Genomic DNA, 143,455 nt, shown 5'->3' on the forward strand with positions numbered 1-143,455 from the left:
TGTAAAATTCTTAGAGTAGCTTAATGTTATTTTCTACTAAATTGCCTTTTTCTTTAGAATTATTTATATATTTAGGGTATGAGATTTTTGTTATATTTGCAAAATTTTTTTCTCCATTATGGCTCTCTTGCTTATGGTATTCTTTATGATACAGAAGTTTTGTTCTTTATTTCATTTTTAGGTGATCACGTCTATCAATAATTTCCCTTATGTCTCTGAGATTCTGTTTCTTGATTAAGCAGGCTCTTTCCAAAGATTTACTTTAATCTTATATTCTTCAACAACAACAACAGTATAAGCAATTGGTGCAACATGGTGGTAACTGTAGAAGAGAGAGCGAGGAGTTTGAACTAGTTGTCTCTATGGATTGGCTGGAGTAAGGGCCAGGCAGGAAAGGAGGGCTCTTTCCCTCACAGTCCAGCCTGAAAGTCACACTGATAAAGTGTGTCCTGAACCGGACCGCTTCCTTACGACCCTCGCTCCTACCAGTCGGGTCAAGGCCTCCTTCATCTCCGGCCGAAGCAACCCCAACAGCCAGCTCCTTGGTGTGTGCTTCCCTCCTTACCCCCGTTTCAATTATCCATGGCTGTGAAATAAACCACTTCGAAACCCGTGTCTTAAATCTCACAGTTCTGTGGTTTCCCTGAGCTGAGTGAGGTGGTTGTTTGTTTATGTGCTGTTGCTGGGGCCTTGGTTGTTCGTTTATGTGCTGTTGCTGGGGCCTTGGTTGTTCGTTTATGTGCTGTTGCTGGGGCCTTGGCTGGGTGGAACGTCTAGGTGTGGTTCCCTCAACCTGGCTGGCAGTTGGTGCTGGAAGTTGGCTGGGTCGCCAGCTGGGACTGTGGGCTGCAGGCCTCAATTCTCCTCCATTTGGCCTTTCCGTGTAGCTTCCAAGAGGAAGGAAGTCGAAGCTGGCAGTCCTATTAAGGTCTGGGGTTGGAAGTCCCAGAACATCCCTTCCACTGCCTGCTAATGGTGAAAGCAGTCATGAGGCCAGCCCAGAATCAAGGGGAGTATAGGAATCACTGGGGGCCGTCTGTGGAGACCAGCTACCATGATCTCCTTCAATTTTCCAGTTTCCAGAGACATCTTCTAAAAACAGACATCACTCCCCTGCTGAAATCCACCAGTACCACCACCATGCTCACTATATAAACCTGTATGTAATGTAACACCCTGCCTTACCTGGCCCTTGCTCAACTCTGCCCCTCACACCTCTGCTCTCCTCAAAAGGTCTTACTGTTTTCCTGGCACCCCTAATTCACCACCTCTCAGAGCCTTTGTACTTGCTGTTCCATTATCCTAGAACAGTTTTCCTCCCAGCCTTCAGCTGGCTACTTCACCGCTCTCCTCACTGCTGTCACACTCTGGATACCTGACATTATTTATTTGTTCATGTTTTGGAACTCCACTAGAATGGAAGGTCCTTGCAGGTGGCACCTTTCTCTTTCCTATCCTGTATTCACTTCTAACACCTAGAACAGCACTGATCACAGGGATGGCATACCATAAATATACTCTGTGGTTAACTGAATTTATTTCCCTAAATCTTGGGCATCTATTGCTTTGAGAAATATACAAATTAATTCTAAACTAGGAAAAACTACAGTGGCATTTGGCAGACAGATCCAACAATATATCAGACCTACATACTCACTAGCAAATATTTCCACCTTCCTAATAAAAGCTGACAGCTGTTTTCCCGTGTACTCTATAGGGCAGCTGCTGCAAAGCCTGGCTCCTGATGGTCCGTAATCAATCTGCCCGATGCATGTAGGGAACTCGGGGAACTCATAAGACCCACTCTGGGCAGAAGCCAGGGGAGTGCTGCCCTTGGCATTTTAATTTTAATGCATTTTTGGTGTCAGCTGTCTCTTATTAATTCACTGAATTTAATTAGAGAGCTGAACAAGAATCTCTAAACTCTGCTTTCTCGGTGGTTCCTAAGAACACGGTTCAGTCCAAGGCTGTCAACCAAAGTGAACCCACATTTATCCAGGAAGCAGGTGCATGCTGAGGGCAGAATTCTTACAGACACACATCCCACATGTGTCAAAGACAAATCTAAGTCCAAGATAAAGTTAATAAAGCCTGTTTATTCAGAAACTTGCAGCATGGGAACTCTTTTGCTGTCACCTTTGCTTCAGCAGCGGTTCAAAGGTGTCAGGGAGTATATTTTATTGAATAAAAAGGAAATACTGACGCAGTATCTCATTGGAAAACGTTCCCGTAAGGCAGGATTTGTGGAGCGAGGGACAGACTAACTGGTCAAGTACATTTGGCCATCCTCGGTTAGCTGCAAGGGGCCAGGCAGTTTGGGGACATTTCAAAAGAGGAAGGGGCAGAGGGTGTGTGGCCAGCCCTTTCCTGGAACAAATAGGGGTCAGTAGAATGCTTTTTTGTAGTCAAAACTGTCATCCTGGTTATTGGGGGGGCGGGGGAGGTGTGTGGCCACATGATAATTACAGTTTTAGAGTTGGAAGTTATCTTAAAGTTCACCTGGTCACTCTGACCTACCATGCATGCCCCAGCCCCCACCCCGAATCCATTCAACAAATGGAAACACTCAGAAACAGGGTAGTTCAGTGTCTAAGCTGTAGCAAAGGTCAGAAGCAGAATCAGAGTTCTCCTGAATCTTAGGACTGTGAATATAACCGTCATGCTTCTCAAAAATAAAACAGAAACGAAGAAAAGGAAAATGAAGTCAGTAGATCCTGGATACTGTTCTGGGGCTCAGGGGCTCTGGGCTTCAGGGGAGCCAGCGCTGGGGACGGGGTGATGTGTCTCTGGTCCAGATCAGTCAATTCTCCACAGATTTAATTCTGACCAAGGAACATGAGGGAAAAGTGGCTGGGTGGGTGGGTGTCTCAAAAAAGAAAGTGCTTGTTTTTTAAGGAGACCATGGAAGGGACAACCCATTTTCTGCCATGCAACGTAGGTGGGATTTGTTTTCGGTGTGTGGGAAAAGGCTTATACAACTTGGCAACATGAACTGAAAGTCATAAAAATCTCTTTTGACCCTACAGTCCTCCTTCTAGTGTTTTATCCTATAGAGTCAAGATATTTAGGAAAGAAAAAAACTACATGTTTAAAGATGTATATTGACTGTTTTAATAAAAGCAAAAGATTGGAAATAACCTAAGTAACCAACAATAGGGTGTCAGGAAACATTGTGAAAGACTTTGAAAGAGCTTCCCTCCCTCCCCAGTTACTGGGTGTTCCATTTACCCATCCACCCTCCACCCCCTTCTGGGTTGTCTCCACCTTTCACTCTCTTTAAGCTACTTTACAATGATGTACATTGAGGGAAACTGATAATGCAGATGATTCTTGTGCAGAGAAATGCAGATTTCATCCAGTGGAATTTAACTGATTGTCTGTGGATACTGGCCAACTTTGCCAGTTTTGTATCTATTAAGCAAATTCATTTCAGCATTCCTACTGGACTTATTATTAAAACGTCTTACTGGTTCTCTCATTAATTAATGAGTTAACTAAAATCTTTAACATGTTCATTTTGTATTTGAGTCATGATTTTACTTCCTAAAAAAATTTGTCCTTTAACAAGGTGGTTAAGGGAAATTCCCTGGCAGTCCAGTGGTTAGGACTTGGCGCTTTCACTGCCGGGGCCCAGGTTCAAACCCTGGTCGGGGAACTAAGATCCTGCAAGCCGTGGACAAAAAAAAAAAAAAAAAAAAGCAGTTAAATTTAGTATATTCATTTGATTTTATTTACAGCCCTCTTAAGATAGTTATAAAGACCTTACAGCAACATGAACAAATATTCTTAATCAAAAACAGTCAGTGGAGAAAAAACCAGAATGCAAAATTTATACTAGGCTGTGATTAAAACTAAAAATGGCAGATGCCTAGGGCAAGAACTAGAGGGGAAGGAGAAAAAAACTGAAGTCTGATTTGTTAGAGCTGTAGAATCCTGGAGATTTTTTAAAAATCCTGATTTGTTATTATTCTGTTCTCTGTTATACATTAAAAGAAACAAAGACCCTGTATGAGTTTCCTCTTGCTCAAATTGCCACTGTAACAAATCGCCACAAACTTAGTGGCTTAAAATAACACAGATTTATCATCTTACAGTTCTGGAGGTCAGAAGTCCAAAATAGGTCTCACAGGGCTAAAATCCAAGTGTTGGCAGGGTTGGTTCTTTCAGGCCCTAGGGGAGGATTCTCCTCCTCACCTTTTCCAGCTCCTAGAGACTGCCAGCATTCCTTGGCTTGTGGCCCCTTCCTCCATCTTCAAAGGCAGCAGCATGGCATCTTCAGATGTCTTTCCATCCTCACATCTCTGACTCATTTAAGGACCCTTGTGATTACACTAGACCCGCCAACATAATCCATGACAGTCTCCCCACATCAAGGTCCTTAATGTAATCACATCTGCAAAATCCCTTTTGCCATGTAAGGTACTCACAGGCTCTGGGAATCAGGATGTGTGCATCCTTTGGGGCCCATGGTTCTGCCTGTCACAGATACCTGACCCTGATCCAGTTGATTTCTTTGAACTTTTAAGTTCAATGAGAACTAAAAGCTTCCCTATGTGTCTGAGTGCAGGAAGACATAGTGTTTAAGATCATACTGAAATTAAATTCTGTAACAGGCAACACTATGGTAGAAAAAATCAAAACCATTGTTACCTCTGGCGGTGGGGTGGGGACTGACTGGGAAAGGGCATAAGGGAACTTTCTGAGATGATACTCTGTGTTTTGATAGGGTTTTAGGGTACAAAAGTATAAACAAATATTAAATTCTAATGATATTTAGGGGAAACTGTAGCGATGCCTGCTGTTTATTCTGAAATGTAGCATAAAGGGACAGACTGACAAGAGGGATGAATAAATATGTGATAAATAGGTGTAGAGTTAACATTTATGGCAGAATCTAGGTGGTGGGTATATGGATATTCACGGGAAAAATCTTTTATTTGTTGTTTGGCAATTTTTATAAAAGAATTTTGGGGAAAATAAGACATAACCCTGAAATGATACTCTGGTGACTTAAATTAATAAAAGGATGGATTTGGAGAATCATTAAGCAAGTCTTTGAACCATCTCTCTATTTAAAATCAAAGGCCCTCAACCAGGGAAATTGTGGAAGGTGTCTAGAAAGGTGTGGGATACCACAATTTTTGGTGTCCATGACCAGAGGAGGGGAATATTACTAGCATATACAGGGTAGGGCCAGGGAAGCTACTGCAACCAAACTGTCCATGTGACAAAAAGCCTCCACACCAAGTGTCACCAAGGAACACCTATTTAAAACCCAAATCTTCCCTTCGTAACATTTCATCAATTTGCTGGTAGCACATCTCCAAATGGGTGGTGGCTCAGTTCTTCTGCTGGCTGCATCCCCGACTTCTTGGCAACCCCAGAGAACCCAGCGTAGAACTCTACCCAGACCACACATTTAATGAACATCTGATGATGGGCAAGGGGGTGGGGCTCCCTGACGACCCCAGCCTGACCGCCACAAAGTTCCCTCCATGGGTGAAGATGCAGATCTACTGCCCCCCCCATCCCATCTCCCAAGAGGGCAACGGGGAAGGATGTTCCTGCTGCAGTTCTTCTGCTAAGACACAGCCTCCAGCACTGCACCCCCACTGCCACGCCCTAACCCCATCCCCTTGCACCAAAGGGCAGGGGGAGGCACCTGAAAGTAACCACCATCACACAGAGCTGAGAAAAGCCAGCATAAAGCACTTTTATTGCAATAATAAAACTTGAAACTCATATGTAGTGCAGGGGGTGGGGTAGGCGTGGGCGAGTAGGCAGCAATTTCTCTCACCAAATCACTACACAGGACAGCAGAGGGTGAGAGGGAGGAAGGAGAAGCCAGGAAACTCTGAGATCAGCAGAGGGAGCTGAGCATCAAAAAACAGGAGATGCTGAAGCTGTGATGACCAGCATCATTTTCTTAAGACAACACTCAAGGATTTGTCATGATGGCTGGGCTTTCATGGGTGTTAAGTGTCTACAAACAGCACCTTCAATTTAACTTTCGATTGAAGTTCTTAAAATTTAGGAAGTGGAGCCTGGATAGCTATGAGATTACAAAAGTCCTAAATATCCATTAGAAAACCACAGGATGGAAAAAAAGAAAAAAAAAAAAAAAAAAAAAGCCAGGCCATGAAGAAGGCTTCAGAGGTCCCTGCTGGCCCGGTGACAGACACCTGTAGTGTCCAACATCTCAGTGAAAATGATCTGCTTTCAAAAGGCAGAGGGTTAAGGGGAGGGTGGGGGTGGGACAGTGGAGGCAAAGGCTCTCCCCTTCCCACTTTAGTTTTGGGTAGGGCTTTTAATTCAACCCGAGGACATCTCTCAACTTGGAGAATAATTCGGCCCTCAAAAGCGCCTCAAATCTGCTATGGCTTTGCAGCGCAGCAGCAAGAATGTTTAATATATAATAGATAAAACTTTCATCCAAAAAAAAAATAAAATAAAATAAAGATTCTTGCACTCCCCCCAACACCAATTCCTATTCTAAAGTTAACCCATTATTTGTGCTGTTAATACTTGACTAGTACTTAACTGGAAACCTAGATCCAAAGGACTGAAACTCAATCTTCACCCCAAAACAAAAACAAACTAAAATGGGTAACTTGAGGTTTATGGCATATAGTTCAGGTCAACACACATACGAGGAGAAAGGGGAAGAGCAAAGCCGGTGACAGAACACATTCAGTCAGGGAAGATGTTTATACAAAGAGTGTAGTGGAACATCAGGAAAAGCTCCATACGGACTCGCTGTGCGCATCTGGAGGCGCCAGATCCGTCCATGGCACATCTGTTGGAGACAGAAAGTTGGTGAGTTCCAGCAACTCAATGCTTTTTGGGTGCAGTAGGGACAGCCACAGGCTGCTGCCACACCAAGTCCCTTCCCTAACAGCTGTGAGGTCTGACTTGGCCCTCGCCCCTTCTGCTCCAGCTGGGGAGGGCCCACTGGGCTCGGGCTGGATTCCCAGGTGAGCAGCCTCCTTCCTGCTCATCTTGGTTGTGTTTTTTTTTAAACCTAAGGTCCCATTTCTGTTGCTGAGGATAGCAGGAGAGGCAAAGCCCACCAATGCAGCTGACAATACAGTTTCCCATTATCGATGAGTCTCCAACCTGGCTGCATATAGGAATCACCTGGGGGCTTTAAAAAACCTCAACACTTGGACCCCACTCCCAGTGGGGGCGGTTAACTGGTCTGGGGGGTGGCCTGGGCATCAAGAGAGTCTTTAAAGCTTCCCAGGGGCTTAAATGTGCACAGCCCGAAGCTGGTTTTCCTCATGTTGAACAGACTGAGAAAATGTCTGCAGTCTTCATTCACTCTCTCGAACCTGTAACTTTCTGGGTTTGCCCTTGGGCTTTCCCTCAAGACCCTTTCATGAAGCTCTGAGCTGTGCTTTGGCAGTGTGTGGGGAGGCTTAGGCCAGGGTGACTCATAGCCATTCAGCCCTCTCTCCCCTCTTTCTCCCCTTCCTCTGTCCTTCAGATTTCCAGAAAGCCTGTTCCCAAATCAGGGTAACTCCAAGACTTCCTCAAGTACATTATGTTCAAAGGACTCAGCTTTCCAGGGTGGGGACTAGATGTAGACCTCTGGGCAGAGAGAGGCTCTGTAAAGTGTCAGAATTCCCTCCCGGCAGGAATGACAAGTGGGGTAGCCAGAGTCCTCAAACCTGACCAGGCCTGGATGACCCAGGTGTTTAGGGATCAAACCACTGGGAGGAAATAGCTAATAATAAAAAAGGCTCCTCTATTTAAAAAAGTCCATAGTAGGACAAAGGTACTCCATAACAGGCTGGCTGCCACTTGCTACCATTTTCAAACAAAAGCATTCTCACCCAGCCCCTGGCTGTGGCCCTCTGGTTCCAGGGGCGGGAGGGGAGCAAATGCAGAGGTCTGGGGCCACGTGGAAAGAAGATGACAAACATTCATGTGTTTTATGATTCTAATACCCACATGAAAAGTTAGGTGCCATTAGGATATTGAGTTTGGTTGCCTAGAAATGAGGGTAGAAGAAGGAAAAAAAGGTCCAGGAAGGGGATGCAGAAAAGGGTTCTGTCCGAATTTGCCACTGTCTGGATGTGACCTTGAGTAAGGCCTCTCTCTCTCTGGGCCTCAGTCTCCTCACTTGTTGCACAGAAAGGCTGACTTAGGTCCCTAAGAGCCTCTCCTAGACTGAGAGCATCCTTTACACTTCATAAGCATCCTTAGGCCTCACCTTTCAACCCACTGATAACAAGCTGGCCTGCTGTCTGTCCTCGTGTGTCCTGGGCTTGCTCCCCGAGGCAGGTGGCCCAGGTGTTAATGCCTCTCTCATATCCTCTAACAGGCAGTAACCACAGACTGTATGGATGAGGGAGCTGCAGAAACTAGGCAGGGCAAGCAAAGTCAGTCATCCCAATCTTACCTCTAAAGAACTAAAATGCTAGCACTAAAAATTTGGCCTGTATTTCCAGTTCCCAACTCAGTTTTAGTTTATAGGTTACATATAAAAATACTTAATTTAAACAGCTACCATCCGCTGCCCCATCCCCACGAGTTCTTTCAAGAGCACATGCCGTCCCTTTCCAACGTGTACACTTAAAACTGAAAGGATAGCCAATAGAGGGAGACTGTAAAGGGAAAAAAACCCATGGCATTTTTGGTTCTCTCTGATGCTCATTAAACACCATGCATGACTTGGAAGGAGCAAAGGAAGGTCCTTCAGCACTAAGTTCCTTACCCAAGAATGGGGAGCTCAGGGAGGAGGCCATTCCTGTCATTCCAGTTTTAGAAGCTCCACATCAAAGACGAGAGTGGCATTTGGCGGGATGATGCCTGGGTGCCCAGTGGCGCCATAGGCATAGTCTGGGGAGATAGTCAGCTTGGCTCTCTGACCCACGCTCATCTGTGAAAAGAGCAAGGAAGAATGAATGAGCTGATGCAACCCCCAAATGTCTCCTTAAGAAGCAGAGCTGTGGTTACCTGCCAGGACGGTGTGACTAGGACATTCCAGTGACTGCACGCTGCCTGGGCAGTGGGCACGCCCTCCATGGGATGTGGAGGTAGGCAATCAGGCTGGATGAGCCCTATATCTGTCTCCAAGGGAGCCGACAGCAGATCAAAATCCCTCTCGACTCCCAGAACCATCAGGCTCTCAAGCTTTCTGTCCAGGTCTCACTGATCTGACTCTGGGCAGCCATCACTCTAGAAGTGTCACCACCTGATCCTTCAGTGGCCTGTCACTAGAGGCATCTATACTCTTCAAAAAGGAGTGCTTTGATCAAAACTTTGCTTTAAAAGAAAACACACAGAAAGTAATATTTGAGGCAGTCTACTTTTCTATACTTTCTAGATTTATACTTGTACTCAGAAATACAGAAAAACTAAAAAAGACAGTACGATTTTCTGGGGTACAAACTACACTGTACAAAGCAGCATGCTAACTAACAACTGTGTGAAAAAGAGGAAAGTTTATATTTATACCTGCCTGTATAAACAGAAAACATCTTTGGAAGGACACAAATAATACCACCATTTCTCTAAGGGGAAAACAGAGGGTGGAGGGAAATGTTTCACTTATTAAAATGTATTTGTAGTTTTTCATTTTCTAATCAAATACACAAGTTTAAATATTTATTTTCTGAATAGTGAGGTTCTCTGCTCTATTCCCACCCTTTACCTATCTTTTTTAAGTCTCCATGTGTGCGTTCCTGGCTCTCTGACCCAGAAGAAGAGATGGTGACTGAAGAGAAAGCTGCAGGCTTACTTCCTACAGCTCCCTTCAGAAACTGGGACATGTTGGACCAAGGTAGTAAGGACAGTTGAAAGCATATGGTTTAATCTAATAAAATTCAAAACAATCATATCCTTTTACCCGGCAATTCCACTTCCAGAATCTGCTAGCAACCCAAATGCCCACTGCAAGGGGAGTGGTTTCACAGCACACATGCACCACGGGTTAGCCAACAGAAAGAATATAGCGGCCTTAATTATACTAACATGGAAAGATGTCCAATACACATCGTTAGATGAAAAAAGCAAGCTGCCAAAACAGTACATGTGGCAGGATTGCAGACCTGTAAACACAGAAAACCAGAACACGATATCAAAAGAATAGGAAAAGGGGCACAAGACAACCCCCCTTCTTCCTGTGCTTTTAACTTACTTGCTAAATAAATATTCTACAGAGGAGTTTAAAAGAAGATGCTCTATGTAGGTCTCAGACCACCCAGACTTCTCACAAGTAACAGAGCTGTGACTGACCCAAAGAACCCTGGGTGCAGGGGGAGACTGGGCATCTCCCCAACACCCCACCATGCCTCACCAAGCCTGGGATGTGAAATAGACTGGTAACACTATCTTGGTGGCAGCTATGGCTCCTGGAACACACAACACAATGATTGTTCCAGTGCTGGATCAGCCACAGAAGATGAGTTGTGGGGTGGACAATGGTTGGCCCGGGAGATGGGGGATGGGCCACAAACCCAAGAGCCTGCCAGACTTCTGGGATGGGAACAGGATGGGACAGAAAGGTATAGTTGAAGAGGTTTCCAAAGGGAAGTAAGCCACAAAGATCCTCTCCTTTTTGTACTGCCAACCCTCAGTCATGCTGGAACAAAAATCTAGACACCTGGGAATGGGATAGCTTAAAGTTTCTGAAAGTTAAGCAGTTTATTTGGAGATAAATCAGTGATATTTTATAGAGGAAGTAGAGCAAAGTGTATCCTGGAGAAGAGAAAGACAAATCCTTCTCTCCACACTGGTTAAATCTCCAATTCTCTTCGGTGAGAGGAACTAGACTAATTTATCCATCGTGGCAGGGCCTATTATAAAGCTCGCTGGGTCTTAGGCCACCGTAAACATCCCTTTACCTGGTTAGTGCCAAGAAGAAAATTCCTGGGCTTAGTGGAAGGATAAAATCCAACTGAAATTTGGCAACCCTGGGTCCCCTACTATCTACTGGGAATTTTGAAGACTTGGCAGAACAAAAGCTGTTTACACAAATTTGGAGGGGAGAGGTGAAGAAACACACTTAAGACAAGCAAAATGGCTTTCTCCACGAGTCTGACCTCTCAGAAGTGGTCCGACACAACATGGTCAATAATAAGACAAACACAAATTAAAATGATACCGAGATAACATTTTTCACTCATTATATTGTCCTGAAGCCAAAACGTTTCAACAACACACCGTGCTGGAAGGCCTGGGAGAAGCAGGCACCTTCACAGCCCGCTGGTGGCAACTCAGTGTAATCCCCACAGATGGCAACCTGGCAGTATGTCAAAATCCAGTGCACACAGCCACTGAACCACTCACTCCACTTTTAAGAATCTGCCTATGGCAACACCTGCACAAATGTAAAATAAAGTCCATTCAGGATTAGTCACTGCAGTATTGTTTACAATATCGAAATACTGGAAATGACCCAAATGGCCATCAATAGGGTACTGGTCAAATAAATTATAGTACACCCAAGGGAATACAGGGAATACAGGCATACCTCATTTTACTGTGCTTCACAGATACTGTGTTTTTTACAAATTGAAGGTTTCTGGCAACCCTGTGTTGAGTAAATCTACTGGTGCCATTTTTTCCATAGCATTTGCTCACTTCATGTCTGCCACATTTTGGTAATTCACTCAGTATTTCCAACCTTTTCATTATTATTATTTGGATGGCGATCTGTGATCTTTGATGTTACTACTGCAAAAAGACTATGACTTGTTGAAGGCTCAGATGATGGTTAGCATTTTTTAGCAATAAAATATTTTTAAATTAAGGTATGTACAGTTGACCCCTGAACAACACGGGTTTGAACTGCGTGGGTCCACTTACACATGAATTTTTTTCAGTACTAAATACTACGTGATCCGTGGTTGGCTGAATCCCTGGATGAGGAACTGCAGACACAGAGGGCCGACTGTAAAGTTATACGTGGATTTTCAACTGTTCAGGGGGCGGGGGAGGGATGCCCCGACCCCCACGTTGTTCAAGGGTAAACTGTCCATTGTTTTTTTAGACATGATGCTACTGCACACTTAACAGACTACATTATAGTGTAAACATAACTTTAATATGCCCTCGGAAACCCAAAAATTCACGTGACTCGTTTTATTGCAAGATTTGCTTTATTGTGGTGGTCTGGAACCGAACCTGCAGTATCTCTGAGGTCTGCCTACACTATGTAGCTCTATGAGGAGGAGAGCTTCCTCCTCTTTTATGTCCTGGTATATGAAGTATCAGAGATGGATTACGTGAAAAAGCAAAGCACAGAACAATGTGTGTGTGTGTCTAAAAGAAAAAAAAGGGAGGCACTTAAAGAAATTCTACAAGAAACATTAATAAAAGGAGTTATTTGGGTGAGAGAGCCAGGAGTGAAATTTTTCCTACCTAAAAACGTAATTTAAAAAGTAGACACTAGGAAACACAACGAAACAACGGAGAGCATACCTGGGCAACCCCTTCTTCCCAGCCTCGGATCACCTCCTGCTTACCCAGCACAAACTTAAAGGGCTTGTTTCTGTCCCGGGAGGAATCGAATTTCTTTCCATCTTCAAGCATCCCTGTGGAGAAGGGCAGTTGTAACATGAGCAACGAGGAGTAATGACACGAGGCAAGTCAGAGTCAGCAGCAGAGTGCCGGTCCCACGGGCCAGCACTGGAGGGCCTGGCAGGGTGTCCTAGGAGGATTTCCTGTGTCCTCAGTGGGCCTCTGAGGAGCTGGGGTAGTCCCTCTACTCCAGGCTTGTGAACGCTCTTCCCCAGCTCCAAGCAGTAAGCTGCTACAGAGGCAGGCAGTAGCCTACCTTGTTGTGGAGAATGGGGAAGTGGACACACTCCTAGCAGGAATTCCCAGCACCCTGTGGGTTTCCTCCCAGACAGAGTAACTGTGGGCCCTTTAGGCACACGCAACAGCTCAAAGTCACTCCATGTACAAGAAGCCATATTCCTTCCTCAATTCATTTGTCATCTTTTACAGAAATGTGGGTAGTGTCAGAACTTAACTGAACTGTAGGATACCAGTTGGTGTCGGAGAATCAGAGAATCGGAGAAGTGGCATTGGAAGACACCAAAAACCTTTCACCAGCGAACTGCTAACGACTCTGAACTGTGGACATTGTTTCCACTACGAGTCAGAGACTGGGCTAGGCACTTTCCACATATGAACTTAGTCCTTCCCACAGCACTGTCCCCATTTCACAGAACTGAGGCAGAGAGAAGTGAACTTGTAAAGCTAGGCTATAAATCCAAAGACCATGTTCATTCTACTATTCCAGTTTCCCAGAAACGTGACAACCCATAATGGCAACCTCGACTAAAAGGGGGCATTCCAGAGATGGAGATGCCAGTGGGTGAGTGCCACGACAAAAGACGAATGGACACCTGCAACTCCTTGCTCAAAAAAGACCATCACATTGGTTTCTCCGGAAGCCAGTATCAGCCAATTGTGATAGCTGTCACTGAGGTCCTGAAAACTCACACCAGGATCCTAGACTGGAAGGGGCCAGCCAGTTGCTGACATGTAACTAACACAAAGCTGATTTCATTGGAGGCGGAGATTGGGCAGCCACCATGGTTCTAAATTAAGCAACACTCAGAAGACCCAGCAAAACACAGAAGTCTGTTGTGTTTGTATGTTTTCAGAGGTGGAGGGAAATCCCAGCCTAAAAAACAATGTCAACACTGGCAGGTGGAATGGGGAAGCAGAGATCAATTGACAACTTTATCACAGCTACCAGACTTTCTGTATTTTGACAAAATAGGAAACGGGGGGGAGGAGAGGGGAAGGAACTGCTGTCCTAACAGAATAGGAGGGGAGACAGATGTCCTGGGCGCAGAGTGGGTGCTGACACTGCCTGAAGCCTGGAGCTGAGGACTGAGAGTGAGATAGGAGGATGGAGATCTACCCCTGCCAAGTCAGTGCAGAGCCAGGAACTGGCACCCCAGAACTAACAAGTTGGGGTGTACATGTAGCTCCTCCTTTACCAGAACACAATCACTACCTGATAAAAGGAATGATAAACGGCAGGACTTGAATAGTTTTTTTATAAATGAGAAACTGGGAGAAGACTAGGTCTCCGCTTTCCATAATACTACGGACGTTCCCTTTAACCCATTTCAAGTTCTTCATACACTGACCCCACCCCAAGTGAACTTAGCATTAAGGGTGAGAGGAGACTGAAGACCAGAACTAGACTCTTCCTGGTCTATGCTCTTTAGAGCAGACCCTGAGTAGAGCCCCAGGGCTTCCTGAGCAGCCACGGTAGACAGGTAACTAGGTGAGGAAGCCACATGGGAAAGAGCCAAGGATGGGAGGGTGGTCCCTGGCCTCTAAGTCCTGACTATCTGCAAAGGCTGACTGGACAAAACTCAAAGAGAAAACCTGCCCAGAGGGGCACCTGAAACACAGGCTATAGCACATTCCAGACCCTTGGAAAACCCAGACCCAGCACTCCCACCCCCCATTCTAACAACATCAACTTTCCAGGAGCAGCAACAGCCTGGCCCAGGAGACGAACTGGAATCAATCCAAGCCTTCCTCCTATGCCAGAGTTGGTGTGAGGTGGCCGTATGGGCCAGTTTGGGCACTTGGACCAACTGTGAAGTCTACTGGAATCTTGCAGGAAAGACCTGCCTCACTGGTAAAAAAAAGAAACACATCCAGGAAGAAAGCTCCTGCCCTCCCTTCCTGTTGCATGCTGTCATGTGAGGATGTGATGTCTGGAGCCATGGCAGCCATCTTGTAACCACAAAGTCAGCCAGGAACCCCAGAATGGTAGTCCCATTGCTCTGAACCAGCCCCAAACCACCTCCTTTAAGACCTGCATTCTAGGTGATTAAAAATCTGCTTTGCCTTAAGTCAGATTTCCAGTTACTTGCAACTGAAAGTAACCTAATTGGAAAGAGGTAAATATTTTATTTGACATTTACTTAGTACACCCCACTGTAGCGCTGCCATGAGAGAAGTAACAAAGAAATGGAACTCAACAACCCACATCAGTAAGAGCTATCACTGTGACAACAGACCAGTGTGTTATGTCAGGACCCAGTACACACATAAATGTGTATAAATGAAGCAAAATTTACATGTAACAGTTACTATGTGGGATGCACTTCTCATTTCTAAAAAGACTACTGATTGTGACTCTCTAGATTTATTTCATGATACATTAATGGGTTGCAATTCACAGTTTAAAAAAATACAGTATACCTACAAAAGAATTATATTATTTCCTACCAAATTTGAACATGCGCCCAATCAGAGCAAGATCGTATTTTGATTGCAATAAAAACCACTGGGTACTGAGACAGACTCCCTACACTTTCCTTTTATCCCTGATCAAATGCATTGCCAAGCAACTTCTAGATGTTACATGCATCCATCCTGCTTTGCCTGAAGGTGAGATGTTTCAACTGTCTGACTGGTACCAGGCTGGGGGCACAAGGTGAGACTCAGCCTCTACCTGCTGCTGAGCCAAACTGGAGAAGTGGATGCTCTTCAGTGCAGAGACTGTGGGTCTGGGAAAATGTCCCCCTTAAGCTTTTCTGGGACACTGAGGGGCAAAAAGAAACCATAAAAGCCAAGATACAGGATTTCTAAGTAAAGGGGCTTTAAGCAGGAGCTTTGCCAAGGATCCTTATTCTCCTACCCTATTTCAGATGAGCTGCTGTCCCTGGGAAGAGGACATGAGCCTCACTCCAGAACTTGAGAGCATGGTCATTCTCTGTCAATCTCACCTACTTCCTTGGAGAAGAAATCTTCACAGGGAAGGTTAGGTGGTGGTGTTGGTAAAGGTGGGGTTCCTTACATGTGAGGAGGGAATTTCCTATAATCTAAGTCCAAAGGGTAAACGATATCCAAAGATCTGAGCAGGATGTCACACAACTGGCACAGGCTAAAGGGGCCAGGAGGTGCTAGAAAAAAGGCTTCTCCAATGCGGAGGAAGAGACCACCTTCTATATGGCTATAATTTGCAGGGTGAGGAAGGAGGTGATGCAAGAGACGAAGCAATGTCCATTAAGAAGCAGGAATGAATGTGCATACAATGCTTTCTGGAGTGGGAATTAGGTTTGTCGGTATTGAATGCAGAACATAAGAGAAGCTGTGACATCAAAACCAGTAGTTTTGGCCAAGATGGAGGAAAAGGGATCAGATTTACCCTCCTAACTAAACAACCAAAAATTAAAACAAAAACAAAAACAAAAAGACAACAAACTAACAAAAGAAAAGAAATGAAATGAAATGAAAAGAAGAGAGAGAAACAACCCAGACAATAGTTAAACACTTAAGACACTGGACATTGCAATGAAAAACTGTGATCCCTGAGAGATGGGAAACTAACAAGGCGAGCCCTGTCTGCCCCAGCTTATATCCTTGGGAGTTTCCAGGGAGAAGAAAGTGGGACGGAGCTCAAGTCCACAGGACAAGTACCAGGGAGGAGAGAGCTGTGGAGGAAGACCCCCGGAGGTATACAGAGGGTCCCCCTTAGGTATTCAGTACAGTACTAATCAATGCATGTGTTTGAGGAAGCTTCTCAAGGTCTGGAAAAGCATCCAAAAGGTTTAGAAGAAACAGTGCTCAGAGCTTACACAGGGCTGGGATCAGTGCCTGTTCCCATCTGCCAGACTGAAGAAAGTCATGGTTCATGAGGCACTGGGTAGGAAACCCAGGAAGATCTTGCCTCAGCAGTGAGGAATAATCAGCCCCAAACTGAGCACTGCTCTGGGACCCTCCTAACAAATTGTAAAAGCAAGACCCCAGGGACTTCCCTGACAGGCCAGGGATTAAGACTCCATGCTTCCACTGAAGGGGGCGTGAGTTTGATCCCTGATGGGGAACTAAGATCCCACATGCCGCGTGGCGTGGCCAAAAAATGGAGGAAAGGAAGAATTAAAAAAAAAAAGCAAGACCTCAAAGGATCAAACTATTTCCAAGTAACTTAAGTGCTTCCCAGTACAAAGCTCAAGAAGATTTTTAGGAATAAAAATATCCAGCACCCCAAAACATAAAATTCACAACGTCTAGCATCCAAAGATTACCAAGCATGCAAAGAGGCATGAAAACACAACCCACAATGCAACTAATCAATCAATTGAAAACAACTCAGAACTGATACAGAGGTTAGAATTAGCAGAGAAGGACAATAAGATTTAAGTCAAACTTCCAGGGATGAAAACTACAACGCCTGAGATGAAAAATACAGTGGGCTTTTAGAACAACTGGATATCCGTAGGCAAAAGGTAAAAACCTGGATCTATACTGCATATAATCAAATATCAACTAAAAATCAACTCTAAATGAACACTATAAAACTTCTAGATGAAAACATAGGGAAATAATCTTTGTGACTGTGGGTTAGGCAAAGATTTCTTAGATATGAGGTTAAAAAGCACAATCCATAAAGGATAAAATGAACTTCATCAAAAATGAAAACTTCTGCACTTTAAAAAATACTTTTAAGAGAATGAAAAGTCAAGCCACAGACTGGGAGAAAATCTTTACGAAGCATATATCTCATAAAGGACTTGTGTCCAGAATATATAAAAAGCCCTCAAAACTCAACAAGAAAACAACTTAATTAAAAAAAGGCAAAAGATTTGAATAGATTTCACTGAAAAAGATTAAAAAATGGCAAGTAAGCACATGAGGATGTTCAACCTTATCATCATTACAAAAACGCAAGTTAAAACCACTAGGAGGTATGACTACTACTGATTAGAATGAGTACAACTAAAAAGACTCATCGTATTATGTACTGGTGAGGATGTGGAGGAACTGGAATTCTCACACATGGCTGGTGGGAACTTAAAACAGAACAACCACTTTGGAAGACAGTTTGGCCGTTTAAGTTAAACATACACCTCCCATTTGACCCAGCCATTCTACTCCTGGATATTTAGAGAAATGACACTTATGGCTATACAAAAAGACTTATATACACTAACATTCATAGCAGACTTACCTGTAATACCTAATAACTGGAACAACCCAAACATCTGCCAACTGGTGAACAGATAACCAAATATATCCATACAATAGAAAATTATTTGGTAATAAAAATGAATGAATTATTGACACATGGAACAACATACTCTCAACATAATTATGCTGAGTGGAAGAAGCCAGACAAAACAGTACATACTATATGATTCCACTTATATAAAACTTCAGAAAAATGCAAACTGACCTATGCTGACAGAAAAGCATATCAGGGGTTATTGGCGATGGGAAGAAGGGGGAGATTTCAAAGAGGAACAAAGAAACATACCAAAACTTATGAAGCTGTACACGCTAAGTAGCAGCAGTTTACTGCAAGTCAATTATGCCTCTGTAAAACTGATATTTTAAAAAAACGGAGAGAAAGGGAAAAAAGTGAGATTTACTAAAATCCTACATATGTTTACCTCCTACACCCAACCTGGCAGTGGATGGCAGGTGCTTCCTCTGTCTGGGAAGGAGCAGGTAAAGCAGGCAGCAAGTCAAGCCTCAGCAGTTGCTCCCATTTTAACCCTGGACATCTCCATGCCAGGACCTGGAGCCCTTGAACAGTGAAACCACCTGCCAAGTTAGCACTGTAATTTCCTAGAGAACGCACGCTCTGCTGAGAGAAGGCAACTGAGGTTACAGCTCAGACATGACAGGCACTCTTAGCAAAAACCTGGATCACCAGCATGACCTTCTATCTGCAGAACTGACTGATTCTACTTCTGATGCCACACACATCTATACCTCACGACCCAGAAATTGCCTAGGATAGCCAAGTATTCTCGATTTCAAGAATTAATTCTCGTCTCTCCTGATTGAACGCAGCTCAAGGTCACAGACCTGGACTCAGAGTTCTATGTCCCTGTGGCACTCAGCTCAACCGCTGGCACTCACAACACCGGCACTCATGAGCACTTTTCGATTTGCTTCATTTGCATGATTTTGAAGAACTAGCAGGACAAGCGTGAGGCTTCCATTTCTGGACCTCTTCCCTACATGGGAAGAAGAATCTGAGGGGTAGTCCCAGAATGGCAGTTTTTACTTTTGGCACTTTTAAATTACTCATCAGTAAGAAAAATGTGAAAATTTGGGGGGTCTCCAGTTAAAAGCACAAGGCCATGAAAGGAGTGAAAGCTATGGCTGCCTGAGGGACTGTTAAAGCAGCTTCTGGCTGGAAGGCAGTTGACATCACCTTCGCCTGGGTCTCCTCCCAAACTGTTTTAGCTGTTCTTTGGGGGAAGAACCAGGCTGAAATCCCTGGAGAGGGAGCAGGAGGGCTTTAAAAATAGAGAGAGCGCGCGCATGAGTGTGGGGAAGTCTCCAGGTCCTCTCCCCGGCAGCACTCCTCCCATAGCTTGGCTCTTTCGGCTCTTCCGGCTCTTTCTGCTGCTCGTCTGTTAGGGAGGGTTCTTTCTTGCTCCAAATGAACCAGCAGAGGCAGACTCGGCCAGCAGCTGCTGTGCAAAGGTCCCTCGGACTGTGTCTCTGATGCTCGGCCCATGTCATAGAAGCAGTGGTTAAGACCCAAGGCCAGGGAATTCCCTGCCTGTCCAGTGGTTAGGACTCCATGCTCTCATTGCTCTCCTATTAATGCCTAATGTTTGCTTATTAATCCTATTTTTTCTGTTTTCCAGAAAACACAGAGGCAGGAGCTGTCAGGTATAATGGTTAAAGGCATGAATCCTGGAGGCTGGCTCCAGATTATTACAGTAAGTCCCTGCTGGTCTCCCTGTTTCTGTCCTTGCTCTCCTACAGTATGAATTTGACATGGCAGCCAGAGTGACATTCTTTTAAAATACAGGTCAGACCCTATTACCCTTGTGTTCAAAACCTTCCCCTAGTTCTTCATTTCACTCAGAATAGAAGCTGAAGTCCTTAAAATGGCCTACAAGGCCCTGTAAGAGCTGCCACCCCACAGCACCACCTTTCTGACTTCATCTCTGATTCCTCTCACACTTCTCCACTCAAGAACACTGTTTTCTTATGTTCTGTACACACACACCAGGAATACTCCCACCATAGGGCCTCTGACCTTGCTGTTCCCTCTGCCTAAAATGCTCTTATCCAGTCACACGGATTACTCCTTTACCTCCTTCAGGTCTTTGTTCAAATGTCACTTTCATTGTTCTATCTAAAGTTTCAACCTTCTCCTGTTCCCTCAGCACTATTGGCTAATATCCAATGTTTGCTTATTAATCCTATTTATCACCTGTCTTTCCCATTACAGTTTAAGATCTATGAAGGCAGGGACTCTGTCTTCGTCACGCCTATATTCCTGGTACCCAGGACAGTGCCTTGCATATAACAGATGGTCAATGACACTTGTAGAAAAATCAAAGGCACCTTTGCCCCCACCAGGCCTTGCACACATTTGGCAAGCCCCTGACTGAGCCACACACATCCAAGACCATGTGGCACTTCTAGCCCCAAGTGTGGGCTGCTCAAGGCACTTCCCTTATAATGTTAAGCACAAGGGAAGGCACTCCCTACAAGGTAGGCACCTCCAGGGCAAGGTTGAGGCTTCCCCCCCTGCCCAGCTCCTAACACATTCGTTGAATGACTGAGGGAAAGGTTTGGTGTGCTGACCTGTGTGTGTGGGTGAGAGAGGAAGGAGTGGTTACAACTTTATCAATCCACAGGGATTGGGCAAAGTCCAAAATGTTGTAAATATTCTCTTTCTTATTCTAACCCAAAGGCAACAGAAGTATGATACCAATCATAACAGGAATGTGGGCTTTCCACACTCCAGCCGGAGTCTAGTGCCAGGTCCTAACTGACCGCTCAAAATGGTCACTGAGTACCTACTCCATGCCAGGCGCCAGTGGGGAGAGAACCTGGAGAACACCACTTGTGTGGGTCTGGCCTCCTGGAGCCTGCAGTCTCCTGGGGAAAGGGTAGCTGGAACTACACACAGCCTGACTGTGAGGAAAGCAAAGGACGGGTGCCTTGTTGGAGACAGAGGCGTGAGTGTGTGTGCATGTGCGAAGAACCACTTTAGTCAAGGGTCAGGGGAGACCCACTGAGGGGGTGTCATTTAAGCTGCAAGAAGAGCCTGCCACGTGGTGGGAAGTGGGGGCAGTGTGGCTGCACCTAAGCACAGGGGCAGAGACCTTCCTGGGGGGAAAGCCTGGTGTGTTTGGGGAACCGAATGCAGGCCAGGGTGGCCTGAGCTCCTGGGAAGGGAAAAGTAAAGGCAGTGAGAGCAGAGACAGCAGCATCCAGGAGCTGATTATTCCCCCTTTTCTCTCCCTTTCCTCCTCCTGCTCTTTATACTGCTAGAATTTATCGGGCCAAAGTTAAAGGCTCCTGAGGGAAGAAATGCAAGGACTCAGTTGAGTTCCTCAGTAGGTAAAAAAAATAGGGAAAACAGAAATATGAATCAACAAGTACTGCCATGAGCACCAAAGGGAGAACTGGATAATACATGCCTAAGTTATCCAAAACACCCCTGGCCTTTTCCATGGGAAATAGCAGGTGACAATCCTATTTTTAGAGAAAACTCCAAGGCAGACAAATGAGTTTATAGATACAATGAACTCAATCAGTATTTTACAAAAATCAGTTTTTAACCACCAAACATGTTCAAGTTAAAATTTTTATGGTATAAATTATACCCAATAAAGTTGTTAATGAAAAAAAAAAAAAAGTCTATAAGACCCACTGAAAGGAACCAGACCTCTTTGGAGAGGTGACTGATGCCAGTATCAGAGAAGTAAAACAAGGAAATGATTAAAAATAGTGGGAGTATGTCAAAAAGGTACTGGAGCCTGCCTGAAGGGGCTCCTACTGGCTAATTTTGGGACAATGTGAGTAGCAAAAAGAATAATGAATATCTATGATTTTAAGGCTCCAAGTAAAATATATGAGTTCCTAGTATACTAAAAACAAATAAATAAATAGATAGAGGCGGGGAAAAGTCCCTTGTCACCATGGGGGATGACTATAAAGCCAATTCCTGACCTTGGTGATTGGTGATTAAAGAATTAAGTTTTACCCTGTGTAATAGTAGAATGGTAGTTAATAAATGTAGAAGATATGAAAAAAAAAATTTAAATTACCACTTTGTAAATGCCAATGAAATAGTTTCTTCTGGTAAGAATCATCAATTGATGTAAAAAGCAGTAGGTGAAAGGCTGATGAGGAGCAGAGCACGTGGAGGATGTCCAAGCACTTCACAGACGGCCCGCTAATTGCAAAGGGTAAAATGCACCTTCACAAAAAAGATCAAATTTAGCATTACAAATAGTAATGTTCCCCACGGTGCGCTGAGTACAAAGTGCACGACATTCTGTAAGAAGTCTTCACGTTAAAGTGTTTTAACCAGAAACTATTTAGACATTTCAACTCCTAGTTTACTGGAAATCAAGGCAGTGGAAGGAGTTAGACAACAACCAAGAGAAAACAATGAGACAGACATGGGGTATTCTATAAGGTAATAAGCCTTCTCTCTTTGGAAAAGCAGTGTGAGGTGTGAAGACTCTTCTAGATTGTTACTACAGACATAATATCCAACTGAACCTCAACAGAATTCTGGTTTTCACTTCGAAGACAACTGGGGTAGTTTCAATATGAATTTGGCTTTAGATACTACTGAATCATTTAAAATTTTCTCAGATGTGACCAGTAGCAGGATAGGGAGAATACTATCATTCTTACAGCACGCTCAAGAACTTAGAGAAGTATCATGATGTCTGCAAATTACATAGCTCAGCAAAAAACCCGACATAGCTATCTACCTACATATACCTGTAAGTAGACAGAAATGGCAAATATGACTAAACGTCAACCATCGTGGAATCTAGGTAGTGAGCACATGGTATTTATTATTCTTTTTTGATTTTTCTCTATGTCTGACAACTTCACAAATAATAGCTGCACGTAGATGCAACAATACTATGAGGTCTTTGGTTCATTTAAAGCAAGTGAGCCTTCTTCGGCTTTCACCTGTGGAAGAAGAGAGCTCGGCATCCGTGTAATTCTGTTTTTTGGTAATCACAGTCCCAGAGGAAAGAAAATAATGCTTCCATAGCAAGGTCTATTTTCAAAATGTTAAAGTCCAGTTATGTTAAGGAAACTTGAGGAGAAAAAGGACTGACACCTTAACTTGCTCACACAGCCAAGCTGGTGTAGCCCAACCCTGCCCCTCTCATACCCACCAAGAAACAACAACAAACACTAAAAACCTCCCTTGGTCCCCAAATTGAAGAGAACAACTGCAGCTTTCTTAGACAATATATTCTGTAGGCAATGTGTAGGCCTGTTTTGAGATGAATCCTCACTCAGATTCATCTCTTTTTTATAATTACCTATTTCCCCACCTGTGAAATGGAAGGGTGATAAGGTCTCAGCCTATCCAACTCTGCCAATGCTAAACTGCAGGGACAATATACCACTTAGTGCCTAAGACGCAGGGACCTTTAATGAGATTATGTGCAATAACAGCGTCACTGTTGCTGCTGCCCATCCCAGAATGCACCTGCCCCCAGCAACTCCTCACAGCAGGCACTGTTACTCCCATTTTACAGATGGCACATGGAAGCTGAGAAAAGTGGATCAATTTGCCCAAGCTAAGATCCGAACCCAGCAAAGGACCCACATCTTCTTCGGGGATCACTGTCCACCTGGTACCACCTCTGCACACCTGCCCTTGGCACACTCTATACACCCAGTGTACAACCAGGGCCCTGTTTCTGCACTTGCCACCAATAGTCCACATAGTAGCCAGACTGCAGTGTGTCCTGTTAAAAGTCCAAATCAGCTCATGACCCTCTAATGGTTCATCTCAGAGAGAAAACCCATGTTCTGATAATAACCTACAAGGCCCCACATCACCTCATCTCCTACCACTTTCTCCCTCACACAATCCACGCCAGCCAGGCTGGTCTTCTCACTGCCCCTCTCATACACCAACCATGCTCCAGCCTCAGGGCCTCTGCAGTAGCTCCTCCCTCTGCCTGGAACACTCTTCCCTAGACAGCCACACTGCTCACTCCCCAACTTCCTTTGGGCAAATATTAAAATGTCACTTTGTCAGAGGCCTCTTCCAACCACCCTCACTAAAAGCAGCAAAGCCCCTTCCCAGGTCCTCTGCTTTAATCTCTCTCCACAGAGCTTCTCACCACCTGACGGGTCACACCTTCGTGCTATTACTCTCATCCCCACCAGATCAGGTCTTTGTTTGGCTCACTGGCCGTGTCCCTGCGCCTGGCTGCTTGCTGTTGCTCAATCTGCTGTAGGAAGGAAAAGGGTCCTGTTGTGGCCCTGCCCAAACAGTTACAGCCTGTCTGCCTGAAGCCGCCACACATCGCGGAATCCATCTGAGCAGTCTCTGCTGGGGGCGAGCCTTCCTCCAGACATCAGATCATCAGCCAAGAAACACCCAGCAGGGGAGTGGGTGGAATAAAGCAGAGAGGAGAGGGGAGACAGAGGCTAAAGAAAAGCAAGGGGCTGGGGGCGGGGAGGGGGACTGCAGGAAAGGGACCACACCTGCCCTGGGAGCTGCATCGTCCCTCCAAGTGGACCTCCTGAGGAGATGAAGCCAAGAGATCCTTGGTTTTTCTCAGTCAGAAGCCAGGCTACAGACAACTTAAACCCGATCCCAAGGACAAGATGTCAACTATAATAAAAGAATTCTTCAATCCACTTGAGGCTGCTCTGACAATGGCAGGCATGTGGCCTGCTGATGTGAGTAAAAGGGACATAAGCCTAGCTGTGTGTCAGGACAAGCTCAACTATAAAGATGATGAAGCTACCGGAGGCAAGGAGAGAGCCATGAGGATCCACTTGATTCTCAAGGCACATATTTGGCAGATTACCATTCCACCTCCTTCCTCCCACCTCAATGCCCGCCTGTCATGCTACTAGGAGGTGCTTGGCTGGTGACAGTACAGTTTTCATTTTCCCTTCTGGCACTACGATGAGGCGGCACAGGCCTCTTTTGGGCCGGTGCTCATGCTGTGCTCTGCTAGAGGCCACAGAAGGCACCAGAGGGAGCCCAGAGAGTAGCATCCAGGATACAACTGGCGGCAGCCACCAGTAGCATTTAAAACATCCATGTGGTCAAAGTCAGCCTGTGATAATCATATCTCTGGTGATTGAGAGAAGATTTTGGCTTCCTTACTTCCAATGCTGATTCTTAGAAGCTGCCCCCAAATCAGCTGTAGCAGATCCCTGGCCAGAGCGGACTGGATCTAGAGTATTCACCCGACCTGAACCTGGGTCAATGAGATTCTCCCTCCTAGGAACTGTAACCACTGGAGCCACACAGCCAAGCAATCTGAGCTAGCTCTGCGAAAGAAGACAGAAACGGGGCACGGGGGTGGGAGGAGGGCGGGTGGGCAGGCAGGAACGTCCACCATCTACGACTTGGGAGAAGCAGGAAAACAGAAAGCTGTAACAGGAGACTACTGAAGCAGGCAGGTAGAGAAAGACACAGATGAAAAGTAGGAGCATCATGAGAATTTCTCCATTCTCGAGGTCCAGTGGGCCTCTTGCCTTTGAGGACCCCCAGATTTTTATGATACTCCCCACCATGTTCCCTCGAGATGGATTCTGTTCCCAGTGGCTTAAAAGCCATAACTGCTCTAGATGAAATCTCAAAGCGCCTACCCATTCCTCTCACGCCCCCACAGGTCTCAAATGGGTTCTTTCTGGGAGGCTGGTGGCAAAGACCCACAGGAACAAAGCCGCCTGCCCAAGAACAGCCTATTCTGTGAGTATGAGAGGCAGAGCTGGCTTCTCACCAGGGCGTCTCTGTAGGGCTTATCAAAAATGAAATAAAAAAGAAAGCTTTTGTCCTAATGCATGCCAGGGTCCTGCTGCTGTTCTGGGAACGTGTGGGTGGGTGCCGCCCTCGAGGAAAACACAGACTTGGAGAAGAGGCACTGGGAGCCCTGATGGTGCTCTGGGTCCCACGACCATCTGTTCTCTTAGGAAAAGGCTCCAGACATGCTGTGTGGGGACACTTCACCAAGAGGCACAGTGAAATGTTGTTCTGCCTACATGTGGGTGTCCAGTCCTACCATCAGCACCAGAAGATGGGAGATCCAAGGACAAGAGGCACAGACTTGGGAGTGGGACAGGTGTAGCCAATTATCCTAATGTGGCTACCTCCAAACCGGGAGGAGAAGGGGTCAGAAGTCACCTCATCATCTCTCTGAGTCCCAGTCTCTGCCCCAGTTGGCTGTGGGAACTGAATGAACTGCCCACTCACCCAGCACTGTAAAAGGCAATTGTTACCCTTCTCATCCTGCAGATCAAAAACAACCAAACTGGCAGGTTCTCCTCCAGCAGACCTCCTAGGTGCTGACTGTGGTCTACAAAGAGAGCCATTTAAAACATCAAAACCACTTTCCAGTTTCGTTTGCAGGCATGAGACAGTTCCCCATGAAGACAGGTTTCAATACCTCCTCCTCTGGTAGCCTTTTTAAAAGTTCTAGTCCCTAACTCCCTCCACCCCCGGCCCCCTTTTCTACACATGGAGAAGGGCCAGAGGAATAAAAAAGCCAGAGAAATAAAAGGGCACAGGAGGGGGGAATGTTAGTTGCTTTTTTTCCTTCCCAAAGAAAGTCATTTCCCTCAACAGGGGGCTGCCCCCCATGATCTGGAAGAGAAGGGTAGAGCTAATCCCTGAACCGCGGGGTCAGAACTGCCTACAGAAGACTACCCAGGAGGAGGAGGAGGAGGAGGAAAAGGGAGGGAAGGAGAAGAAACAGAGGAAGGAGGAGGAGGAACAGAGGAAAGGGTGGGAAAGCGGAGAAAGGGGAAGGAGGAAAGGGAGGGAAGGTGGTTCATGTGAACAACTGGGGCTACACCAATCACCAGCAGCCCCCTACAGCTAAGAAGTCTCCGCCTGCTCAGCCTCCTCCCTCCCTTCCCCCCACCAAGTACAACCCAGGAGGACCTTGTAAGGGCATGGAGTAAAAGATGGTCTCAAGGCAGATGACTGTCATGTTAGAATTGTGGCTGAGAGTCTAATATTTCCTGTGGCTTACAGTCCTGTCTGTTTCCCTAACTGGGCCTCAGTTTCCTTATTTTTAGAATGGGGATAGGTCTCTACTCTTAGAAGGGCTGGGGGGCTAAATTACATGTTCTGTCAGCCTGGGCCATCACTGCCACTGAGGCTTGGATTTGTAAAGTGGCTCAAAAGTAAGAAGAGGAAAGAGTCCGTGCAGATCTGGCTCCTCCAAGGCCGGGCTGGGCCAGAGCAATGACTTAGAAAGTGGGACGTCTCCCCACCCGCAGCGCAGGGCCGAGTTCCCCGGGGAAGAGGCTGAATTCCCACGGCCTGGGAATTACCTCGCCCTTCTTATCTCCATCGAAGGGCGGGGAGGAAGCGGGGATAGGGTGTCAACCGGGACACAGAAATGATATAAATCCTCTCTGATGGTCCTTGGCCAGTGCTCTGCCCATTCCTGAGCGTGTGACTTGGAAAAGTGACTTCGCCTCCCCAAGCCTCAGTTTCCCCATCCGCGCTGTCGGCAGAACGGCAGCAATTGAGGCACGGAACCGCTTTCGAAGTGCGGGATAACGTCGGGCCCGCGGTCAGCGCTCGCACACGCCGGCTCTGACCGTCCGGGGTTCCGCAGGCCCAACGCTGTCCCCTCGGGGGCGCTGCCACAGCCCAGGCCTCGGCCTCGGGCCACGCGGGCCCGCCGCCGCCACGCCCCGGGCCTTTGCCCCCAGGCCGAGCTGGCCGCCCCCGGACCGCCCCCCAGCCCCACCCCGCGGGCCCGCCGACTCACCCGTGTAGTGCACCACGCAGGTCTGGCCGCGCTTCGGGAAGGTGCGCCCTGAGGAGACAGACGGGCGCGGTGAGCGGATGCGCGCGGCAGCCGGGGCACTCCGAGGCCGCTGGGCGCACCTACTCACCGTCTCCGGGGGAGATGGTCTCCACCTGCACTCCCATGGCGGCGGCGGCGGCGGCGGCGGACGCGGGGCGGGCGGCGCGACGGCCGGCGCGACAGGCGGCGTGGACAGAGAGCGGATCTGGCGGCGGTTCCGCGGCTGTGCCTCGTCCCTCCGCGGAACGGCTGCGCACGCGCGCGCCCCCGCAGCCCCGCCCTGCGTGCGCGCCCCACACGGCGCGCACGTCCCCGGAGCCCGGGCCGCGGGGCAGGGGGGCCGGAAGCCCGGAAGCCCCGAGGCTTCCGGATGCTGTCGTTCCGAGGGGCTGGGCTTCTTCCCTCACCTTTCCTTTCTCCGTTCTTCCAGCCGGGCAGGCATCTCTAACCCAGTTTCCGCACCCGAGAAATGGGAGTCAGAATTGGGGATCGGCCAGTTACCAGTTACTGACCGGGGGACTGATAAGTCCACACTTACCCTGTGAAAAGGATGGTTGTGAGAGGTCCGAGCAAATGTTCGTTCACGTTAGTGTTCAATCAGTGGGTCACGATTCTGAGCTCTATTTTTCTGCTTTGGAGGAGGCGTCAGCATTTACACCGCCCTGCATGAAGCCTGTCCTCTCTTGTCCGAATTCATTCATTCATTCAACCATTCACAGCTTGCATACATATATTCTTATTGAGCACCTACTCTGTGCCATGCACTGTGTTAGGTGCTGGGGAAACGTGGGTAAAGGAAACTCCGTACCTGACCTTACAGAACTTACGGTCTCGCGAGGAAGAGACAACCAACCACGCAGGTAAATGTAAAGTTTCAAATCTGTAAGTACTGTGAGAGCGGTTCATGGCATTGTGCTCTGAGGGACATATAATAGAGATGCCTAACTTAACGTGGACTGTGGTGACATGCTTCCCTGGGGTAGCCAGGTTTAGTCAAGGTCGGAACGTGTTGACCAGCTCTGTGTGTGTGTTGGGGTAGGTGAGGCAGAAGGAACAGGTAGAGGCATTGCAGCCAGAAGGAGCATTGTGACACTGTCTAGGACCCGAGGGAGGCAGATGTGGACCAATCCTCTGGATTTCCCTGCATGTGCTCCTGAGGTGTTTTAAACATGACCCCAAAGTTCTTTAACACTCTTCTCAGCATCTATGTCCCCTTTCCCTAGAATCTCAGGGAGGCTTGTGACTGCTTTGGCAATTTTCGCATTATTTAGGATATGGGCTGTAACGGAAATATGTATGTGGCTGATGTAACAGTGGCTGAAATGAGGCAGAAGTTGGTGTCTCTCTCTTATAACAATCTAGAGGCAGTTAGGACAGCTTGGCTTCACAGGCTGTCCAGGAACCCATGCTCTTTCTACTTGTGCTTCTCCATTCTTAAGATCCTACTCTCATACGCATGGTCCAAGACGGCTCTCCAACATATTTGCATTCCAACCAGTGGAAAGGGGGAAAGGTGGAATATGACAGCATATTCCCCTCTCTTTAAGTGCATGACCTAGAAGTTACATACATCTCTTCCTCTCACACCTCATTGGCTACAACCTATTGTATGGCCAAATGTAGCTGCGTGGAAGGCTGAGAAATATAATCTTCATTTTGGGTGGCCGTTTGCCCAACGGAAAATCAGGCATTCCGTGCCTATAGAGGAAGAGAAAAATGAATATTAAGAGACAAAGTTTAAAAGGGAGATCCCAGCAGCTGCCATGACACTATGCCACACATACCCTCTTCACTGTACAACTACGTAGAGAAAGTAGACTGCAGAGAGTTCTTGGGTCCAATGTAAGACTTTGTTTACCTTTTCCTGTGGGGATTCACCAAGAACCTCATGTTTGCACCACCTCTTGTTCACTGCTTTGAGGAAAGGAAAGAAAACATGTGGTGTCTGTTTTAGCCACCAGTGTTGATGTACTGGGTAGGCCTGAGGTGAATTGAACCCCAGAACTGATGCATGCTGTGCAACACAATGGACACTTATTAAACATTTGTAAGATTTTTATAATAACTGGAAGAGTTCATTTCCAAATTGGTTTTGATTATATGTTCATAATCTATAGCCTTAGTTATTAATTTTTCCACAAAAATGTGGTTTATTTTCTTACATGACTTAATTTGTTATTGTCAATTAACAACAAATTTGTTAATTTGTTAGTTGTTATGTTAAGCCTAGTTATTAGTTAATAAAAATGTTAAGTGTTCAAATCTTTTAAAATCACCTATTTAGCAACCAGAAGAACTTAGAAATAGTGAGTGACCCTAAGAGGTGGGACTGGGAGAAAGAACAGGAGATTTCACTTTTCATTTAATATCATTCTTAACTGATTGACTTTATTTTTACTCTGTGTGTGTATTATTTTTATGGTTTGTAAAGGAGACAGGGAGTAATTTGAATCTCAAAGTGTAAGCATCCCTGATGACAGGGTAAGTGATTCCTTCCTTGCAGCTCCAAAATCTGAAAAACGGGGCTTAGATTTCTTTGGGTTTATCCTGTTTGTGTTTCATTCAGCTCCTTAACTGTGTGTTTATATCTTTCAACAAATATGAAAAGTTTTCAGCCATTATTTCTTTAAAAATTTTTTCTGTACCACTCTATTTCTCCTGTTCTTCTCAGATTCTGATGACACAATCATTAGCTCTTTTGGAATTGTCCTACAGGTCCCTGAAATTCTGTTCATTTTCCAATCTTTTTTCTCTCTGATGTTCAGATTGGATAATTTTTATTTTTCTGTCTTCACTGACTTGTTTCTCTGCCATCTCTATTCTGCTACACACCCATCCAAGGAGTTTTAAAATCTTTGGTTATTTTTATTTTTCAGTTCTAAGATTTCCATTTTGTTCTTTATATGTTCTATTTATTTGTTTAAACTTTCTTTCTATTTGTTTCTAGATGGTTTGCCTGTACTTGCTGAAGCATTTTTATAGTAGCTGCTTTAAAGACTTTGTCAGATAATTCCAACAGCTGTGTTGTCTCAGCATTGGCATCTGTTGATTGTCTTCCCATATAAGTTGAGATTTCCATGTTTCTTCATATGTCAAGTGATTTGGAATATACCCTGGACATTTTGAATATCATGTGATAATACTTGAGTCTTTTAAAAATCCTATAAAGAATGTTGATATTTCTGTTTTAGCAGGCAATTGACCAGATTGGGCTTAGGCTGTGAGTTTCAACCAGCCTTCTGTGGCTTTAATGTTATTTTTATTTCCAAAGCCTTTCCAATGTCATTTGGATCTGTCCCGGGTATGCACCACTCAGTGGTCTATCTGGGACTTGGACAGTAGTTTATCCTGTAATAAATTCTCAAAGTCCGTGTGAGCTGTTTAGTACTTAACTCACACATGCAAAACAGGGGGCGGAGCCCGGAAGTTCATAAACAACGCTATTAGGTAGCTTTCCTGAACTCTTCCCTGTGATCGCCTCAATAATGTTTGGTTCACTGGGGCTTCCTTTTTGGTCCTCTAACCAGAAATCTGGGACGTTATTTACCCTGTTATGTCAGTCAATTCCCATGACTGCACCTGTATTCAGGACCAAGCAGTGAGTGAAGAGAGAGAAAGGAAAAGCAACAGGAGTTTGCCCTATGCTCTTGGGACCATCGCTCCTCTGACTGGAGAGGAAGGTTCCCATCTTTCAGAGTTTTAGGCTACTGCAGGTACAGGCCATCATTGCTGTTGCTTTAGCTGCCACCCTCATCATAGGATTTCTTGGGGGCTGCAGTGAACGTGAACAGAAAAAAGAAAGAAAAAGCTGGGAGACTGCCCTTACTCTGAGCATTGGGAGACTTTTTCTTGCGCCTCAAATCAGAATTAGAGGGCTTCTCCTAAAGCTTCTCTGTCTGCCCTGGTGTATACTTTCAGTTTTTTGTTTGTTTGTTTGTTTTTGGCTGTGCAGCGAGGCTTGTGGGATCTTAGTTCTCTGACCAGGGATCAAACCTGGGCCCTCGGCAGTGGAAGTGTAGAGTCCTAACCACTGGACCTTCAGGGAATTCCTATACTTCTAGTTTTCAAGCTGCACTGAGTCCAGGCTGGGAAATACTGGAGGAAAAAAATGGTTAACTCACAGCTGGATTGGTAGTAGTACTTCAAATTCTGGTCTGGTTCCTCAGTCTATCTGCTACTACTTATTCTTCAGAGTTCTTAAATAGCTACTCTCTGCATTTTGTCAGGGTTTTATAGTTGCATTCATTGGAAGAAATAAAGTGCAGTGTGCTTACTCTGTCTTACCTGAACCAGACCCAGTCCTGTTTGATTCTAGAAAGATCTTTTTCCAGAGACAGAGAGGGAGAGTGATAAAGCAAGTGTAAAATGTTAACAGTTGGGGAATCTGAACGACTATAATGTGAAGTCTTCATACCAATTTTGCAACTTTTTTATAAGTTTGAAATTATTTTCAAAAAAAATTTTAAACTCTGGATAAATGTGGCTGGTATGGAAAGTCCTCATTAAAAAATGGTAATAAAAAATAACAACAACAACAACAGAACCATTTCTTTTTAGTTAAAACAATCAGTCTGGGGGTAAATATTGAGACAACTCCTCAAAGCTATTTCTTGCCTCCCTATCCCCCTTCCCAAGATGGTGTCTGGGAAGGTAAAGGCTTAAGATCCTCTTGGAACTAGAGGCAGGGGATGCTGCCGTGGGTGTTCATGTGTAGTACCCATGGAGAGGTGGCCAGTCTGATGCTCCTCTGGGCATCTGTGGCTAAAGATGTTTCTGGTTGTCTCTTGACCCCGAATGCAGTGCGTTTTAAAAACCCCCAGTGACTATTGTGCTCATAAATTTCCAGTCTGAGCAGGGCTTGATGGGGAAAGCTAGTCTGTGTTCCGTACACTGTCATCTGGGGCAGCTTGAAGGCTGGGGCTGAAATCATCCAAAGGTTCACTCACTCATATGTCTGGTAGTTGACGTAGACTGTTGCTGGGATCTCAGATTGCTCTATTGGCCAGGGTCTTAGTCAGCTTGAGCTACTGTAACAAAATACCATAGACCGGGCGGCTTAAAAAACAGACATTTATTTCTCATAGTTCTGGAGGCTGGGAGATCTAAGATCAAGGTGCTAGCCAATTCTGTTCTTGGTGAGGGCCCTCTTCCTGGCTTGCAGACAGCTGCCTTCCTGCTGTATCCTCACATGGTAGAGAGAGGAAGCTCTGGTGTCTCCTCCTTTTTTAATAAGGCATTAATCCTTTCATGGGGGCTCCACCCTCATAACCTCATCTAAACCTAATTACCTCCCAGAGGACCCCCTCCAAACACCACCACATCAGGGGTTAGGGCTTCAACATATGAATTTCAAAGAGGACACAGATACTCAATCCATGACGGCCAGAATACCTATGTGTGGACTTTCTATATGGCTGTTTGGCTTCCTCACAGCATGGTGGCTGGGTTCCTATAGGGAGTGTCCCAAGAGAACCAGGTGGAAGCTATATCACATTTTATGACCTAATCTTGGAACTCACATCCCATTACTTACTCCATAGTTAACCCCCTTCCTCAGATGAAAGGAAAGGGAAATTAGACCCCACTTCTCAATGGGAGGAGTGTCAAAGACACATCATTAAGAAGAACATGTCGGATGGCGGATCTTGTTATGGCCCTTTTGAGATGTACAATCTGCCACAAAGATCTCAATGATTATTAAAATACTGAAATACCTCCAAAACAGTTACTACATAGCAGCAGGGCCCCAGCCCGACCAGATGTGTGGGAAACTTCAGGAAACATTGTATGCCTCACCTAAGATGTAGGGCTTTACTTCCTGGTGTGACTTTTCTCCAGTGCTTTTGATTTTCCCCTTATCCTAACTAACACTGCCCTCCCCACGATTTGTGAGGAAACCAGGACACACAGACATCTACCCACCTGCCTCCCACCCTTAGTGACCCCCACCCTTCTCCCATAGTGGAAACTTTCTTCCCCTCTAGCAAAGCAACAGGTAGCTGACCTGATTACAAGAAATGCAGTGATAGGTGCTTTGCATATAGTGGTTTATACAATCCCCATCCCAATATCACTGTTATTAGCCCCCTTTTACCAAAAGGAAAGCTGAGGCTTAGTGACATTGGTTAAGTTGCCTATAGGTAGCCTGAAAAGTGGCCTCCCAAAGAAATCAGGTCGTAATGCCTGGAAACTGTAAATGTTACCTTACATGAAAACAGAACGTTTGCAGGTTAGGCTAATGTTCTTGAGATGGGGAGATTATCTTGGATTATCAGGGTGGGCCCTAAATGTAATCGCATATATGTGAGAAGCAAGCAGAGGGAAACTTCACACACACACACGAAGGGGATGGGATCATGGAGCTGAGAGATTTGAAGATGTTGGCTTTGAAAACTGGGGTGATGCAGTCACAAGCCAAGGAATAACAGCCACCAGAAGCTGGAAGAGCCAAAGAACAGATTCTCCCCTAGAGCCTCCAGAAGAAGCATGGCCCTGTCGACACCTTGGTTTTACCCCAGTGATACTGATTTTGGACTTTTGGCCTCCAGAATTGAGAGAATAAATTCCTGTTGTTTCAAGCCACCAAGTCTGTGGCCATTTGCTACCACAGCCTCAGGAAACTAATACATCACATAAGGCCAGAAATGTGCCCAGGTCTGTCTGGCCCCAACAGCTCCGCTGCTTCCCGTGCACCGTGGAGCCACAGTGGAGAAAACAAATGCCCCCCCACCATGGTGGCACTAATGGAGGTGGAGTGGATGTGGAGAACCCACTTGGGGCCATTATTTGTCTTGGGGAGCATGGTGTGCTTCTAAAAAATTATTGTTATGAAGATCGACTTTGCTACATGTGGTAGTCTGAAAAATGCTCGGGCTTCTGAATCACTGGGGATCCTAATGTGGGTCCACAGGATGGTGGGCAGGGACAACCCAGGATGAGGGGTGCTCCACAGATGCTCCTCAGAGGGGACAGTCATGCTGACCTGAAAGTAATATGGTCAGACAGGCTAATAGATTCCAAGTGTTAGGTTAGCGTGGATTTAGCAGATGGGAACACATCCAGCCCTGATGGATGGCAGTTGTTTATTGTTTACATAAACAGCAGAAGCAAGATCAGCCATGCTGTCAGCTCCCTGCCTCCCTTGTCCACAGGATGACTTTGAAATGAAAGGGGCCAGACGACGTGGGCTTTACAGCCTGAGCTGTACCCTGCGGGGAGGAGGGTGTGCGGAAGCCCCACCTCATCAGAACCAGGGTTGCCGAGACAGCAGAACGCGCCTCGTGGCAGCTCCTCACAAGACTGCCTGACTTCCCACGTTCCGGCAGATCTCGCGGGTTCCACCAAGGCTTAGGTCAGCTGTGGTTAAGCCTTTCCTCTGTGGTCCAGGTGGATATGTGCAATGTTGTCGGGGCACCAGCACAGAGCATTTCCCTACCAATATGAGCCCTTCACAGGGAACAAGGAACCCTATGAAAGTTTCCAGGGTGAAGTGGGAGGAGCTGTGGGCAGGGGGCTGGGAGTTCTGGGTTCTAGATCCAGCACTGCCAGTGACTTGTTGTGTGACTTGGGTAAGTCCATCCCCCTCTGTGGGCTTCTGTAAAGAAAAGGGGTTTGTCTAGATGACCGCCAAGGGCCAGGAAGGCTGTAATGATCTGTGACTCTAGAACAGTGCCTGGCACATAGTAGCGGCTCAAATGTGAGTTACTGAGTGAAGTATAAGGGCGTGATCAGTGACGGGGTGGGGGAAATGGTATGCATTGAGGCCTCCCCTTTGTTGGTGGTGAGATGGGGGCAACAGAGGAAGAGGCTGAATGTGTTCACCCCTCTAAAAAGCCCAGTGGTGCCCAAACACTCTTGGGAAGGGCTTAGGGACATTCCTCAGCCAGTGTGGGCTGCTGTTGATTACAGGAGAGCCGAAGTCTATTCCACAGTTAATTTCCAAACTCTCTGTGAAAGACACAAGTTGCAGAGAGTCGACATCACTCTTGACAGTTCCTCGGAGACTGCCCTGTTGGAGGTGTCTGGCTCTCACTGAGTCCTCCATGACCACTTTATCCTTCAGCCGCCTTTTCCTTGGATGAGCTCCAGACGAGTCTACTGTGTTTGTGTGAAAGGCAGACCCGGTCACCCCCAGTGCATAAATTCCCTCCCTCTAAGAGGTGAGGGATGGAACCTGCCTCTCTCCTGATGCCCATTTGGGGAATTCTCCACTGTCTTTATGAATTAGTATAATAAAATGCACTGATCTTAAGTGTACAGATAGAGTTTTGAAAAATGGATACACAGTTGTAGCCAACACCCCAAACAAGATATGGACCATTGCCATCTCCTTCGAAAGTTCCCTTATGGCCACTTTCCTGTCAGCCACCCCACAAGAGGCAATCACTGCTCTGATTTTTATGCCTGCAGATTAGTTCTAGAACAGCACTGTTCCATAGAGCTTTCTGCAATGATGGAAATGTTCTATATGTGATACACACACACACATACTCACACACATTTACAGTATACACTGGCCACATACGGTTATTAGGCGCTTAAAATGCGGCAAGTGCAACTGAAGACTGAATTTTTTATTCTATTTAATTTTAATTAGTTTAAATATATAGTGGATAACACTGTATTCTTTGTTTCGGTAACATCTTTGAGATTTGTTCATGTTGTCATGTGCCTCAGGAGTAAGTTTAAAAATTTTTTGGAAATTTATTTTTAATTGTGGTAAAATCTACATAACATAAAATTTACCATTTTAACCAGTTTTAAGTGTACACTTCAGTGGCATTACGTACGTTCACATTGTTGTGCAACCATTATCCGCATCCACCTCCAGAAATTGTTTGTAAAACCGAAACTCTGCACCCATTAAACGAAACTCCCTGTTCTCCCCTCTCCCCAGTCCCTGGCAACCACCATTCTATTTTCTGTTGTTGAACAAGTTTTTTTTTTACTGCTGAGTTAGCCTTTTACTGCTGAGTAGTATCTCTCCCTCCCTCTCCTTCTGCCTCTTCCTCTCTCTCTCTCTCTCTCTGCTTTGTGTATGAGTTCAATCCCTGACAGTTAAATGTGCACGTGATACAATGCAACCACAGCCCTTGGCTTTTGCACGTTCTCCGTGATTAGAGGAGGCTTGTGGCGGCAGAGCCATGACTCCTGTTCCTCTGACTCCCACACTCTGGGTGCCCTGCTGGGTAGCTGGTACCGATACGATGTCTGCTCTTTGTGAGCTCCTGATGGGGAACTCGGGTAAGGGCACCAACACTGGCTGAATTCCCATAGGATGTCCAAGTCGCACACATGTCCTCTCTGTCATGTCAGCAAGTTCTCCGATAGCCCAGGGTCTTCTTAACCCAGCTCATCAGTACAGAACCGGGCCTAGGACTCCGACTGGGGTGTGCTCTCCTGGCCAGGCTGTGAGCTTCCCGGATCACTGGGGAGGGTGCTGAGCACGTCGGGGTGTCAGGGGAAGAACGCAGGGTTTGGGCAGGACTCCGCATTGCCTCTGTGTTCCTGTGTGACGTTGGGCAGGTGACCTTACCCTGAGTGCCAGTTTCCTTCTCTGTGACAGGAGAACAATAGGCACTCTCATGCATCGTTTGTGGGGACATATATATTAGAATGGCCCAATAGCCTTAAATATGTGCTCACCAGACTTCTGGTCGGACAAGTTGACATAGACCCATTTCTCCTTGCTCCTCCCTGTTGAGCAAGACCATAAAGCAAGGGGCAACCAAAGGAGCGCTCTGACGGGTGGTAGAGGAAGGTGAACCGGTTTGGAACCCCAGCACTGGAGGAACAACACAGAAGCAGGGCACCTTGTGTCCCCCTACCCAACAGAGGAAGGCGACCTGGACCTATCATTTCCCGACCCCCAACCTAGCAACAGAAGGCAGCCCAACAGAAGGCAGCCCAGGTAGGCAGCCCTGGATGAAAGGGGAGCCCCTCTGCCAACATCAGGTGATCCCAACACCACTGGCAAGGGGGGTTGATGGGGAGTCCCACTAACAATAAGCACGCAGGGGAAGCACCCCCCTTCCCCACGGGGAGACGTGGGGTGAGCAGGTGGAGAAGGCAGGAGGGATCCTGCCACAGCAAGCAGCCACAGCAGGTCGGACACTTCCCTCCCCAGCAAGAGACACACAGTGACCAGGCCCGAGGAAACCCCTTCCACCCTCTTGGCAGCATAAGCAGAGGCCACTGGGAAACCCAGGAGCACCAGATAAACCAAGCAGGATAAAATAATACCACCAGAGGCTCTGAAAATGAAACTGTCAGTGGAACCACAGCCTGCAAAAGTAGTCCAGGACCTGCACGTTCAGCCTAAACAGGGTGACTGGCTGCTAAAATAAAGACTTTAACTAGGACCCAGAGTTTCCAAACATACTAGACAATCAACTGACTCCAACACTGAGTTGAATCCGATGGTAGAATTATCTGACAAGGATTTTAAAGCAGCCATCATAAAAATGCTTCAATAATCAATTACAGAAACAAGGGGGGGAAATAGAAAAAATCTCAGCAAGGTAATAGACCTTATAAAAAAGAGCCTTCAGTAGAAACTCATGTTTAATTTAATATAGATGCAGATGGTTACCGATAGAAATATTTATAGGTATGTGTATATTACGGGTTAGTATGCATGCATCTATTTCTTAGCTCTGTTAGCTGAGATGGCCTAAAAGAAAGACACCCAAAGAGCAAAGGGCATACCTAACACCCGGATCTTGGTTTCTAATACCATTCTCCAATAAAAGAAATCGGGGCTCCTCGGATAAATAGCTGATTCTCGAATGGGAGTAGAAATATGCAAGATGAGGCTGGAGCATCTTGTAGTGATAGAAAGTTGAAAAGTGCTCAACCACCCCCCACCCCCCAGAGAATCTGGCAAAGGAGGCTGGGAGGGGCCAGGTGCGTGAGAGTGGGGTATCCTAGAAGCCCCAAGGGGCCAATGGGCCCTATGTGGAGGCTCCCAGGAGGACAAAAACTCAGAACAGTGGCCATTGGACTTGGCAGTAGAGGTGTTGATGAATTTGACAGAGCAGAAAGGTGGGACAAAACGATCATCACACCTCGGCTGCTCCATCTTCACCAGGGCAAAGTGGCTCTGGCCAGGCTGGGCTCCACTCTGCCACCCTACTGGGGCTCAACCAGGTTCAGGGGTGGATGAAGCCTCATTTAACACTTTGGTGACAATTCTCCTCTGTGTGGATGTCACCACAGCCTCATGCGCACAGTCCCCAGGGCAGGAGAGGCATTTGGGGGTGCCATCAGGAACGCACGGCCTCCTCTGAGCAACAAGAGGAAGGAACGAGAAGCACACTTGGACCCGGGTGCTCAGTCCCACCTCCGCACCTCTGTTTGTACATGACTCTCTCCTGGAGGGTCTTTTCTCCCCATCTCCCGCTTCTTCAAATCCCACCGCCTCTTTGAGTCGTGGCTCAAGGCCTGCTTTCTCTCGAATGCCTTCTCTGCCCCCATTGATCTCTCCGTCTGCCCTGAAAAACTTCTGTGACACAGGGTCATCTCCTATGTGTCCTTCCTGACTTCCTAACTCAGCTGCCACCTCCTTGAGGGAGGAAATAGTGACTACTTCTTCTGCCTCCCTACAGAGCCTAGTAATGGTAACAAAAACCACAATAATAATTGCTAACAATTATTGAACAGTTCCTATTATATTAACTCATTTCATCCCTGCAACACCTCTCAAAGGCGGGCTCTATGATTCGTCCCACTTTACAGGTGAGAGGACTGAGGCTCCGAAAAGTTAAGAAGCTGCCCAAGCCACACAGCTCATACATGGAGCCAAGAAATAGGCCAGCTGTTAGGAATCAATGGAAAAATGTGTACGATGCACTTAGAACTGTGCCTGGGGTATAGAAAGTGCTCAGCCATCCAGAGAGCATTTATTGAGTGCCTACCATGTGCCAGGCGCTGTGCTGGGTGCTGTGGATTCAGCTGTGAGCAAAGCAAAGTCCCTGCTCTCCTGGTGCTCATAAGCTGTTCCTGCCTAAGCCCTCCCACTGCTGTTCCCTGGACCTGGAACATTCTTCCTCCAGGTACCTGCATGACTCGCCCCCCTTGCCTCCCTCAGCTCTCTGCTCAAATGTCACCTTATCAGTGAGGCTTCCCCCTGAACTCACCACTTAAAATTGCAACTCGCTCTCCCCTTCCCTGCTTCCCCACAGCACACACTTCGGGTCCCTCCTGTGCTCTGCTTACCACTCACCTATGTGTAATGTCTGTTTCCCCCACAGACATCAGTTCTGCGTGGGTGGATCTTGTGTCTGTCTTTTCCCTGCTGCAGCCCCAGTGCACAGAACTGTGCCTGGCACACAGTAGGGCCTCAATAAATATATGCTGAACGGATGATTATTATGGCAGGTGGAGGAAATTGTTATGAAGCAAAACGAAGCTGGTTGAAGCTGGGGGTCGGGGAGGCCACTTCCAGGAGGTGACGTTTGAAGAGACCTGAATACAGTGTGTGTGTGTGTGTGTGTGTGTATGTGTGTGTGTATGTGTGTGTGTTTGTGTGTGTGTGTGTGTGTGTGTGTGTATGGGGAACAGGCCATGTAAAGATCTGGGCGGAGTGTGTTCCAGGCAGAGAGAAAAGCATGTGCAAATGTGGGAGGGTGCTGGGTGCATCTGAGGAACAGCAGGGAGGCCCAGCGTGGGGGGCAGGGCTGGGGGGGCCCTCAGTCCCCCTCCCTGTGCCCCAGTTTCATCATCTGTAAAACAGAGGAGACAATGGTACACCCTTCATAAGGTTGTTGTGAGGATTTAATTTCTAATTCTGCTGTGGAAAATTTTCATTTAAGCACTCAGAAGAGTGTTTGGCAGGAAGTAAGCACTCAGTGAATATTAACTGTCATCATAGAAAAAAGTCAGGGAGGATCTACATTAAATGACAAATTGTCCCTATCTTGGGTGGTGATAGTGGATTATGGAGGCCAGTAACTTTATCTGTGTGTTTTTTTTTTTATGTTTCAAATGATTAGGTATACCCAGAAAAAATAGCTATTAATATATTTCCTTAAAAAAATGTCCTGTGCAGTGGGGGCATTCTCAGATAGCTTGGGTTTGGAAGAAATAGGGATGATGGTTGTGGAAATGGAGGGTGGAGGAGGGGGAGATGGAGGAAGGAGGGGGAGGGAGAGATGGTGGAGGAGCCAGTGCTGGTGATGGTGGAGGAGGGGGAGGTACAGGTAATTGGGGGGATGGTGGTAAAGGTGATGGCTGCCAGGGGAGGAGTGGTGGAAGATGGTGGAGAGGGTGGAAGAGGTGGTGCAGGCAGTGGTGCATGTGGCTTGGAGCGTTTCATCTTGTGACCACTTGGAAATAGATACCTTGTAGTGGGATCCTCCGACCTCTCTAAGGAGGGAGCATATTTCACTTTCCATAGAGAGACAACATTGAGTTTCTTTGTGAAACATCAGTTTCCTGTGTCCATCCCCTTGATTGTGGTACAGATGGGCCCCAGTGGCCCACACCGGAACCACCTGGCAATGGCCCGCTGAGTTACTATAATTCAGCCCTTGACCTAACTTCTCCTAAAGCCAAGGGCTATGGCCCTGGAGGACATCTACTCCACCCCTTCTCATTCACTGACCTTCCTGAGGCCCAGCCCCAGAGCCCTGACCACTGAGAAAGGCAGGATCTGTCCCCACTCTGCCCCCAACCAGCTAGACCTGCCAGGTTCCATAAAGCCACCAGGGCTCCAGTGAAAAATCTCAGAGGCACAAGGCTGTGTTTCTCTTGACCAGATAGGTTCCCAGTGAGTAGAATTCCTCCTGGATTGAGCTCCAGGTTGGGCTTTGTGAAATGAAAGATTCCAGATCTTTCTTCTGAATCCAGACCCATCCAACCACTTCTCGGCATGACGTTTTTCCTGCACATCTCACAGGCACTGCAAAAGCTGAGCTCCTCATACTCCCACAGGCCTGTGTCTCCCACCAGCTTCTCCATGTCTCTGGATGGCACCACCATAAGCAGCGGCCAGAAGCTGGGCACCCTCCTGGCTTCTCATGCCGCCTTTGAGAAAATCCTACTCCCTCCCCACCCCTCAAATCACCTACTTCTCCCCACCCCACTGCCATCTCTGCAGGCCAGGTTCCATCACTCTCTCATCTCCCACCCTACCAATTGCAAATCCCTCCATGCTTCTCTCTTTTTCATTTTAAAGTCGTTTATTCATGTGTAACATACATATAGATAATTGCAAAATCAAAAGTGTGCATCTTGATGAATTTTCACAAACTGAATACAGTTGAGAAACCATCACCCAAACAAGAAATAGCATATGACCAGCCTCTAAGTAAGAAGTCCCCTTGGGCCCTTTCCTTGGCTCCTTTTCTTTTTCCCAAGGGTACCCTCTATCCTGACTTCCAACACCACAGATTAGTTTTATACAAATGGAATCATGGGGTATTTGCTCTTTTGTGTCTGGATTATTTTGATTAACTTTATATTTGTGAAATTCATCAGTTATTTGCAGGTAGCAGTCATCGGTTCATTCGCACTGCTCAGAGTATTCCACTGTGTAAACATACCACGTTTATTTATATATTCTACCATTAATGGGAACTTCGGCTGTTTCTGTAAAAAAATTAATAAACAGAAACCGCAATTAAACAGAGTGGGGAGACCAGTAGGTGGAGCTCTCACACCCTGCAATGATAGCAGAGCCCAACAGGAAGAAGAAGGACTCCTCTTCTCTCCTGGCAAGGACTCAGCCAATGAAAATCCATTGACTCTTTGTTTACTACAGCCCTCCAACTTCCTTTTCCCCTCTATAAAAGCGATCTCCTTTCCTTGCAGTGCAGGGACTTGCACGTGGCTCACCATGGTTGCAGACCCTGAGTTGCAATTCTCTGCTGATCCTGAATAAATCTATCTTTGCTGGAGAAATATCTGGCAGTCTATTTGTTTCATGTCAACATTTCCAGTTTGGGGCTATTGAAATGACTTTTTTAGATAAATGTGCTCATTTCTCTTGGGTACACACCTAGGAGAATTTGTTTTCCAAGGTGATCCTAACAATTTACACTCTCATCCACAGTGTATGTTACCAATCCATTCCCTTCCCCCAGCCAGCATGATCTTTAATAGGCAATAAAAGTGCACAGTTCAAAATGCTAAAGTTAAAAAAAAAAACAAACCAAAAACAGTGTAACATAAGTCCTCTTACTCTGTCCCTGAGCCACACAGGTGCCTCCTCTCCCCACAGTCACCATTTGGTGTGTCTTTCCAGCGTGTGTGTGGTGTCTATACAGATACAAGCAAATACATATTTGTATCGATTTTATTTTATATGGATGAAAGTGAAGGAAAGCAGAATATGTCATCCCAAAATGTGCCTCTTTGACATAAAAATTATTCTAAACTGAAGACAATTAAGAAGGAGCAAACCCAGAAGAAGCTTCCTCCATTTTCCCCCCTAAAGGCAGGATATTCTCCTTTTATTAGAGACAGACTTTTCAGCCCAGAGATGACACCAGAGGAATCTGCAAACAAACCTTCTTCCATTTGTTTGCTCCCATTTATTTGCTTTCCCACAATCTGCTATCTTTGGAAGACTAAAACTGCTTTCCTCTGTCTTGTCATTTCTCTACAAACTTACTGTTCTTTGTTGAAGATGCTGGAATTCTAAGCTGCCATTCTGAATTACAGTAAGTTCCCTACATACGAACCTTCAAGTTTTGAACTTTCAAAGATGCAAATGTGCGTTGACATGTCTAATCACGTAAGTTAGTTCACACGTCTGGCATACATTGTTATGTGTGTGCATCCTCTACAAGTGGTTGTACTTTTGTGTACTTTACTGTACAGTACTGTATAAAGTATAGTAGTACAGTATCTTTTTTCTTTTTTTTGGCTGTGCTGGGTCTTCGTTTCGGTACACAGGTTCTTCATTGCAGTGTGCGGGCTTCTCTAGTTGTGGTGCACAGGCTCCAGAGTGCGCAGGCTCAGTAGTTGCGGCGCACAGGCTTAGTTGCCCCGCGGCATGTGGGACCTTAGTTCCCCTACCAGGGCTCAAACCTGTCTCCCCTGCATTGGAAGGCGGATTCTTAACCACTGGACCACCAGGGAAGTCCCCGTACAGTATCTTTATTTCAAGCCCAGGATGTCCGGAAGCAAGCATAAAACCAGCGGTGATGTAGCTGGTACTGCTAAGAAGAACCAAGCTATAACGATGGAAACAAAAGTGAAAATAATTGAGAGAGTGGAGCGAGGCGAAAAGATGGTAGTCGTTGTTGTTCTTGTAACATGAATCGTTCAACCATTGGCAGGATTCTAAAGAACAAGGACAAGATCATGGAACATGTGAAGTCTGCTGTGCCAATGATGTCAACAATAATATCGAGGAAGCGTGGAAAAGTGATGGAAGAGGCGGAGAAACTTCTCAGTGTGTGGATGCAGGATCAGCATCAGTGTCGCGTCCCGCTCAGCTTAATGCTGATTTAAGAGAAAGCTAAAAGGCTTTATGAAGACTTGAAGAAGAAACACAGCGAAGAATCAGAGGGTGCATCTTTTACTGGCAGCCATGGCTGGTTTCATCAGTTCAAGGCTAGAGCCAACTTTCAAAACAGAAAAGTAAGTGGTGAGGCAGTGAGTGCAGATACGGTAGCTGCCAGGGAACTTCCTGAAATGCTTTGAGAAATTATTGATGAAGGCGTGGATTTACCCGAGTAGGTTTTTAATGTGCATGACACAGGACTGTACTGGAAGAGGATGCCAGACTGAAGTTACATCAGTAAGGAGGAAAAGTTGATGCCAGGCTAGAAAGCAGCAAAGGATAGGCTAACTCTGTTGTTTGCTGGCAATGCTTCTGGTGATATGAAGCTGAAGCCTCTCTTAGTTTATCATTCAGAGAACCCAAGAGCCCTTAAAAACATAGCCAAGGGCTCTCTTCCTGTTGTGTGGAAGAGTAACTCCAATGCACGGGTTACACAGGCCATTTTCCAGGACTGGTTTTTCCATCACTTTATCCCAGAGGTAGCGAAATATTGCTTGGAGAAGGACGTCCCATTCAACATTCCTTTGCTGCTTGACAGTGCTCCAGGCCACCCCCCATTCATGGACGACTTTCATCCCAATGTCAAAGTAGTGCATCTGCCACCGAATACTATGTCGCTCATCCAATCTATGGACCAGGGAGTTATAGCGACTTTCAAGACATTATTTACATCACACTTTTCGTCAGGCTGTAAAGGCGAGTGACAATTCAGGAACAACATTTTGACAATTTTGGAAAGACTATAACATCTACAAGGCCATAAAAACATTGACTTTGGGGGCTTCCCTGGTGGCACAGTGGTTGAGAATCTGCCTGCCAATGCAGGGCACACGGGTTCGAGCCCTGGTCTGGGAAGATCCCACGTGCTGCGGAGCAACTAGGCCCGTGAGCCACAATTACTGAGCCTGCGCGTCTGGAGCCTGTGCTCCGCAACAAGAGAGGCCGCGATAATGAGAGGCCCGCGCACCACGATGAAGAGTGGCCCCCACTTGCCGCAGCTAGAGAAAGCCCTCGCACAGAAACGAAGACCCAACGCAGCCATAAATAAATAAATAAATAAACCCAAAGTTTAAAAAACACAAAACAAAACATTGACTTTGCTTGGCATGTGTTTACGGCCGTCACCATGAATGGGGTTTGGAAGAACCTTTGCCCACAGTTTGTTCACGATTTTTGTGGATTTGAGAAGGTGGATGAGGAGTCCAAAGAGGTCTTCATCGACTTAGTGACCCTCAGCGAGAAGCTGGAGCTAGTTCTGCAAGAGGACGACTCCATTGAACTCCTTGCTGTGCAACACGAGGGGCTTACTAATAAAGATTTGATGGAATTGGAGGCCCAGAGAAAGGACAAAGAGAGACAAGAGGAAGAAGAAGTAACTGAAGAACCAAAGAGATTCATGACGTGGGAAATGGCAAGGGGATCCAGCAAGGAACCAGAACCTGTGCCATCAATGTCAGGCATGAGTGAAATTGCAGCTTGCCCTCTGTCTCCTATTGCTGACGATCCTTCAGCTCTACCATCTCCCACCTCCTCTCCCTCCTCCAGTCAGTAACTCTTCTTGCCTGTTCACTCGATGCCAGCCCCTGTGTGCCAGCTGTTGTACTATACTACTGTACTTTTCAAGGTACTGTACTGTAAGATTAAAAATGTTTTCTTTATTTTTTGTGCTTGTTTTTATGTATTATTTGTGTGACAAGTATTATAAACCTATTAAAGTACTATATAGCCAATTGTGTTAGTTGGGTACCTAAGCTAACCTGTTGGAGTTAACGAACAAATTGGACTTACGAATGTGCTCTCGGAACAGAACTCGTTCATATGTAGGACGAGTTACTGTACTATTTGTTAGGTTTCTCCTGTGTGATGTGCACTGTACGCATTAATAAACTGTTTTTCTCCTGTTTATCTACTTGTTAGAGTCCTAGCTAAAAACCTAAGACGGGTAGAGGTAAAGTTTTGCCTCCCCTACAGAAGCAAACTACACGTTCCAATGGAGGGTGGGAAATGGTCCAGCACACATTCTGGAACCAGGTCCTCATGTTCACATCCTGCCTCCTCCACCTACTGGCTGCATGACCTTGGGCAAGTAATCTACACCCTATGTTTCTCTTTCTTCTCTCCCTAATGGGGTTGGTGTGAAGATCATGGGTTAAAACTTGTGAAGTGCTTAGAACAGTGTCTGGAACATGGTAAGCCTTATTCTTGGAAATGACTTATCAGGTGTCTTGGAGAACATTTTCATGCATGAGCACTCATTCTTTATAAATGGCTGCATTGTATTCACTGTGTGAATGTGCCATGATTTACTTAACGATCTGGTTAAATTCATTTAGAATCTTATATTACAAAGACTGATTCAAAGCTATTCATTCACTCATGTGTGTGTACCTCACTTGGCTCCCAGAATGCACTACACACTCTGGGGCTTCCTGGCCTTTGCACCTTCTGCTCCCTCCTCCTGAAACATTCTTCACCAGCTCTCTGACCACTTGGCTGAATCCTGCACAATGTCCAGCTGTCAGCACCAAAGTCCTCTCCTTGGGGAAGGCTCTCTGGCTCCCTGACAGGCCATGTCTGCCTGTGACAAGCTCCTGGGGTCTGTCTTGCCCCTCACCTTCCTCAGTGTCCTTTAATTACTGTCCCTCTCCCCTGCAGACTGTACATGGGGTGCGACCTTCAAGGAACTCCACCATGGCCCCTTGGACCTGGCACCGAGGAGGTGCTTACCAACCCTTGTTGACTGATGGCTACTGTGGGCTATATTTCTCACTTGTTTTAATCTCCTAATCTGCAAGAAACCTGGATTTTAGAAAATGTATTTCCCTGTGCTCAAGATCTCAGCTGCCCTTAGCAAGCTGAGGTCTGAGGTCACGGCTTATCTACTTTCTGTCCTGATGCAGGTAACAACGTGACACTTAACGAGTGTGTGCCTATACACGTTATTTGATTTAATTCTCACAGTAACCCTCTGAGGCAGATACAATTATTATCTTCCTTTAGAAATGAGGACATTAAGGCTCAGATAGGGGATACAGCCAGTAAGGGGTGTGGCAAGATTCAGATCCAAGTCCAGCTCAGGGCACTGGGCACTTTGTCTCTTGGTCACTTGTACCTGTGCCCTTGGGGCATCAGGAATTTGGTTTAGATAATTGTCTGGGCTTTGCAATAACTCTCACCCCCCAACCTTCCCCACCGCCCCCCCCCCCAACTTTAGATCTCTGTCATCTGGCTGGTGAGCTGAGAGTGTTCAGATGGCCAAAGTCTCTCTTGAATTCTGGCCACAGCTGGAGATTTGGGGACCTGTCTGGCCTGCCTGGAAGAAAAGCCGTCCTATCTCCATGGGGTCACGTGGTCCCACCTGCTAAGAGCCTTTGGCGTCTCTGCTGATTGGGGCCTTGCCCTCCAAGTTCCTGTTTGAAAATCATCCAGAAAAGGACAAACCCCTGGCCCGGGGAGAGGGGTTGCAAGCTGACCTGCCATCTTACCAGTCTGAAATCTTTGGATACACCCCATCATTTTCAGGGAGTTGAGGTGTCCCAAATCTGCCCTGTAGGCTGAGTGTTGTTGTCAAAACTAACAGTACTGGCTGATCTGGGGACACAGGCGCTCACAGGTTTGGGAAACAGTGTTACTAGCATACAGTAATTGTTACTAACAATACAATAATTCTGCTGAGAGCCCATTTTACAGATGGGAAGACTGCAGAGCAGAGAGAAGGAGTTGAGTTGAGGAGGAAGGGCTTGACCCCAGGGCTCTGGAGTCCATTCTTGGTTTCCTTAGTCTTCTCTCATCCCACAAATCCAGAGGGGAACTTAGTGTCATCCCTCAGTAGGGACAAGATGCGGTCCCTGGCACTGGCTCCAGGGACTTGTCCAACGTCATACCTGGTAAAAGATGGAACCTAAGTTCAGAGCCAGATCTGCCTGCCCCACGCCTTCACAAATCCTTTGGGTTTGTCTCTTGAGGAAGGAAAACTCTTTTCCTCCTTGTTAATGAACATCCTTCACAGCCCAGCTCAAGGGTGCCCTCCTCCCAGAAGTCCTCCTTGATTTCCTGCTGCCCTTCTCCCCATGTGTCCCAGTCATTACTCCCACTGCTGTCCTTGGGCCTGCCTTTTTCACAGCCGTAGAGCTTGGTGGTCAAGGGCTGTGGCTTTGGAGTCAGGCAGCTGGGGATTCAAAGTCTTGGTTCTGACTTTTACTTGGTGTGTGACTTCAGGCAAATCCCTTCACTGCACTAGGCCTCAGCATTTTCCTCCACAAAATGGGCTACTACGGTACCTTTGGGTGTTGTCAAACTACATGAAGTAAGGTATATACAAGGTCTGGCACAAAGTTAGTGCTCAAATTATGGTGGCTGCTATTATCATCAGTAGAAGCTAAAGAACTGGTCCCGGCATTGAGGATCTCAGGTGCTCACTGTGGAGGTAATTAGCCCTTAATAACCTTCCTAGTCCAGCCCAGGCAGGGTGGGGAAAGTGCTGGGGGGCATTCCCTTACACCCTGGGCCCCTCCCCACACACACACCTGTTTTTTGTTCTGCCTAAGTGTCTTTTCCGGAAGAACCTGAAGCTATAGCACCCTTTAGAATGATGCCCCCCTGTGGCTGAATGGGAACCTGCTTTGGGAGGAAGGGAGTAGATGGGGAGGTCTTATCTCCATTTCACAGGTTCATCCAACCAGTTATTTGCTGAGGACCTACTATGTGTCAGGCACTGTGCCAGGTGCTCAGGGTACATGGGTGAAGCATACAAAACCCCCTGCTTCATGGAGCTTATAATCTAGTGGAGGGACAAAAGAATCAGAGTGTATAATGCATCAGCTGGAGATTAGGATAAGACGGAGAATAAAACGGGACAGAGAGATTAAGTGATGGGCAGGGGACAGGTCCTGCAGGGCTCTTCAGGCTTTAGAAGAAGTTTCTAGGGCTACTGAGGAGCTCCTGAGGGCTTTAAAAGGAAGAGAGTAATGGATGTGGTGACTGTGTGTGAACAGACTGTCAGGGGCAAGGGCAAGAGCAGGGGGACCAACAAGGAAGTCACTGCAGTTGTTGACGTGAGAGATGGACGATGGGCCAGGGAGATAGTAGGGAGGGATGATAAGTGGCTGGGTTTGGGATGCATTTGCAGCAGAACCTGGAGGACTTACTGAGGGACTGGAAGGACTGGGGTGAGGCATGAGACTGCTGAGAGAGAGAGAGAGAGAGAGAGAGATGCAGGCACATGGCACAGGAGCTTGCTCAGACCGGGAACCAGGCTGGACACTAGAAGTCAACAATGTTTGCTGCTCTGCTTCCCTGGCCTGGCCTAAGAAGACAGAGGATGTTGAAGGGGGGAGGGGAGGACACAGGAGGGCACATCCTCCTTTGTCCCCTTGACAAGGGAGCAAAGCCCATTTTAAAGAAGGAAGACCTCCTTACTTGGCCCTGGGAGGGAGAAGTCCTGACACCAGTTTCCCCCTAAAAGGCAGTTAGGATAAAGGGAGCAGCAGGGAACCCACATTTCTGCACCAACTTCTTCCCCCAATGAACTCAAAGTCAGCTTTAAGGAGTTCCTGGCAGGGATGGGCACACTTTATACTGTTGGTGGGCATGGGAAGGAGCCCTGTGGCTCAGGAGGGCACTTTCTCAATGCCATCCAAAGCCATCTCTTGAGGAAGCAACCAGACGTGTCCCAAACTGTACCTACAGGCTTGTTTAGCATGGTGTGGTTTACAAGACCAAAGAGGAACACACATGCTTGCTGCACAGTAGAGACTAGTTTAAAATGTACTCATTAGGGCATCATCATGACAACTAACTTGCATTTTTCACTCAGTGACGAATTTTAGGTATCTTTCCATTAGGACATGTCCTATATGTTGCAATATATCCTTGGGCCAGCCTATTTAATGCCAGGAGGATCCCACTCACTAGCCAGTATTTGGGATGATCCAAAATGCCTCAACTGAGAACTGCCCTGAATTCAGAAACCCCAGAACCAGTGGCTGTTGAGTATCCGCCCCCCTCCCTTTTTTTTTAAAAAACCTATGAAAGCCTATCTGGATGGATGAACCTTTCCATCTGGGCCACCAGCACAAAAAACTAGGGCTGAAAACATCCTTTCTTAGCCTTGAACCAGACTAGCGTGGTCCCTGGTTCTGTGGTTGGCAGTCCTTCTGACCTAGGGCCAGTTACCTGGCTGGTCTGCACTGTGGTGGCTGCAACAATTAGATCAGCTGCCTCACTCACTTCCCAGGGCTGGGTGGGAAGCCAAAGAGGCCTTTGTGAATTCTACACGATGCAGGTTTTAAGCGTGTTTTTATGCTTTGTTCTGGTTCTACTAATCAACATAGCAGAAACCCTCAAGAAGGGTGGGGAGTGTCGAGCGTATTTATGCATACAGGGCTGGGGTTGGGGACGGAGTGCACGTATATGTGACATGGGGGTTAAGAGCAGGAGCCTTGGGGGGCAGATAGGCCTTACCACTTACCAGCTGTGTGACCTGGGCTTCAGGGTTTGGCACTGTACAATGGGACCGTTGTGAGGCACTGAAGTACTTACAATGGTTGCTGTCATTACACAACTTCTTCAAAGCAACCCATTAGAAAGTACAAAACTCCTTTTGTCCTCATTCTGGTTTTTAATGGTCAAGGTGACAATAATCGTTTCTCCAGACCAGCACTTAGTTTCATATTTACCTTCAACTGTGGCAGATGCCGCAGCCCCAGCAACCCCCTGCCACTTTGGGATCAGAAGCACCAAGCCAAGTCCCTTTCTCAGGTTAGATCCCCAAGGCCTCCCCCACTCTGGGTAGAAGTAGTGTTGCCTCTTGGCTCATTGCAGTGGGTGAAACAGAAAAGAGAAAGTGATTGGTGATGACTGCTTGGAAAGAGTACTGAGGCACGTTATGATTCAAACCCAGAAAATTCTGAGTCAGCGTTGATTCTAAGTCTGTGGCTCATTTAATAGGGGGTGGAAAGGCTTCCATCCAAGACCCCAGTGATCCTCCTCTCTCAAACTTGCACACTTATGGGGGGAGGGTCTTGTCCTGGCTGGGACTACTGCCCAAGTTGGTGCAAGTCAGAACTCAGCGGGTTGAACAGCGGAGTGAAGCCTGCACAGCAAAGCCATCTTTGTTACTCACCCTGACTTCAGTCAGCAGAAGCCTCCTGCAAACGCTAACACAGTACAAGGAGCTCGTAGCACAGGGAACACACCCCTTCTTCAACATGTGATTTGCCATGCGTCATCAGCGCTCAGTGGTATTTTGATTGTTTCTCTTTCAGACCAAGATACCCTGACTCTGAATTCATCTGGGTTGGCACAAGCTGTTTCCCAGTAAAAAGATACCCTGTCTACCTCCTAGGTACAGATTTCTGCATGTGGAGTACATAAAGCAATGACAGAGCAGCCTGGATGATGAGGGAGGAAAGCACTGAAGCAGGAGGTGTAGTTAGAATCTCAGCTGGCCAAGGCCTGGAAAGTGTAAACTTCCCAGGGTTTGAGTGAAAGGAGCACAAGGGTTGTGTGCCTCTGGATCTGACCTCATGCTTCAGAGGACTCTTGCTGCTGCCCAGTTTTATCCAGGCAAGAGATCTGTTCTTGTGGAACTGAGTGGCTGCAAAAGCCTTTTTCTGTAAGTCCCCCCACTCCCTTCCCTACACAGGGGAAATCCTCCACTAGTCATCCTGGGGGCAGCGGGGGACACACTAGTGGGCGGGTGTTGTGTGCCACATGCAATTTTTACGCAGAGGGGATAGAAAACTCCTCCCCGCACACCTCAGACATAAATATGATTTTAAGATAATCAAAGCCTGCCTCAGTGAGAGAGGTTCTGTATAACATGCTGGTGATATTCCTTCCATTTTTTTGGTTGTTTTTATTTTTTTCTTTAAAGTCCATTGATCGTCACAAAAACCCAGGAAATGCAACTAAGGAGAAAACAAATGTCCAACTGAGATCTAAGAACGCAGAGCTATGGAGGAGACATGGCACTGGACTGCTGGGTGTGCGGGAGGGGGTGGAGGGGTGGTCTCCACGGGGCAGCTGGCCATGGGGGACACAGGAAGGAGATGAGGCTGCTGGCTGGGCCAGGCAGTTATGTTAACCGCTGCACGATGACGGCATTGAGCAGGTTGGCTTCCTTCAGGGTCTGGCTCTCGTCAGCCAGCTCTTTGTTTGGGAAGGTGGTCATGAGGACAAAGCTGGTGGCAGCCATGGCCGGCCGGGCGTCCACGATGAAGAGTCGGATGTCGCTGATCCTGGTGGAGTGGGGGGAGTGGGGAGGTGGGTGAGCAGTGTTCTTCCCTGCTGTCCCCACCCCCCGCTTCGGGAGGCTCTATCACATCCCCAGGTCCCCTCCCCTGCCCAATCCTTCTCCACAGAGTGTCCAAAGCTCTCATTTGGAACCACATGAGCTCATGTCACTCCTTTGTCTAAAACCCTTCAGAGTTGCTCCCACTTCCCTTGGTATAAACACCAATCTCCTGACTGTGGTCCCGAGGCCTGCCTAATTTTATACCACCCTCCTTCCCCCTGTTCTCCTACCTCCCCATTTCAGTTCTTCATCATGCTGTGCTCCCTGCCCACATTTGGGCCCCTCTTCCTAGAGGCTTCTCTGCCTGATCCCTTTTCTGTAATCCTAATCAAACTTGTTTCACAACTAACCTCATGTGAAGCCAGTCAACACTCAAGGATTGGCAAGCCATTCCCTGGGCCCCACATGTGGGTCCTGGTTTATATGGCCTATGATTGATGAAATTTAGACACTGCTATTCTAGAAAAAGAAGTTGCCAAATATCTTTACAGGCAACAGTCCTCCCCTGCTAATCCCTTCATCACTTTGTGCCTCAGTTTCCCCATCTTTAAATTGGGGAGGAACAGTTGCTTTGATCCCAGATGATCTGAGATGGAACAGGTATTCTATAATTCTTAAAGTCCAGATCTAGAAGAGACCTTAGTAGCCTAGTGGTTTTCAGAGGCTGCTTGCGGGCAGGGAGGTAGAGGAAGCCAGGTGGGTGGGAGGGTACACTGCATCCCCTCTCCCCTCCATCAACCACAGCAGTTCAAATTTTATCTGTTCTACACTTGGGCTTTAGCATGAAACTTCCTTTGAACAAATTGTTTGGTGGCTAAGAAAACCCCTCTGAGGAATCCGATCCCCTAATTTTAGAGATGAGGAATGAGACCCACACAGGGGAGGGAGCAAGTCACTGGCCACACTTAATGGAAGAGTGGGAACCAAACCAAAGGCTTCAGACTTGCATACTTTCCTATCCCACTGCCTCCTCTGGGGAAAGCACGGAGTGCCTGCTGGTGTTTAGGAGGAAGAACTGCTCCCTGCTTCTCACCTGTTTGTGGGAGTTTCTGGGACCCTCTTAGAATAAGCCAGGCCACATAATGCAAGGTACCTGTGGCTGTGGTTAAATTTCTGCACCAGCCTCCCGCCATCAGCAAGCCGTATTTGGATGTTTGTGGTAGGCTGTGACTCATCAATTGAGATGGAAGAGCTGGCTTTGGCTTCATTTTCTGCCTGTTGGGCTGGAGAGCTGGTATTCAACACCTGGGGGGCAGTGCTGAGGAGAGAGGATCGCGTCAGGACACAAATAGAAACAAGGCCCCACACAAGAGGGGAATCCTGTCTCAGATTTTTACTGAGCATTTGCTACGTCTGGTGCTGTTTGTTGCTACTGATATAAGGAGTGTCCAAGACAGGATCCCTGTCCTGATGGAACTTAGAGGTCCAGTGGAATTCACCTCAACCCCCAAATTACTGCTAGCTCCCTCACTCCTGGAGTTGGGCAAGTTACCAACCCCCTTCTTCCTTGGTGTCCACAACTGAACAAGGGCTTGAAGGGAGGAAAGCAGTATGCACGACAGCCTGGGCCAGGAGAAACTGGGACCTGATGCTGGAGGACCCAACAGACCAGGATGAGTTTTAGCCTCAGTGAGAGGCTGAGGGCAGAATGGGGAGGGGGCACGCCAAGTCTGCAGATGAGGCAGGCATGACACAGCTTGGCAGGTGACTGCTGGAATGTAAGGGACAAGTCCAGACTCTTTTCCTCTGATGGAGTTTTCAGGCCTGCCTGCCCCAGTGCAACCTCACTCATGTGAGTATCTCATATTCATGTGTCAACTATCAGGAGGTGGCTGAGATTTCTGGAAAGCCAACTAAGTGCCTGGCACCGCAGGGACTAATTATACAATATGAACAGGACACAGTTCCTACTGTGGTGTTGACAGCTCAGATCCTGGAATGCCATGGACCAGGGTATGAATTTACCCACTAGCTATGGTAGTGTTGGGCTAGTTATCTAAGCTCCCTCAGTTTCAACAAGGGTAGTAACAAGGTTCTTTAACAAGGACCCTTGTGAGGATTAAAGGGGTGCTACACTCCGGGTGGCTGACAAACACAAAATGCACACGAATTCCCCATTCTCCATAACCGTTGGAGGCTTCACCTCTCTCCTGTAAACCATCTATGCATCTCATTCTCAGCCTTTCTCTTAGCAGATGTCTTGGCCTAGACCTATGCAGAGAATAGAGGCCATTGGATGAGAACTCCCTTGCTTCCCCTCAAAGCCTCTAATTAGATTAATTCATACACCTCACCGTTCCCTCTGATCCTTACAACCTAAAAAGGGTATTCTCAGCAAATCCAACTGAAAGTGCTTTCCTAAGTGTGTTCCCTGGGACCCTAGTCCCTTGAGTTATCTCCAGGAAGGTTTTGGAAATGCCACATATTATACCAACAGCATCACAGGCCACTAACATATTAAAGAAGGTCTTGAGAGATCGTGAGGTTAAGGCAAACTTATTTGACCACCATGTCCTTTCTTTCATGTTACGCTTGTTAACCTCCTGCAGATTGTTTCATGGAACGCAGTGAAATGTTGCCCCAGGGCACATAATTAGCAAGGAAGAACTGAAAACTGAACTTACTCTTTTCTGTAAACATGAAAAACAGTGGCTTAGAGAATTACAAAGTGGAGCTCGGAAGAGAAACCTGGCCACACTTACTGGACATGAGAGGAGCTTCTATGGATCAGCCTCACAGCACGTGGGACTCAAATGTGGGCTGAGACACAGATAAATTACACCATCACAGGCCTGAAGAGATGCTTGGAAATAGTGGAAAGTTAAATGTTGAACCTGTAAATGCCTAAGATCTACTCTGTTCTGTTCATTAGTTTTAAGGGCATTAGGTCAACTCTCTAATTAGACTCCAGGCAGCCTGTCCCTCAACTGTTTATAACAATTCCAAGTACATGATGGGTACTCACTGATGCTACTGCCTGCCAGAAAGGCCTGAAAGAGAGAGAAGCTGAATCACCTGACTGCTCATTTCCTTTGTAGTGGGAATAAATTGGGCACTAAGGTGCTTTGTTGCCACAATGCTACCTCCTGAGACCCTGCCACCTGCTTTACAAAGATGACCACTACAGAAAGCATGGTGAGGGGGCAAAGCTCATCCTGGCAGCAGTGTCACCCTTCACCCCCACCCCAAGTGCACTCTTGGTGTTTGGTACTCAAAATCAAGTAAATGCAGGCTTCCCAAATCTTCAGATTAGTTCCCATCCAAACAAACAAATGCAAAGCCTAAAATAAAAAAAGTTTCATGCAACTGAACGAACTTTTTCAAATTTCTGAACTGAGAAAAGTCTATTCATTTTATTTTTCTAGGTAATTGGAGAAAAAACAAGCATTGACTGATTTTTGAGGCAAACCTGAGAAAAATTTCTTAAACTTTTGGCTTCTTGATCATTTTAGTTAACAAGAAGACAATGGAAAGCATAGTAAAATTTATTGGAAAAACTGAAAGAGCTGTCCACCTAGTTTAGACTGAAAAGCTAACGTTCCATCTCCCTTAGCTGTATAAAACATTTTTTTAGCTCATTTTTCATTAAAAGCTAGAACTGAAATAAAATCAAAGTGGAACTGGCAATGAACATTTATTTAGCTGACAAGCATCACATCTGATTATCAGGCTCTGTCTAGACTTGTTGATTCATGACCTGCACTAAGTATTCCCATCCTGCTAAAACAGACTCCTTAAAAACATCTTAATTTTTTGAGATGTGGAGTCTTCACATATAATAGAGTTAGACTTTCCAATAGTAGAAGCATTTTCTGTTAGTATCATGAAACCTGACAAACCCAAACTGCACAGTGCTCTGGACCCTTCCTTATAACTACTGGTGGGTGAAAGACGGATACAACCTTTTTGGAAGGCAATTTGACAACATCTTAAAAATATGAAGATCTTTTGAGCTAGCAATTTTACTTCTAGTACAACATTAAGGGGTATATAAAGATTTAATTAGAGATATTCATTGTAATGTTGTTCATAATACTGGCAGCCACCTAAATGTTTAACATCAGGGACTGGTTAAATTATGGCACATACATAAGATAGAAAATTATGTTAGCATTAAAAATAATATTGTAGAAATACACTTACTGATCTGGAATGACAGCCATACTACATTGATTAGGCAAAATAACAGGTGATAGAACATTTATTTTTACACACACACACACACACACACACACACACACACCCCCACCCCCATATACATATACAGACTGGAAGGATACTTCCCAGATACTAACTGGATATATCTGGGTGTTAGGTTTAGGGACAGTTTTTATTCTTTATCTGTATTTTCTATTTTTTTTTTATAAAGATAAACACATTTTATTTTAATAATATAAGGAAAAAAACTATCTGGTGCTCCACAAAGCTTACCATAGCTGACAGGTAAGTCACAGATGGCTCAGAGAACAGCTGTCCCGGACTAACCCACAGGCCCCAGTGTGGTAGATGAAATGATGAGCAGGGTGGACTTAACTATTTTGGTCCTGGTAAACCACAATCTATTGGTCTCTAATGTCCTGAGCTATGACCCTTGCTCCTGATGAGGCAAGAATGGCCAGCAGGGAGGCAGGGGATTCTAGGAGAGGGCCAGCCAGAAGCTCAAAGAGCACAGCTGTTGGCAGACCACACTCTGATTCCTGCAGATGGTGGTGAGGTGAGCAAGGGCAGTGCCTAGTTCAAGAGCTGCCAGAGCTAGGTCAGAAACGGTGTCTTGCTGTGTAGGAGTGTGGGGAGAAATGCCAATCAGAAGGCCTGATTCCAGTCCTGGCTCTACCATAGGGAGCACCTAAGGGTATCCCTTAAAGTCCAAGAGCCTCAGCTTTCCCTTTGTAAAATAAGGATGGTACTGGCGGGGAGGGTCACCATGCTGAGTGCCTCTCATGTGCAAAGATCCCTCTGAAGGATACTGACGAAGTGACCCCATGTATGGCCAAAGCTGAGTGGGTCCCTGAGAGAAGGCTGCCTGTCTGTGGGATGGTCAAGGATCTGGTGTGAGAACCCTGCCTATCAGAGGTAATAGGGACTATCAACCAGTCAGATCCTATTAGGGGTTTGAATGCAAGATAGAGATAATGGCAGAGGACACGTGGCAAAAATTTCACAGGAGATGACAAACTGAGTCTCAGGCAGGACCAAAGAAGTAGAGATAAGAGCTGCCATAACAGAGGAGCAGCAGGCTGCAAAGGGGCAACAATGTCTCTGAGCTTCCCTGGATCCTAAACGATGCCGCTGTAGGCTGGCTGGCAAGAGTCCAGGATTCCTTTCTCCTCTGAATCCCCATTTCAAGTGACCTGAATACGTGTGTCTGTTTCAGCCTTAAAGCCATGAAGAAGGTTATCCCTGCCCTGGACACCCTAGATTACCGAGTCAAAGCAGCAATATGTTACCTTTACTGATTACACTGACTGCTCACTGTGGGGCAGTGCTCTACGTGCTCCTCCCAACAGTAATCAAGGAGGTAAGGATTCGTATTAGTCCCACTTTATAGTTGAGCAAACTGAGCCTGTATAGTCCAAGCTCATATGGCTAGAAAGTGAAGAATAGATTTAAACTCAGGTGTGTTAATGCCAAAGCCTATGTTCTCCATACTCTTCCTCCCATAAAAATAAAATCTGAAGTACCTTGTACTAAACAGTAAAGAGCTATACAAAGTGAGCTTTACACAGGGCCTGCTGGGCCCGGCAGGAGTGGCCCACACAGTCCCACTCCCCCCCGTGCTGCTCCTTACCTGCCCAGTTTCTGACCCTCGCCAGTGAAGGCTTTGAAGGCTCCCTTGGGCTTCACGAAGTCCTCGTCCCGATGGTCCTCCATGTCCAAGTTCACCTGCCCACCGTGAGCTAACCTCCGCAGCTCTGCTGGCACCTCTCTGTGGGAGAAAAGGCAGTGCTGGGGCCCACACAGAGCAGGATGGGAATGACAGTGATGGGTACAAAGGGAGGAGAAACTTCTCAGTTCCAACTGTGAAGCTGGGCTTCACAGGGAGTCGACTGCTCTAGCGGCTACCTGTCCACCTCCCCTTCCTCTCATGCCTGCTCAGAGTCAAGAGTGGAGACCTGTACCTTATTTGGTGACTTGGCTCTGTCCTAGGCCCAAAGGGGAAATGTAGATACACAGGGTTTTGGGAGCAGATCTGTGAATCTGTATCTCAACTGTGCTAAATCTGCTTAAAAATGTAAACTTCTTAAATAATAAATATTTGAATCAGCTTCTTCTTTCCCATCTGCCATCTCACTCACTGATATGGAATCCGAAGGAGGGCTTTTCTGCTCACCCTCTGCGGATAGACTCCAGAAACTGGGCATTGGATGGGTCTTGGTAGCTTCTGAGTTCACCATTGTCCAGGCTGAATCCACTCTTCCAGAGCTTCAACACTACATGAACCTGTGACAACAGGAGGTAAGCAGTCCATACATTGTCAGGAACCTGGCAAGCACACCAGCATGAACTTGCAAATTAACGAGTTTTTACTATTTTACTGTGTCATTATTAAAACACACAGACAGACAAACATATACTCATGCACAAGGAAATCAATCAACAACCAATGAAATAAGTATTAACCTAAAATAAGAAGGTGATATGGCACAAGTTAAGAGAATGGGCTTTGATTTAAGCAGACCTGGGTCTGCATCTTGATTTTGCCACTCAGTAGCTAAGTGGCACTGAGCAGATGACTCAGTTGAAGCTGTAGCTTCCTTATCTATAGGGTTGCCAGTGTGCTTGGCACAAAGCTTGTTGTCAACTAAAGTAGCATGGCAAATCTTACGTGGACTATTTTGCAGCCATTAAAAATGATATCTACAATTTCTGTTAACGACTCCCTATATATATACACAGAAAAGGGTCTAGAGGACTAAAGACCAACCTATTAGCAGCTGCTACCTCAGGTGGATAGGATTTTTATTTCCTCCTTGCTTGACTACTTTACTTTGGGAAAAAAACCCAAAATAATTAAAAACAAATACATTATGGAGACTAATGGTCACAGGGTCATATGAAAATGTTTATGGCACTGAAAAAGTATATATATATATATATATATATATATATCTGAGTCACTTTGCTGTACAAAAGAAATTAATACAACATTGTAAATCAACTATACTTCAATAAAATTAAAAAAAAAAACGTTTACGACATAAACCTCAAAACTGATTCTACAGTATGATTACACTTATTGGAGAGGGGGGATCCCTATGCGCAGGGAAAAAAGGACTGGAATACAATACGGAAAAAGTTCAAAAAGTACGTTTCAGGCTTCTTTGTGGCGGGGGGGCGTCTAAAGACCAAGTTCTTTAGGCACGTTCACACCACCAGAGAACCCTGGAATCACTATCCCTCTGCCTGAGATCCATGGAATGCTCAGAAAACTCTTTTATTTGTCCATCCGCTCTGCCTGTCCCCACTCATGAGCCACCCCCCACCCCCGACACCCAGCCAGATGAGAGCTTTCTTTGATTCTCAGGTAAGCCTTTCCATTCATGGATGACAGCAAACCTGCTGCCTCTTCCCTTTCAGAGGCTGCTGATTCACGTGTAACATGGGACTAATTTCTCCCCCAAAATGATAAAACAGTCCATGAGCTTCCCTAAAGAAGGTAGGTGCACACTCACATCTTGGCCGGAATGCCGCCTCCTTTCTCCTGCCACGTAGGCAGACTCTTCCTCTGGTGCTGCTCCAAGGCGGTAGCCACCTCCTGCAAATGGCTATAAAAGCCAAGTTCATAAACACCGGAGGAGTGGGTCAACAGTTTACAGGTTATTCAGATACAATGATGTTATCTCAAGCTTGTTAACTACTAGGTATACTTTCTCTGAGTAGGAAACTCAGAGACTGGGGTAAAAACTGGAATGGTGGGGGGATACTGTTTGGTTAAAGGGAACGGCTGCTACTAAGCTCTAGTTAATCATGACCATTTCAGAATCTAGGTGTAGGATAACACTAAAGACTTTTTGATTTTCACAAAGAAAACAGAAATCCTGACTGTACGTAAAACAGGTGGCCACCGATTCAATTAAAACAAAAATAAAGCAAGACACTGAGTAAATCAGGTTGGTTAGGCCAAACAAAACATGTTTGCAGAACCTGATCCAGACCACAGGCCATAGGTTTGAAAACTTTGCCCCAAATCTTGATTTCATGTTAAAAGGTAAGAGAAACTGCACTGCTCTTCTGCATATGAGAGGAAGTGAGCAAATGAAAAACAAAACAAAAACAAATTCAGTCACTGCTGGGGTGAGGAAGGCCTCCTTTCCCCTGCTCTGGAACCTCAGTCCTGTGGACACAGACAACGACCCCGACCCCTTATGCTCACTCTTGGTTTACTGGTCTCTCCAGGGCTCTTGGACACTCGCTCCACAGCTACGGCTCCATGTTCCTTGGCACCTTTAAAGAGATCGTCCACCAGCTCGTTGGGACTTTTCTTCCTGGGAGGGCCAACAATCTGCTGTCCACTTCTCTCTGAGCCCCCGGCATAAAACCTGTGCAGAAAATACACATCTAACACCAAATATACTTAGAAAACATGAATAGAGCATGTGCCAGGCTCTGGGCTAGGAGCTGGGTACAATGAGGCAAAGGGTACAAATGCCCATCTTTAAGGAACTTACTGTCTAGGTGGGGACAGATTTAAGAGGCAGGCAGCCATATTGCAGTGTGAGCCACAGTAGAAGTCAGTAAGGGGTGCTCGGGGAACACAGAGCTGGGGAGTACAGTCAAGGATTCCTAGAAGGGTGTCTTCTGGGCTAAATCTTGAGGATGAGTTTATCAGGTAAAGAACAAGGGAAGGGTATTCCAGGCATGCACGACAGCACGTTCGCTCTGGGAATTCACCATCCGTCGGCCAGCACCTTTCCAGCAGATGATCGCTATGGTCAGTTAGAAGCAGCTACCACTAGCAGCCCTGGATTAATGGTGGCAGTGGCGTGGTTAGTACAAGCAGCTAGGTTCCACTGTTGGCTCTGCCACTGAGTGACCTGGGCAAGCCAATGCACTGAGCTAACCTCACTTTCCTTCTTTGAAATGGAAGGGAAGGACCACGTGCCCTACCTACCTGTTCCTTAAGTCAGGGCCATCAGGTTCAAATCAGCGGAAGTATGCAAAAGAACAAGCACAGAGTAATGCACACATGTAAGGTGTGATACAGCACCGAGAGCTCCCAAGCCTCACCTAACCTTGCAATTCTTGTGACATACACCGGGCGGATGCGGAAGAGTGGGTACTGGAGGAGGTCAAGGAAGCTCAAATACAAGCCCCAAGATACCCATACCTGCTTTGCAATGGGCCAAGCATGGCTTGAGATGAAGTTAGCACCTTTTTTTTTTACCTGCATCTGAAAACCTTCAGTCATGTAGCCTTGGCTAGCTGCCTCCTTATCACTCCTATTCACAGCTAAGTCAATAGCATGTCTCAGTGGGGAGAACTGAGAACCTATAAAACTGAGCCTCAGCCTTCCATTTCCTGACATTCCCCAGAGAATGCAAGGCAAAACCCTAGGCCTTGGCATGGACAACAGCACCAGTGTCATTAGGTCTGAAATGCTGAGGGACCAGAGATGTAACCGGGATGTGAAGTAAAAGAAGGTCACCGCCTGGAGGATGTGAAAGGACAGGAGAAGTAGGAGGAGGTCGTTTAGGAGTTGGGCATTCACTTACTTGATGACACTGCCTTTCATTCAAGGAGTATTAAAACACTGAAATTAACATTTATTCCTGAACTTTGAGTGTATCTAAATAGAAGGCTCTGAGGTAGTGTAAAGGTCACTACGTGGACGAAGACAGGGAACAGAACACACATAATTTCTCAGCCCACTTCCCAAAGAGTGACCACGATGAGATAACTGCATTTCCATAATGGTTATTATAAAATGGTCCTTAGGAATGTTTGACAGACCAAGACAGATTCCATGGAAAACCAAAACCCATGAAGTGAGGCTGCAGCCAGTTCATCCTTGTTCATTCCAGGTAGACAAAGTTCTGTTCAGTGGACTGTAAGATCCTTATTAAGGGATCTCAAAGCCCTGGCTTACAAACTAGGAATCTGTGATCAAATGCCTTAAAAATACTCATGCCCCTAACCCGGTATTTTCATTTCTATAAACTATCCAAAATAATCTGAAATGTAGTCAAAGATTAATACACAGAGATGTTCACAGCATTGATATTTAAGGTGGCAAAAAACTGGAAATGATTTAAATGTCGAGCATTCCATATGATGACCATTATAGTCACTGAAAGCACTTATGAAGAATCTTAATGACCTGGAGAAGTATTCAAGATGTAGCATTAATCCTACAAAAGCAAGAAACAAACATCTGCCTTTCACCATGTAAAATACAATATAAACAAACTACATTTACACACAGAACCAACACTTAGTGGAAATATGTCAAAATATTAACGGTAGTTACCAAAGGGTAGATGAGTGTTATATTTTTTTTCATTATGCTATTCTACATTTTCCACAATGGACACTAATTTTATTATAATGTTCCTAAAGGTTAAAAACAAACCAACAAAAAACAGTACTGTGTCTGTATATTGGAGGAATATACACTTGTAAGCCCTTTTTTTCTCTTTATTATGTAATATATTGCTTTTTCAATTAAGGAAAAGCTGGAAGGAAATACACCAAAAATATTATTGATACGTGGTTACCTCTGGGTTGTGGTACTACAAATGGCTTTTTTCCTTATAGATTTATTTCCCTTCCCCTAATATTCTTCAATAAATACATATTATCTTAATAATTAAAAATGAAACAGAACAAAAAGAAATCCAGAATACCCCAAAAGAAAAAAAAATAGTAAGAGGACAGGGATCACTTCTAAGCACAGGGAGTGGAAAACTGTTTCTAGTATGCATATGACTAGCCCACAGTAGTAATGGCTAATGATAACCGAGCATGTTTATCCTTCTAGGCTGTTCTAGGTGATTTATACATTACCATGGAGTTTCCTGTGGACTGTGCCCCCAATAAAGACTCACCTCTGACCCTCCTCATCCTCCTCGTCCTCGTCTTGGTCATGAATGAGGTCTCTGAAGGATGTCACCCTATTATCGCTGGAGACACAGAAAGGAGCAAAATGATCTCAAGAGGAGTAAAAGAAAGGTGATCCACATCATCAGCTGCTAACAGTTGAGGACACTGAGGTTAGGTTTTTTGGTGGGGCAGGAAGAGGATCTATGGGAAGAGGGTTAATCTCTCAAGTTTATATGCAAAACAATGATATTTATTCAAGGTCACACAGTACTAAGAATAAATTAGGAAGTGTATCAAGAAGTAAAATGAAATCCAATTTAAGCTCTCCTAGAGGGCGAGGAGGGAACCAGATAGGATCTGTACTACTTTAAAAACATACTACTGGATAGTGATTTTCATCATATAATTTCTAAATATTGGGGGAATGCCTGTGTGCCAGGCACTGAACTGGATGCTAGGTCTATAAAATGATCAGGCACAGTTCTTACCCTTTAGTTGCTTACAGGCTAGTGGCTCTTTGGCCAGGAAACCATCCATTAAATACTGTGCAACAGGGGCTGTGACAGAGGGAAGCACATGGGATGTGAGAGCAGTCTCCTGTTCTAGGTGGGGGTGGGGGAACATCAAGAAAAGCGTCCCAGAAAAATGCAACATTTGGACCTAGTGCTAACAAACTAGGGGACCATCAGTCAATTGGATAAAGGATGGTGGGGCTGGTGGGGAAAGGGGACCAACAGGGCATTACAGGAAAGCAGCACAGGCACATACACAGAGACTAGTGAAAGTAACACATTAGAGGAAGGATAAATCATCAAGAAGTAAAAATGAAATGAATATATGCATGAAAAGGCCTCTGCTTCTGCTGTAGGTTAGTCAAGTATTTATTAGTGTTTAGGAAAAAAGCAGGGTTGTGTGGGGTGCGGTAGAGAGGGCACACTAAACATGGTATGAGAAGGGTTAACTCCCTCCTCTGACAGTCTTACACTGCCACTTTTTTCCTAGTTTAGATTTGTCCTTAAGGAAAAATCTTAGTTTTTCAAGGATCATGAGACACACAATTTATAAAAACATTTTCTGTATTCCTTAGGGGGAAAAAAGTTGTTTCTCTTTAATATGGTGGGAGAGGGTAATGGAGATTTAGTGAGGCTAGAGAAGGAGTCGTTTACTCCAGTTCAGCCTTGAAGAAAGATTTATTTCAGGGAGACAATCAGAGGACAGAATAGGCTCTGAGGCTCCACTAACTAGAAAAAAGAGGACAAAGATCAACCGATGTAGCAAATACATTCCTGCCTGAGTGAGCTGAGAGCAACCTCCTGGGCATTCCTTCATGCTCTACACAACATGGTTTAAAAGGATGCAAGTGATAAGATCCATACTAGTGCCCTAAAAGGCTAATTCTACTCATTACTCTTCCCAGGGGAGTTTTCCACAGATGCTTAGCTTAGCATCTATGGAAAAAAAAATCCTCTATCTCTCCGTCGTTAAACACCTTCAAATACACATGTGTATACCTGCTTGAGCAAACCACTTGCTCTGGCTATAGGTCTGACTCTTTCCCCAAAAGTTCTTACACCTAGACTCTGACAGTATCTAACACAGACTCTGGTGTCCATTTACTTGGTTCCAATCCCAACTTAGCCTCCAACCCTGGGATCTTGGGCATGCTAATGAAATTCTCTAAGCCTTCATTTTCTCATGTGAAAATGGAGACAATCAGCACCAACCTCATGGGCGTGCTGTGAACAGTCGGGGTGCTGATGCATGGTGTAGCACATTTCAAGTACTACTCTTGAGCAGCAGTTCTCAAAGTGCTGGTCCTTGGACCAGGAGCATCAGTATTACCCTCAAAATTGTGAAAGATGCAAATCCTCAGCCCCTACCCTAGACCTCCTCAATCAGAAACCCTGAAAGGAGTGTCTACCAATCTGGTTTTAAGGAGTCCTCCAAGTAATTCTGATGCATGCTCAAGACTGAGAACAACTGCTCTGGAGTAATGCTCTGAGAGTTACCTTAACAGTATGGATGTCCTGGGGGCATTACCAATTTCAGAATACTCTCTCTTGTATCTTCCACAAATAGGCAAAATGTTTCAGAAATTTCAATTTTTCAGCATCAGAACTCTATCTCCCAGGCACCCTGAAGTGGCACAAAAGTGCTTTGTCAGATCACATTTTCTGCAGTGACAGAAATGCTGTACCTGCACCGTCCAATAATGAAGCCACTAGTCACACGTGGCTATCGAGCATTTAAAACTTGGTAAGTGCAAATGAATAACTGAATGTTTTATTTTAATTAATGTAAATAGCCACATGAGGCTAGTGGCTACCATACTGGACAGTATAGTTTTAGAGAATTAGACAACGGTGCTCCCTAGAATTCTAAGAAAGTACAGTTTGGTTGAATGAAAGAATAAAAAAAAGGAAGAAATAACAGCCTACCTCTTGCTCGACCCTGTGCTCGGTACAGGGGTGGGAGGTATTGCACAGAGAGGTAGCTAGCACATGGCAGAAGAAGCAGCTTTGGATTTAGACAAATTTGGGTTTGACTCCACTATAACAGCAAACGTGTTACTCAACCTTTCCTAAGACTCAGCATCCTGACCTGCGAAATGGTGAGCACCTGACCTACTTCCATGGTTATAGAGGTATAAGAAGAGAACGTATGTGAGAATATCTGGCAGAGCCAGACAGATGGTGGGTGCTCCTGGAATACTAGCCCTCCCACCTCCAGGAACTTACAACTTACTTAGGGAGAAAAATATTAAGGTAATTATCAGGAGAAGAATTCAAGACAACACAGGAAAGATGTCATACAGTAGTACGTGGATATGGGTTGTGACTGGAGTTCGTGCTGCCTATGGGTTGGGGGATAACATGCTCAGTAGAGAAGGTGGGGAAGGAGCTAAACCTGGAAGGACACAGAGGATTTGCACAGATGGAAAGGAAGCAAGAGAGTGGGCATGTCCAGTCAGATGAGAGGCTCAAACAAAAGCAGAAGAACCAAAAACAAGGCAGAATTGAGACACCAAACAAATCAGTTTGGTTGAAATAAAGATTTAAGAAAGGAGGAAAAGGGGGATAAGATGAGGATGGCAGGTTCACAGCAAATTCTGGAGGACAGTGAATGTCCACAGGGAGAGGCAGTACATCATTCTGGCTGAGAGCTGAATGCTGGAAGCAGAAACAGATCTGCATTTAAATCCTTGTTTTACTAGTCGTGTGATCTTGGGAAGATGCCCAGCTTCAGTGTCTTCATCTGTAAAATGGGAAGAATAACGGTACCCACCTCACAGGGTTGTAGTAAGGGTTAAAAAGATGTATATATATCAATAAAAGCTTAACCCAGTGCCTGGCAGCTGGTTAAGTGCTCAATAAATGACAGCTGTTATAACTGAGGAGTTTAGACTTCCTCCTATAGCTATGGTTAACCTTTTTATGTCCCACAGCCCTTTGAGAATCTGATAAAAGTTATGAATTTTCTTGCCAGAAAAGGTACTACATATACACAAGTTGTTACCTACAATTTCAGGTAGTTTATGGACCTTCTGACATCCATTCCACAGATTCCTCCTAGGGGGTTCAGGGCCTCCACGTGAAGAACCCCTGTTCTAGAGTCAGAGGAGGAACTCACTAACTGAGTGCTGTGCCACAGAGGCAGTGATGACATGAAAAGGTATGCGAGAAGATGACAGTGGGGTCGGGGAGAGCTCAGCAGCAGGCTAAGTGTCCTGCAACAGTCAGGTCAAACAGGGGAAAGGCAGGCCCCACACAGGATTCCTCTGAGGTGCCAGCACAAGCCTGCCTTTTCCTGAGAATGCAGTCAGCCTTGACCACCTGGACAAGGACAACGATGTAACAAACAGTGCCTTCCCTCTCCCTTTTCCTTGGCTTCACCTAAGCCCAGTACCGAGTCTGAGGCTTAACCAAAGCAAAAAAGTAAGACCTTTAGGCCTGCATGTGTGCTCAGTCTTTTACTCTCCGCAGTCTTAATATTAAACTCTATTCCCTTGATTCTTTTACTTTTAAGTCTACTTTTTAACATATAGACTTGCTGTGGAATGAGACAGGGAACAAATAAGAAAAGAATGGGGAAGATGAGAATGGATGCTAATAATGGTAATAATAAAATGACAGTAATAGCAGTTAACACGTTCTGTGTTCTAAGTGCTATGTAAGTATTAACTCATTTAATCTCCCATGTGGTAGGCACTATCATCATTCCCATTTGACAGGTGACGAAAACTGAGGGACTGGAGATGTTAAGTAACCTGCCCAAGGTCACAAAGCTCTAAACTGGCAGTGCTGGGATTTGAACGTGAGCAGTCAGGCTCCTAGCCCAGGTTCTAATAAACCATTGCCTTTTTTTTTTTTTTAAAGATTTTTTTTGATGTGGACCATTTTTTAAGTCTCTATTGAATTTGTTACAATATTGCTTCTGTTTTATGTTTTGGTTTTTTGGCTGTGAGGCATGCGGGATTTTAGCTCCCCAACCAGGGATTGCATCTGTACCCCCTGCATTGGACAGTGAAGTCTTAACCACTGGACTGCCAGGGAAGTCCCATAAACCACTGTCTTGCCAGGACTTTGGGTCTATCAGAGAAGACAGGTGTGAACATGTGACTGACATCAGAGGCTAAGTTTCAATTTCTCCTCCTCTGTATTTTTGTGCCAACACCCCAACAGTAATCTGGGGTGCCTGTGAAAGACACACCCCAGGAAATCAGCTGTCTCTATCAGCAGCTACAAGAAAAGCCCTTATCTTATCAACCAGGTCCCGGGCAGTAACATCTTGATGTGCCATCATTGACACCTCACACGTGGGCATCTATGAATAACTAAAAGATGTCCTGCCTATTACCTCTTTCCTCTGGAAATGTAGGTAGGGGAAGAAGTTAAGGAAGCAATGAGAACTGGGGTTAGTGTTCCTTCTAGAAAGGGAGGAAATGTAATTTAAATCTCAGATGCCCTTAGAGAGAAACACAATTTATCACTTCACCAGCAAAGACACACTATATCTGTATTCTGGGGTTGAATTCAAACTCAAATAAATTGAGAACATACACCAGAGAGTAGAAACAAATCAGGCTACAGCAGAGAGGGGAGCTGTAGTTCAGACACCTTTAAAGGAAGAGGCCCTGCCTGTCTCCCAGAAGACCTACATTATCCCACTCTGTAGATCACAGCAGTGATCAGCTGTGAGAACCTTGGAGCCAGGGTGGCCAGGACAGGGGATGCAAATGGGACAGCAAAGGTTAACACTGCTTCACAAAATAAGACAAGGTCTCCCTAATCAATTTGGGAAACGGTGGGTTAAACACGTTTATTTTCTCTAAGTCTTCTTAACAGGGTAATGGGCATCCTAAAATATTGAAAGAGCCTTTTTAAAGTCACCTGGCCTAATCTTTTACATCTACAGCATCCCTGAAAGGAAGTACTTCGGTTTCTACTTAAAAACTTCCAGAAATGGAGAGGCCACTCCTCATATTTCATAAATAAGAGACCCCCCCCCCCAAAACATCTTAAAAGTTGGTTCTGTGGTTTCCTCCAGGATTGGATCATATACCACACTCAGTTAAGAATCCCAAATCTCTACAGGAAAGGAATAAGTCTTGCAAGAAACTACTACCCACCAGTCAGTCTATCTTCCTCCCTCAAACCCACTGGTCCACATCCCCAGGCCTGAACCCTCTGTTGAGTCAGGAAATAGCTCACCATTGCTGGAAGCACACCAATGTAGCAATAACTGAAGTTGGCCCTTACCTGGGGGCTGTGCCTCTGGATACTGAACTGGGGGTTGCCTGCGAAATGGTCACAATGTCTTCGTCCCCTCCATCCTCATAAAAGCTTGCTAGGGCGATCTGAAACAGAGAGATAGTAACTTGGGATCCTTAAACAGGCCTTCATCTAACACATCTCCTTTCATCTCCTTTGAACACAAAGGAGCAAAGACACAAAAATATGGCCCACACTTACAAGGCGGTCTGCATTTGGGGGGGCCATAGAAAATAAGACCAAAAGGTAATGGCTCAACTATTTGTTTTTATATTACCTGAAAAAAATTCCACCTACTAAGGGGAAAAGAAGGCAAGAAGGAAAGTTGGGATGGAGACACTCCTCATTCTCATTTTTATTAGGAAATGTGATCGAGTAAAAGCAGTGTACATTTATTGAGCACTTATTTATGAGCCATGTTGTTCTGAGTACAACTCTACCTGTGTTAACTCATTTAATCCTTAAAGAACCCTATGTGGTTAGTGCTATTATCATCTCATTTTATAGCTGATAGAGAAGCACCGAGAAGCTAAGAAAGCTGACTGAGGTCACACAGTTGGTAAGGAGTAGAGCCAGGCTCGATCCCAGGCAGTCTGCTCAGGCCCTTACTCTCAGCATTTAGGTGATAGCCAGGAGTTGGGAACTGTGAGGTCAGTCCAGATTGCTACTTTTACTTTCTCTCTGAGGCTGTTTCCTAATCTGTGCAATGGGGACACCCATCCCACCAACCCTGCAAAACGGACGAGAGGATCCATTAACATTTATGCAGTCATGTCTTAGCTCTATACATACGGAAGGAATATGGGCCTCTTTTGGCCATCTGTAATTGGATGTTTCTCGCATGGACTCAATGCACAGGTATTTACTTATCACTTACTTTGCACAAAGAAGTAAGAGAGCAATGAAGTCTACAGAGGTGAAAAAGACGTGGCTCTTGTCCTCAAGGTCACCACCTTTTAGGAGGCAGTGAGCTGCTGTGGGACATAACCAGCCTGTTGGAAGCAGCGTGCCTTTACAGAACACACTTTAGCAGGCCTGCCAGGAGGCAGTATGCTGCCGTGGGACATGCACTGAACTGGCATTGAGGGGTGTCTACATTCAAGTCCTGGGCCAGTCATGTCACATGCATGAGCCTGTTTCCCCACTAATAGCATGAGGAGACTGGGACTGATGACCTGCCACCTGTAACACTGTGAGCTTTTAGGTCTTTCAGGCAGAAGCTGCATTTTGTATTTCTGCCCAGCACAGGGGCTTTACACTGTGTGTCTGTACAGGTGTGATGCTTTATCTAACTCTTACACTTTCGGGAAGCATATAAATGGTGAAGTCAGCAGACACAGTTCAAATCCTAATCCCTGGGTGTGTGACCTTGGGCCTATCACTTGACCTCTGAGCTTCCAATTCATCTATACAACTGAGGAAGTTTTCTTTACCTCACAGTGTGGCTAGGATTAACTGAATCACCATACGTAAAGTGCCAGGGCACATGGTGGTTAAGAGCTTGGGCTCTGGTATCAGACAGAACTGAGTTCAAATGCCATCTCTTCCACTTGGTAGCTAGTGAGGCACTGAGCAAGTTACTTAACCTCCCTAAACCTCAGCTTCAAAATGCACAGGTTAAATGACTTAAGACACCTAAAGCAGTTAGAACAGCACTTGGCTCATGGCAGGCACTCAATAAATTTTAATCATCATCATCTACCTAAGACGTAGGCTGGCCAACAACATGTATGCAATTCTTCCTACAATTAATTACTGAGTGCCTACTACGTGCCAGGCCTTTTTCCAGGCACAGGGGATTCAACAGTTTACAAAAATCCCTGCCTAGTGTAGCCTATCTTAATGTCTTCTTAACTAATAAATATTTAACGTGTACTTAATACATGCTGGTGAACTAGACGATAAGCTCCACGAAAACTCCCATTTTACAGAAGAGTTACTTATTAAAGATGAATAGGCTCCACTAGCCAGTTTCTCCCAGCAATTAGGTAGGAGGGGGCGTGGGCCAAGTCCTGGGCTGGGTTTCTCCCCTGTCCCGAGGCCGGGGCTGCGAAAATGGAAATGAACGAGCACCTAGTCCCCAGCGCCGCTCCACCGGGGAGCTGGTCAGTCGGGCCGGGCCTGCAGCCGAGACTCGGCGCGGCAGCCACGCCCCCAGGCTCCCCTTCTTCACGCGGGCTGCGGCACTGCCCAAAATCTCGCCGACCCGAGAGCCAGGCAGAAGGGGAAACTGAGGCCGGGTAGAGCAGGTCCGGGCCGGAGCTAGCCCGCGTTTCCCCACGCCCAGGCCAAGCTGGCGACGCGTGGCAAGCGGCCCCAGGACCCTGAGGCCTGGGTCGGGCCGCGGCCCGGCGGGATGACTGTGCGCTTCGACCACTGCGGGCTTGTCGCGCCAGGCGTCCGCGCTCCGCAGTCCCCAGCCCGCCCGACGCGGCCCGCCTCGCGGCGCTACCTGCAGGTCCCAGCCGGCCGACTCCAGGAAGAAGCGGGCCCGGTCCTCCTCGGCGCCCGTCACCGCCACGAACTCCCTCAGCGAGTCCTGTCGCTCCGCCGCCATCTTAGCTCCGTGCGCCGCCCAAACCGCTCCGGGCGCCGCCGCACAGCCTCAGCCCTGCCGGCGCGTTCCACACACCGGTCAGCCCTGTCCAGCTGAGCGGCGCCCGCCCGCAGGCCCCGCCCCATGCGGTGCCTCACACAAAGCCTTCCGTGCGAGAACTCCGCCGCTCCGCGCCCTCTGGCGGCCGTAGCGTGGACCCGCAACCTAACGGCGGGGGTGGGAGCGCGGGGAGGGAGAGAGGAGGGGCGGGTCTTCCGCTGTGTACCTGTGGGATGAAAGATCCCGAAAGGAGTCAGTTTCACAATTATTCATTGAGTCGTTTCCTCATTTCATTAATTTATTCAGTCGTTCATTCACTTACTTGTTCAAATATTTACTGAGTGGAATCAAGGGCCCGTTGCTCTTCCACGGCTGGGGATCAGCAGCGAGCAAAACAAAGTCCCTGCCTTCTTGTTGTTCACATTAGAGAGCCTTGAACAAGTCACTCTTGTCTCCCAACCCTTCCGTGGCTCCCCATCTCAATCTGCTTAAAAAATGTCTCAGGGCCTGCAAGACCCCTGTGAGATGTGCCAGCTCTCCATCTCATCTCCTAGGCTTCTCAGTATTTCCTCTGCTCCAGGCACACTTCCTTTCTTGCTGTTCCTTGAAGGTGCCAGACGCGTATTTGCATCGGAGCCTTTGTGCTCCCTTTGCCTGGAGCGCCTTTCACTCTCTGGTGGGCAAGGTGCTCCCTCACTTTCTTCAGGTCTCTCAGACACAATCCCGTCTTAGAGGTCCTCAGCTTCTTTGCCCTCTTGCCTCTCACCACCCTGCCTGAAATGCTCTTCTCTTCCTCTTCCCCTGGTCTGCTCTTGCTCAGCCTTCTGGTCTCAGTTTAGGTGTCCCCTCCTCAAGGCTACCTCCCCAGGCTCTGTCAGACAGTCCCCAGTGTATGCCCTCTGGTGCCATGTTAAATGTCTGCCCTCCCCAAGGACCACAATCCCTGTGAACAGCAGGGCCTCTGGCTGTTTCCAGAACAATATGGCTTAAGAGCACCTGCTCTGGACCCAGCCTGGAGTTGAAGCCCAGCTGTTACTGCTTGTGTGATCTTGGGCAGATTCTCTCTCTAAGCTTCAATTTCCTTATGTGTAAAGTGGAGCTCCTCACATTTCCTACTTCAGAGGGATGTGTGAGGATTCAATGTGCACGGCTGAGAGCAATGTTTGATACTTAGTGAGGCCCCAGCAAACGTTAGCTGTCATTTCATCTCCCATGACCTGCAGTCACTGACATTAAACAATCACTTACTGACTCTTTACTGAATTAATAAAGGAGCGAATAAATGAAACCTTGTGTGTTTGCATATCCAGGTGAGAAATGCAGGGATCAAAATCTGAGGACAAGGATGCTGGGCAGGTTCCTGGACCCCCAAGGAGTATTGAGCTGACTGTGGGATACGACCTGATTTCAATAAATAAAAATTTTCATTTTCCATAAAACAGATGCCTTTGTGGCTAGGAAAAATGAGAGACCGACAAACATACAGTCTCGAAGTGAGGTGGCTACAGAGCCGCTGCCTTTAGTGTTCACTATTGTTGTGGGCTGGGCTCTTGCTGGACAAGCTGGGTGATGAGAGCAGGCCTCTTGCCCTCCCTGGGCCTCTGGGCCTACATGATACAAGGTGGGAGGTTGGAGGTGGGCCAGCCCAGTGTTCACAGCCTTCTCAGACCCATTTTCATAACAAACATTTTGTATCAACACTTTACTGCCTTAAATGGAATCCAGAGATAATAAAACTGACCTACATGCACTGAGAAAACCAATATCATGCCCTAACTGGAGAAAAGAAAGGATAGTAATTGGAATAAAATGATCTGTATTTCAATCCTCAGGTATAAGAACTGTACAAAGCAAAATGAAGCAGTTAGATGCTGGCCTCTATGTACAGGGCTGTATTATGGTTGATGAAACTGTTGTTAGTGTGCTGCTGTGGGTGATGTAATTTTTCAAAATGGTTAAAAAAAGCGCCTCAGTAAGATTATGAACAACACAAAGTTCAGTCTTCCCTCGATGGACACAGCAGTTGCATTCCTGGGAAATTTGGTATATATCAAAACTGTGCAAAAAAATACTTTTAAGTTTATGTGTTAAATGAATTAGGGTCTAGGTTCACTTTATTAAAAGCAGGTTTTCAGCTGCACTAGGTCCTGGTGGGATGTGTGGGAGGAAGGACCGTTTTTTGTGGTGCGACTATCTCCTTTCCATTGCAGGACATCCAGCACCAGCCCTGGTTCCCAGTTCCTTCCCCCTTCATCGCTGTGTCCACCCCAGATGCCCTCCAACTTCCCAGAAAGTCCAAGAGCCTGGGGGCTCACTCTACACTATGCTCATGCTCAGCTACAAGCAAGGTCTTTCCACCCTGGAAACTGATTGATGACTTGCCCCAGCTTAAAGGTCTGGAGGTGATCGGCTCCCCATGATCCAGCTCCTCAACTGGTATTTGAGTCCCTGATTCCAGCTGTCGCCCCTCTTCACTTTTGTGCCCCTGGGAAAACCCTTTCTTACGCCAGGGCATCCCTGGCCCCTCCTCCAGAGGCCTCTGGGTATCCTTCCCCTGTAACACTACCTGATAGCTAATGTTTATTAATCACTTACTATGTCCCAGACACTCTTAAAAGAACCTTAAATATACTAACTTACTCATCCTCATGACAACTCTATGAAGTGAGTTCTATTATCATTTCCATTTTATAAATGGGGAACCCTAGATTCCTAAATGAGTTTGAATCCAGGCATCTCAGATATGAGCCTTGTGTTCCCAACCACTACACCATCCTGTCTCTCTTTGGCCTCTAGGACTGTGCTTCCATGGTTGGTTTCTGGATGCAGCTCCAGATGATCTGACTGGAGGTATTTAGGGCCACAATTTGATTAGAAGGGAATGTGAGGGTGTGAAGTTGAAACTACATTCTCATAACATTTATCTAAATGTCCTTAACAAAACTGGGTGGGGGGTGGTGCTGAAGGCTCCACCACCTTCCTACCTCCAGCCCCTCCCCCCGCCCACCTCACCCCCCCCACCCCACCTCCACCCCCAAGTCCCACAACCACTGCCAGCTCCAGGCTCCCCCCAACCTTGAAGATCCACCACCACCCGCTCCTGACCCACCCAGCCCCACCCCTTTCTCCCGTAACCCCACTCCCAGTACTACATGCTCCCCCACCCTTCAAAGCCCACTTCCTCCCCAAGTTTCATCCCAGCCCCCTCCAATTTCATCCACACCTTTGTTCCCATCTGGCCTTACCCCGGTCCCACTCTCTAGTTCCACCTTCCATCACCTGCCTGGCATGTTGTCAGCCTTCAGCTACTTTTTATGAGGGAATGTAAGGGGCTACAATAGTGAAAAGTTAGGTTCCTGCCCTCAGTGAGCTCAAATTCTAGTGGGGACAACTAATAATCATCAAGGAAATAAATACACACGCACTCACATTTACACGTAGCAGTAAGTGCTGAGAAGAAAACTTAAGCTGCAAATGGGAAATGAGAAGGAGGAAGATGTCGTGGTGGAGGGGGTGATCTCGGGAGTCTTCTTGAAGGAAACAGTTATGTAGAGACTTGGCTGAATTAGGGGATGTGTGTGGCCAAGGCCCACGTGGGTGCCAGAGTGGAGTCACTTTAAAGGGTGGTGGTGGGAGATAAGATGGGGAGTGTGTTGCGGGGACCAGACTATGCAGGACCCTGTCAGGTGAGGAGATTTTCAGGGGCAGAGAAGGCAACCACCTTCAGTTATTTCAGAGGCCCATTTCCATGCTATTAGTTTTCCATGTCTGCTGTAACACATTACCACAAATCTGATGGCATAAAACAACAGAAATTTATTCTCTCTTATTTCTGGAGGCCAGAGTATGAAATCAGTATCACTGGGCTGAAATCAAGGTGTTAGGGGGCCATGTTCCCTCCAGAGACACTGGGGAGAATCTGCTCCTTGCTTCTTCCAGCTTCTTGTGGCTGCCAGCATTGTTTAGCTTGTGGCCGCATCACTCCCATCTCTGCCTTTGTGGTCACATTGCTTTCTCATCCTCTTCTGGGTGGAATCTCCCTCTGTTTCTCTCTCATCAGGGCACTTGTGATTGCATTTAGGGCCCACCTGAATAATTCAGGACCACTGCTCCATTTATAGGTCTTTAATCACATCTGCAAAGTCCTTTTTGCCGTATGAGGTAACATTAACAGGTTCCAAGGATTAGGACTTGGATATCTTTTGTGGGAGACATTATTCAATTTATTATATCTACCCTTTCTTCTGATATCTGGTAATTCAATGATTTATTCAATTCTCAGTGCAGTGTAAACCTTGACACTTGTTTCTTTTTCCTTTTTGTAAAGCGATTATCTGATTTAAGTTTTGATTGCTGAGGCATCCACTTCAAAGAGGCATCCCCTTCAATGTGTTTATCTTGAATAAAAACATTGCCAGCCACACGGCTAGATAGAGTCAGGCCATCTTCCCCCACTGAGGTTCCTTTGTTTTAGAGATCTTGTTTGTTTTCGGTAACTGATCATTTGAGCTACCAGTTTTTTGTTTTTGTTTTTTCCCTCTTCCTGGGCTTTAAATTCCCACTCTTAAGTTTTAAATTTACCAATAAACAGTGAGCCCACAAAGTCATCAGCCCCAATAAAACAGAACCCCAGGTGCTGTCTCTCTCTCTCTCTTCTCTCCTTCTCTTTCCCTGTGACCTCGCTGTGTGGCCCCAGGAATGCTGTGTAATTTCCAGGTCTTGTAAAGTAATAAGCCTCTGTTTCTTCAAAGTTCCCTGATGGGTATCACTGAAGGGCATCTTGCACTCATAATACCAGCCACAAGGGCCAGTCCAACCACAACACTGGTTATCGATATGCTGAAACTGGCACAAAACACTCAGACTAAATTAATGGCCCCTTAGACTTAGTGTTATTCCAGCTGCTTTTCTGTTTGTTACGATGAAAAACATCCAGACTAATCCACTTCCCCACCTAATAGGTGCTAATAAATGTTTGTGTGGAAAGAGGAAAGGGAGTTTGCACGCACTGAGTGTACACAGAGCACATAGCACATAGTAAGCCCTCAGTCGACGTTGAATTGAATTGCTTCTTATACAGTGCAGAGAGCCCACGTGATTGTCCTCGATGTTCCAAGAGGTGCAATTTGTTACTAATGGTGGACAGGGAGGGAGTGGGGGCTTCAGGATTAGAAATCGGGCATGTCTGACTCCAAGGAATGCATGCTTTCCCCTACACCAGGGCTTCTCAACTTCGGTACTACTGATACTCTGGGCCAGATAACTCTCAGTTGTGGGGTCTGCCCTGTGCATTATGGGATAATTAGCAGCATCCCTGACCTCTACCCACTAGATGACAATAGTACCCCCCAAGTTGTGACAATCAAAAATGTCTCTAGACGTTGCCACATACCCCCTGGGGGGCAAAGTATTCTCTTCTTGAGAACTACTGCCCTCCATTATGCTGCCCTAGTGGAGGTGGAGGTATAAAGAGATGCCATTTCATCTGGGAATTGAATTCAGGTGTCCCACGGAACAAGTAAGAAACTGTCTCTATGCCACAGAGGTGGAGATCACTGGTTATCTACTGATGTTTACTCTCTGATTCTCTAGTGACAGATTTTAGCTGGGCACACCTTGCTAGAATAAAGACTACATTTCCTAGCCTTCCTTGCAGCTAGGTGTGACCATGTGACCACATTCCAGACAATTAGAGGTGAAGTGGACAAATTCCCAGCTGTGACCTTGAAGGGAAGTGTCATTCTCCCCTTCACTACTTCTTTCCCTGGTCTTTCTGCCTGGGATATGGACCTGATAACAACAAGATCAAGGAATCCTGGGTCTCAGTACCAGGGAGTCCCGAATTGCCTGGCCGGTTTATACTGGAATATTACTAGAGAAACCAACTTTCTTCTGATTTGAGCCACTGTTATTTAAGAGTTTTGTTAAAGTTGCCAAACCTGCATTCTAACTGTTACAGCCACCCAAGCCAGCCACAGTGGAGAAGGAAAGAAGGCAGGAAAGGAGGAAGGAAGGACGTAGATGGAGGGGCACAGGTGGTCTGGTTGGGTTCAGAGACACTCAGGGAAACCTTCTGGGAAGGACTCTGAGTTGCATCTTGAAGGAAGAGAAAATGTGGAGTGGGGAGCAAGGGGGCAAGCCCTCCAGAAGGGGCTGCAGCAGGAACAAGGGCCTCGAGGAGAGACCCGGGCAAGGCCTTGAAGGACAAGGAGGGCTTGAACAGGCTGAGGAGAGGAAGGCAAATCAGAGGGGAGCCCAGTGCCAAATGGGGAATTTCGCCAGGTGAAAGGAAATCAGGTGTAGGGAATCTGGAGTTCGTCATGAGGCCTGAGGGCAACTGGAGGCTGGAATTGGAGGCAGAGGAATGATTGGGGAGTCCCTGGCCCTCTCTTAGAGGACCCACTCTAGGGCTGACCAGTCATCCATACCCCATGCCCCATGCCAAGATGAGCACAGCTCTGCTGGGCCTGAATTTTTTTTTTTTTTTTAAGTTTTTTTTTTTTATTTTTAAATTATTATTTATTTATTTATCTTTGGCTGTGTTGGGTCTTCGTTTCTGTGCGAGGGCTTCCTCTAGCTGTGGCAAGTGGGGGCCACTCTTCATCAGGGTGCGCGGGCCTCACTATCGTTGCCTTTCGTTGCGGAGCACAGGCTCCAGACGCGCAGGCTCAGTAGTTGTGGCTCACGGGCCTAGTTGCTCCGCGGCATGTGGGATCTTCCCAGACCAGGGCTCGAACCCGTGTCCCCTGCATTAGCAGGCAGATTCTCAACCACTGCGCCACCAGGGAAGCCCTGGGCCTGAATTTTTGACATCTTCTTGTCAAGGGTTCCTCCGGTGGGCAGCCAGGGCCAGCAGGAGTGCAGCCAAGGTCACTGCTTTCAGCCCCAGGACCGCAAGAGTGAGCACAGACAGGAGGCCTGGGGGAAACAGAGGAAAGCTCAGGTAGGACCCCAGCTGAGCCCCCAACAGCCCACACCTCAGTGCCTCTATGGTGAAGTTGGGTCAAGCTTCTGTATAACCTCTGGGGCCTCATCCTTTTTACCCTGGAAGAGATCAAAGACCTCCCATCCCCCTGTCCCAGGCTCGAAGAGCCTTTGCCCAATATCCTACCTGTACCTTTAATCATCTTGACAGCATCTCTGACCTCTGATAACAATAGAAAATTGCTTTCCTTATAGACTGCTCAGCTCCTCTGTCCCAGGCCCTGAGCTAAGCACTTCCTAATTGCCTTATATAATCCTCAACTAATCTTGCAAGGTAGGATAGCAATCCAGCCTGTATAGATAAGGAGACAGATCCAGAGTGGGGAAGTGATTTGCTCAGGTCTACATGTGTCATAGTAGTGATGGGACCAAGTGATTTGGCTCCCAAGAATGGCAGGAACAGGGCTGAGCATCAGGGACGCTAACCTGGTCACCTCTATTCCAAGTTCACCTCAGTTATCAAGTGCCCTTGAGTGTACCTTGAGGTGACGTGACAGGCACAGTTCTGGACACTTGACACATGTGGCCCCATTGGATCTGTACATAACCCCTCGAGGTAGGTTCTCTGTTTCTTATCTCCCTTCTTCCCCCTAGATCACAGAGCAGGGCACCAGAGATTCAAGGAGTAAGGCAACCTGTCCATAATCCCACAGCTAGAAAGGGGCTCAATCCAGGAAGCCTGGCTACAAAGCCATGTTCTTCAGCACCGTTATGCACAGCTTCATAGTGCAGCCTTGCTCTGAATCACGGGGAGCTCACCACCTCGTAAGCAAGACTGCCCACTGAACAGTTAGCACTAACTGTTAGAAAGTCCTTCCTTTGATTGAGCTTTAATGTAGTTCTCTGGGTTCCGGTTCTGCAGCTGAGATGGAGTCCTGGGAACTGTCTTAGTGGCAGAAGGGTCCTAGAAGTCTGGGACTGCACCCTTCCCATGGCCAAGCCATCTCTGGCCCCACTTACCTGTGGGAGCCTGGTTAATGCCACTGGAGATAGGTACACTCACCTGATGGAAATACCTTGGCTGCACGTTCATTGGTGAATTCTGACTCTTGGAGAGAAGTGTGCTTTGCTGCAAGGGAGAGAAATGGTCTCACACTCCTCTTTCTTTCTATCACTCCACTTCTTGAGTCCCTGTGTTAGGAGCTGGGGTCCCTGAGATGAGTCTGCCAGTTTCTGCCTGGGATGGGGGCTAGAATTCAAGCCCTTTAACTATGAAGGACTAGTTAGACCTGCATGAGCCTCTCTGGGGTAGGGACAATGCTCTCTTCATTGCAGTGTCTGCAGCGCCTAGTACAGTGTAGAGTTGTCAACAGGCATGCAATAGATGTTTGTTGAATCATTAACAGCCTATAACAAGTTCTGTGGAGCCCAGAATGGGAATAAATTAACTCTGCCTGGGAGAAGGAGAAGATTTCACAGAGGAGGGGCTATTTGTGCTGGGCCTTGAAGGATGAGTAGAAGTTCTCCGTAGAAAAGGAGAAAGCATTCCAGGCAGAGGGAATAGCTTATGTAAAGGCCTTGAGGCTAAGAAGAGCTAGCTTGTTTGGGACATGATGAAATTTTCCTTGTGGACCACCTCCCCTTCTCCCCCAACATCTCCTAAACCACCTGTCTCACCTTTGACTCTCAGCCTGGTGCCCTGTCCAGATAGGTATTGCCTGTTGGGTTTCCTCTGAAACTTTACACAGTAGTAAGTGCCTGCATACTCAGTGGAGATGCCATGCAGAAGAATGCTGAAATCATTGTTGGAGGCCTGGACCGCTGTCACATTGGGGTAGGAGATGCCTCTAAAGTTGTAAATGGCCTCCCGGTTCAGACCAGCTCCCCGAAACCACCTGATGGGTCCAGGGGGACCATCTCCAAGCACCGTGCAGTTCAGGAAGACAGTGTCTCCAGTGGTTGCCAACACCAACTCCTGGGGTTGGATGATCCAGAGGTCTGGCTCTGGGTCCCCAGCTCCTGCAGCCAAAGAGAGGACTTTGTTGTTCCCTCTCTCCCTCCACAGTCCAGTCATTTCCTCCCTCATATCTACCCTCCCTTTCCTTCCCCTGTTTTCTTCACTCAGTCACTCCCTCCCACATTCTCTTGTTATTCACTAATTGATTCACTCAGTAAAGGAATTCTCAGTACCTACTATGTGCTGACGCTAGGATTGGGGAAAAGGAAGCTTGCTAAGACCCACAAATGCCCTGCCTTGGAGAAGTTTTCAGTCTGGGGGTGGAGATGGTCCAGAAAATCCCCCTAAGGTTGGAAACCCAGAGGACTGCAGGACTAAGAGAAGCTTGGAAGGAGTCAGAGAAGACTTCCTGAAATGCTTGCATTAAGTTAAAATGAATCCCCCCCACCTCAACACACGTACATGGATACCCTCCATGTCAACGGTTTACGGGGGTTTCACAAATATCAATTCTTCTATTTCATCACCTGAATATCCCTTGAAGTAGGAATTATGTTGCCTATTTTGCAAGTTAAGCACTTGAAGGAGATAGAGCTGAAGTGACTAATTTAAGAACACATTTCTACTGAATGACAGACCCAGGATTTGGGTGTCCAGGTCACCAATGGTGGACTTATAGATAGTATGACTGGTTACTTGGGGATTAAATGATCAGCCCCAGTTCTTGACTCTCCTCTGATAATGTGGCACATCCATACTCTTGCTGTGGATTCATGGTGGTCAGGTACACTTCCTTGTCTCTTAACTTTGACCTTAGCCATGTGACTTGCTTTAGCCAATGGGCTGTTAGCAGACATATATGAGTAGAAGCTTGAAATGTGCTTAGGGTGTTGGGACTTGCCCTCTTGTGCTTCTGCCATCTCCATGAGAAATATGTACTCTGGCCAGTCTGGGCCCTGGAATGAGACATGTAGAACAGAACCACCCCAGCTGCCTGTAAATGTGTGAGTGAGACATACTAATTGTTATATGCCACTGAGATTTTGTGTGTGCAGCATGATTGTGGATAAAGGTGACTGATGCAGGGAGATAGATCAGAGCAGAATGCTATGACCTGCAGGACCTGATACTCACTCTTCACAAGCACGGAGGTGCCCTCATCCAGCTTCTTTTCTGAGTGCTCACTCAAGCCATCAAGCCTCACACAGCGGTAGGTTCCAGCATGTTTCGTGGTGACATTGTGGATATAGATGGAATAATCGCAGTTAAGTGGTTCCAGTGTCTTCTGGATCATGGGCATCACCCCGGGGAAGAAGCCATGTTTGAAGTTATAAATTTCCTGCTGGTCCTGGTTGCTCACCTTGACCCATTTTATCATGTCATCAGTGCAGGAGCCGACTACTGTACACCTCAGCAAGAGTGTCTCACCTTCTGCCACCAGCATGGGGCCCTCAGGCTGCAGCACCTGCCACTTACCCCCCTTGCTCTGCTCAGAAGCTCCTGCAACAGAGGAAGAAAGGCCTTGTGCTGGGCTGGAGGGACTTGGAGCCCTAAGAGGCAAACTTAACATAAACCAGCCATCAGCTGGTCAAGAACAGTTGCTTAGAACACTTGAGGCGTGTTGTTGGAGAGGGAAGTAAAAGAGATGAGGCAGCTGGCTGGAGAGAGAGAGCGAGCAGGGCTATTAAATGGATTACTTATGAGTAATAGATGGCACTTGAGTGCTCACCATGTGCCAGGCAATGCATGTATTATCTCATTTATTCCTCCAACACTCCTTAGAGGTTGGCAGCATCATCCCCATCTTACAGTAGAAGACATTGAGAACCCAGAAAGAGTTAGGTAGCTTTCCCAGGATCACTGCTAACTGGGCTGAATTTTGCCTCCCCCACAAATTCCTATACTGAAGTCCTAACTCCCAGTACCTCAGAATGAGATTCCATTTGGAGATAGGGTCTTTAAATAGGTGATTAAGTCAAAATTAGGTCACATAGGTGGGTCCTAACCCACTATAACTGGTGACCTTATAAGAAGAAGATAGGTTGAACTATTGAGTTTGGCTTGAGACTGGGCACAGAGAAGGAAGGCCAAGCCCTCCCATGGAAGTTCTTCTACACCTGGGTTATGAACAGCAACTCAGGTACTCCCTCCAAGAGCTCTGTGAGGTTCTCCATTTCTGAGAGAAAACTAATGCTCAGAGAGGTGCAGAAACCTGAGGGGAACCATGCATTCAGTAGGTGTCATGGCCAGGATTTGGACTCAGATCAACTGCCTCAGATTCTGCTTACTACAAGGTCATCAGCTTTGTGCCCCGAGTTTCCCTTCATTTGTGCTTCCATCAGGCCTTGGGAATAACTTGGTTTCATTCCAAGACTTAAGTTTGTATTGCGGTGTTTCTCAGTTAGGAGTGAGGTCGGGGAGTAGAATGAAGCAAACATTCCCTTCTAACAGGATCTGGGGAAGGGTTGTGGAATTCTAAATTCATTTCCCCCCATCTTCAGCTAGGCATGTGCCATTAGCCACTAAGAACTGCCTCACAGCTGTGACCAAGTGACACCCCACATTCAATCCTAGGAATTTTGTTTGTCCTTAGTTCCAGGAAGTTCAGCAAACACCCACCCCAAATACTACTATTTGAGTCAGTCAGACCTTGTTCTCTCTAATTCTTTCTAGTGGTTCTTCCCCTGGCCTCAGGTAGTTTCCTCACATGAATGTGCTAAACTGTGCCCATCACTCAGCACAGGGCTGAGAATAATGCCTGCTCCCACCTGTAAAACTGGAAAATCTCATGATCGACAGGGCAATGGGTAGACTACACAGAAGGGAGTACTCTACCTAGAGAGAAGTGCTCTGGTCCCACCTAGCAAATCTAGAAAGCAAGGTCCCAAAATAATAAAATATAGTAACGTTCTATTGTGAGGCTTATAATGCATGTGTAAGTAAAGTTAAGGCAATAATAGAATAAAGGCTGGTGTGGGGAGAATGTTAGTATACCATCATAAGGTTCTTATACTATATGTGAAATGGTATGCTATCACTTAAGGTAGATGTTGATAAATTAAAGAGGTATATTATAAACCCTAAAACAACCACTAAACTTCAAAATAAAGTTATAGCTAATAAGCAAATAAAGGAGAGAAAATAGCATTATAAAAATATTAAATTACCAAATGAAAACAGAAAAAGAGGAAAAAGAGAACAAAGAACAAGTAGAACAAATAGGAAAGTAATAGATTTAGACCTAATCATATCAAAAATTACTTTAAATGTAAATGTTCTAAATGTTCCCAGTAAAAGTTAGAGATTGTCAGATTGGACAAAAAAGTAATATCCAACTACATGTTGCCTACAAGAACTCCAGTTTAAATATAAAGGTGCAAATATGTTAAAAGAAGAATGATGGGAAAATGATATATCATACTAACACTAATCAAAAGCTGGAGTGGCTATATTAATATCAGATAAAGTAGATTTTGGAGCAAAAAATATCTCCAGGAATAAAGAATGCCATTTGATAATGATAAAGGGGTAAAATAATCAAGAAGACATAAAACCCCCAAACATTTATGCACCTAATAACAGAACTTGAAAGTATATGAAACAAAAACCAACAGAACTGCAGGGAGAAACAGACAAATCCACAGTTACAGTCTGAGATTTCAATATCCTTATTTCGATAGTTGAAAGAACAAGCAGGCAGAAAATCAGAAAGAATACAGAAGATTTAAAAATACTATCAACAACTTAGTCTAATTGATATTTACAGAAAATTATATCTCCAAATAGCAGGATATACAGTTACTTTCAATTGTACAAGGAACATTTACAAAGATAGAGCATATCAGATATGCTCTTTTTTATGACTCAGATAGAGTTCTGAGTCATAAAAAAGTCTCAATAAATTTAAAAGAATTCAAGTCATGAAAAGCATGAACTTTGACCACAGTGGAATTAAATTAGTAGAATCAGTAACAGACAGATGCCTGGAAAACTGCAGATGTTTGAAAACTAAATAACACACGAGTCAAAGACAAAATAAAAGGGAAATTAGGAAGTATTTTGAGCTGAATGAAAACGAAAACAACATTAAAATTTGTGGCATGCTGCTTAAGCTGGTGGATATTTTAGCGTTAAATGCTTATTTAGGAAAGAAGAAAAAACTTAAATGAATGACCATAGTTTCATCTTAAAATAGAAAAAAAGAGCAAATTAAATCAAAAGTAAATAAAAGAAAGGAAACCACAAAGATCTGAGTGAAAATCAATAAAGTAGAAAACCAAAAACAGTAGAGAAAATCAACAAGAATAAAATCTTTGAGAAGATCATTAAAACTAATACATCTCTAGCCCTTCTGAACAAGGAGAGAAGGAGAGTGAGAGAAAGAGAAAGAGAGAATGTGAGAGCCATAGATAGGTATCAGGAATGAGAGAAGTGACATCAGTACAGATTTTACAGATATTACAAGGATAATTAGGCATTGTTATTAACAAGTTTCATGGCTATATATACTTGACAACACAAACAAATTTCTTGAAAATCACAAACTACCAAAGCTACCTCAAGAAGAGATAGATGTTTCTATCTATTTAAAACATTTAATTTGTTTTAAAAATCTTCCCACAAAGAAAACTCCAAGTCCAGATAGCTTCACTGGTGAATTCTACCATATATTTAGATACAACACCAAAATCTTGATCGATCAAAGAACAAATTGATAAATAAAAATTAAGAACTCTTAAAAGGAGTTCAAAAGACACTTGTGAAAGAAGAAAAGACAAGCCCCAGAGTAGGAGCAAATCTTTGCAAAGCATACATCTGATAAAAGGTTTGTAACCAGAATATACAAAGAATTCTCAAAACTCAATAATAAGAAACACAATTTTAAAATGGGAGTTGAACAGACCCTCATCAAAAAAAAAATGCACGTGAAAGATATTCAACATCATTACACATTAGGGAAACGCAAATTAAAACTACAATCAGATATCACTACACAGCTTTTAGAACGACTAAAATTGAAAAGGCTGACCATACCAAGTGTTGGCAAGGATGTGGGGGAAATGTTATCCTCCTACATTGATGATGAAAATGTAAAGTGGTACAACAACTTTGGAAAACACTTTGGCAGTGTCTTAAAAAGTTAAACAATCACCTACCATATGATCCAGTCATTTTATTCTTAGGTATTTTCCCAAGAGAAATGAAATCATATGTCCACACAAAGACTTTTATATGAATGTTCATAGATGCTTTATTTGTAGTAGCCCCAAACTGTGAACAACCCAAATGTCTGTCAATAGGTTAGTGAAAAAAAAACTGTGGTTTATCCATACAGTAGCTAGAAATGAAAAGAAATGACTATTGGTATGTGCAACAATATGAATGAATCTCAGAATAATTACAATGAGTAAAACAAGCCAGGCAAACAGGAGTATATACTGTATGATGTTTGTTGTATAAAGTTCTAGAAAATGCAAACTACTGTATAGTGATGGGAAGAAGATAAGCTGATGCCTGGGGAGGAGGAGGAGTGGAAAGGATGAGTCACAAGGAAACTTTTATGGGTGTTTGATGTATTCCTCATCTTGATTATCTTGGTGATAAGTTCACAAGTGTGAAATGTCCAATGCCCACAAAACTTGTCAAATTGTACACCTTAAATATGTACAGTTTATTTATGTCAATTATACCTCAATAAAGCTGTTAAAAAATTTATGAAGATGAAGCTTCTGTGTGTGATGAGAAAGGGAGAACTAATGGAGAAGAGGCAGTGGGAGGAGATGAGGACTCAGAAAGTCTCATGATTCTTATCCCAGTTGGGGTGAGTCTGGGAAAGTGAAATAGCAGGGAGGAAACTGGAGCCTGGAATAAGGCCCTGTGCCCCACACCCCTCTCTCTCTCCCTTTCTTGATTCTCCTTCTATATTGTCACATGGACTTTGGGAAATGTCCTCGGTGCTTTGTCTCTACCTTGGCTGTAGAGCTGGACCAGTCCCTTTCCCACAGCTCTGGGATTCCTTTCCACCCATTTCCCATCTGCATGCTCTGGTTCTTCATGATTCCTGTTGAGGGGTTCCCTTTTGGAAGCATGATAGAAATCAATATTTTTCAAAAATATTTTGAATATATTTTATCCTGGTTAGTTTAGATATATGATTTCCTAACCTAGTGCCTAACATGTAATGGACACACAAAAGTCTTTGTGAAACGAGTTAAGAAGAATTATGATTCACATTTTCCTCGAGAAAACCAGCTGGAAGAAGAGAAGTGGTGCCCCAAGTCACAGCCAGTGAACGAGGGAACATCCAGGTCTGACTCCACACCAGGGTCCCACTGGGGCCTCTCTTGGGGGTGACAATTCTGGCGGACCCTAGGTGTGATGAACAGAATCTAGATCTCAGTAGGGCTTGGGGCAGAGACCCACATGGGCAGGTGGTGGAATGAGCCCACTGATAGCCATGCATCTTGTCTGGTGGATCAGAGGGTTCTGGGGTCAGAGGGTGAGTTGTACCCAGAAGGCCCAAAACTCAGGAGCTAAATCAGCCTGATCCTGACTTAGAGGAGACGTGGGTATGATAATAATAGCCAACAGTTATTAAATCTTTACATCGTGCCAGGTATTTATAGGCATTATCTCATTGAATCCTCCAAACAAAGAGGTGGGTCCTAGGATTAGTCTCATTTTGGCTCATGGACGTTTGATTTGTATCATTGCACAGGGCCCAAAGCTTAGACGGGCCTCATGCTTGCCTTAATGCTCTACTGTTGCTGTCTTAAAATTCTTAATACTTTTTGAACAAAGGACCTGCACTTTCATTTTTCACAGGGCTGGGCAAATTATGCAGCTGGTCCTGGGCTGAGCCTCACCATTTTTATATTTAATACAGTACCCCTAGAGAAAGGCCCCAAAGAGCAGTTCTTTGTAGATAGGCATACAAGTGTCTGAGCCAGAACCCGGCGGTATGAGCCCAGAGCCTGGGAGCTTAACATCCCTGTGCTGCCCAAGAAGTTCTGCTTCTCTCAACACTTGGTCTGCACTCTGCTGGGATCAGGAAAGTTCTCAGCTCCTCCCTCCCCCTCCATCTTGGTGGGGTCAAGCCCCTCCTGGCACCTCTCTGTGGGATCAGCCAGGGCTGGATCCTGTTCTGTCCCAGATCCTACTCACCCCAGAGGACAAGGAGCAGTGCCAGCAGCCAGGAGCAGGGAGGTGAAGGAGCCAGGCGGGTAGGGTTGGGCATCACTGGGGGCAAAGTGTGCCTCCCGTGGTCTCCTAGACTGGCCACCATTCCATTCTCTGATGGGTGTTGGAGTCTGAAGTGAGATCCATGGGCAAGGCTTTTTCTGCTTCTCATGGCCAAGGCTACTTGGGGAAGTATTTTCACTACAACAAGACAAGGCTGCTGGTGTAAGAGGAAGAAGCTGGGTGGAGAGGTTTCCGGCTTTCGTGTCTGAGCAGTAGTTCCTGTAATCACTCTGTCAATGACTTAATGACCTTTTCCAGGCCCTGTCCTTGGCATCCTGGAAGGGAGATGAGCATGGCTGTCATAGTGTGCCCTCAAGTCAGCCTAACTTTGGATCAAGAATTGGGTCTGCCTCTTCTTGGCTGTGAGACCTTTCAAAGTCACTTGTCATCTTTGAGCCTTTGTTGCCTCATTTGCAAAATGCGGACAGTAACAATCCCTTCCTAAGAAAGGTGTTGCAGGAATGATATATGTGTGTGAGCGCTTAGCATAATGTAAAGGCTAAACATATTAGCCATCATTATTCATAATATGTAGGAAATAGAGGAGGTGATATTTGCTTAAGAAGGATTTATTATAAAGCAAGCTTCCCAGAGGCCTCCTTTTAGCATTGCAGGGCGGCACACACTCTCTTCCTAATTGTGTAATCGTGGGCAACTTTCTAAACCTCCATTTCCTGGGGTCCAAATGTAGCACACTCGGGTTGTGCAAAAATCTGTGTTTGTGGCCCCTTAATTTTCTGTAATTGATCTAAACTTCTTTGAGAGCCCACCCCCCCGCCCCCATCATGCTGCCTATCAGGAAGGAAAAGGTTAAGTGTGCTAATTAATCCCAGGCTCTTCCAGGTCTGACAGCCTCTTTAGCTGTACTGTCTGGATTCAAATCTTGGCTTTACCCAGATCTGGCTGTGTGACCCTAGGACAATCATTGAGCCATAAAATTAAAATAAAAATATGCTTGCAAGTATGGGGTGGAGTAAGCACTGTATATGCTGCAATCATTCTCTCTTAGGTTAACTCAGTCTTTTCTAGGAAAAAAGAGAAGCTCAAGCTTTCAGTGCTTCCCTTCTTCTTTCCTAATGCAGATGGTCCTGGGTCCAGAGGAAGCTGAAGTTTCTTTCTGGGGTGGAATAGTAGGCCTTGGGTCTGAACACTCTCTTGGGGTCTGGGTCTGTCTTGGAGATTGGTCTAGTTTCGTCCCTGAGCACTTTTCACTGGGTCTGTTGAGGTGTGGCTGGTCCTGTATGGCCTTTGGGACCTTGCATTGGCACCACTGCTAAATTGCATTGCTTCCTCTACTTGTTCTCCTGTTGAGGAGGCCTATCTATTGGAACCTCTTTGAACAGACCACAGGCCTAGAAAATTCCACCAGACCCCCAGGACCTCCATGTCATCCTCACAGGGGAACTTTTGAATCAGCCACTTATCTGTGTGAATTCCATTCTCAGCTATTTCTTTCATTCTCAAGTTTTTTTAAAATTAGTTTAATTTATTTTAATAGGTAAGGCATTGTATTGGTTAGCTACTGCTGAGTAACAAATCACATCAAAAATGTCGTGACTTAAAACAATAACCATTTATTTAACTTGTGATTCTGTGGGTTGATAATTTCATCTGGGCTCAGCTCCATGGTTCTTCAGATCTCTGCTGATTTTTGACTGGTATTGCCGTGTATTCGAGATCTGCAGCAGGTTGGCTAAGTTGCTTTGCTACTGAGGTTGGCTGACTGTTGCCTGGGCCACCTCAGTTTTCCTCCATATGGTCGCTCATTCTCCAGGAGGCTAGTCTGGGCTTGCACAGTTGAGAGGGGCAGTTTCGAGAAAGAGCAGAAGTTCTAAGGTACAATGTCACTTCTGCCACATTCTTTTGGCCAAAGGAAATCACAAGACCAGACTAGATTCAAGGGATGGAAAATAGACTTCACCTCTTATTAAGAGGAGCTGCAAAATCAGATCTCAAAGGGCATGGATACAGGGAGGAGGTAAAGAATTATGCATATTTTTGTAATTTACCATAGGCATCCATGGGGTGCAAAATTCACATGATTTAAAGTCTCCTTCATAGGGCTCCCTAATATTACATTCCCTAGGGTTAACCATGGTTGCAAGTTTCTGAAGACATTCAGTTCCCTCACTATTTCTGATCTATTGCTCAGATGTCAGGTTGAACATGGCCCCTTGTGTGGTCTGTGGCACCCTAGGAAGGTTCCTGGACACCCTAAGAAGCCAGGTCAAATCCCTTCTGCTCTAGGATTTCTAAATATACTTGGGGTTTGTATACGCCATTCTCACCACACCCCAGAGTTTTGACCCCAGGATATGGACCCTAGCATCTCAACTCCTGCTCTTCCTCCCCCTTACTTGCCACCCTCATCAAATCATAGGGAAGACATCCCCTTCTTTCTTTCTGTAGGGACTTTCCTAACCTCAATCGTCTTCTGAGCAGATGGTCTTCTTTGTTTTGGCTGGAATCCCTCTGGCCCCCTCATTGAGGCAACAAGTCTTAGGCTCCATCTTTGATAAGGGACAGAGCTGCACAGGAAGGGACTCGACTACTGTGAGGAGGAAAAATACACAAGGAAGTACATAAAAAATATTAAACTTGTCCCTTCACCATAAAAAAGATGCCATATGATTAGCATGTGCGGCACTGGCTCCCAGTAATTTCCCAGTATCTAGGAGCAGTGATTCTCCTCCTGGTTAGTGGACTTGGTACTCGGTTGTTGCAGGAATGGTGGTGTCTATTACTAGCTTGAGGAGTTAGTCTAAATTGTTTTCAACAGGGACAACTGAGGTATATATAAAACACAAGTCCACACTTAACATTAACTTTTTTCTCTCTGCAAAAATGGAACTCTGTAAAACAACAGCTTCTTCATTGTTTACCACAAAATGGAAAACCCAGTAGGCAAGTCTAGGGAAAATATTCAAACTCATCAGCAAAAAAAAAAAACCACAAAAAAACAAAAAACCCAACAATTTAAAAAACAGCACTGGTGTTTTTGTAATCAAATATATCTCCATTCGTTTCTCTGTTCTCCTCTTTATCAGAGGGGCTAAACCCTGGGGACCACATTTTTCAGAACTCCTTGCCAGGTTTACTTGGGATTCAATTCTACTGAAGAGAGATGCTTGCATTAGATTTGGAAGGTGAAAGAGAAGGAGAGGCATGATCGCCCCTCTAGAAATGGAGAGGGGAACATGTGTGGGCATCAGAAGGTGACAAATGTGAGGTTTTGCAGTGACCCCCACCATAAATCTTCCATAAATCACTTGTAAATCACAGGCAGCTGTGACCACTGGTGGTGGGTTCCTATGAATATTGCAGATTCTTGGTTCTTCAGAAGCTAGGAATGAACTAGGGAGCTAAAGCAGTGAGGATGTCCAGTGTTCTGTATGCAACAAACTTCCCAGTTTCCATGAGAATAAAGCAGGATTGCGTGGCTTTTTTTTTTTTTTGACCTGACCTTGAATTCATCTAGCATGATTTCAGCCATTTTCTTTCTTTCTTTCTTCTTTCTTTCTCCCTCTCTGCCTCTCTGTCTCTCTCTCTCTCTCTTTCATTTTTTGGCCAGGCCACGTTGCATGTGGGATCTTAGTTCCCTGATCAGGGATCGAACCCACGCCCCCTGCATTGGAACAGCAGAGTCTTAACCACTGGACCACCAGGGAAGTCCAACTCTCTTTATTTAGAAGAGCATTTGGTGTCTCATTAATACTGAAGCCTCGGAGACAGGAGAAGATGGTGGAAGAGTAAGACGCGGAGATCACCTTCTTCCCCACAGATACATCAGAAATACATCTACACGTGGAACTGCTCCTATAGAACACCCACTGAATGCTGGCAGAAGACGTCAGACCTCACAAAGGGTAAGAAACTCCCCACGTACCTGGGTAGGGCAAAAGAAAAAAGAAACAACAGAGACAAAAGAATAGGGACGGGACCTACACCAGTGGGAGGGAGCTGTGAAGGAGGAAAGGTTTCCACACACTAGGAAGCCCCTTCACAGGCGGAGACTGCAGGTGGCGGAGGGGGGAAGCTTCGGAGCCACGGAGGAGAGCGCAGCCACAGGGGTGCGGAGGGCAAAGCGGAGAGATTTCCGCACAGAGGAGCGGTGCCGACCAGCACTCACCAGCCCGAGAGGCTTGTCTGCTAACCCGCTGGGGCGGGCGGGGCTGGGAGCTGAGGCTCCGGCTTCAGTCGGATCGCAGGGAAAGGACTGGGGCTGGCAGTGTGAACACAGCCTGAAGGGGTTAGTGCACCACAGCTAGAAGGGAGTGTGTCCAGGAAAAGGTCTGGAGCTGCCAAAGAGGCAAGATACTTTCTTGCCTCTTTGTTTCACAGTGCACGAGGAGAGGGGATTAAGAGCACCGCGTAAATGAGCTCCAGAGACGGGCGCGAGCCACGACTATCAGCGCGGACCCCAGAGACGGGCATGAAACACTAAGGCTGCTGCTGCCGCCACCAAGAAGCCTGTGTGCGAGCACAGGTCACTCTCCACACCGCCCCTCCCAGGAGCCTGTGCAGCCTGCCACTGCCAGGGTCCCGTGATCCAGGGACAACTTCCCCGGGAGAACACATGGAGCGCCTCAGGCTGCTGCAACGTCACGCTGGCCTCTGCCGCCGCAGGCTCGCCCCGCATCCGTACCCCTCCCTCCCCCCGGCCTGAGTGAGCCAGAGCCCCCGAAGCAGCTGCTCCTTTAACCCCATCCTGTCTGAGCGAAGAACAGATGCCCTCAGGTGACCTACATGCAGAGGCGGGTCCAAATTCAAAGCTGAACCCCGGGTGCTGTGCGAACAAGGAAGAGAAAGGGAAATTTCTCCCAGCAGCTTCAGGAGCAGCGGATTAAAGCTCCACAAACAACTTGATGTACCTGCATCTGTGGAATACCTGAATAGACAACGAATCATCCCAAATTGAGGAGGTGGACTTTGGGAGCAAGATATATTATTTTTTCCCCTTTTCCTCTTTTTGTGAGTGTGTATGTGTATGCTTCTGTGTGAGATTTTGTCTGTATAGCTTTGCTTTCACCATTTGTCCTAGGGTTCTGTCCGTCCGTTTTTTTTTCGTTTTGTTTTTTTTACTTAAAATTTTTTTTTCCTTTTTTCTTAATAATTATTTTTTATTTTTTTATTTTAATAACTTTATTTTATTTTATTTTATCCTCTTTCTTTTTTTTCTTCCTATTTTTTCACCCTTTTATTCTGAGCCGTGTGGATGAAAGGCTCTTGGTGCTCCAGCCAGGCATCAGGGCTGTGCCTCTGAGGTGGAGAACCAACTTCAGGACACTGGTCCACAAGAGACCTCCCAGCTCCACATAATACCAAATGGCAAAAATCTCTCAGAGATCTCCATCTCAACACCAAGACCCAGCTTCACTCAACGACCAGCAAGCTATAGTGCTGGACACCCTTTGCCAAACAACTAGCAAGACAGGAACACAGCCCCATCCATTAGCAGAGAGGCTGCCTAAAATCATAATAAGGCCACAGACACCCCAAAACACACCACCAGACATGGACCAGCCCACCAGAAAGACAAGATCCAGCCTCATCCACCAGAACACAAGCACTAGTCCCCTCCACCAGGAAGCCTACACAACCCACAGAACCAACCTTAGCCACTGGGGACAGATACCAAAAACAACAGGAACTACGAACCTGCAGCCTGCAAAAAGGAGACCCCAAACACAGTAAGATAAGCAAAATGAGAAGACAGAAAAACACACAAAAGATGTAGGAGCAAGGTGAAAACACACGAGACCGAACAAATGAAGAGGAAATAAGCAGTCTACCTGAAAAAGAATTCAGAATAATGATAGTAAAGATGATCCAAAATCTTGGAAATAGAATAGATAAAATGCAAGAAACATTTAACAAGGACCTAGAAGAACTAAAGAGGAACCAAGCAATGATGAAAAACACAATAAATGAAATTAAAAATACTCTAGAAGGGATCAATAGCAGAATAACTGAAGCAAAAGAACGGATAAGTGACCTGGAAGATAAAATAGTGGAAATAACTACTGCAGAGCAGAATAAAGAAAAAAGAATGAAAAGAACTGAGGACAGTCTCAGAGACCTCTGGGACAACATTAAATGCACCAACATTCGAATTATAGGGGTCCCAGAAGAAGAAGAGAAAAAGAAAGGGACTGAGAAAATATTTGAAGAGATTATAGTTGAAAACTTCCCTAATATGGGAAAGGAAATAGTTAATCAAGTCCTGGAAGCACAGAGAGTCCCATACAGGATAAATCCAAGGAGAAACACGCCAAGACACATATTAATCAAACTATCAAAAATTAAATATAAAGAAAACATATTACAAGCAGTAAGGGAAAAACAACAAATAACACACAAGGGAATCCCCATAAGGCTAACATCTGATCTTTCAGCAGAAACTCTGCAAGCCAGAAGGGAGTGGCAGAACATATTTAAAGTGATGAAGGAGAAAAACCTACAACCAAGATTACTCTACTCAGCAAGGATCTCATTCAGATTTGATGGAGAAATTAAAACCTTTACAGACAAGCAAAAGCTGAGAGAGTTCAGCACCACCAAACCAGCTTTACAACAAATGCTAAAGGAACTTCTCTAGGCAAGAAACACAAGAGAAGGAAAACACCTACAATAACAAACCCAAAACATTTAAGAAAATGGGAATAGGAACATACATATCGATAATTACTTTAAATGTAAATGGATTAAATGCTCCCACCAAAAGACACAGACTGGCTGAATGGATACAAAAACAAAACGCGTATATATGCTGTCTACAAGAGACCCACTTCAGACCTAGAGACACATACAGACTGAAAGTGAGGGGATGGAAAAAGATATTCCATGCAAATGGAAATCAAAAGAAAGCTGGAGTAGCAATTCTCATATCAGAAAAAATAGACTTTAAAATAAAGACTATTACAAGAGACAAAGAAGGACACTATATAATGATCAAGGGATTGATCCAAGAAGAAGGTATAACAATTGTAAATATTTATGCACCCAACATAGGAGCACATCAATACATAAGGCAAATACTAACAGCCATAAAAGGGGAAATCGACAGTAACACAATCATAGTAGGGGACTTTAACACCCCACTTTCACCAATGGACAGATCATCCAAAATGAAAATAAATAAGGAAACACAAGCTTTAAATGATACATTAAACAAGATGAACTTACCTGATATTTATAGGACATTCCATCCAAAACCAACAGAATACACATTTTTCTCAAGTGCGCATGGAACATTCTCCAGGATAGATCATATCTTGGGTCACAAATCGAGCCTTGGTAAATTTAAGAAAATTGAAATCGTATCAAGTATCTTTTCCGACCACAATGCTATGAGACTAGATATCAATTCCAGGAAAAGATCTGTAAAAAATACAAACACATGGAGGCTACACAGTACACTACTTAATAACGAAGTGATCACTGAAGAAATCGAAGGGGAAATCAAAAAATACCTAGAAACAAATGACAATGGAGACACGACGACCCAAAACCTATGGGATGCAGCAAAAGCAGTTCTAAGAGGGAAGTTTATAGCAATACCAGCCTACCTCAAGAAACAGGAAACATCTCGAATAAACAACCTAACCTTGCACCTAAAGCAATTAGAGAAAGAAGAACAAAAACCCCCCAAAATTAGCAGAAGGAAAGAAATCATAAAGATCAGATCAGAAATAAATGAAAATGAAATGAAGGAAACAATAGCAAAGATCAATGAAACTAAAAGCTTGTTCTTTGAGAAGATAAACAAAATTGATAAACCATTAGCCAGACTCATCAAGAAAAAAAGAGAGAAGACTCATATCAGTAGAATTAGAAATGGAAAAGCAGAAGTAACAACTGACACTGCAGAAATACAAACGATCATGAGAGATTACCTCAAGTAACTCTATGCCAATAAAATGGACAACCTGGAAGAAATGGACAGATTCTTAGAAATGCACAACCTGCCGAGACTGAACCAGGAAGAAATAGAAAATAGGAACAGACCAATCACAAGCACTGAAATTGAAACTGTGATTAAAAATCTTCCAACAAATAAAAGCCCAGGAACAGATGGCTTCACAGGCGAATTTTATCAAACATTTAGAGAAGAGCTAACACCTATCCTTCTCAAACTCTTTCAAAATATTGCAGAGGGAGGAACACTCCCCAACTCATTCTACGAGGCCACCATCACCCTGATACCAAAACCAGACAAAGATGTCACAAAGAAAGAAAACTACAGGCCAATATCACTGATGAACATAGATGCAAAAACCCTCAACAAAATACTAGCAAACAGAATCCAACAGCACATTAAAAGGATCATACACCATGATCAAGTGGGGTTTATCCCAGGAATGCAAGGATTCTTCAATATATGCAAATCAATCAACGTGATACACCATATGAACAAATTGAAGGAGAAAAACAATATGATCATCTCAATAGATGCAGAGAAAGCTTTTGACAAAATTCAACACCCATTAATGATAAAAGCCCTGCAGAAAGTAGGCATCGAGGGAACTTTCCTCAATGTAATAAAGGCCATATATGACAAACCCACAGCCAACATCCTCCTCAATGGTGAAAAACTGAAACCATTTCCACTAAGATCAGGAACAAGACAAGGTTGCCCACTCTCACCACTATTATTCAACATAGTTTTGGAAGTTTTAGCCACAGCAATCAGAGAAGAAAAAGAAATAAAAGGAATCCAAATCGGAAAAGAAGAAGTAAAGCTGTCACTGTTTGCAGATGACATGATACTATACATAGAGAATCCTAAAGATGCTACCAGAAAACTACTAGAGCTAATCAATGAATTTGGTAAAGTAGCAGGATACAAAATTAATGCACAGAAATCTCTTGCATTCCTATACACTAATGATGAAAAATCTGAAAGTGAAATTAAGAAAACACTCCCATTTACCATTGCAACAAAAGGAATAAAATATCTAGGAATAAACCTATTTAAGGAGACAAAAGACCTGTGTGCAGAAAATTATAAGACACTGATGAAAGAAATTAAAGATGATACAAATAGATGGAGAGATATACCATGTTCTTGGATTGGAAGAATCAACATTGTGAAAATGACTCTACTACCCAAAGCAATCTACAGATTCAATGCAATCCCCATTAAACTACCACTGGCATTTTTCACAGAACTAGAACAAAAAATTTCACAATTTGTATGGAAACACAAAAGACCCTGAATAGCCAAAGCAATCTTGAGAATGAAAAATGGAGCTGGGGTAATCAGGCTCCCTGACTTCAGACTATATGACAATGCTACAGTAATCAAGACAGTATGGTATTGGCACAAAAATAGAAACATAGATCAATGGAACAGGATAGAAAGCCCAGAGATAAACCCACGCACATATGGTCACCTTATCTTTGATAAAGGAGGCAAGCATATAGAGTGGAGAAAAGACAGCCTCTTCAATAAGTGGTGCTGGGAAAACTGGACAGGTACATGTAAAAGTATGAAATTAGAACACTCCCTAACACCATACACAAAAATAAACTCAAAATGTATTAAAGACCTAAATTTAAGGCCAGACACTATCAAACTCTTAGAGGAAAACACAGGCAGAACACTCTATGACATAAATCACAGCAAGATCCTTTTTGACCCAGCTCCTAGAGAAATGGAAATAAAAACAGAAATAAACAAATGGGACCTAATGAAACTTCAAAGCTTTTGCACAGCAAAGGAAACCATAAACAAGACCAAAAGACAACCCTCAGAATGGGAGAAAATATTTTCAAATGAAGCAACTGACAAAGGATTAATCTCCACGATTTACAAGCAGCTCATGGAGCTCAATATGAAAAAACCGAACAACCCAATCCAAAAATGGGCAGAAGACCTAAATAGACATTTCTCCAAAGAAGATATACAGATTGCCAACAAACACATGAAAGAATGCTCAACATCATTAATCATTATAGAAATGCAAATCAAAACTACAATGAGATATCATCTCACACCGGTCAGAATGGCCATCATCAAAATATCTAGAAACAATAAATGCTGGAGACGGTGTGGAGAAAAGGGAACACTCTTGCACTGTTGGTGGGAATGTAAATTGATACAACCACTATGGAGAACAGTATGGAGGTTCCTTAAAAAACTAAAAATAGAACTACCATACGACCCAGCAATCCCACTACTGGGCATATAACCTGAGAAACCATAATTCAAAAATAGTCATGTACCAAAATGTTCTTTGCAGCTCTATTTACAATAGCCAGGACATGGAAGCAACCTAAATGTCCATCATTGGATGAATGGATAAAGAAGATGTGGCACATATATACAATGGAATATTAGTCAGCCATAAAAAGAAATGAAATGGAGTTATTTGTAGTGAGGTGGATGGAGTTAGAGTCTGTCATACAGAGTGAAGTAAGTCAGAAAGAGAAAAACAAATACAGTATGCTAACACATATATATTGAATCTAAGGGGGAAAAAAAAAGGTCATGAAGAACCTAGTTACAAGACGGCAATAAAGACAGACCTACTAGAGAATGGACTTGAGGATATGGGGAGGGGGAAGGGTAAGATATGACAAAGTGAGAGAGTGGCATGGACATATATACACTACCAAAATTAAAATAGATAGGTAGTGGGAAGCAACCACATAGCACAGGGAGATCAGCTCTGTGCTTTGTGACCACCTAGAGGGATGGGATAGGGAGGGTGGAAGGGAGAGAGATGCAAGAGGGAAGAGATATGGGAACATATGTATATGTATAACTGATTCACTTTTTTATAAAGTAGAAACTAACAAACCATTGTAAAGCAATTATACTCTAATAAAGATGTTAAAAAAAGTATTCATTATAAGAAGATTTTATTTTATTTTAGAATTTTCACACAGAATTTTTTTCCCCATTTTTATTGGGGTATATTTGATTTACAATGTTGTGTTAGTTTCAGGTGTACAGCAAAGTGAGTCTGTTATACATATACATATATCCACTCTTTTCTATATTGTTTTCCCATATAGGCTAACACAGAGCATTGAGTAGAGTTCCCTTTGCTATACAGTAGGTACTTATTAGTTATCTATTTTATATATAGTATTGTGTATGTGTCAATACCAATCTTCTAATTTATCACTCCATTCCCCTTACACCCTGATAACCATAAGTTTATTTCCTACACTTGTAAGTCTTTCTGTTTTGTAGATAACTTCATTTGTAGACTTTTTTTAGACTCCACATATAAGTGATATCATGTATTTGTGTTTCTCAGTCTGACTTACTTCACTCAATATGACAATCTCTAGGTCCATCCATGTTGCTGCAAATGGCATTATTTTGTTCTTTGTGTATGGCTGAGTAATATTCCATTGTATATATGTATCACATCTTCTTTATCCATTCCTCTGTTGATGGACATTTACATTGCTTCCATGTCCTGTCTATTGTAAATAGTGCTGCAATGAACATTGGGGTGCATGTATCTTTTTGAATTATGGTTTTCTCTGGATATATGCCCAGGAGTGGTATTGCTGGATCATATGGTAACTCTATTTTTAGTTTTTTAAGGAATGTCAATACTGTTCTCCATAGTGGATGTACCAGTTTACATTACCACCAACAGTGTAGGAGAGTTTCCTTTTCTCCGCACCCTCTTCAGCACATATTGTTTTTAGATTTTTTGATGATGACCACTCTGACTGGTGTAAGGTAATACCTCATTGTAGTTTTGATTTGCATTTCTCTAATGATTAGTGATGTTGATCATCGTTTCATGTGCCTCTTGGCCATATGTATGTCTTCTTTGGATAAATGTTTATTTAGGTCTTCTGCCCATTTTTGGATTGGGTTGTTTGTATTTTGATATTGAGCTGCATGGGATGTTTGTATATTTTGGAGGTTAATCCCTGGTTGGTAGCTTTGTTTGTAAATATTTTCTCCCATTCTGATGGTTGTCTTTTCGTTGTTTGTGGTTTCCTTTGCTGTGCAAAAACTTTTAAGTTTAATAGGTGTCATTTGATCATTTGTCTTTTTATTTTCACTACTCTAGGAGGTGGATTGAAAAAGATCTTGCCATGATTTATGTCAAAGAGTGTTCTGCCTATGTTTTCCTCTAAGAGTTTTATAGTGTCTGGCCTTACATTTGGGTCTTTAATTCATTTTAAGTTTATTTTTGTGTATGGTGTTAGGGAGTGTTCTAATTTCATTCTTTTACATTTACCTGTCCAGTTTTCCCAGCACACTTTCTTTTTTCCATTGTATATTCTTACCTCCTTTGTCATAGATTAGTTGACCATAGGTACGTTGGTTTACCTCTGGGCTTTCTATCTTGTTCCATTGAGCTATGTTTCTGTTTTTGTGCCAGTACCATACTGCCTTGATTACTGTAGCTTTGTAGTATAGTCTGAAGTCAGGGCATCTGATTCCATCTGTGTTTTTTTCCCTCAAGACTGCTTTGGCTATTCGGGGTCTTTTGTGTCTCCATACAAATTTTAAGATTGTTTGTTCTAGTTCTGTAAAAAATGCCCTTGGTAATTTGATAGAGATTGCATTGAATCTGTAGATTGCTTTGGGTAGTAGAGTCATTTTCACAATATTGATTCTTCCAATCCAAGTGGGTAGAGTATTCTTCATTTTAGCTATTTCCCTTTCATCACTTTAAGTATATCATGTCTCTCCCTTCTGGCCTGCAGAGTTTCTGCTGAAAGATCAGCTGATAACCTCATGGGGATTCCCTTGTGTGTTATTTGTTGTTTTTCCCTTGCTGCTTTTAATATTTTTTTCTTTGTATTCAATTTTTTTTAGTTTGATTAATATGTGTCTTGGCATTTTTCTCCTTGGCTTTATCCTGGATGGGACTCTCTGCACTTCTTGGACTTGAGTGACTATTTCCTTTTTCCATGTTAGGAGAGTTTTCAACTATAATCTCTTCAAATATTTTCTGACACTTTCTTTCCCTTCTTCTTCTGGGACCCCTACAATTCAAATGTTGCTGTGTTTTATGATGTCCCACATGTCTCTGAGACTGTCCTCTTTTTTTTCATTCTTTTTTCTTTATTCAGTTCTGTGGTAGTGATTTCCACCATTCTATATTGGTGCTCACTTATACGTTCTTCTGCCTCAGTTATTTTGTTATTAATTCCTTCTAGTGTATTTTTCATTTCAGTTATTGTATTGTTCATCACTCTTTGCTTGTTCTTTAGTTCTTCTAGGTCCTACTTAAACCTTTCATTTATCTTCTCCATCTGTGCCTCCATTCTTTTTCTGAGATCTTGCATCATCTTTACTATGAATTATTTTTCAGGTACATTGCCTATCTCCTCCTCATTTGGTCTTGTCGGTTTTTACCTTGCTACTTTGTCTTCAACATATTTCTCTGTCATCTCATTTTGTCTAACATACTGTGTTTGTTCTCTCCTTTCTGCAGGCTGCACGGTTGTAGTTCCTCTTGCTTCTGACGTCTGCCCCCTGGTTGTTGAGGTTTGTCCAGGTGCTTGTGCACGTTTCCTGTTTGGTGGGACTGGTGCCTGCCCTCTGGTGGGTAGAGCTGGGTCTTGTCCCTCTGGTGGGCAGGGCCATGTCAAAGAGTGTGTTTTTGGGTGTCTGTGAGCTTAGTATGAGTTTAGGCAGCCTGTCTGCTGATGGCTAGGGCTGTGTTCCTATCTATTTTGATGGTTGTTTGGCCTGAGGTGTTCCAGCACTGGATCTTGGGCTGTTGGGTGGAGCTGGGTCTTAGTGCCAAGATGCAGACCTCTGGGAGAGCTCATGAGGATTAATATTCCCAGGGGATGGGAATTCCTCCGTGGTCCAGTGGCCAGGATTCAGCGCTTCCACTGCAGGGGTTCAGGTTTGATCCCCAGCTGGGGAACCAAGGCCCTGCAAGCCATGTGGTGTGGACAAAGAAACAAAAACAAAAACAAAACAAAGAAAACAAAAAGCCAAGAAAACAACCAAAAAACCCCCAGACCAAAACAAACAATAAAAACAAAACTAAGAAAAAACTACAAAACCAAAAAATCAAACAAAACAAAGGCAAAAAGATAAAAGGTAACAAAAAACCAGCAACAGAAAAACAGAAAAAAAGAGAAAAGGAAACAAAACATTTTAAAAACCCCAAAACAAAAGTGAAACAAAAACAGACAAAAAAACCACACAAAAATAAAATAAAATAGAAAAATTTAAAAAAAAGTTTTTAAAATTTTTAATTAAAAAATAAAATGACAGCAGCAACAACGAAACAAAAAACAAACAAAATTCCCTGGGGCCACCTCTATCAGTGTCCTTGCCCTCACGGTGAGCCACAAACAACCCCTTCCTCCACAGGAGGCCTTCCAAGACCTCTGGGTAAGTCTCTGGACCAACTGCGGGCACTGTGGGGGCAGCTCGGACTCTGAGGTGGCCTGACTCCCACGTGTATGTACCACAAATTCCACAGCTGCTAAAGCTAGACCAGTCTCTGTTGTGGGAGCACTTGTTGTCCATTCAGATATTCCTCAGACACTACGTTTCCTAAGCTAATCATGGGGGTTTAATCCATGGGTTGTTCAGCTGCACAGAGAGATTTCAGTTCCTCTTCCTTAGTCATACAGCCCCTGTGGCTCAGCTTTGGTTTCAGCCCCATCTCTGCATGTGAGCCACACTCAGGCTCTGCTCCCTGCCCAGGTGAGGGGGGGGGAAGGCAACTACTGACTGGGGCATGTTTCCTTGCTCAGGTTAGGAGGGGCAATAGGTGGCAACAGAGGGGGGCATGTGTGCTTGCTCGGGCCAGAAAGGGATAAGTTTGCAATGACTGGGGCACATGTGCTCTTTCTGGTGAGATCCCCCTCTAGTGCCTGCAGTGGCAGAGGTTGGCAGGAGGTGATGACCAACCATGGCATACATGCTTGCACAGGCATGAAGGGGACAAGGTGGTAAAGACTGGGGCATGCGTGCTTGCTCTGGTGGGAGCCCCACCCAGTGCCTGCGGAGGCAGGGACTGGTGTGTGGGGAGAGAAGTTGTGATGGTGGCCCTGCCCCTCATGCACCACTCAACAATGGCACCTTGCTTCCATGGCAGTCTGCGATTCCTCCAGGGGCATTCCCTGCTGCAGACCTCCTAACTCTTGTCCCCTCAGTCTGTCTCTGAGCAGTGGAGTTCCTCGCTCCCATCCCCTCAGGCCATCTCTGTGCAGCCAACAGCAGTCCTCTCCCCAGGTTCACTCTCCAAACCCCACGCTTCAGCACCCAGCCCCTGTCAGCACTGGTGGACACCATTCTCAGGCTGGGGCACGCAGGGCTGTGGAACAGACCATCTGTGCAAGACTCAGTCCGTCCTGCCTGCCACAGGCCAACTGCTGTACTTTCCTCTGATAGCCCCTGAAGCCCCCCCTCTATTAGAGCTGATCTTGCCACCAGTGAAGGGGCTTCCCTGGGTGTGACAACCTCTCCTCTCCTTCAGCTTCTCCCCCAAGGGGTTTGGGTCCCATCCCATGTCTTCTTTTCTTTTCCTTCTTTTTCTCTCTTTCATCATACCCAGTTACGAGGGGATATTTTATCTTCCTTTTAGGTGTCCAAGGTCCTCTGCTAGTGTTCAGCAGGTGCTCTGCATGAACTGTTCCACTTGTAGATGTATTCTTGATGTACTTGAGGGGAGAGGTGAACCCCAGGTCCTCCTTTTCTGCCTTCTAGACCTCATCCTCCCAGGAAGATTTTTTTTTAAATTACTGATTCAGTTTCTTTAATCGTTTAGTACTCCACATATTTCTTATTTCTTCTTATTCAGTTTTGATCAGTTCCACGTAGTTTCCCTTTCCACTAAACTTTACATTTTATATTGGCAAAGTTGTTCATGATATCCTCTTTTCATTTTAATATCTGCAGGATCTATATTAATGTCCCTTTTCCATTCCTGATATAGATTGTTCACTCCCCGTGCCCCCCTGCCACCTTACTCTTTCTTCTCTCTCTCTCTCTTTCCCTTTCTTATCATCACACCAGAGGGTTATACAATTTTAAAGAATTAACTTTTGTTTATGTTGAAACTTTCTTTTACACTTGTTCTCTGTTATATTAACTTTTACTCTTATATTTATTATTTCCTTTTTCTTCCCTATCGCACACTTTTAAATTTCCTTTATGTTGTTTCTATCATACATAATTTTTTTTACTTTTTAATGAACACTGTTATTGACATATAATCCACATACCATAAAGTTCACCCATTTAAAATGTACAATTCAATGTATTTAGTATTATTCACAGAGTTGTGCAATCATCTTTATGATCTAATTTTAGAGTGTTATAATCATCCTCAAAAGAGACCCTGTACCCATTAGCAGTCAATTCTCATCCTCCAATCCTTCTCTTGGCAGACACAAATCAAATTTATGACTCCATAGATTTGCCTATTCTGAACATTACATACAAATGGAATCATATAATACATCATATGTAATTTTAATCAAAGTTTTAAAATCAACTTTATGAATCTCAATGAGTTGTATATTTAGGATCTTAAAGTTATTTCTCATTACAAAGACATAAAGATTTTTTTTACTCTAATAGTTGATCTAGGTTTAGATTTAAGTATTTAATGTGTTTGGAATTTATTTCTTGTTCAGTGAGATTTATAAAAAAAGTTGTGCCCAACACCATTGTTGCCTGGCTCACTTTTTTTACAGATTCCCAAATTCCCATATATATGTGGGCTTTCTAATTCATTAGTATTTTAGTCAACAGATTTATTTACATTTTCTGTGTAAATTCACGTATTTCTTCCTCCTTCCCAATTATTTTTTATTCATTAAATTTTCTTGCCACATTGCATTGGCCAGGATCTCCAGTACATTGTTGAATAGATGCAGTGAGATTAGATATCTTGTTGTTGTTGATTCCAAAGGACATTCTTATAAAATTGCGCATTAAAGATGATATGTTGTTTGAGGACTTTGGTAGATAAATATCAGGTTAAGAATGTTCCCTTCTATTCCTAGTTGTCTAAACATTATTAAATGAGAATGAGTAGTAGGAGGAATCAATACCAAAGGGGTAAAATATAGGAATACAGCTCCTGAACTGACAAGTAATATGGCCTGAGGAAAAAGCACAGTCTATATGTTCAGAGAAACTTGTACTCCAGTCTGGCTCTGCCAACTGCTAGTATGTCCCTTGCCTCTATAAGCCTCCAGTTCCTTATCTATAAAATGGACATTATCATACCTAATCACAGAGTTGTCAGAATTAAATTATATAAAGCACACACAATACTGCCTGGCTCACCAACATTAATAGTTTATTATTCTACTTCCTTGTAGATCCAATTGCTCTGCCTGTGATAATAGGCCCCTTGGGAGGGTGCTGATTGGGCAGGCTGTGAATTTCAGATTCACATCCTGGCCTCTCTCCCAAAAACATCACCCTGAAGTGGTTTGAAACAGAAAGGAAACCACATCCCTCCAGACCCAGATGGTGCAATTGAAGAACACAATGTCTACATAACCTTTAGTACCACTGATGTGGTTCCTGACTCTACAGGACTTCTACACTTATGTCACCTGCAATGTAAAACACTTGAACTTACATTATGCTCTTCAAGGGAAGGCTGATTTGTCTGGGACCATGCTAGGTAGGTGGCACCACATGTGGCAATGTGGGTTTGGTGAAAAATTCTCCCCAGATTGACTTCATGGGTATAGACCTAAATAATAATAGGATTTCCCCGTTCTTGAATATATACTGTGTGCTAGGGACTGCACATGCTATGCAGGTGCTAAGTAAATGGCTACCAAGTAATAAGTATGATGGAGCTGATTGTTTCAAGGAGTCTAAGCTTTTGTCCTAAGCTATTTCAGTTTCATTTGCCCTGTCTCAAAAACAAGATAAATGTCCCCTGCAAGGCAAAGACATTCTACCCCCATGGTGTATGGCTGACCGGGCATTACTATGGAAATGCCTCCCAGATAGATAAGACCCTGATTCCCACCATGAGGAGAGATGGAGTGTACACTGTGCAGAGCTCGATTCTGGAGAAGAGAATTGACCACATAGAGGACATTGTGCTACCTGCCAGGTAGAGCAAGATGGGCAGCAGAAGGTCATGGGAAAATGGCAGTTTTGGTTTCTGATTTTCTGCATTTAATCTAAGACAAACCCAATGGCAAGTCCTCTATGATTTATTTAAAGAGGCATCATTGTTTTTTCTTAAAATTTTCTTTACCCACACACACACACACACACACAAAATGCAAACAATCCAAAATTGTATAAATATATATTAGAAAATAGAAATATCTATTAGAAATCAAGTCACCGAATTCAACTCCCCAGAGAGATCTCTAGTTTATGATTTGCTGCACATCCTTTTAGGTCTCATCTGTCCACAAAGTGGATATCAGGTAGTGGGAGGTGGGAGAAGTAGCAGATAAGGTCTGACGTCCCTGCCAAGCCAAGGTGTCAATATTCTCTTGAATGACCTTAATGGTTTTTTGCCATGATTTTTTTTCCCCTCAGTTCCTGTTCAGCCCAATCTTGTGCTAAGCATGGTAGGCTTGTAATTCTCTCAACAGGAACAACTCTATACTCCACTTACTACCAGTGTAGACAAACACTCGTGTGCTCTGAGGTGTTATTGTTCTCCTTGTCCCCCTCTGGATGTCTGGAGATCCTGTCTTTTCTTGATCTAGAGGGGAAGCAATGATGAGCATAGTATTTCACAGATGTGGGTTTGACTCTCATTACCTTGTGACCCTAGAGCTTTTCCTAAAATCTCTGAGTCTCCATTTTCTCGTGAACATGGGGATAATAATGGCCATCTCATAGGACTATGCTGGGAAGGAAGAAATGTAGTGTAAAATAATTAAATGATTGGCTGCCTGTCCTTTTTTCTAGGTAAAGCCCAACCAGCACTGTGAGGTGTATGTGTGTTTGCCTGGGCTCCTGCCTCAGGTTTCTGTGCTGGGCAGGGCACACGGCAGCAGGAACAGCTGTCACTGATGATGGAAATGTGGAGTATGACTCCCATGCCTGATGGCTCTTGTTCCCACCCTTCATTTTGTAGCTCTTTTCACAGATCCCAGGGTGCCTCTTCGGAAAGCAGAGGGCCTGCCTGCGACTTGACAGGAGGCTCAGAAAGGCAGGACAAGGTGGTGGCCACATGCTGCCCTGGGAGCAGGCTAACGGCAGGAGGAGTAAGTCCAAGGAGGGTCAGCAGGTCACATGGTGCCAAGGTGTTTCTGGAGGTGGAGCGGAACCCACAACTCTTACCTCATTGGGAATTTCTTGGACTCTCTAGGAAGCTTTATCTTGACTGTGATAATGGGGGTTGGGACTTGATCAAGGGATTGCCAATAAGGGACAGGACATGGATTAGGACTCAGGGAGAGGGCAGTGTCTGATCTCACAGGGCTGAATATCAACTCCCCACACCTCCCCAGGCTGAGCACAGATGCTGCACATGTAGACACTCTGGAAACCTGCACTGACGGTCTGAATGGACTCACGTGTGCAATTCCCCCATAGTGGCTCCCTTCCCTGAACTGTGGGAGCTTCCATATCTGCTGTCTCCTTCCTTCCTGAGAAACTCAGCCTGAGAGAAGGGGCCATCCAGGTATGGGGAGATCCACACGCCTCCACTTGCTCGCCACCTGCTTCCCACATTCCATTCCACACCACAAGGCCCCAGGAATTGGGCTTAGGACAAGACCTGAGGAACTGAACAGGAGAACTTGGGGGGCTCATTGCATGACCCTAGGATGGACAAGTGGTCCTGGATCCCATTCTCATGTCTAAGTTCTCACGAGCTCTACTTATCTCTCCCTTAGCCCAAACTCCAATTTCTCCAGCTTAGAAGGTTTGGGTTTTGAAATTGAATAACGGGAAGAGGTTTTAGAGCATTCCACATTCTTCCCAATGCAGAATTTAGAGTATAAATGCTCTAGCATGCAGCATTAGTTTCCTATTTCTGCAGTTAAAATTTACCCCACAACTTACTGGCTTAAAACAACAAATATTTTCTCACAGGTTATCTGGGTCAGGAATCTGAGTGCAGCTTAACTGGGTTCTCTGGCTCACAGTCTCATAAAGACTGTAGTTAGTGTGTCAACCAAAGCTACCATCAACTCAAGGCTTCACTGGGGGCTTGATATCTGCCTCCACGCTCACCTCCATGTCTGGTGACAAGACTCAGAGCTTTGGTGGCCATGACATATCACATTAGTTCCCTGCCCCATGGATCTCTCCCTGGGGCAACTCACACGATGGCAGCTGACTTCCCTCATTGTAAGTGAGAGAGAGGAAAAGCAAGACAGCAGTCACATTCTTTTTGTGACTTAACTTTGGAAGTGATATCTCATCATTTTTGCTGTATTCTATTCATTTAGATTTGAGTCACTGGAGAAGTCCACCCTCAAGGGAAAGTGGCTGCACAAGGATGTGAATTCCAGCATTGCTGGGAGCCATCTTAAAGACTGTCCACTACATGTGCCTAAAACATGGAATGATTCTTGGTCCTCTTTTCCCTCATACCCCACATCTAAGTCATACCCCACATCTTGTCAACTCTACATTCAAATAGACACAGAATCCAACCACTTCCCACAACCTCCATGGCTATCTCCTTGTTCTAAGTGACTGTTATCACTCCCCTGGATTATTGCCATAGTTTCCTAACTCTGGTCTCCCTGCTTCCACCTTACACACATCAGGCTATTTTTATCACAGCAGCCAGAAGGATCCTATCACACTTCAGATGCCCCCAGTGCCTTCCTATCTAAAAGTAAAGTCGAGAGGAGTCTGTAATAAGCTATGGACACCTATTCGAGCTGCCCCCACCTCTCTGACTATATGTCCTGCCACTTTCCCACTTACACACTGGGCTCTGGCCACAATGGGCCCTTGACATTCACTGTCTTCCCTCAGGAATTTTGCCTTTGTTGTCCTCTCTTCCTCGAATAATCTTCTCCCATTAGGTGCATAGCTTATTCTTTCACTTCTTTTAAGTCTCTACCCAAACATTATGTTATTTCTAAAACACTCTCTGACTTCCCGACATAAAGCAGTACCCACAAACCTAGCATTCCTGTCCCTGTTATACTGCCATATGCTGCTCATAGCAATCTCACCGTCTGACATGCTATGTACTTACTTGGTTATTATCACATGACCCCTTCACATGCATGTTAGCTCCTTGGGGAACAAGGAGTTGCCTTTTTATTTTCACTGTTGTACACCCTTGTCTAGAACAGTGGCTGGACCAACCATGTACTTAATAAAGACTTGCTGAGTGAATGATTCTATGCTTCATTCAGCACTTTAGTTACCATTTTCACTGGAAAGCAGTTGGAATTTAAAAACTTTTCTCTACAAGTCACCTGACTTTTGCATTAAAAAGCCTTAGCTCTACAGTCTACTACCTTGGCTTTGAGCTTAAAAGACCCACTGCGCAACTCAACCACCTCTTGGATCTAAGCTGTGTCCACCCGCACACTTAGTAATGTTGCCTGAGTCTTAGGGTCTAACACTAAAGGAAACTTGGGGTAAGAGTCTGTATATACAATTCACAAAATGTTTGGTAGGAGTCTTCTTTGTTAATATCCCCAGACCTTATCCCACTCCACAGGCATGATGCTTCCTCCCCTTTCCTTCCTATGATACCTACCAAATCTCAGCCAAGAGTCAGACATCAGCAATAGGGACATCCAAGGAGTCTGCCTCTTTATCTCCTGATAACATTCACCCAGGAAGCTTCCAATACTAAAAGTAGAGCTCAACCTGGGCCAAATGGGTCAAGATTGAGGTGGCTGCAAGTCACCACTGTGGTTAATTATAAGTGCCAGTCTCCCTGGGCTTCCAGGGATGGAGAAGTCTCAAGAAGAAAGAAAAGGAGGAGAGGGCAGCTGTGCGATGCCAGAAAAAGTTGGGATCCTGTGACTCTACTGCTTCCAGGGAGAGTCAGACCAGAGGCTATCACCTGGGGTCACAGCACACACACTTACATGAAATTACTAGCCATTCCCTCCTTGCTTCAAAAACACTGTTAAACATTTTGAGTAGGAAACAGAGCAGACCCAACCTCTGTTCTCACTGAGGCAAAAGCTCTAGTGGGAAAGGCAAACGTTGACCATAAATGCATGATTACAAGTTCTGATAAGGTAATTAAGGATGCTTTAGGTTTATCTATAACATAAAAAGGGGTGGATATCCTCAATACCATGAAGAAAGTGAAGATGTGGGGAGTTTGAGTCACTGAAAAAAGGACGGTGTAGTTGATCTCAAACATGAGTGAAAGAACTTCCAAGTTGAAGCTGGGAAACACTTTGGGTGAATCAAAATCAGGTGGGTACATGAGAAGACTCTTGATATACCTTAAGGGCAGAGACAAGCCACTTAAAAAGAGTGACATGATCCGATTTCTGTTTTAAAATGCGCCTCTGGCTACAGTGTGAGGAAAAGACTTAAAAGGGAAAGAGTTAGTGAGGCAGCTGATAGGCTGTTCAAGCCCGAGATGAATTCAAAGAAATGACACAGGAGGATTTGCGATGTATTTAGATGAAAGGATGGGGGGTGGGAATGATACGCAGGTTTGCAGGCTTGATTAAGTAAGTGGATGGGAATGTCAGACACTGAGATGGGGACACAGAATGAAGAGCCTGATGGGGGAGGTAAATAATGAGGACGGTTTGTAATTTCTAAGTAGACTGTAGGAAACAGGCATATAGATGATTTGCATGCTGTCATGCACATACAAAATGGTTCCAGAATTCCATCCAAAGTTCTTTTGGCCCCAAAGCTTGTCCCTTAACACCAAGTTCAATGGTCCCTGCTAGCAAGGACCACCAAATACAGTGAAGGAGGTAGACCCTATGAGTGGGTTGGAGAGCAAGGTTGCCAAGGGTGCTGTTCTAGTTACTATTGTTGCATACAAAACACCCTAAAACCTAGGGGCAATAAACAACCATTTCATGAGGGTCAGTGATGCTATGGCCAGGAATTCAGACAGGGTATGAGAATGGCTTGTTTCTGTTTATGTTGCCTGGGGTCTCAGCTGGGAACACTCAGCTAGGAGTGACAAATTCCAGGAGCTGGTATCATCTCAAAGCTTCTTCATTTATACATGTAGCAGTGGAGTTGGCTGTTGGCTGGCACCTTAGATGGGCTTTCAGCTAAAACTCTTACATGTGTCTTTATCATGCAGTCTCTGTGTTTTGTGCTAGTTTAGGCCTCCTCATAGCAGGGCAGCAAGATTTGTAAAATGAGCGTCCCAAGATATAAAATAGAAGGACAAGGAAGTTTTATGGTCAAGCCCTCAGAAGTCACATCACATCACCTGTGTTGTTCTCACAAGCCTGTCCAGATTCATGGGAAAGGATACTTTTACCCACTTCTCCGTGGGAAGAGTGTCAAAGAGCATGAGGGAAGGGGGCTATTGCTGCAATCAGCTCTGGAAAATGCAGTCTCTCACCATTGAAAAGGTGGAGTGGGTTGGAATGATGAATGCTAAATGGAACGCTCTGGCCAGTTCCTTGTCAAGGGCCCAACAGGGAATCTCAATCAGAAGGAAAGAGGAAGGAAGGAAGGAAGGAAGGAAGAAAGAAAGGAAGGAAGAAAGAAAAAGGTAGAATAATAAGGTCTCAAGCTAAGAAGGAACTTCTCATGTGACAGAACAAATTATTTGGTCTCTGACTTCCTCTTTGGTCTGCCCCTTCTCATCACCAACACACAGTCAGCTGCAGGAAGGATGAAAGGATCAGGGTCAGTGGGGAGACTGAGTCACAGAAGGCAGTGTCTGGCATGGGGCCCATAGAAGCTCACATCTGAGAGGCCTGGACACAGCTTTTGTGCTGGCTGTTGCTGCTCGGACGAGGAGGCACATTCTTGATGTGGGAGTTTCCCCTGCTCATCCACTCCATTCTGCCCCAGAGCTGACCCCAGACCAGAGCAGACAGAACAGGCACCCCTGCTTCTCCCAGCTGTGATCTGGTTGTGTTGTTCTCCCTTCAGATGAACATGCTAAGGCCCCTCCTCACCTCCCACAGGCCTCCTCCATCCTCTAAAACAGCAGCCATCCTTCCCCTCCACGTATTTTAACTCCTTGCTCACCCAAAGCCACGTCCCCTGCCATGCACTCTCCAAGCCAGGGGCGCCCATCAGACGTGGCTTATTTTTAACACAGACACCTCTGGAGGGGAGAGAACAGGGTCTCACTCCTCTAAGGCCCCTTTCCCAGGAGCTCCCCCCCGAACAGCTGTGCAGTTCACTGAGCCCACTTGTTGGGCTGTTATAGAGGATGGAACACACCCTCCATATGGCAAAATTTGTCCCTGAAGCTCCTGGATGAGTAATGGCCACCAGCACTCTTGAGATGGAGTGTGGGTGTCCTGGGATCACAGCCTAGGCACTAAGACAGTCTTCCAGGGCCTCTCCAAGCATCTTGGGGCCCTTATAGCAGTAATTTCTTAGCATGTGCCTGATTCCTCTTTCACAATCTAGAAGCAGGAACTCTCAATATCCCACAGCACTTTCCTCCCATGATAGTCACTTCCTCTTATATCAGGGAGACAAGGCTTCATTTCCCACCACAGAGCACAGAGTCTCGGGCCTCTCCAGGACAACATTCAAAGCAGGTTCCATACTGTATTTGTTTTTCTCTTTCTGACTTACTTCACTCTGTATGACAGACTCTAACTCCATCCACCTCACTACAAATAACTCCATTTCGTTTCTTTTTATGGCTGAGTAATATTCCATTGTATATATGTGCCACAAATACAGTATGCTAACACATATATATGGAATCTAAGGAAAAAGAAAAAAAAAAAGGTCATGAAGAACCTAGTGGTAAGATGGGAATAAAGACACAGACCTACTAGAGAATGGACTTGAGGATATGGGGAGGGGGAAGGGTAAGCTGTGACAAAGTGAGAGAGTGGCATGGACATATATACACTACCAAACGTAAAATAGATAGCTAGTGGGAAGCAGCCGCATAGCACAGGGAGATCAGCTCGGTGCTTTGTGACCACCTAGAGGGATGGGATAGGGAGGGTGGGAGGGAGGGAGATGCAAGAGGGAAGAGATATGGGAACATTATAAGTATAACTGATTCACTGTTATAAAGCAGACACTAACACACCATTGTAAAGCAATTATACTCAAATAAAGATGTTAAAAAAAAAAAAGAAAAAAAAAGCAGGTCCCAGGAGCCACCAAGATGCATGTCCCTGCCTCCTTGTTCTAACTGCCGCTTCCATCCTTGCTGCTGCCTCTGCTACTGGGGCTTACCGGTGAGCGCCATGGCCTCAGGTAACACTGTGCAGGGATGCTCACCTGAGTTTGGTAGTGGTACCATTTCTGCACTGGCAGTGGGGCAGGTGGATCATTGTTCCAGCGCCTCATTCTTTTCTGCCTCTTTCTCTTCAGGACATTTCTCTGAATATTCTCTTTTACAACAAGGATCTCCTAAACAAATTCCCCCAGAATTCTTATTACTTAAGAAGCCCTTTCCTCTCCAGTTCAGGTTCAGACAAGATTTAGCCCACCCAAGCATTTCTCAGGACAGGGATTCCTAGCTGCTCCTCCACTCCTACATTTCTGACACCCTGTGAAGGATCCATGACCCTCTGCGGCTTTACCTGCAAGAATGGGTACCATCCTGAGGAAGGAAGTGAATGTGTGGCACATGACTCTTCCATCTTGCTGAAGACCATAGAATCTGGGAGTCAGAGTTGTCTTAGTTTAGAGGGACATAGATAGATAGATGATAGATAGATAGATAGATAGATAGATAGATAGATAGATAGTTCGACCACCACTACACATGCATTGTAGAACTATTAGAAAAAAATTGGTAAGTGGTACTTTTTAGACTCTTAAGTCTCCCAGAATCTCAGATTTTTAGAATTATATTCTTCATGTGGGAGTTATACCTGCCTGTTCACTTTATTTTCCCTAGATCTGACCCAAGACCCAGGCAGACTGGTGAGGCATCTCTCCCCTCCCAGCAGTGTTTACATCTCAGTTGCAAGGTCATCCTAAAAGTGATTAAAAGCATAGATATATTTTTGAAACCTAATGCCTGGGTTTTAATTCAAGTTCCATCACTTATATCATGTTTGACATTGGACAATTACTAAACTTCTCTTTGCCTTTGTTGTCTGAAAAATGGGGTAAATAATAATACCTTACTAATAGGATTGTGGTGAAAATTAAAGAACTTAGTTAATATATTTAAGTATTTTGAGTGATGTTTGGCACACAGTGGCTTCTGTGGAAGCTCTGGCTGTTATATTCTCCAGGGTTTAGTTAATGCAAATATGAACACATAAAAATGATCCCACTGTTTCTGGCCTTTACAACACTCATTCTGGGTCCTTGACAAGCCTGTGTCTTCATTTAAAACTCACATAAGGCATGAAAAACAGGAATCATTCATCATGCTTCATAGAAAAAGAAACCAAAACAGAGGGAGTGTTCTTCCCAGAATCTCCAGGCTTATCAGTACTGGGGCTGGGTGTTGAGCCCGTGTCCACCTGGTGCCCAGGCCAGGGCCCTCCCTTGGACTCCAGGTCAACCGTGGGAGGCCCTCAGGCACAGTCCTGGCTTTTTTTTTTTTTAATTTTCAGTTTCAGGGTCACTAAAAACCTCAAGAGGAGTCCCTTAGGCCAGACAGGGGACCTGGAACTGACTTGTGTTTCCCTCCAGGAGTGGCAGATGAGGAAACGCTGCAGGTGATTCAGCCTGAGAAGTCAGTGTCAGTTGCAGCAGGAGAAACGGCCACTCTGCACTGCAACGTGACCTTCCTGCTCCCCGTGGGGTCCGTCAAGTGGTTCAGGGGAACTAGCCAGGCCCAGAGTTAATCTACAATATCAGAGGAGGCCCCTTCTCCCGAGTAACAATTATTTCAGACACAACAAGGAGAAACAACACGGACTTTTCCATCCACATCAGTAACATCACCTCAGCAGATGCTGGTGTCTACTACTGTGTGAAGTTCCAGAGAGGAAGCCCTGACGTGGAGATTAAGTCTGGACCAGGCACCTGGCTCTTTGTGCGTGGTAAGTCCAGACCCCTGAAAATCCAGCCCTCTGTTCTAAGACAGTCACAACTTCCAGTCTTTATCCTAAGGTTCGTGGGTTGTTAGCATTGTGTCAAGTCTGAGGATAAAAGATGAGGATAGTGAGAAGTCACAGTGAAGAAGAAGAGTAAAATGTAATCCCAGGGACATATCAGTACAATCCTAACCCTTCAGAACCCTTATGGTTTTCAAAGGCCACAAAAAAGGCTTAAAAGCACAGTGGGTAAAGGTATAGACTCTGGGCCCAAATGGCCTGGTTTTGACTTCTAGCTCTCATTAACATGCTCTGTGTGACATTAGTGAGTTGCTTAAATACTCTGTGCCTCAGTTTCCACATCTAAAAGATAAGGATGAAAATAATATTTACTTTATGGATTTGTTGTGAGGATTATAAATATAAGTGCGTTTATAATACAAAGTACTTAGAAGAGGCCTGTAACATATGAAGTATTATATTAGTGTATATTGTCAGTATTCAGGATATTAAAACCAATCAGACGTAAAAATACATTCTTAGCAGCATGGAACCATATATTACACAGAAACAAAGATGTTAGAATTATTGAGGCAGAAAATTGTAAATATTACTTTTTTATGTAGAATATGTAATGCTTATGTTTCTTGAATTTTGTCCTGCATTTGTATAAATCCTGTATATTCTTGGATTTGGTCCTGACTGATAGAATCAAGGCTGAAGACAAACTCTGCAAGACTCAATATCATCCATTAAAGGAAAGCCTGGGAAGAAGAGCAAATAGTTCAAGCCTGTTTGTTAGCAAAGAAATGATTATAATGTTTTTGATATTAAAAAATGAACATGAAAGTTTACTCTAGCAGGATCATAGAAACATACAACAACAGAACTTTTGAATCTTTAAAATATTAGAGCCTTAGCACCATGGAGAAACAAGGATAATGGTAGGTGGTCTCTTGGGACAAAGAGAAGGTCATATGATTTTCAAGATTTGAAAATAAATAGCAAATTGTATGTGAACATTTGAAGGAAATCAGCATGAAATGTCCAAGGGTAACATTGAACACTAGAATATAAGGAGTACAGCTTTCAAAACTTAGGGAACCTGATTTCCACCTAAAATTCTACACCCAGCCAGTTTAAGTTTGCAAGATCATCAAGAACTACATTTCATGTACCCATTTTTTTTTTTTTTACCAAACAGGGGTTAAATAAAAACAAGGTAAGAATGGAAAGCAGTAATAGGAGACTAGAGACCCCAAGGTAACAGCCGTGCAAGAGGCTTAGGAATAGCCACCGGTCATTCCAGACCAAGAGGACTGAGAGCTTTAAAGAGGAACATCTGCAAAAGATAGAATTGTTAGAATATTAAATAGTTCACAAACTTATGTCCACCATTTCTAATATTATTTAACATTGAGTTGAAATATAATCCAATGCTTTTAGAAAGAAGAAAGCAATAGAAAGCATAAGAATTATAAAGAAAATGGGAAAGCTGTCTCTCTATGGCATCTGGAAAACGTAATAGGATCAACATTAAATTTTACAATCAATAAGATAATTTAGTAATGTAGCAAGTTATAAAATCAACAAATAAAAAGAAAAATCTTTCATATATCAAACAACAACCAGTAAGAAGATATAATGGAAAAGACAAGACATACATGATAGAAAATTTTAATTAAATTAAATACTTGGGTCAACTTCTACTAAAACCGTAATAAGAACTAGATTTACTCACCCACTAAAAATCTAGGCAGGACTTCCCTTGTGGTGCAGTGGTTAAGAACCCACCTGCCAATGCAGGGGGCACGGGTTCAAGCCCTGGTCCAGGAAGATCCCACATGCCATGGATCAACTAAGCCCGTGTGCCACAACTACTGAGCCTGTGCTCTAGAGCCTGTGTGCTAAAACTACTGAGCCCCTGTGTCACAACTACTGAAGCCCACGAACCTAGAGCCCATGCTTCACAACAAGAGAAGCCCCTGCAACGAGAAGCCCGCGCGCCGCAATGAGAAGCCCGCGCGCCGCAATGAAGAGTAGCCAAAGCTTGCCACAACTAGAGAAAGCCCGCTTGCAACAACAAAGACCCAACGTAGCCAATAAATAAATAAATTTTTTTTTTTTAAATCTAGGCAAACTATGTGAAACAATGGTTGACAAGACATTGGACATCAGGCAACAAACAACAATAATATCTAAGAGATGAGAAACAAATGAGGTGAGACCAAAGGTTACCTCCACTTTACTCTCTGGGAAAGCTTGCAGGGCACCATGCAGGGAGAGAGGACTCAGATGGAGCCTAGAAGTCTCCCTGAGTTGATTAGGAGGAGTTAGAAGTCCAAGGAGGGAAATGTGGTAGAATTTTCAGAGTGGAGCACCAAAGAGGAAAGAGATACACAGAGAGTAAACTCCAAAGATCTTGAGCTTGGCCTCAGGGGGAAAGTCCCAGGAGCTCACAAAAGGCCAAGACTAGTGCCTGTTCCCATCAAACTGAGTGAAAAACCTCGTATTTTGTAGGCATCTGGGACAGTACACAGAAGGGTTCTGCTGCAGTAGAGGTAAAAGAATTAGCTCTAGGCTAAATGATACTGTGATTCAGCATCACAAATCTTAACTACTGATACTGTGATTCAGCACCACGAATCTTAACTACAACATATGAAAATGTCAAACTGTTCCCAGGTAATTTAGCCATGTCCCAAAATAAGTCGAGCATATTTGTTACATTACAAAATTTCCAATGCCCAACAAAGTAAAAGTCACATCTGGAATGCAATAAAAATGACCAGGCATGAAAAAACAGGAAGATTCAATTTGCAATGAGAAAATCAATCATTTGAAAATGAACCAGAAATGACAGATGATAGAATTAGTACACAAGGACATTAAAGTTATTATAACTACACTATGGATGTTCAAGTAGCTAGAGGAAAGTTAAATATGTGAAGTAGAGGCATGGAAAACATTTTAAAAGATCAAGACTGAAGTTTTAGAGATGGAAACTGCAATGACTAGGATGAAAAATAGACTAGATGGGATTAATTGCAGATAACACACTGAAGAAAAAGATTAATGAACTAAAAGACACAGCAACTGAAACAATCAATAGTCCAGACCCAAATGACTGCACTGAGGAATTCTACCAGACATTTAAGGAAGAAATACTAACAATTCTACACATATTCTTCCAGAAAATTGAAGAGGAAGTAATGCCTCCCAATTTTTAGGGTGAACATTATTCTGGTTCTAAAACCAGATAAGGAAAAATATACACCAATATCTCTCATGAACATAGAATTATTATAAAGCTACAATAATCATACAGGGTAGTATTAGCATCAAGACACACAAGTAGATCAATGGAACAGAATAGAGACTATGGAAATAAACCTGTACATATCGCCAATTGATTTCTTTCAAAAAAAAAAAAGTGGTGGAGGAAAGAAAACAAAATATTGTAAAGGCAATTTGGTGGAGGAAAGAGTTTTTTCAACACTGGCGCTGGATGAATTGGAGCATTAGTAGGTAGACCAATGGAACAGAATTTAAAAATCCAGAAATGAATACAGTTCCTCCTACCATACACCAAAATAAATCCATATGGATCAGATATTTAAATGGAAAAAGTGAAACTGCAAGTATTAGATGAAACTATGTGTGAATTCTTTTATAATCTGGAAGTGGGGGAAATTTTCCCAACATAATTCAAAAAAAAAGAAGCAAAATAAGAATTTGACCAACTGTACAGAAAGAAACTTGTGTATGGATGTGTACATGTATAATATTTTGCAACTGATAATATAGACAAAGAATCACCCTAATATATATATAGAGCTTCTAAAATTTTAGAAGAAAAACACAAGAAACTTCATAGTATTATGAGCAATCCATATGAAAAGACAATTTACAGAAAATGAAATAGGAATATCTCTTAAACATATAAAAAATATGTTCATCACCTTTATATAAGAGGAAATGCAATTTAAAACTACACTGGGACACAATTTCTCACCTATTTGCTTGGCTAAAAATTCAAAAGTTTAACAACACACCGTGTGGCAGGAGCTATGGGGAAACTGATGCTTCCATATTTTGCTGGTTGAAATGCAAAATTGTATTACTCAAAAGGAGGTGAATGTGACAACATCCAGGAAAATTATATGTTACGTATACATATTCATAATTACATATTATCCTGTGAATACAATCTATCTTTTACAAATGTACCTCAAGGTATGCTAACATAAGTGCAAGATGACTTACACTTAGTCTCTTGATTACAGCACTATTAGTGAGGACAAAAGATGTGTTTCTAAATAAATTGTGGTACAGTTAGACAATGGGGTTCTCTGCACTGTAAAAAAGCATGAGAAGAACTCAGCACACTGCTTCAGAGGGACCACAGGATAACATTAAACAAGAAAACAACATGTAGAACAGTGTGTGGAGCACACTAGGTTTTATGATTAGAAAAGTGGGAAATACTAGAATATTCATATTTGCTTATATTTTTAAAAAAAGAAAATAAATCAAAATCTAATTTTAAAAATTTACTGATGGGGAAGGTAAGAGAGTAGAAGGGACAGGAATGAAAGCTATACTTCTCTGCTGTACCTTGATTGAGGTTTTGACTTTGAAAACCCATGAACATTTTAAAATTCAAAATGAAAAAAGTCCTAAATACTAAACTACTAAATCCGAAATGAAATTACTTAATCTAACTATGGCTCACCCAGACAAAGGCAAATTATCTCAAGGGACTTTAAAACATACAGTTTTAGGATGGACTCACACAGAGACAGATCCTGAGACAAGGATTTGAGTGCAGGGTCCCCCAACAAGGCAGTGGTGAATCAGACAGTTTAAAAAGGGTAGGTCCTCAAGCCAACTACCACTGTGGGTAACTGGAGCTTAATCCAGTTGGGAAACTGTGAGAAATGATACATAAGTCTCAGATTTATCCCTCTATATGGGAAAGGAGTTTGGGATATTATATACCAACTCCCTTTTGGTCATTGATTGAGAGCTGCTTCCAAAGGCGTTAGAGGGTCAGTACTCCAGTACTTTCAGTGTTCCGTGTGCACAGGTAACCTTCCAAAAAAGCAACCATAAATAAATAAATAAATAAATAAATAAATAAACCTGTCAGGTAAAAACGTGAAGTTACTGGCATTGGAGTGCTCCTAAGTGCACTAAAGTCGTCAAGCTCAGGGAATTTGGGTGAGCCTTGGAGATAGTATGCAACACATAATAATGTGTATCTATATCCCAAATGAAACATATCTTGAGGACAAAAAGAACCAAAAATACCCCAAATGCTATGCAATAATCATATTGATTGGTATTAATATTGGTGTTGGTGTTGATAAATATTATATATGTATTGTAGGATGCAATAAATAAGTAATTGTGTTGGTGTCCTTAGAAATTGGGATTTTCAGTATGAGAAGCAGATACAGAGCAGAATCAAAGAAGCTACATTTGAAAACTGCATTCTTAAAATTAAATTAAAACTATTAGCATTAATCCAGTTAATTGTCTTTCTCCTAAAAAAATTACTTACTTCACTACCCTGTGCACCATAATGACCTGGTATACATGTACTCCAAACAGAAGTCCACTACAATACTTACCGTTTTAAAAAATACTGGCGGGAATTATACCCATCTGGCAGAAAGTTTGGGGATAAAGTTGTCATAGGTTCATAGAAAACTAAACCAATGAAGAGAATGAGACACTTAAAAACTCCTGGGAAAATGAAAAGTTGTACAAGGAAGGAAATTTACTCATGCCTTATTAAATGGTCCAGTTGTGAACAATGCTTCTTTGGTCTTAATGATAAAAGTGCTGAATCCTGATAATATCAAAGAGTGGATGTGTCCCTGATAGAAAGATGTGAGGAGGGGAAGTGTGAATAGCAGGTGGAGGGAGATATAAGAGAACTAAGTCATTACCTCCTACAGTAGTAGGTCTATCCATAACATATGCCACTGAGAAATGATAACATGAGCACGTTATTTAGAAAGATAGAGAGGATGTCCAAACAATCAGCTAAAATAGCTAAGAGTGATTGATCGGTAATTTTTGCAAGGAGAGGAAGCTATGGGTCTGATATTTTTATTACACACCTTAAATGGCTTTTTTAAAAACATCTTTATTGGAATATAATTGCTTTACAATGGTGTGTTAGTTTCTGCTTTATAACAAAGTGAATCAGTTATACATATACATATGTCCCCATATCTCTTCCCTCTTGCATCTCCCTCCCTCCCACCCTCCCTATCCCATGCCTCTAGGTGGTCAGAAAGCACCGAGTTGATCTCCCTGTGCTATGCGGCTGCTTCCCACTAGCTATCTATTTTATGTTTGGTAGTGTACATATGTGCATGAACAATGTGCTTTGGGAAGGAAAGGATGGAGGTGGAGTTATATGATCAGACCTGTATTTTAGCATGATCAGCATAGTCTAGTTTCTGAGTCTGGGTGCAACGGTGGAGAAGCAAAGTCAGTGAGACAAGCCCGCAAGCTGTTATGATAAGAAGAGGCAAAATAAAAATGAAGAAGAGGAGAAAACTGAACATGAGAGATTGGGGTCATGTCTCACTGGGTGAACCATAAGGGCGGGTATTGTACTAGACAGTAACTTGCCATCTTCATTTCTCTCTCTTCTCTCTCCACCTTGCCTTGATCAAAGCTAAGCCCTCTCTTCCAGAGATTTCTGGCCCTTCCAACAGGGCCAATCCAGGCCAGATAGTGAATCTCACCTCCTCATCAACTGGCTTCTTTCCCAAAAACATACACCTCAAATGGTTTGAAAATGATGTGGAGCTTCCACCCTCATCGTCCGTCCTGGAGATGCTTCCTCCTACACCATCATCAGTACTGTCCTGGTGACCCTTGCCTTGCCCTTACTCCGCTCCTAGGTCACCTGCCAAGTGGCTCACAGTGAATTGCAGAGGTAAGGGCCACCCACCTACCCCCATGGCCCAACCTAGGTGACCTCCACCTGTTCCCTGTTTGGAGCACCTGACCTGAGTTCTCCCATTCATTCTTCACCAAACCGCACGTAAGGAGGGTACGAGTTTCCCTAACTTTTATCACCATCTTATTTCCTTAAAGGCCATGATCCAGTCCTTCTCTTTCCATGCTTCCTTCTCTTTAGTATATACTGGGAGCTGGAAGTTCATTCATTTAACAAGTGTTTATTGAGCATTTGCTATGTGGCGGCATTATTCTAGGTGCTAGGGTTATCATGGTAAACAGAACAGACCTGGTTCTGCATCACTGGGTTCATAGTCATGGAACCTCGTGAACCAATAAGGTATAACTATATGATTATGACTTTTAACATTTGCCGTGATGGAAAGAGTACTGAAATAAACCCACGCACATATGGTCATCTTATCTTTGATAAAGGAGACAAAAATATACAATGGAGAAAAGACAGCCTCTTCAATAAGTGGTGCTGGGAAAACTGGACAGCTATATGTAAAAGAATGAAATTAGAACACTCCCTAACACCATACACAAAAATAAATTCAAAATAGATTAAAGACCTAAATGTAAGGTCAGACACTATAAAACTCTTAGAGGAAAACATAGGCAGAACACTCTATGACATAAATCACAGCAAGATCCTTTTTGACCCACCTCCTAGAGAAATGGAAATAAAAACAAAAATAAACAAATGGGACCTAAGAAAATTTAACAGCTTTTGCACAGCAAAGAAAACCATAAACAAGACCAAAAGACAACCCTCAGAATGGGAGAAAATATTTGCAAATGAAACAACTGACAAAGGATTAATCTCCAAAAGATACAAGCAGCTCATGCAGCTCAATATCAAAAAAACAAACAACTCAATCCAAAAATGAGCAGAAGACCTAAATAGGCATTTCTCCAAAGAAGATATACAGGTTGCCAACAAACACATGAAAGGATGCTCAACATCACTAATGATTAGAGAAATGCAAATCAAAACTACAATGAGGTATTACCTTACACCAGTCAGAATGGCCATCATCAAAAAATCTACAAACAATAAATGCTGGAGAGCGTGTGGAGAAAAGGGAACCCTCTTGCACTGTTGGTGGGAATGTAAATTGATACAGCCACTATGGAGAACGGTATGGAGGTTCCTTAAAAAAATAAAAATAGAACTACCATACGACCTAGCATTCCCACTGCTGGGCATATACCCTGAGAAAACCATAATTCAAAAAGAGTCATGTACCACAATGTTCATTGCAGCTCTATTTACAATAGCCAGGACATGGAAGCAACCTAAGTGTCTGTCGACAGATGAATGGATAAAGAAGATGTGGCACATATATACAATAGAATATTACGCAGCCATAAAAATAAACGAAACTGAATTATTTGTAGTGAGGTAGATTGACCTAGAGTCTGTCCTACAGAGTGAAGTAAGTCAGAAAGAAAAAAACAAATACTGTATGCTAACACATATATATGGAATCTAAAAAACAAACAAAAAAATCGTTCTGATGAACCTAGGAACAGGACAGGAATAAAGACGCAGACATAGAGAATGGACTCAAGGACACAGGGAGTGGGAAGGGTAAGCTGGGACAAAGTGAGAGAGTGGCATGGACATATATACACTACCAAATGTAAAATAGATAGCTGGTGGGAAGCAGCCGCATAGCACAGGGAGATCAGCTCGGTGCTTTGTGACCATCTAGAGGGGTAGGATAGGGAGGGTGGGAGGGAGATGCAAGAGGGAGGAGATATGGGGATATATATATATATGTATAGCTGATTCACTTTTTTATACGGCAGAAACTAACACACAATTGTAAAGCAATTATACTCCGATAAAGATGTTAAAAAAAAAAACAGTACTGAAATAGATGGAAACATGAGAGGTTTAGTTTACAAGGAAATATGTTTTTGAAGTAGTGATGATGGAACCAAGGCATATAAGATGAAAGAGAGTCAGCCAAGTTAAGAGTAGAGTGTTCCAGGCAGAAGAAACAGAACGTGCAAGGCCCTGCGGTGGGGTGGGGTGGAGAGTAAGACATGTTTGCGGAGCAGAGAGGAGGCCCATGTGGCTGGATCTTAGTGAGAAGAGGGGTGCCTGAAAAAGGAAATGGCTGGAGAGAAGGGACAGGGACCAGATCACACAGCTCTTATAGGCCACAGTAAGGAAGTTTCTCTCACTTTGGACTCTCCACGTGGGCTCCTAACCCCTTGTCCAGACCACCATGTCACCACTGCTTTGCTGCCAGTTCTGCCTTTGAAACAGGCTTCTTAAATCCACCTTGGCAGCAAAGGAGGGAACAATGCAGGCAAGGCCACGCCCCACCTTTCTTGCTCTGACCTCATAAGACAAACCCATTATGGTGGTGTCAGACTTTGCATCTAAGCTTGCTCAACATATGCTTAACGTAGTCCCTCAGGACATAACTCCTGGGATATTACAAATCTTACCTCACTTTGGAAATGTTCATTGTAAAAATTACATCATAGTGATTTGATTTCCACCGTCACCCATCACCAACAAACAAAACAAGGTCTTTCTTAATGACCAGAATTTTTATCAATCCTTTTTCTTCCTAAAGCTCTATATCCATTCTAATTCCTGCAGTGAACTTTATACTACTGTAGCATATTTTTATGTGAAAATCTTTTATGGACCACAACATTATACATATCATAGAGAACTAAGAGAACACAGAGAACCGCTATCAGAAGAAGTATATAAATTAAATTTATTTGGTTTTTCCTTATGAACTAATGGTGTAAGTGTTTAAAAATTATTTTAAATTGAATTGCATAATTGATCAAAACAACCCAGATATATGACAAATTCTGACAAATAATTATTAAAAATAACAATTAAATTTATATCAGAAAGGCAGCTCTGTGAGACAGATGGAGGAGCTTGTGGTACTTTGATTAAAGCAGGCTCTCTGGACAGCAGTATTTTGAACTGTCCTTTTAAATTGTGTCCCAAATTCTTTACACCAAGGGCAATGTACCATAGTTAGTTTTGGGATGTATGGGAAAGAGCTTTTTTTTGGTAAAGTTGAAGAAGGAGAATTGTGAAACAGGAGGCAAGAGAGAGATCCGGCCTTAGTGTGCAATTTTAGGAAAGAGTCTGGGTCTCTCAGGATCTGGAGATTAATTGTATTAAATTACCTACGTATTTATTCTTTAGGATGTCATTATGTGCCCCCAGGGTAAGTGTAGCAACAATAAGTATAGACAGCCTTCAAAGTCGCTATGAATTTGGCTTCATCCCTCCCACGTTCTCCCTACTCATCATGGTCACCTTAAAGTCCTTGGAACATGCTAGGCTTCACCTCAGGGACCCTGCCCATGTCCTTCCCTCTGCCTGAGATGCACTTCCCCCACACAGCTGATCTCAGTGCCCTCTCTCCTTCCTCTTGCCCTCCCCCAGCCCCTTTGCCTAGAGTTCCAGTTACCAGGGCTGCGTAGTTATACCAAACTTATGCCAGTATTCTACACTTATTCCAAATCCTCAAAATTATTATGCTCTCATATTCTGTACATCAGGAATTTGGGCCCAGCAGGGATAGCTTGTCTCTGCCCTATTACATCTAGGACCTCAGCTGGATGATTCAGAGGCTGGAATCAATGAAGGCTCCATCACTAACATGTCTGGCCGTTGGTGCTGGGGTGAGCTCAGCACCTTGGTTCTTACATGAGCCTCTCCTTATCATCTTTCCACTTGGGTTAGTTTGGGCTTCCTCAGAGCTAGCTGGCTGTGTCCCCAAGGTGAGTGTCCCAAGATTCCCAGGCGGAAACCGCATCAACTTTTATAACCCAGCTTTGGTTGACACACAGTGTCACCTCTGTTGCACTCTGTTCCTCATCACAAAGTCCTGCCCAGGATCCAGGGAAGCAGAAGTTGACTCCCCCACTGATCAGGAGTAATAAGGTTCTGGATGACAGTGTGGACTTGCTGTAGCCATTTGTGGAAAATACAATCAGCCACGTGTAATTCACTTCTATTCATCTTTCATATTTCTACTCAAAGGTCACTTCTTCTAGACACACTTCCCTACCTGCCCACCTCCAGACCAGGTCAGGTGTCCCTACAGGCTCTCATAACCCATGTAGGGGTCAAGTGACTGCTTTTTCCCCCTCTGTCCTCTCCACCAGAGCACGAGCTTCAAGAGGTAGGGACCACGTCTGTCTTTGCTCACTGCTCTATCCCGAGAACCGAGAGCAATGCCTAGAAAAGTGTGGGTGCTCCTTGAGCATCGTTTGCATGAAGGAAGAAGTAATGAAGGAAGGGCTGTTGTTTCAGTTGTTCCCACAGTGAAGATGTCAGTGCAGTGTGTCCCAAGCCTCCAGGTGGCCATCCTCACCTGCCATGTGCAAACGTTTTACCCTGAAGCCATAGAAATCACCTGGCAGGGGAGGAAAGGATGCTTCAAAACCTGTGAGGTCTTCACTCCCACCCAGAACCCAGATGGCACATTCAGCCAAGACAGTCATATCCTGGTCAGCACCTCGGAGGACAAAAGGCTGTTCACCTACCAAGTGTGGCGTGAGGCCCAGACACTGGTCTAGACCAGCGGGCAGCTGAGAGAGCTTAAGGAACAGCAGGCAAGTCTGGGTGAGTAGGGGTGGAATAACCAAGCAGCCGAGGACTTGAACCTGGAGACAGGTCAGGTTCAAATGCTGGCTGTGCCCTGTTCATCATGTATGACCTTGGGAAGTCACTTCACCTTCTGAAACTCAGTTTCATCATCTTTAAAATGGAACAGCAAATACAGCCACCTCTACATGCTGTGATGCCTTAGGTACTAAAAAGCAGTAAGCACCACTTTATCACATAGCTGCTTCGTGACAGCATATCCCCTTTACCATATATTCCTGTGAATAACCAAGGCAAAATGTAATATCTTTCCCCAATTCCCACCAAATCTCCCAAAAGCCATTTGGATAATATAATTACTGAGCACATATTAGTACTTTGCTGGGTGTTCATTTGATACAACAATGATCTAAAGTACACGTTATGATCCCCATTTTAAAGATGAGAAAACTGAGGCTCAGAGAGGTGAGGTGATTCCCTCCAAGACCAAGGTGTAGTCTTGGTACCTGAGTCTGGGGTGGACTGAGCCTCCCTGGTGGTTGAGTGATGGGAGCAGGAAGCCAGGTTCATCCTGATATCTTCCTGTCACCAGGTGCCAGAACATCCAGCTCCCTCTTTGGGACCCTCTTCCTGCTTGGCTGGAAGTTGTTTCCCCTGACTAAAATTTCCATCATCTATTCCTTCAGGAGGACCCTCCCTTGCAGGTAAATGGGGCATCCAGGATAGGGCTTGGGCTCCCGGGGTGTGACTCCAGGCCGACAGGGGGACACTGTGAGGAGAAAGCACGAGGTGCTCCCATTTCTCCTCTACCTTGAAGGCATGTTGAATCCAGAGTGTTCCTGAGAGCTGTACCCCATTCCTTCAACCTTCCCCTCTGCCTCTCACAGCTCCAGTCTAAGGATGCACAAGGATGCAGGCTCCCCTGACCTGGGCAGGGCCCACGGTGGAGGGGGATATAGATGGAGTTAGTATAGAGAAAACATTGGTGAGGTGGTCTCTGAGGAGAATTCTGAAGAGAACAAAGGCTTCGCCCAGCTCTCTGCTTCCTCTGCAGGTCATAGACGCCACAAGTAACATAGGACCCTTGTCCCCTCCAGTCTTATACAGGAGGACTGATCCAGGAGGACCACTTCCCATGATGCCTGTAGCCTCTGCCCCAGCTTCTCCTACCTCATCAGCCTTCTGAGACCTTTCCAGCACTGGCTTCCCCTCCCTGTCTCCTGCAGCCCAAGAGCAGCTGAGAGCCTGGACCAGGACGGTCAGTAGTGAGAGGTGGCCTCTCATGCTCTACCCAGGAATGAAGCTTCTGCGGACACCTGATCCTTAGCAAGACAACCAGCAGAGATATGGCAGGCTCTTACTCAGGGAGAACCATACCTGTGATTCTGAAAGCCCCTTCCAGGCTCCTCAGGGAAAGCTCTCTGTGGGCACCCAAGTGCCATGAAACATTTACAGTCCCTTCATTTAATGGAAATAAAGGAAATACTAATGGCCAATAAACATAAAGAAACATGCAATCTCATTAGTGATCAGAAAAAAACAAAAGCAAAACCACACTGATATGACCTTTTGTGCCTAGTGGAATAGCCAAAAATATAGAAGCAACTGGCTCTTTATTACATTGATGATGTGCATTTAAATCACCATGACACCTTTACCATAACTAGATTAGAGGAATGCAAGTAATCAGAAAGTTCAGTTGTGAGGTTTCTGCAACAAACCAGGGGACAGTTAGAGTGGCTTGAGCTATGGTGGTACCAGCAGAGATGGAGAGAAATTGACTAAAGTGAGGTGTATTTAAAGATAGAAAGGATGAGACACGTTTGGGGACTGAATGTGAAAGGTCATGGGAGGGAGGAACTGGGGTGGCTTCCAGGCTAGGTTGAGCAATGGATGAGATGCAAAGACAAGTGGAAGAATAGGTTGGTGATGGGAACTATCGGTTCAGTTCTGAACACATTAAACATAATGTTTGTTCATCATTCCAATACAGATGTTGAGTAGGCAGACGTCTGTAGTTCAGGAGAGCAGTCGAAGCTGGAGAGATATTTTTACAGTCATTAGGTCTATAAAGCTGGTTGCCAGGGGAGCCAAGCAGCAGAACTAAAATAACCATATTTTCCTTTTCCATCCCTCTTGCTTCCCAAAAGGCCTTGGATACAATGCAGTCTCCCAACTGTGGTACAAAAGGGGTACTTATGTAGGCATGGATTGGAAGGAGAACAGAAAGATAAAATATTTCCATTTGTCATGATGGCATGATTGTAGATATATTTTTCTTTTGCAGTTTCATATGATCTCCGCAGGGGTTGAGAATGTCCTCATTGTCCGCTGTCACACTGGGCTATCCTGGTGATACTTAGCAGTCTCACTGGACATTGTGGGAAGGACTGCAAAGAGAGTGACATATAAGGAAGACATTCACAAGTGGGCAGTGAAACAGCTGAGAGAATCAGAGACTTTAGCATTATGGTCAGTCCGAGCTGGAAAAGCTCTTGGTTGCACCTAGTCCAGCTTCTGCCCCTGAACCCATTTTACAGATGGGGAATTTGTGTCTTGGAGATATTAGGTGACATAATCAAGATCAAACAATGCAACTCTGAAGCCATCATTCCAATGTATGCAAAAAGTATTACATTTTGAATTTTTTCCATGATTTAGCATGATTTCTGTTTTAAGCACCCTTTCCATGGACTTATTGTTGGTCAGTTCATGATCTCATTCATGAAATCAGGTTCCCCCACCCTCTGTGTCCCCAGTGATATTAAGGTGCCTTTGTGACATCTGTACATCCAGGCATTTGCTGAGATGTCCATCACCCAGTGCTGCCCTTGACTACAGATCCACACAGGTACCCCTAGCACTACTTCCTGATCTCACAGCTTCCACTTGATTCCAGCTCTGCCCACAATCCTCTTCAGCACACTGAGAAATCTGGCTACTCCAGGAATCTCTGCAAGGTGGTCTCAGGTCCTTTGACCTGGCAGAGCACACACCCAGTTCTGCTCTTCTGTTGCCAGGTCAGGCTAGAAGCAGTAATTTCACAAACTGTGTCACCAGAAAGGAAGGCACGTGTATTCCTGACTCCCCTGTCCCTCCAAGCTGGACCTTCTAAGGCTTCTCCAGTGTTAAGTCCCTCCAGTTCCCCTCCTCTCTCCAGTAAGTCGGACAGTGTTGTCTAGTCTCATAAGGTAACCAGAGGGTGAAGAGGAAGTAGAAAGGAGGGGCCACTCTACAGGAGCCTACATTTTCCCAAACTTTTGCATCCTTCATCTGAGTTCACCTTTTGAAACTCAAAGGTACATTTATCCTCTGTTTCTGCAGTCACAGCCTCTCTGAAACAGATGCATTACATTTACCTGCTGCCTAATTTGGTCAGAATAAAGCATTCAACGCTGAGGTGAAGGGATCAGTGAAAACTGGAGTACCGAGCTCAGCAGTGACACCAACAGGCACGTTTTATAACTACATGTCAGAAGCCCATACACTCTAACTCCAGTGCATCCCAAGTCTATGGATATGCTCACAACAAGGAAGGGCCTAGGTACTACTGAACCTCATTGCTGGCAAGATTGGTGGTTCTGTTAGTAAAGTGGCGGCAGGATACTGCTGTGAAGAGGCCCAAACAAGGGCACCTTCCACTGAGTGAAGTAGGATGAAGGACAGGAGTACTGGGGGCTGAACCCAGACGCCCCTCACACTGCAGACCAAGACAAAAGGAACACAGGGAAGGTCTACACAAAGCCCATGACTTTTCCTATTTCCTTCCGGGTGAAGTTCACTCAACCCTCTTAAACAGACTCCCTTTGTGTTCGTGTTCTTGTAACCAGTGTATTAGACACACTGGGCCCTCCGAAGGGTTCAAGGAGAAAACTTTCTCTTTATAAAGAATGTGTCCTCAAGCCCACTGCCAGTATGGGTAACTGGAGCTTAATCCAGTTGGGAAACTATGAGAAATGACATATAAGTCTTAGTTTTATCCCTCTCAAGAGGAAAGGAGCTTGGGATAATTACATACCAACTCCCTTTGAGTAACTGATCTGATTGAGTACTCCTTCCAGAAGGCATTAGGTGCACAGTATTTCCAGTGTTCCATGTGCATAGGCAACCTGCAAAAAAAGCAACCATTCAAATCAAATCCTTTCAGGTAAAAACATGAATACATGGCATTGGAGTGCTCTTGAGTACACTAAACTGGTCATGCTCTGGGAATTTGGGTGAGCCTTGGAGACAGTATGCTACACATGTGTATCTATATCCCTAATGAAACATATCCTGAGGACAAAAAGAACCCAAAAAACCCCAAATGCTATTCAATAATCATACTGATTGGTATTAATATTGGTACTGGTGTTCATAAATATTATATATGTATTGTAGCAGCAGTTCCCAAACTTTTTGGCACCAGGGACTGGTTTTGTGAAAGACAAGTTTTCCATGGATGGGGGTGGGGGGGATGGTTCAGGTGGTAATGCGAGCGATGGGGAGCAATGAGGAGCGGCAGATGAAGCTTTGCTTGCTTGCCTGCTGCTCACCTCCTGCTGTGTGGTCTGGTTCCTAACAGGCTGCGGACTGGTACCAGTCCATGGCCCAGTGGTTGGGGACCCCTGTATTGTAGGATGAAGTGAATAAGTAATTGTGTTGGTGTCCTTAGAAACTGGATTTTCAATATGAGAAACAGATACAGGACATAATCGAAGAAGTTAGGTTTAAAAACTGCTTTCTTAAAATTGGATTAGAACTATCAGTATTAACCCAATTGAATTGGCTTTCTCCTAAAAAAAAATATACTTCATCACTGTGTCCACCAAAATGACCTGGTAGCTATGACAACCCAGTAGTAATAAACACTGCTAGTACACAGATTATGGTCTCTAAATAGCACTACCACTAAAAAGAACCATGTCTCCTTAGGGAAATGATTGATATCAGACCATGGACAGGAAATATGCAAAATGAGCTTGGAATATTTTGTTGTACAGAAGTAAGGAAGCAATATCAAGTGAAGTTATATAAAAAGACTCAGGAACTAACTTAAAGGAGACTCCCACAGATGGGGCAGTTTGAGCATTAAAAAGATAAAATTACAATATATTGACATCCATCAATGTTAAAAATGATGTTATCACAATGGTATGAAAATTAAAGAAACGTCAATGGTCACTTTTGGAGATTACTAAGACACCAACTCATTGTTATGAATGCCAAAAGATAATAAACAAAGGCATTTACCATGCCTTTCCTGTAAGAGTTGTATGTCAACCTCACACATGTGAGAATGGCTATCATCAAAAAGAACACAAATAACAAATGTTGGCGAGGATGTGGAGAAAAGGGAACCCTCATACACTGTTGGTGGGAATGTCAATTGGTACAGCCACTGTGGACAGTACAGAAGTTCCTTAAAAAACTAAAAATAGAATTATCCTATGATCCAGCAATTCCACCCCTGGCTATATATCTGAAAAAAACAAAAACACTAATTTAATACCTAAGATACATGCACCCCAATGTTCATAGTGGCATTATTTACAATTGTCAAGGTATGGAAGCAACCTAAGTGTTCATCAACAAATGACTGGATAAAGAAGAGGTGGGTTGGCCAAAAAGTTCATTTGGGTTTTTCCATAAGATACACACACACACAATGGAATACTATTCACTCATAAAAAAGAATGAAATTTTGCCATTAGTAGCAATCTAGATGGACTTGGAGGGCATTATGCTAAGGGAAATAAGTCAGACAGACAAAGACAAATACCATATGATATCACTTACATGTGGAATCTAAAAAATACAACAAACTAGTAAATAAAACAAAAAAGAAGCAGATGCAGATATAGAGAACAAGTTACTGGTTACCAGTGGAGGAAGGGGGCAATATAAGGATGACGGAGTGGGAGGTACAAAGTATTGGGTGTAAGATAGGCTACAAGGACGTATTATACAATATGAGGAATATAGCCAATATTTTTTAATAACTGTAAATGGATTGTAACTTTTAAAAATTGTATAAAAAAAGAAAATAAAATACATTTTCAAAAAACTTTTAAAAAGAACGGTATGTCAAGAGTTAATGAAGCAAAGAATAATATCACCTAATAAAGGCAGAGGTAATGGGAGTGCTAGATGATGTTAAGGAATTACTAAATTTTAAGTGTGATAATGGCATTTATATTACATTTTAAAAAGAATTCTTAACTCTTAAATATAAATGCTAAGGTAGTAGTGAGTGAAATGATAGAGTGCCTGGTATTTGTTTTAAGACAATCCAGTGGATGGTAGGTGAAGTAAAGATGAAACAAGATTGGCTATCTGTTGATAATTGCTAGTCTCATGATGAATAGTTCCTACTTTTAGGTGTTTTTACAAATTACCGTAATAAAAGTTGTGTTTTAATACAAGCATATAGATGCCCTGCAAAGTCTTTGTGCACTTTTAGGTATACATGTACCCCAAACTGAAGTCCACTACAATACTAAGTATTTTCAAAAATACTAGGAGGAGTGATACCCATCTCGGAAAAAGCTTGGGGATAAAGTTGTTATAGGTTTATAGAAAATTAACCAATGAAAAGAATGAGACACTTAAAAACTCCTGGGAAAACAAAAAGTTGTACAAGAAAGGAAATACAATCACAATATATTACATGACCCAGCTGTGAACAATTATCCTTTGGTCATAATGACATTGATAAAGTGTTTAATCTGCATAAAATCAAAGCATTGGATGTCTCCATGATAGGAGGTGTGAATGGCAGGTGGAGGGAGATGTAAGAGAGCTAAATCATTACCTTCTATAGTAGTAGGTCTATCCATAACATATGACACAGAGAGATAAATAATAATATAAGCAGATTACTTAGAAACACAGAGAGAAATGTCCAAAGAATCAGCTAAAATAGTTAAAAAGTGGTTGGTCTATAATTTTTAAGGAGAGGAAGCTAGGGGTCTGATGTTTTCCATGAAACACCTTATATGACTTTTAAAACAATGTACTTCGGGGAGAGAGGAAAGTAGGGAGAGAGGGAGGCGGGATGACATGGTTGGATCTGCATTTTAGCAAGATCACCATGGTCTGGTTTCTGAGTGTGGGTACAAAAGTGGAGAAACAAATCAGTGAGGCCAGCTGGCAAGCTCTCACGATAAGAAGAGTCACAATAAAAATGAAGAAGAGGAGAAAACTGAACTTGACTGAGGTGATGTCTCACTGGGTGAACCATAAGGGCGAGTATTGTACTAGACAGTAACTTGCCATCTTCATCTCTCTCTCTTCTCTCTCCATCTTGCCTTGATCAAAGCTAAGCCCTGTCTTCCAGAGATTTCTGGCCCCTCCATCAGGGCCAACCCAGGCCAGATGGTGAATCTCACCTGCACATCAACTGGCTTCTTTCCCAAAAACATACACCTCAAATGGTTTGAAAATGGTGTGGAGCTTCCAGCCCATCAGACCCTCATCGTCCGTCCTGCAGATGCTTCCTCTTACACCATCATCAGCACCACCCTGGTGACCCTTGCCTTGTCCTTACTCCACTCCCAGGTTACCTGCCAAGTGGCTCACAGTGAATTGCCGAGTCCCTTCAGTGGGCATGTGAATATCTCTAAGTTCCTTCAAGGTAAGGGCCCACCCACCTACGCCCATGGCCCAACCTAGGTGACCTCCACCTGTTCCCTGTTTGGAGCACCTCACCTGAGTCTTCCCATTCGTTCTTCACCAAACCCCACCTGAGGTGGGTACGAGTTTCCCTATCTTAAATGACCATCCTATTCCCTTTCATGCTGTAATCGCATACTTCTCTTTCAGAGCTTCCTTCCCTCCAGTGCAGTGGTCCCCAACCTTTTTGGCACCAGACACCAGTTTCATGGAAGACAGTTTTTCCATAGACAGGGGTGGGGATGGTTTCGGAATGATTCACGTGCATTACATTTATCGTGCACTTTATTTCTATTATTATTACATTGTAATATATAATGAAATAATTATACAACTCACCATAATGCTGACAGGAGACAGAACTCAGGCAGTAATGTGAGCAATGGGGAGTAGCTGTAAACACAGATGAAGCTTTGCTCACTCGCCCACCACTCACCTCCTGCTGTGCGGCCCCATTCCTAACAAGCCACGGACCGATACAGGTCAGTGGCCTGGGGGTTGGGGATCCCTGCTGTAGAGTATTTGGGAGGTGGGAGTTTATTCATTCATTCATTAACAAGTGTTTACTGAGCATCTGCTGCATGGTGCATTATTCTAGGTGCTGAGGGTTCCATGGTAAACAGAACAGACCTGGTTCTGCATCATTGAGTTCACACTCACGTGAACACCGTCATCCAAGATGCAAACAAATATACGGTTATGACTTGTAACATTTGCCATAATGGAAAAGAATTGACTACTGAAATAGATGAAAACAGGAGAAATCTAGTTTACAAGGAAATACTTTTGAAGTAGTGATGATGGAACCAAGGCATATAAGATGAAAGAGAGTCAGCCAAGTTAAGAGTAGAGTGTTCCAGGCAGAAGAAACAGAACGTGCAAGGCCCTGCGGTGGGGTGGGGTGGAGAGTAAGACATGTTTGCGGAGCAGAGAGGAGGCCCATGTGGCTGGATCTTAGTGAGAAGAGGGGTGCCTGAAAAAGGAAATGGCTGGAGAGAAGGGACAGGGACCAGATCACACAGCTCTTATAGGCCACAGCAAAGAAGTTTCTCCCACTTTGGACTCTCCACGTGGGCTCCTAACCTCTTGTCCAGACCACCATGTCACCACTGCTTTGCTGCCAGTTCTGCCTTTGAAACAGGCTTCCTAGATGCACCTTGGTATCAAGGGAGGGAACAATGCAGGCAAGGCCACGCCCCACCTTTCTTGCTCTGACCTCATAAGACAAACCCATTATGGTGGTGTCAGACTTTGCATCTAAGCTTGCTCAAGCTTGCTCTAAGCTTGCTCATATGCTCAAGTAGTCCCTCAGGACATAACTCCTGGGATATTACAAATGTTACCTCACTCTGAAAATGTTCAATGTAAAAATTACATCATAGTTATTTGATTTCCAGCATCACCCATCACCAACAAACAAAACAAGGTCTTTCTTAATGACCAGAATTTTTATCAATCCTTTTTCTTCCTAAATTTGTATATCCATTATAATTCCTGCAGAGAACTTTATACTACTGTAGCATATTTTTATGTGAAAGTCTTTTATGGACCACAACACTATACATATCATAGAGAACTATGAAAACACAGAGAACTACCATCAAAAAAAGTATATAAATTAAATTTATTTGGTTTTTCCTTATGAACTAAGGGTGTAAGTGTTTAAAAAAAGGCAGCTCAGTGAGACAGATGGGGGAGCTTATGATGTTTTGATTAAAACAGGCTTTCTGGCCAGCAGTATTTTGAACTGTCCTTTTATTTTGTGTCCCAAAGGCTTTACACCAAGGGCAATGCACCATAGTTAGTTTCGGAATGTATGGGGAGAAGATTTTTCTGTTTTTTTTTTTTTTTCCTTTCTTTTTTTTTTTTTTGACAGTTGGAGAAGGAGAATTGAGAAACAGGAGGCAAGAGAAGGATCTGGGCTTAGTGTGCAATTTTAGGAAAGAGTCATATGAGGGTTCAGGATCTGGAGATTAATTGTATTAAACTACCTGTGTATTTACTCTTTAGGATATCACATGTGCCCCCAGGGTACCTGTGGCAGCAGTTAAGTGTAGACAGTCTTCAGATTAGCTATGAATTTGGCTGCATCTCGTCCATGTTCCCTTACTCACCCTGGTCACCTTACTGTCCTTGGAATATGCTAGGCTTCACCTCAGGGCCCTTGCCCATGCCCTTCCCTTTGCCTGAGATGCACTTACCACACACAGCCGATCTCAGTGCCCTCTCTCCACTTCTTGTCCTCCTCCAGCCCCTTTGCCTAATGTTCCAGCTACCAGGGCTGCATGATTATCCCAAACTTATTCCAGTATTCTAAACTTACTCCAAATCCTCAAAATTATTATGCTCACATGTTCTATACTTCAGGAAATTTGGACAGGGCCTAGTAGGGATGACTTGTCTCTGCTCTATTACACCTGGGACCTCAGCTGGATGATTCAGAGGCTAGAATCATATGAAGGCTCCATCACTAACATGGTGTGAACTCGGTGCCTCAATTCTTACATGAGCCTCTTCTTATCATCTTTCCACATGTTAGTTTGGGCTTCCTCAGAGCTAGCTGGCTGTGTTCCCAAGGTGAGTGTCCCAAGATTCCCATGTGGAAGCCACATCAACTTTTATAACCCAGCCTTGGACCTCACACAGTGTCACCTCTGCTGCACTCTGTTCCTAGTCACAAAGTACTGCCCAGGATTCAGGGGAGCAGAAGTAGACCCCCCAATGATCAGGAGTGGTACGGTTCTGGATGACATTGTGGGCTTGCAGTAGCCATCTATGGAAAATAGAATCAGCCAAATGTAGTTCACTCCTATTCATCTTTCCTATTTCTGCACTTTTTCCAGAAACCCTTCCCTACCTTCCCACCTCCAGACCAAGTCAGGTGCCCCTACAGGCTATCATAACCCATGTGGGGGTCAAGTGACTGCTTTTCCCCCTGTCCTCCCCACCAGAGCAGGAGCTCCATGAGGCAAGGACCTGCCTGCCTTTTCTCACTGCTGCATCCCAAGAACTGAGAGCAATGTCTAGGAAGGTGTGGGTGCTCCTTGAGCATCATTTACATGAAGGAAGAAGTAATGAAGGAAGCCCTGTTGTTTCAGTTGTTCCCACAGTGAAGATGTCAGTGCACCGTGTTCCATGCCTCCACGTGGCCATCCTCACCTGCCATGTGCAAACGTTTTACCCTGAAGCCATAGAAATCACCTGGCAAGGGAGGAAAGGATGCTTCAGGACCTGTGAGGTCTTCACCCCCACCCAGAACCCAGATGGCACATTCAGCCAAGACAGTCATATCCTTGTCAGCACCTCGGAGGACAGAAGGCTGTTCACCTGCCAAGTGTGGTGTGAGACCCAGACACTGGTCCAGAGCAGCATGCAGCTGAGAGAGCTTACAGAACAGCAGGAGAGTTTGGGTGAATAGGGGTGGAATAACCAAGCAGCTAAAGACTTGAACCCGGAGTCAGGCTGGGTTCAACTGCTGACTCTACCATGTTTGGGAAGGTCACTTCACCTTCTGAAACTCAGTTTCCTCATCTTTAAAATGGAACAACATATACAGCCACCTCTACATATTGTGATGCCTTAGGTACCAAAGAGCAGTAACCACCACTTTATCACACAGCTACATCCTGACGGCACATCCCTTTTACCAGATATTCCTGTGAATAACTAAGATAAGATGTATTATCTTTCCCCAATTCCCATCTAACCACCCAAAAGCCATTCAGATTCAACCATTACTGAGCACATATTAGGTACTTTGCTATGTGCTCTTACTTGATACAAATATGTTCTAAAATACGTGTTATGATCCCATTTTAATTTTTTTCCTAAACCAAAAAAACCCATTATTTCCATGAACATATGTTTTTTTCTTATTAAAAGTGGTATATTCTTCCCATGACAAAAATCTTTTACTGTAATATTTATAAATATTTTACAACAATATATAAAAATATTTTGTGTAAGTAGCATAAGCATACGATAACAAAATTTCAAACTATATAAGAGTTCAAAATGGAAAATAAAATTTTCTTCTGGAAAATATGACACAACATTGAGGATGTCTTCCGGAGGTTTCTCTTGGGAGGAAACTTTTCTCAGAAGCCCCCAGCAAACTTCCTCTTACCTCTCATTGGTCATATGTCCATTCTTAAACCAATCCCTGTCCTCGATGGCTTAGTGGATCCTGAACCATTCAAGAGATGTAGGATCACCGCGATTGAATATAACTGGGAGAGGGGAAAATGGATGTGAGGGAGACAGCCTCGATGCTCAGCATGTCCTCTTCTTCACAGTCAGGGTTCCCTCCCTCTATCTCTGATGCCCATATGATAGGATCTCACCAATTCGGCATAGCTTTCTTCATGTCCTCTCTCTGATTCAAGGCCTTCATGATGGAGAGGTGGCAATTGAGCTTGGTTTCTCATTGCTTTCCAAGCCCACTACTATTTTCTGACCTTTCCCCACAAGCCACAGCTTCTGTGTCTCCTTAGTTGGACTCTCAGCACCAAAGTAGTTGTCATGAAATTCCCATTGTCTCTACAGTCTACCAAATGTTTTGTCCCATTAGCACCATCCTTACTGATGTCCCCAGCTATCCCTGGGATGTTGCCATGACAATCCTATGCCTCCTCTACTATGCAGACTGTAGTTTGCTAGCTAACAGAGGATATAAACATTTCAAATGTTGTTTGACATTTCCAATTGCCTCTAAAAGAGTTTGCACAAATTCACACTCCTATAAATAAGAAATGAGTGTCTGTGTCTCACCACATTTTTGCCAGCATTGAGTACTATCAACCTTTTGATCACTGTAAATTTTATAGGTTAAAAACTGGAAATATTGAGAAGAGATCTTGCTGAGGATTAACCAAGATGGCAGAGTAGAAGGACGTGCTCTCACTCCCTCTTGCGAGAGCACCAGAATCACAACTGACTGCTGGACAATCATTGACAGGAAGACCCTGGACTTCACCAAGGAGGATACCCCACGTCCAAGGACAGAGGAGAAGCCACAGTGAGACGGTAGGAGGGGCACAATCAGAGTAAAATCAAATCCCATAACTGCTGGGTGGGTGACTCACAGACTGGCGAACACTTATACCACAGAAGTCCACCCACTGGAGTGAAGGTTCTGAGCCCCACGTCAGGCTTCCCAACCTGGGTGTCTGGCAACGGGAGGAGGAATTCCTAGAGAATCAGACTTTGAAGCCTAGTGGGAATTGATTGCAGGACTTCGACAGGACTGGGGGAAACAGAGACCCCACTCTTGGAGGGCACACAAAGTAGTGTGCGCATCGGGACCCAGGGGAAGGAGCAGTGACCCTGGGGGAGACTGAACCAGACCTACCTGCTGGTGTTGGGGGGGTCTCCTGCAGAGGCGGGGGATGGCTCTGTTTCACCGTGGGGACAAGGACTCTGGCAGCGGAGGTTCTGGGAAGTGCTCCTTGGCGTGAGCCCTCCCAGAGTCTGCCATTAACCCCACCAAAGAGCCCAAGTAGGCTCCAGTGTTGGGTTCCCTCAGGCAAAACAACCAACAGGGAGGGAACCCAGCCCCACCCATCAACAGTCAAGTGGATTAAAGTTTTACTGAGCTCTGACCGCCACAGCAACAGTCAGCTCTACCCACCACCAGAGCCTCCCATCAAGCCTCTTAGATAGCCTCAACCACCAGAGGGCAGACAGCAGAAGCAAGAAAAACTACAATCCTGCAGCCTGTGGACCAAAAACCACAGTTACAGAAAGATGGACAAGATGAAAAGGCAGAGGGCTATGTACCAGATGAAGGAACAAGAAAAAATCCCAGAAAAACAACTAAATGAAGTGGTGATAGGCAATCTTCCAGAAAAACAATTCAGAATAATGATAGTGAAGATGATCCAGGACCTCGGAATAAGAATGGAGGCAAAGATTGAGAAGATGCAAGAAATGATTAACAAAGACCTAGAAGAATTAAAGAACAAACAAACAGAGATGACCAGTACAATAACTGAAATGAAAACTACACTAGAAGGAATCAATAGCAGAATAACTGAGGCAGAAGAACGGATAAGTGACCTGGAAGACAGAATGGTGGCATTCACTGCTGCGGAACAGAATAAAGAAAAAAGAATGAAAAGAAATGAAGACAGCCTAAGAGACCTCTGGGACAACATTAAACGCAACAACATTCGCATTATAGGGGTCCCAGAAGGAGAAGAGAGAGAGAAAGGACCAGAGAAAATACTTGAAGAGATTATAGTCGAAAACTTCCCTAACATGGGAAAGGAAATAGCCACCCAAGTCCAGGAAGCGCAGAGAGTCCCATACAGGATAAACCCAAGGAGAAACACGCCGAGACACATAGTCATCAAAGTGGCAAAAATTAAAGACAAAGAAAAATTATTGAAAGCAGCAAGGGAAAAATGACAAATAACATACAAGGGAACTCCCATAAGGTTAACAGCTGATTTCTCAGCAGAAACTCTACAAGCCAGAAGGGAGTGGCATGATATACTTAAAGTGATGAAAGGGAAGAACCTACAACCAAGATTACTCTACCCAGCAAGGATCTCATTTAGATTTGATGGAGAAATCAAAAGCTTTACAGACAAGCAAAAGCTAAGACAATTCAGCACCACCAAACCAGCTCTACAACAAATGCTAAAGGAACTCCTCTAAGTGGGAAACACAAGAGAAGAAAAGGACCTACAAAAACAAACCCAAAACAATTAAGAAAATGGTCATAGGAACATACATATCGATAATTACCTTAAACGTGAATGGATTAAATGCCCCAACCAAAAGACATAGACTGGCTGAATGGATACAAAAACAAGACCCATATATATGCTGTCTACAAGAGACCCACTTTAGACCTAGGGACACATACAGACTGAAAGTGAGGGGATGGAAAAAGATATTCCATGCAAATGGAAATCAAAAGAAAGCTGGAGTAGCTATACTCATATCAGATAAAATAGACTTTAAAATAAAGAATGTTACAAGAGACAAGGAAGGACACTACATAATGATCAAGGGATCAATCCAAGAAGAAGATATAACAATTATAAATATATATGCACCCAACATAGGAGCACCTCAATACATAAGGCAACTGCTAACAGCTATAAAAGAGGAAATTGACAGTAACACAATCATAGTGGGGGACTTTAACACCTCACTTACACCAATGGACAGATCATCCAAAATGAAAATAAATAAGGAAACAGAAGCTTTAAATGACACAATAGACCAGATAGATTTAATTGATATATATAGGACATTCCATCCAAAAACAGCAGATTACACGTTCTTCTCAAGTGCGCATGGAACATTCTCCAGGATAGATCACATCTTGGGTCACAAATCAAACCTCAGTAAATTTAAGAAAATTGAAATCATATCAAGCATCTTTTCTGACCACAACGCTATGAGATTAGAAATGAATTACAGGGAAAAAACCATAAAAAAGACAAACACATGGAGGCTAAACAATACGTTACTAAATAACCAAGAGATCACTACAAGCCTAAGTCAAGAAACAAGAACAATCTCAAATAAACAATCTAACCTTACAACTAAAGGAACTAGAGAAAGAAGAACAAACAAAACCCAAAGTTAGCAGAAGGAAAGAAATCATAAAGATCCGAGCAGAAGTAAATGAAATAGAAACAAAGAAAACAATAGCAAAGATCAATAAAACTAAAAGTTGGTTCTTTGAGAAGATAAACAAAATTGATAAGCCATTAGCCAGACTGATCAAGAAAAAGAGGGAGAGGACTCAAATCAATAAAATCAGAAATGAAAAAGGAGAAGTTACAACAGACACCGCAGAAATACAAAGCATCCTAAGAGACTACTACAAGCAACTTTATGCCAATAAAATGGACAACCTGGAAGAAATGGACAAATTCTTAGAAAGGTATAACCTTCCAAGACTGAACCAGGAAGAAACAGAAAATATGAACAGACCAATCACAAGTAATGAAATTGAAACTGTGATTAAAAATCTTCCAACAAACAAAAGTCCAGGACCAGATGGCTTCACAGGTGAATTCTATCAAACATTTAGAGAAGAGCTAACACCCATCCTTCTCAAACTCTTCCAAAAAATTGCAGAGGAAGGAACACTCCCAAACTCATTCTATGAGGCCACCATCACCCTGATACCAAAACCAGACAAAGACACTACAAAAAAAGAAAATTACAGACCAATATCACTGATGAATATAGATGCAAAAATCCTCAACAAAATACTAGCAAACAGAATCCAACAACACATTAAAAGGATCATACACCACGATCAAGTGGGATTTATCCCAGGGATGCAAGGATTCTTCAATATATGCAAATCAATCAATGTGATACACCATATTAACAAATTGAAGAATAAAAACCATATGATCATCTCAATAGATGCAGAAAAAGCTTTTGACAAAATTCAACACCCATTTATGATAAAAACTCTCCAGAAAGTGGGCGTAGAGGGAACCTACCTCAACATAATAAAGGCCATATATGACAAACCCACAGCAAACATCATTCTCAATGGTGAAAAACTGAAAGCATTTCCTCTAAGATCAGGAAAGAGACAAGGATGTCCACTCTCACCACTATTATTCAACATAGTTCTGGAAGTCCTAGCCACGGCAATCAGAGAAGAAAAAGAAATAAAAGGAATACAAATTGGAAAAGAAGAAGTAAAACTGTCACTCTTTGTGGATGACATGATACTATACATAGAGAATCCTAAAACTGCCACCAGAAAACTGCTAGAGCTAATTAATGAATATGGTAAAGTTGCAGGATACAAAATTAATGCACAGAAGTCTCTTGCATTCCTATACACCAATGATGAAAAATCTGAAAGAGAAATTAAGGAAACACTCCCATTTACCATTGCAACAAAAATAATAAAATACCTAGGAATAAACCTACCTAGGGAGACAAAAGACCTGTATGCAGAAAACTCTAAGACACTGATGAAAGAAATTAAAGATGATACCAACAGATGGAGAGATATACCATGTTCTTGGATTGGAAGAATCAACATTGTGAAAATGAGTATACTACCCAAAGCAATCTACAGATTCAATGCAATCCCTATCAAATTACCAATGGCATTTTT

The 143,455-nt window shown here is 44.4% G+C and overlaps 3 protein-coding genes and 1 pseudogene across 4 annotated transcripts; 1 reads left to right on the forward strand and 3 right to left on the reverse strand.

Annotated features, from left to right (window-relative positions):
* Positions 1 to 5,689: 5,689 nt before the first annotated feature.
* FKBP1A (FKBP prolyl isomerase 1A) lies at positions 5,690 to 28,011 on the reverse strand. Its single transcript, XM_059897238.1, has 5 exons — positions 27,835 to 28,011; positions 27,708 to 27,755; positions 12,430 to 12,542; positions 8,720 to 8,884; positions 5,690 to 6,796 (listed from the first exon to the last, which is right to left on the reverse strand). Exons 1-4 carry the CDS (start codon positions 27,869 to 27,871, stop codon positions 8,756 to 8,758), a joined length of 327 nt encoding a protein of 108 aa, XP_059753221.1. The 5' UTR covers positions 27,872 to 28,011; the 3' UTR covers positions 5,690 to 6,796; positions 8,720 to 8,755.
* A 24,083-nt stretch (positions 28,012 to 52,094) lies between these two features.
* NSFL1C (NSFL1 cofactor) lies at positions 52,095 to 71,993 on the reverse strand. Of its 2 annotated transcripts, XM_059896666.1 has the most exons (10): positions 71,816 to 71,993; positions 69,352 to 69,449; positions 63,598 to 63,672; positions 61,665 to 61,697; positions 60,927 to 61,092; positions 60,226 to 60,318; positions 58,884 to 58,993; positions 58,341 to 58,478; positions 53,646 to 53,810; positions 52,095 to 52,496 (listed from the first exon to the last, which is right to left on the reverse strand). In XM_059896666.1, exons 1-10 carry the CDS (start codon positions 71,918 to 71,920, stop codon positions 52,334 to 52,336), a joined length of 1,146 nt encoding a protein of 381 aa, XP_059752649.1. In that variant the 5' UTR covers positions 71,921 to 71,993; the 3' UTR covers positions 52,095 to 52,333. The 2 variants fall into 2 exon arrangements, with proteins under 2 accessions (XP_059752649.1, XP_059752650.1); XM_059896667.1 differs by lacking the exon at positions 61,665 to 61,697 and having other exon boundaries at positions 71,816 to 71,992.
* Positions 71,994 to 78,500: 6,507 nt separating this feature from the next.
* Positions 78,501 to 88,197, reverse strand: SIRPB2 (signal regulatory protein beta 2). The gene is made up of 5 exons (XM_059897332.1): positions 88,005 to 88,197; positions 81,975 to 82,340; positions 80,561 to 80,902; positions 79,947 to 80,012; positions 78,501 to 78,877 (listed from the first exon to the last, which is right to left on the reverse strand). Exons 1-5 carry the CDS (start codon positions 88,189 to 88,191, stop codon positions 78,780 to 78,782), a joined length of 1,059 nt encoding a protein of 352 aa, XP_059753315.1. The 5' UTR covers positions 88,192 to 88,197; the 3' UTR covers positions 78,501 to 78,779.
* Positions 88,198 to 113,263: 25,066 nt separating this feature from the next.
* Positions 113,264 to 137,764, forward strand: LOC132349836 (signal-regulatory protein beta-1-like; annotated as a pseudogene).
* Positions 137,765 to 143,455: the final 5,691 nt, after the last annotated feature.

Source organism: Balaenoptera ricei, chromosome 15 (assembly GCF_028023285.1).
Source record: "Balaenoptera ricei isolate mBalRic1 chromosome 15, mBalRic1.hap2, whole genome shotgun sequence".
NCBI classification, from domain to species: Eukaryota; Metazoa; Chordata; class Mammalia; order Artiodactyla; family Balaenopteridae; genus Balaenoptera; species Balaenoptera ricei.

Bases quoted from the DNA above. Each gene is read 5' to 3' on its own strand.
- FKBP1A (XM_059897238.1), bottom strand. From the start codon at position 27,871: ATGGGAGTGCAGGTGGAGACCATCTCCCCCGGAGACG. The intron at 27,756-27,834 runs GTGAGTAGGTGC...CTGTCTCCTCAG, and splicing joins GACCATCTCCCCCGGAGACG to GGCGCACCTTCCCGAAGCGC. The intron at 8,885-12,429 runs GTATGCTCTCCG...CTCTTTTCACAG, and splicing joins GGGAAGAAGGGGTTGCCCAG to ATGAGCGTGGGTCAGAGAGC.
- NSFL1C (XM_059896666.1), bottom strand. From the start codon at position 71,920: ATGGCGGCGGAGCGACAGGACTCGCTGAGGGAGTTCGTGGCGGTGACG. The intron at 69,450-71,815 runs GTAGCGCCGCGA...TCTCTGTTTCAG, and splicing joins CGGCCGGCTGGGACCTGCAG to ATCGCCCTAGCAAGCTTTTA. The intron at 60,319-60,926 runs GTGAGCATAAGG...TGGCTTTTATAG, and splicing joins GAGAGACCAGTAAACCAAGA to CCATTTGCAGGAGGTGGCTA.
- SIRPB2 (XM_059897332.1), bottom strand. From the start codon at position 88,191: ATGAGAAGCAGAAAAAGCCTTGCCCATGGATCTCACTTCAGACTCCAA. The intron at 80,903-81,974 runs GTGAGTATCAGG...CTTTGGCTGCAG, and splicing joins CACCTCCGTGCTTGTGAAGA to GAGCTGGGGACCCAGAGCCA. The intron at 78,878-79,946 runs GTGAGTGTACCT...TGTTTCCCCCAG, and splicing joins AGCCAAGGTATTTCCATCAG to GCCTCCTGTCTGTGCTCACT.